Source organism: Xiphophorus hellerii, chromosome 20 (genome assembly GCF_003331165.1).
Source record: "Xiphophorus hellerii strain 12219 chromosome 20, Xiphophorus_hellerii-4.1, whole genome shotgun sequence".
Lineage (NCBI taxonomy): Eukaryota > Metazoa > Chordata > Actinopteri > Cyprinodontiformes > Poeciliidae > Xiphophorus > Xiphophorus hellerii.
Genome location: NC_045691.1, coordinates 29,077,157 through 29,220,553, shown reverse-complemented (window position 1 = coordinate 29,220,553; position 143,397 = coordinate 29,077,157). Strand labels below are relative to the sequence as shown.

The following is a 143,397-nucleotide window of genomic DNA, read 5'->3' as shown; positions in this document are numbered from 1 at the left end:
CCTAGATAGCTAGGTAGCAGAGGTCGCGTTAATGGAATATTTTCCGTATTTGACTGTTTTTTTTTTTTTAAACGACGGGGAAATTTGAAGCCCGTTGGTCATTTGACAAGTTATAATTAACACCCTTGACTGGTGCACACAGGCAGACATTATAGACTTTACGCAACGATTTCATCGCAGAGGCAACTAAAATCAATCAATAAAAGAATCTTTTCTGAATATCATCTCATGGACACTGAACTAAATGCGTCTTTCTGACTGGGAGCTGACAGCGTGTTGAAGAGTTATGGAGCGCGTCCGGTTCAGAAGAGCATCCCAAACCTTTGGTAGAACCTTTGGCGTTTAATTTCAGTCTCCATTACATACAGAACAGAGAAAACTAAAGCGAATGCAATGTTGAGCTAATCCATTTGTAGTCTAAACAGAGGAGCCGGCAGGTTATCTTGAGGAAATAAATAAAGATTTTTTTTTTTAGATTTTTAAAAAATCCTGTCGGTCAAAATGGCGGAGAGCAAAAAAGTCAAGTGCGACCTCTGCTAGGTGAATAAAATAAATAAGTAAAACATTAAAAAAACATATAATAATGAGGAGTAATAGTCTTAAACACACAAACACATCACTCAATAGGTGGCTACAAACACATTTATCACTTAAAACGTGCAACTCTAGAGGCGTTAGAATAAGTCTGTAGATTGGCAACAAAAACATCAAGACATGAGGTAAATTTATGTCCTCATAAAAACTTATTTCCCAAAATACAGTTCATGTCTCTCTCTCAGCTGAAGAGACGTTCACGTCAGCGGAACGTCTCTGAAGATTCAGCTAACGTGAACGGAATAAATACTAAAACGGAAAAGCAAGGGAGGTGGATTTATTTCTTCCATGAGATTCAAGAAAGGTCAGTAAAAAGACGCAAATGAGAAATTTGCTAGAAAATAAAGTAGCTTACAAATTGCAAAACAGAACAGTGGAAGCAGGTACGTAAAAGTAATTTCTACAGAACTTTTCAAAAATAAAAATTGAAAAGTGCTTTATATTGAAGCAGTAAGATGTGCAGAAGACATCTACAGCACATGAGAAAATGATGTAAACTCAAGCGAGTTTTGAACTGCTTTAAAAAAAAAAGAAAAAGATCAGAGTTCACAGATTTGAAGCTTGGAGAGTTCCAGAGTCTCAGAGCAACGGCCGCTCTGTTTCCTTTAGTCTTCAGCCTACCGTGAAGCTCGGCCAGCAGGCTCTGATCACAGCACCTCGGGGATCTGATAGGGACATGAGGATGTCAAAGTTGTCCGTGTGCTCTGAAAGTCAAAACTAGGAGGTTTTCGGAAAGTGAGAGAAACAGAATGAAATATGTATTTAATAGGATTTAGTCTTCTCACGAGCATTTTGAACAATCTATAGATGATCCAGAGAGGTTTTGACATTGTGTTGCAGAATTAGTTTGGTGTATTTTTTCCATCAACATTTCTATCCAGTCGTTTTCTTTGTTTTTTTACACCTTTCTGCATATGTTTTACATTAGCTTTTTGCAAATAACTCCAATCTGTTCCTCAGGTTTTGTATGATGGAAAAAAAAAATCAGTTTATCTGCCTTTGCAGCTTCCAACAGCTTTTTCTTTCTGGGTGATGAATTATGGACTAATATCAAACTGGTTTTTTTATTATTTTTATGCGGTTGCATCCAAACTACAGATATTCTAGCGGACGCTCAGGACTTTGCCGTAACAGACTTGCGTTTTGGGATTAGGCAGGAGCTTCTGTGGTTCTTTGTACTGTGACTGAGCGCAAGACAAACTACTACTTGTGTTGCTTTCTGGCCTCTGGCCTGTCAGCATCTCTGAAAATCACTTGATATTCAGCTGGGGCTCCTGGACTGCTGCTGGTGGAAAACAGGAGCTGCAGACAGCAAACGCTGCTCTCTTCTAACATTAAGCCAGTTGTTGCCTTGCATAAGATAGAATATTAAAAAGGAGCTTTTCCTCCTGAAACAGGAGTGCAAATTCTTCTCCTATAAGGCAGACACATTTTTAGTTTTATGAAACACAGCAGAGAAAGCAGCTCATGGTAGAAGAGGTCAGCGTCCTGGCCGCTACTGACACAACCAAATCACTTTTTTCTGTCCTGTCATGCACTCCTTCCTTTTTATAAGGAGCACAGGGAGTGTGTGTGTGTGTGTGTGTGTGTGGGGGGGGGGGTAATGGCTGCTGTGTTTTTCTCTCCTTTTACTTGTTTTGCTGGTTCATTCCTCTCACATGAGCTGGAAGATTATAAAAAGAAGCACCAAAGGAAACAGAGGCTTCTCAGATAGTTTAGCTTCTAAATGTCCAACAAGCCGTCAGAAAGTAGGATTATATGGATGTTAAGCAGATTTTGAGACTTCAACCTTCAAATTCTCTAAGGTTTTAAATTTAACCTTCATATTTCACATTGGCAATCAGACCTGAACTACTTGCAGTTGAAGATGGCAGTGAAATTCACAGCAGAGTGCTGTAAATACAGTTTTAAGTTGGTTCAAAAGCACTGAATTAAATACTAAAATCATTCTCTGGACACTTTCTAATTATTTTTATTAGTATTTTATTTTTTACTTATATACAGACTTATAATAATATTAATAATTATTTTATTGCAAAGATGTGAATCAAATTCACTTTTTTAATTCAAGCAGCACAATTTCACACTAATATATTTGAAAACAAAACAAACTTTCTTTAATGCGAGTATTTTTTCTTATAGGGGGGAAATTTACAACCAAATAACAGACCGCTTATTGAAAATATAAACGCTGAAAAGAAATCCTGCAATACTATGTTTTCAAGCGCATGGTGCCATTTTACAGCACAATCAAGACACTGTGTTAACTTCAGTTGCTAAAAAAAACACTACATATATATAAAATATGTCTTAAAAATTTTTACTTTGTAATTTAGTACCTTGAAATTGAACATTATGCAAAAGCAGAAATACTCCCAAAAAGTGAAATAGCCCTTTACCCTCGGACGCCATTGGAGAATTCACCATTCTTTGCATTGATACAACGGGCAACAATCAAGACAAAATCCCTCCTTAAACATTTTTTACTTTATAAAAGAAAAAGCAGAACCACCAACTGCTTCTGTAGTGTTAAAACCAAACACCTCTGTCTCTTTAAGAGCCTCTCTGAGGCGGCGGTCGGTTCACACAGCTGAACGGTTACCATGGAGATTAAAGGATTTCCCAAACATGCATGAACGAATCAAGGCAAGACTCCAAGTTTAGTTTTGATGAGGGAATAACATTAAAACAAGATGTTAAACTCAAAACGTTGATTTTACATAATACTGCCCCTTTAATAGTTTAATATGAATTAATATTCATTGTGAAAACCATGTTGGTGCTACCAAGGAAGCTAACATCCACAATCTTATTTATCTTCAGGGTACAGCCAATCAATGCCAAGAAAAATTATACGTGAGATAGAAATCTAAATGCCTACCCCAACCAATAGCATGTCAAGTAGCAGTATACTGCAGCATTTCAGCTCCCTCAGCTGCATTTAATATATATATATATATATATAGTATATACACAAATATGAAGAGTTTTCACAAGTAATTTGGAGTCTCGGAAAAATGTACGAATACTAAACAACAAATCGGCAGGAGTTCACTGTCCAAGAATGTCTGAAATTAAGGTCCCTTAGCGTATACGTATATCATCATGGCACGCTACTTTTTGAAAGGACTTTCAATGTTCTAGTCGATTAAACTACTATATGTATTTGGGACTTCATTGTTTAAAAATGGCTCTTTAACCAAAAGATTGTTGCGGTAGATGATCGTGGTGCACCAGTAGTTTCACAATCCCTTTTGCTCCAAAGATATTTCTGTGCTTTAGCACACTCAAACCTGAAAGCATGTGTAATGTTGAAATACCTTATCCCATGGTTCTACACACACCCTCTTGCACTCTCTCCTCCACGTGGTGACAGGATACTAAGTGGCCATAAGTGCTTTTTTATGGCATCATCTAGTGGGCCTACACCGGTCCTCAGAGATTACATTGTCTCCATGGAGATTTAAAAGGGACAGGCCCCGTAAATCAAGCTGCTACACATTAGTGATGGCTAATTAGCCCATAGCTCTGATGGCTGGAGGCTGTCTGCTGCTCATCGTACGCCGTATGTCTCATCAACGGGGCCTAAGGAGAAGCTCCAGCTTTGTGTTTTCATGGATCATTTTACACCTCCCCAGGGTGCATTGGCAATGACACAATTTAAGAACCTTTTTTTTTCTTGGTGCTAAACAGAAGAAATGGACAGATGTGAATAAGAAGCACAAATGGGACCAGTTAACCTCATGCTGCTTGCCTCGTAAAAACATGTTTGGGGCCTGGAATCGGCGTGCTGTGGGAGGGTTCTGGCCATATATTTCTTTTAATGAAGTCTGGCTATATATCTCTGCTCTCTGTAACAACCTCTTTGGCTGCTCGCCCTGTTGGCAGCCGGCAAAGAACTCTCTATGTAGATGATTAATTTCGAGGGCACTTTCTTGTCAAAAGGAGCTTTACACTTGATAGAAGCAATGTGTTCTGTCAGCCCCTTGAAATTCAAATGATGTCTTCCACTCTGCGTCCCACCGACGGCTTTGAACATCCCCATGAAAGGAGAGCAACCGAGGCGGGACCGACGGGAGCCGACGGAGAACAGAGAGGTAAAAATGAAGTCCCTTCCTAATAGATGACAGGACCGAACCCAGAAGACAAAAATAAACTATTAAAAACACGTCAAAGGAGTTGAAATGTAAAGAAACGTGGCTATTTTCGTAACGGCACTGCTGCTGCTGCCTCTCACATGTTGGCAGGCGCCTGCCAACTTTACCAGGTGTAAAGATAAAAGTCTGTGGATGTAGAGTCAAAGCAAGCCGAAACGTTTTTTTTTTATTTACCCCCGTAGCTTTTAGAGTATTAGTTTGTGTTCAGCGGTTCGATTGGTATGTCCACACTAATGGCTAAATCAGAGACTATGGCTCTACTGACAAATAGTCAACAAAAAGGTTTTCTTGCATAACTGCGAATATCATAATGTAATCAGTGAGTCTATGGACTGAACACGCGTTGACTTGAGCTTGGTGAGTACATTGACAGATGAAACAATGACGGTAGAAGCAATCATGCTCTGAAGTGTCTCAGGCATTCATTAATTAGACATCTATTTAATGAAGCCACGAAAACCATCAAGTTACGACAAACTAGATCAAAAACGTTACACAGGCATGCCAAACATATCCTGTATTTTCCATGGATCAAACCATTTTCAAATAAAATATTTTTCAAATACCACATGGTGATGAAAACAAAGATGTATTGGAACCAAAAAAGGCCTTTTTGACAAAAGTGACGTTGCCCCTGCAATACTGAGGCGTGTGTCGTTAAACGCCTCCTGTCCAGCAGTTAACCTGCCTAATTTGACTGGAGTCTTACACTTTGCCAGGAGAGGTCAGTGTTCCTGATGCATTGAGTGATTTGAGCCATTTCTAGAACATACTGGCTCAGATGGTTCAGTGCTTCAGTTGCCCATCAGGTGGTGTCAGGTTTGCTGGAAAGGTTGTGCTTTTATTTAGAGCTAAGAAAATCTTCATTCCCACCAATTTCATGCTCCCAGATCATAATGAATGCAGCAGGGCTGTTTTGTTTGAAGCAGTTGATTACTGATTGGCTGCAGCTGGTGGGACAATCCTCCAACTCCAAAGCACCTGACTCCACTTATGTAATTAGACATGCACATGCACACACACACACACACGCACACACACCCACACACGCCGAGCACCCCCACACACACACACACAGAAAGAAGACAGCGGATTGCAAAAGGCATGCGATCAATACTGCTTTTCAAATGTTCAATCTCTCTGTTGCGCTTCTTTCCTCAACAGTAATGACCTCTAACTCGGAGCAAGGAGAATAAATGACATTAAATCCTAACTAGTGCACGAGGTCACATTTCAAACACAGAACTATTGTTTATCAGATCACAACATAAACTGCATTGCATTCTATTGGGATTTGATAGACCAACACAAAGGAGAACATTATCATAAATGTTGGGGAGGGAGGGAATGACACACGTTTTACAAAAAAACTGCAAGGTGAGCATTTTTATTCAGTTTTCTTGAGAAAGCCCACGTTTGACCAGTTGAGAGGAAACTCTTGTTGGACACTTGTATCTTGTTCTTGTGGTCACTGCCCAGAGCTCATGACCATAGATGAGGGTAGGACCACAGACTGACCAGTAAATCGAGAGCTTCGCCTTGAGCCCCAGCTCTCCCTTGATGATGGACTGGTACACCGTCTTCAGGATAGCAGACACCACAGCAGTCCATCTACCAATTTCCCAACCTATTTTTCACTGATTTGTGAAGAGGACTCTGAAATAACACTCGGCTGCGCACCACTCCAGTGAAAGCTGTAGATCACAGTTTGATGAAGCCAACAGAACCACATCATCTGCAAAAAGCAGAGTCCCAATCCTGAGGTCGCCAAAATGGATCCCCTCAACTCCTTGGCTGCACCTAGAAATTCTGTTAATAAGATTATGAGCAGAATCTGTGACAAGGCGCCACCTTGACAGAGTCCGACTCTGAAATTACCATATCAGGAAATGATTTAAAGGATTAAAACAAATTCAATTGAACTTCTCATAAAATGTAGCATCACCTTTCTCTGTATTCCCATCTGTAGGTCTTTGGGGGTTGTGTCTACCAACTTTGTACATCTGGAGACTGAAATGTTTCTCCATCACAGAAGCTTAGTCAGATTAAGTGAAGAGTGTCTCTAAACAGAACATTTCAAGTCACCCCACAGATTCTCAATTGCATTTATGGTCTGGACTTTGACTGGGCCATCCAAACACACGAACAAGCTTTAATACAAGGCAGAGTTGTATCTTCCGACTCGTTGTCCTAAAGATGAATCTCCATCCTCCATTTAGGTAAGCTAAAAAATGCAGGTAAGCTAAAATACTACGTTAGGTTTGATCTAAACCAGGGGTCCTCAAAGTGGGTCCTCGAGGGCCGGCATCCTGCATGTTTTAGTTCTCTCCCTGGTGGTACCAACAACCTTTTCAGCATGTCAATGCTCTTCTTAGGTCTCTAACAAGCCATCATTTGATCCAGGTGCGTTAAACCAGGGAGAGAACTAAAGCATGCAGGATGCCGGCCCTCGAGGACCGGCTTTGGGACCCCCGATCCAAACAGAGTACCCTCTGTGTCTTCTACAATGATTGTAACAAACCACATGCTGGAATTCTTCTAGATTTTTTCTTGCCTCTCAAGTAGGACTCCAAAGTACAAAGACATCAACTTTACAGCATCTATGGGTTCAATGAAATAAGCTCACCATCAAAGAGGAGGAATTGCTACTAATGTCCCAATGTCTCAATCCCCAAGGCAATGACCCAGCTACCATGTACATAATCTGACAAGTAGTGGGTATCTACATTTAGCAGGGGCTTTTAATGTTGCGTCTGCTCCTCATATTCTGCCTCGCAGCAGCCCACGTGTTGAATTACCAGCTCACCAAAGAGAATGCAGAGCCGACTAATAAAGTTATTTCTAATCTTTCTTGTTAATGATGAATTGTCACTTTTCAACCCGCTTGTTTCCAGTGAAGTTTTGGTACTCAGCGTATCCGTGCCAAAAGCGAACAAAAAGCAGTTAGCGAACTGGGACACAAAGATGAATATGCACAGTAAATAGAGTTGCTGCACAGATAATAGCTGCGCTCACAAGGATGAGTCGGAATCAGTCCCACCCTCATCTGCTTATAGAGTCATCTAATTTAGACAGGTAGATGGATGGGGAGGCAGGGGGAAGTTGTCATGTTCTCTCTGCTTGGTCCTCCTTGTTTTGACTTTTATTCATAAATGAAGAAATATTGTCAGCCTGTGCTTCAGCGTTGCGGTATACTGTGAGACAAGAGGAGCTTTTCTTTGTAAGCAGAAAAGCAATGAATGTAGTAGAATAGCATCTACCAGTGTCTGCTAGTTTTAAAAGCTTTGACGCAGTGAGGCTGCTGGAGTGAGCACAAAGACGCAAAGAGAAAGTCCTATTAGCGCCTCACAATAATGCAGCAGTAAGTATTGTAAGCAGATTTCTCAAACAGCAGCATTTAATGAGGGCTTTGGAAAGTGCAAGACTAGCCATGAAAATGTGCGAGAATATGTGCTTTGTCCATTTTCAAAGAATAACTATGCAGCACACAACCAGGATGACATACAGGGTTGTGCACATGTTTTTATTCCCTAACCTTATAAATTTGATCATGACCTTGTTGGCTCTTGACATATTACAACATGGCCGGCACCCTCCTTTATCTTCACATTACACAAAGAGAATAAGTCATTAGAAGGTTCTGTGTTTTTGTTATATTAAAAAAATAGCTAATAGTTTTTAAATTAGCAAATGTCCTATGACAGCATTTGGAAAATAACTGCAGATGTGATGGTCTGAAAGGATTAAAGGAAATGTGTTAAACAAAATAACATGAAGGCATCTAAAGAAGTTGAACAATGGCCAAAATGTGAAACCAAACAAACTGTGTGACCTGACTTCAATTGCTGCTTTTTATTTTTGCCAAGTTTCTCTCTGGTTGTTGAATCATGAAAACAAATCTTAACTGAGACCTGCACGCTTAAAATGATCTGGGTTCCTTTTTGACCTGAATGAGTTGTGGATTTCCTCTTAGACACATTTTAGTAGGTTAGTTACACCTGAGAAGGAATGGTGTCTGTACTAAAGGATCGTGGCTTAGAATTGGCTGTGTAACTCTTTTAAGACTGCTAGATTTCAATGTGTTTGTTTCTCAAGTGTTTTCGAGCTAGGCCATTGCACAATGTGTTGCTTTTTAGATCTTTTGTCATACGTTTTAAAAAAGGTCATTTTTAAACGATTACCTGAATGTATGGGTCTGACAAAAGCCAGACATGTTTGTGCCAAGTAAAACTGAACCAAAGAAAAAATGGCTAACCACAAGCTGAATTGTTTTTTAACAAGATGACTATGTAGTTTTTTAACATAGAAAATAAATCATTTCAAAACTGCTTTTTGCATTTACTCAGGTTATCTTTAGATGATGTTGAAATCCGACGGTCAGAAACATTTAATTGTGAGTAAAGAATTTAAAGAAATCTGTATTATATTTATATTTTCTTAAGGTACTAATCTCCTTTGTGAGGTTTGGAAATTGAAAACATATTTTTTTAACTGGGGAAGTGGTCACCCAGAATGCAACAGCCCCTTTTTCAATCAAACACTGCACATTTTTACATAATGTGATAATTATTAACAAAGAACTATGCTTTTTTTTCCCCCCTCTTGGAACCACTGTATATTTTTCCATATTTCTGTGATAAAACATTTTTAAAAAGCCTTTGGATATTTCCTTTCCTCGTCTATAAATGTTGTTCAGGTTTCTAAAAATAAACTCCAGGCACTCAAATGTGCATTGCTGAGCGTACGTTTTCGAGCTTTGATTGCCAATTGCTTCGTGTTTTGCTACTCTAATTTCCCCCCCTCCCAGCAGCGATTACCTCTGGCTCTGTGGGCAGACGTAACACACACGGATGGACTAGCATCTCTGTCCCCAGCGTGCATGCTCCAGTCTCATGACCTTGGGGGGATAAATATAGGAGAAGAGCGCTAAACAACAGCCTAGATCCATTTCCTTGTTTGTTTCCTGAGGGCAAGTATGATAAATAGCTCTTCCCTGTGGTGCCGTGCTCGTATCGTTCTTGTGTGAGGTTGCACATCCAGGGGTTAGGATGTTCTCGGCTAATGAAATTCGAACTGTGATTTTAAATAATGTTTAATGAGAAGAGCATCTTGACTCCAAAAAGGCTTCAGGCACATGAAAGGGGTGTCAAATCTAAAAAAAAAAAGAAAAGAGTTTTGTCGTTCCTCACTGCATATCAGACTTAAAGCAAAGCATAAATTTATACCCAAGTAGACAGGATGTTAAGTCTGGTGAGCTATTACTCATCCATTTCAGGGAGAATTGTAGATAATGTGTAGTTGACTTTTAAATGCTAATTTTGTAACAGTCTAACTACTTTTTATGTCTCCTTTCATATTTTTCCGAATCATGATCAGCTTTATTTTCAAGGTTTTCACATAAACGAAGAATTTGACTTCAGATCTGTTTTGCTCTCATTTGAAATATAAAGATATATTAAAAAGTGAAAAAGAAGGTACATTGGAAATTTTGCCTTGTATGTTGTTCTGTACATTTCAACATTTCCTTTGTTGTTGCTTTTCAACAGATTCATTTTTTAAAATCAGCCCTATCTGCATATTTTAGGCTAACTATATTAGCCTTATAGTTGCATAATTTTGTGCCTTATTGCGTACTTTGTCTTGATGATAAAAGTTTTCTGTCTTGTTCATATGTGTACATACAGTAATTTTTGTAAAAGGTAAGAAAGTTGGATTGGTGCGTATCTGCCTTGTGTCCATCTGAGCATTCTGGCTTTAAGTGCACATCAGAAAGACAGTCTGGAGTAGAAACTCTCTCTGTAGCAGCTGTTTCTTTGCAAACAGTGGTCTGCAGCACTTTAATCCTGAAGATAAAAGTCTAATCTGTCCATGTCCAGGATGTGTGGGGTCTGCAGAAATGTTAGCTGCCCTTATCCTGACCCTGGATCTGTACAAGTCATAGATGGAGGGAAGATTAGTCTTAATGATCTTCTCTGCGGGTCTAATAATTTGCTGCAGTTTAGGCCTGCCTCCACAGCAACTGATGTGCTCAGGAGAGGCTGAATAATGTAAAAGTGTAAAACAGAAAAAACGCAAACGATGTTTCTATAGAAAACCTTTGATTCTTCTTTGTTTCCCTGTTTCCTTTTACGAGTCATCATTCTTTAAATTGTGATTTTTGTTAAAAAGAACCAGATATGCAATGGGATTTTCTTAAAGGAATAAAACATTACATTGGGTAAAGGCAGCAGTACTTCAAACTAGTAAAGAATCAGTTTATCACAGAGCTGCGGATCAGCAGCGTGGGACATTTTTATGATTCAATTTGCGATTTAAGAAACCTCAAAAGACTTTTTATTCCGTTATCACAAATACAAGAAGGGAAAAGAAATCAGCCATGACCTTGAAGAAGCAGCTGTTGCAGTTTATAAGTGTAGGGAGGATTATGATTTCATGATTCTGCGTTTATTGATTTTTGCTGCTCCTTATCTGTCGTCCTCTCTTAGTGGGCGCTGTTGTCTCTGTGAGGACCGGGCTGCTCAGCGGCTGACTCAGCTCAGTCATTTGATCAAGTGCTCAGCATTTTATTTGGATTTCTTTTTTAATTTGACCTTTCCAAGTACAGGTAAATCTCACCGAGACACGGAAGTCTCATTTCTCAGAGATGCCTGATTTAAACAATGACAGAAGTGATGGGAAGTTCAGCTCATCTCAGAGAGGCGGCTCCGGAGCCTCATATTTTTTAGCTAACTTTGCAAAAAGTTATGTTTTGTATGTTAATAAATTGTTTTTGTATTCAGTGTTTTTATGAGAAGCCTTAGAGTTGCCTAATTTTATGTCTTATTCTGTTACTACAGCAGACATTCTTACTTTTGCGCAATATTTTTAAAAAACACTTTTGGAATTTTATTGATCAGAAAAACAAGTAGATCAAACGCTAACCAGGAAACTGCAATTTGTGGACGAGTTTGCAAGTGAATTTTTGAAGGCAAATATTTTGCAGGTGACATTTTAAATGTGGCATTAGATACATAATTGCACAGGATAAAAAAATATGTATAAATTCAATGTCTAAAAAAAATGTCTGATTTTAATTTGACTAATTTTTTCATAAGAAAATCACTGACAGTCTCTAATAACTTGGAATCGTTTTGCTCATGAGCTCCACTGTAAAAGAAAAAACTGAACAACAACTGTCAAACGGGTCATAATTAACTGGGTTTTCATCGAGACGATGATCCCAAACGCAGCAGTAAATTTATAACAGAGTAGCTGAAAAAAAAAGAAAAAAAGAATCAAGTTGTTTCAATGGTCCTGTCAAAGTCCAGGCTTCTACTTGATGGATTACTGCTGGGGAAAAAAAACCTCAATAAACTGAAGAGCAGTTAAAAACAGCAGTGGATGAAGCGATTTGTGAAACTGATGTGAGGTTTTCTGCTTTTCCAAGCTGTTGTATGGATACACAGTTATTTTTCACCACAGTTATAGTCTGAATGTGTGGAGGATGACATGGTGAAAGAGATTCGAATCTTAAATGATTACTAGGTGTGGAAAACAAATGAATTAAATGAATCTCAGTGACACGTGGGCACCAGTATTTAAAATATGAGGTCTAACAGGTTTAAGCCCCGCCCCTTTTCTGACACACCTGGAAAAATCCCGAGGCTGTGAACTCTACATGCAGAGACTTCATCTGGAATATTTTGGATGCAAGAACTGATTTATTCTCCGGTGGTGGATAAATGCAGGTAAAAATAGAAAGCTTGTTAAATTGTTTATGATAAACGATACCTTTAAGTGTCAGGTTTCAACAGATGAATCAGCAGGACAAACAGGTTTAAGACCCACCCTTTAAATAGCCCAGGTGAAATCAAACAGGAAGCACTTTGTGACCAGAGTGACACACTGTCAGATTCCTCTAAGCGACTCCAAATGCAGGAGAGAGAGAAAACAATGGAAAACTCCAACTTTTCTGCTCCGAGCTGTTCAAACTCCACACACTGACGGTGAGTCGGACCCAAACCACAACTCGGTCTCTAGAATGTTAGTGAAACAGAGAGGAGGAAACCACGACTAACTGGACTCTCTGTCTGCTGTGCTTCCAGCTTCGGTAGATGACTAAATGGCTTACAGGTCAAAGGAGGAGGCTCTGTGCAGTCTGCACTCTGAGAAACTCAAACTCTTCTGTCTGTACCACGAGCAGCCAGTGTGTCACATCTGCAGAGACTCGGCGAGGCACACCAACCACCGGGTCAGGCCCATCGAGGAAGCGGCGCGGAGGAAACGGAGGGAACTGCGGGAAAATCTGGAACCCATAAAGAAGAGGCTGACGCTCGGGAAGAAAGCTAAAGACGAGTTTGATCGGACGGCAGAACATATTAAGTTCCAGGCCAGGCACACGGAGAGGCGGATTAAGGAGCAGTTCAAGATGCTTCGGCGGTTTCTTGCAGAGGAAGAGGAGGACAGGCTGGCAGCACTGAGGGAGGAAGAGGAGCAGAAGAGTGGAATGATGAAAAGGAAGATAGAGACTCTGAGCAGAAAGATAGCTGCACTTTCGGACATGGTCAGAGACACAGAAGAGGAGCTGGAAGCTGAAGACATCCTTTTCCTTTGCAACTACAGGGCAGCAGCGGACAGAGTGAAGCGCTGCCCCCTACTGGAGGTTCCACGGCTGCCCTCAGGAGCTCTGATAGACCAGGCCAAACACCGGGGCAACCTGGCCTTCAGCATCTGGAGCAACATGAGGGACATTGTCTCCTACACGCCTCTCGTCCTGAACCCAAACACTGCTGATGTAGACGTCAACCTGTCTAAGGACCTGACCCGCCTGAGATTGGGAGACGAGCAGGATCTTCCTGACAACCCAGAGAGGTTCGACGGCTGGTCGTCCGTCCTGAGTTCCAAGGCCTTCGACTCGGGGAGTCACAGCTGGGATGTCGACGTTGGAGACAGCTCGTTCTGGACCCTAGGTGTGTTAGCGGAGTCGGTTCAGAGGAAAGGAGAGACCCGGTCCGGACTTTTCGTGATGGGGTTCTTTGAAGGCGAATACAAAGCACGGTCGCCGCCGGCTCCTCCCACTACGCTCCCAGTACAGAAGACGCTCCGCAGGATAAGAGTGAATCTGGACTGGGACAAAGGCAGGCTGTCGTTCTCTGATCTGGACACTTCCACACACGTGCACACGCTTACGCACACTTTCACCGAGAGGATGTTTCCGTTCTTTATCTCGACTGAAATGAGAATCCTACCGATGAAGATTTCTGTCATAAAGCAGCAACTCTATTGAAGGTCACAAAATCTAGATAAAGTCTTGGTAATAAAACTGACAAACAGGTGAAAAATGTATCAGTAGAGATATGTTTTACATGCACACACAGACGAAATTAACGGTACGCCTCTGTTGAAGACCTCAAAGCTCACAATGGTCAGTGAAATAACGTGACACTGACAAAAGTAGTAATTTACTGAAAATCAATTAAATAAAATTAGACACCGTATTACAAAAAAAATCCCTAATGAAACAGGCTTGAAGAAAAATGATGCTGCCTGTTACTTAACATGAAGCCTAGGCGCAAATTCAAACTGGAAGACTCTTTTATCCCCACCGGGACCCGTTAATTGAAGCGACCTGCCCACAATCGTCGACCTATCAACGCCGGACCAAGCCACGTCACGTCCAATCATCGACCAAGTCCCAGCTGATAAGGACCTTCATTCATCGTGTCCTTCGCTCTCCAGCCGAGCTCAACCCACCACCACCCCTTCTCCTCCATTCGCCCGGTCCTGAGGCCCGCACCCTTCTTCAACCTCCACCACCAGTGCCGGGCCCTGGGGGATGACGTTCCTAACAGCATCGGGAATGCTCATCTGAAGCCTATCGCTAACGCTGTGATAACCGTTATCCCCAGCCGGGGCCCGAGCGCCAAAGACTTTAAATTCTGTTTGTCAATAAACTCTTCTAATTGTCTTCTTATCTCCGTCTGAGTCTCTCCAGATTGAAATATTGTTGCACAACCTTTTGAGGCATCTGTCCACAGGTATCTTGGCCCACTCCCACTGCTCCAGTTGCCTCAGATGTTCAGTAGGATTTAGATCAGGACTCATAGAGGGCCAGTTCAGAATAACTCAATATTTTGAAGTTCTTGAGTGTTTTCAGCTGTGCATTTTGGTCATTATCCTGTTGGAAGACCACATGACCTGAGACTGAGACCAAGCTCTCTGCTAGTCAGCACATTTCTCTCCAGAGTTCTTCCATAGTCTTGAGATTTCATCGTATCCTGCACAGATTCAATACACTCTGTGCCAGACGCAGCAAAGCAGCTTCAGAACATCATCACAGAAGCTTCCTGGCTTGTCGATACGAACTGGGGCGAATTCCAGTATCGCTTTTTTATAATTAGCTCTGAACCGTGGCGTCCTCCTTGGTCGTCATCCATGAAGTCCACTTTGGATGATAAAATGACAAATTGCTTCTCCTGACACCGATGTACCTTGATCTTCAAGTTTAGCATTAAATTATTTGTTCTGTGCTCTTTGGTTACCATTTGTATTATCCTTCTCTTCTTTGTAATCAATCTTCCTCCTACGGCCAGGCAGGTTGGCGACAGTCCTAAAACGTCTGAATAATACGTGAAACTGTAGCATTAAGCTGCTTGCAGATGGTGTTGTAGACTTTTATCTTTAATATGCCTATCTATAATTTTCGTTCTAGTCAGTGTGGTAGCCAACATGTCACCACTACTTGTCCTCCTTAAACAAGGCAGACTGACTGACTACAAACTTGAAAATGCTTTCAATTCGAATTAGACGACTCACATTAGTTTAACATGTCCCTATAGTCAAAGGATTTAAAATCTTTTCTCAAGGTACTATACTTTTTCTTTCTGCCTGTTTCATTAGTTTTTTTTATTATTAATCTTTTTTTATTATTAATTTGCTGATTATTATTCATTTGAATTCATAATAATTTTGTATTATTAATTTCAAAAGCAACGTCTGATTTTCAGCCGCTAATTTTCTTTAAGTCTTCTATAAATAGTTACTTTTGTCGTTTTCAAATGATTTCAGTGACAATTGAAGATTTGTTTGGTTAACAGGCGTAGCAACAATTTTGTCCATGTGTGCCAAGTTTATCCGAAATTTAGTCGAAGGCCAAAAAACTATTAAAAACTAAAGTTGCGAAAAATTTTATTGTCCTTTGTTTTGTTTGTTTTTTTGCTGGTGAACAAAACGATGAGCTTCCAATATTTTAAATTAAAAAAGTAAACAAGGTTTTTTGAAGCCATTTTTTGGTGTGTAATTAGTAGATCCGTAACGTGGAAACGGTTTTAACTCATTAACTGAACGGCAAAATCAGTCAACGGACTTCAGGTAGATACACCTGGAGTCAAACTTATATGGACATAAGACAAACGTTTAAAATATAATTACATCTTCCTGGTTTTAATATCAGGCAATTAATACTGCAGATCGCAAATATTCATCTTTGAGCAAATGTTTTGATTCAATTCAGTACAAATGTACTACTTTATCCCAAATGGATGTTATCATAACTCATATCATCCACATTTGAAAAGGAATATTAAAAACTGATTCCTAAAAACTAGTTTTCCCCTTGGAATCTATAAAGAAAAGAAAAGAAACACTGCAACCTCCTTCTGAGGATATTTGTGCCTGTTGAGTGGGCAGCTGTTAAATGTTCTACCTTTGTGATAAATTTAGAAAAACATGAAAACGATTCAGGAGAGAATTATTATCTTCGAGTATCAATCAGAGGGCGACTTGATTTCTTTTTGTTTGTTCAGTCAAATGTTATTTGAACATCTGAGACCTTTCTGCACAATCTGGAGATCAGAGCGATCAGTTCACTGCTCTGAACTGATCGCTCTGTTCAAAGCAGTGAACTGAACGCTACACTCACCACACCAAAACAATAAACTAGGTAATACTTCCTGACAGGCTGCAGTCATTTGTCACATTTCTCCAGTTTCACCTGTGAGTGAAGTGGGAAAGCATCACAGCAGCCACATTTCCTCTGAAAACGCTAAAATTAACTTTCCTGCAATATGACATGTTGACGTTTGAACTGCAGGCGTCTAAGATGAAAATGGAAAAACTTGCGTTTTAATCAGGCAACAAGCTTTCTGGACGTCACAGGAGATGAAATGTAACTTGTTTTCACAGGACAGAACCAGACTACATACATGTTGGGCTCAACTCATTTGGATTTCGAAGGCATAGAATGAAATAACTTCTGTCCACCCATCCATTTTACACATTCCTGTTCACACCCACAGAACTGCTAGCCGGTTAATCATTACATTACATGGCCAATGCAAAGACACGCAGGACAGGCAGCCATACACTCACAAACCCTTATGTCTAAGAGCAAATTTAGATTCATTTTGTTGTAAAACTACTAAGAAAATGTTAGCTAATCCCACGGTATGACATCATTTTACAGGTTCTTATTGTGTGTGCCATCAGGCCTTCTAAAACACAGGAACAGCTGACGTTTGGCATTCCACATGTCCACCACTCTAGTTTCGGTGGTCCAGGGTCAGTTTGATATTAGTACCTCAAGGGCCTTTAGAGCTAAACATCAATCCTGGTAACCAGTTTTTACCCTCGTAGGTAAAGAGAAAACACAAAGGTATTCATGGCCCCAGAAAACTACCCTGGTTTTGAAAAACATGCGATAAGTGGCCTCTTCCTGGTAAATATTATCTACTGGAGTCAAACAACCACATGTCCTTATGGGGAAATAGTGTACAAATGACTTGAAATTGTCTCCTGTCAAAGCAGGAATGACATGTCCTTTTGTTTTAATGTGATTTGATGGTGCAAAATATCCTGTGGCAGAAGGTACAAATTCTCACCCAGAAAGATCTTGTATCAAACTATCAGAATTATAAACGGCGAAGGATCAAAACGTCTATTTTGTGCAATGCAGGCATGTGAAACAAGCCAAAGGAGCGTTGAGAACTTTGGTACCATCATGATTGGCTGTTGTTGCGTTGCTTTGGTGTGGAGTGCTTCAGATGGTATCCTTAGCTGCCCATTTTCTTATCAGGCAATTCCTCCCCAATAAATAAATACACTAATGTGTCCTTTTCTGGATGAAGGAGGGAGTAACCTTTTACTCCTTTACTAATCAGTATCCACACATTTTATACTTTGTCATAAATGTTTTGTCAATGTTGAAATGTGGCAGTTTATTTAGATGATGTGCAACATATCATGAATACATCATTTGTTGGGAGTTAAAAGCTGTTAGTTTGCACAACACAGTCACCCGAGAGTCTGTTGTTTTAGCTCAAACAGACACACCTGCTTAAAAGAGCCCCAAGCAAACTATGAAAAGTCCTGAATATGGTCATATTTGATCATATCTCACATCAGGACAGCATCTTAAGACCAGCACTGCTTTGTAAATTATAGTCTAAGCATAAAAACATGCTAACAAAAAAAAGTCTAGAAAAGATTTTTTTTTCCAAACATTTCACTGGTGACAAACAGTATTTGGCAGGCTTCTGAGCATCTCTCTACCTGAACCATAAAGACGTGATTGTGTGTCCTCTAGGTTCGCCTGAGGCCTCTTAATCTTCCTGCATCAGTTTGGAGATATAAATATCTCTGCGGTGTTTCATACCTTTCAACAAAATAAACAACTTTTTCCTCAGAGCAAAATCCCAGCTGAGTAACAGAATACCATGTGACCCGAGTCACAAAGGGGTCATCTAGCTCATTACTTTCCAAACCGCTTGTGGCAACAGTAACTGTGTTAGCGGGATTCATGAGAACAGGCGTAACATGTGCCGTCCCGGCTTCCCCTTCGGCTGCGGTCTTTATCAGATGCTGTCGCCTTTTCGCTGGGCTGCTGGCCTCCGGCTCCGGCGACAACAACAAACCAATTTGATCACTTCCTGCAATCCAATCACTTCAACAATGTGTCTGTGTCACTGCCAGAGTCAGAGGAGTGAGTTCGCCAATGTTCCTTGAAATACAACGGATTGTCATGGGGGGGAAAGAAAGTATAAATGGCAAAGCTGCTTCTTCACGACATGTTCAGATCCAATAATCAGCTCCCTTTCCTTTTGAAACCACATCGGTGATCATTCCAAACACATATTTAGCAAAAGGGGAAATATATTGCTGTTTTTATAAACCTCTACAGTGGAAAGAGAGCATATCGATTGCTATGAAAGCTGCCCGAGTAGTACTCTGTCGTAATGACAGCTTGAAGGCATGCCCCGGCTCAAACACTCAATGCCGTTCTGAGATGAGCGGGTCACTGGGCAGGAAACACATAAATAATTCACTGTGATCTCCGTGTGGCCCGCCTGCGATGTGGCTTGGATTCCCGAAGGTTTCACCGACAGACAGAAAGCGCTCCGTTCAACTCGTATGACGAGGGCTCCAGACAATTGCAGCAGCAAACTGCTGCGGCCCAAAACCCGGCGTGAGCTGAAAGCCAGGTGAAAATCATCACTTTCCATGCAACACAGAACAGAGACGGAGAGCAGACCGAAAAACAAAAAGATCAAACGACAGATAAACTTTCCTCAAACTGATGCGGTACAAACTTTTTACACGTGAAATCGCAGAGACTTAACTCTCATGCTGATTCTCAGAAGTCAAACTCAGCTCTTCAAATGTCATCACGTCATGATGCCTGTAGATTAGGTTCTCGGTCGCCTCCCAGATCACTCAGTCGGCTCTGGGAAGAGTCCTGATGGTTCCGAACTTCTTCCCTTACCTGTCAAGTCTCCCGGTTCGGCTGAGAAACTACCGTAATTTACTCGTTTTCCGCCGTGCTCTTGTATTAGTATTTTCCCCGTTTCCTGCTTTAAAAAGGTTTAATAACACACAAGCTGGTGAGGTTTGTAAGATCAGTTATCCTAATCTTATGACATTTTTCATTTATGTTTCACTCTTTTTCTATCAAAAAAGTTTTGTTTTTCTTCCATATCACAGATGTTTTTGTGAGACTTTTAGCTGCTGAATAAAGATTCACGAGAAAGTTCAGAAATTCTCAATGTGCTAATTAAACTTGCGACCTGAGGGGAAAAAAAGAAAAAGATTTGACGAGTGCAGAGTAAAACATGATGTGCAGTGGAGGTGGAATCGTGTTAAATAATAAAAATGAACATTTTAATCTATCAAAAAGAAAAACCATCCGTTGAATATTTGCATAAATTTGTTCTATTTGAATTCTCTCTCCCTCTCTCGCTTCTTTCTTGCTTTTCACAAGTTCATGCAAAGGATTAGTTGTTCACAATTTTTGCCTAATTTCCTCCAGTTCATGCAGGACGATGGATATTTTCTGCACTGATGAGCACAGCTAGCACCAAACTGCCAAAAGAAACTCCCTGTGAAGGGATGCCAGACCCAACAGACTCGGTCAGTGTAAACTGATCCGGGTCTGTTTTATCACCTTGATGAAGCGTTTAAACTGAAAACACTTTGAATTGTAAAACACTATCCATTGTGAGTACTCACATGAGTTTAATTATTGTTATAACAAACTCATTCACTACAGAAGAAAAACATGTACATGTATGATGATGATTATTATTATTTTGATTTTGATAGACAAAACCCAGGGCTGATCAATAAGGCCTGTTTTTACACAGGCCAGGTTCCCGTTCCGGATCCCAATCCAGATTCTGGATTCTGAGCGTCTGTTGCCAAGTGGACCAGACTGGCGAGCTAAATCACACAGCCAATCAAGAAGAAACGTCACATCCTGTCAACTCCTCCCCATCTGGAGCTGAACTGGTTCAATTCCTTGGATAAAAGGGGAAAACACATCTTGGATTTCATGAACTATTTTGAACAACTTGTCTGTATATTTAGTAAATATCAATACATTTCACTAGTTTTGCACCATTCTGTTGTCGGTGTGTTTTTTTTACAAATTACCACTCCCTCCAGCAGTCGAACCCAAGAATTTTTCTGATTTCATTAACTCGCTCATTAGTCACTTGAATATTCATATAAATAATATATGTTACAGCTGGTTTTGCTACAATCTGATGTTTAGAAATCTTAACGCTTGATGCATCTCAAAATAAAAAATAAAAAAATCTTACTGCCTCCAGTCAGGAGCAGATCAGGAAACATCTAATTAATTGGGTTTCGACGCTAATTCAAATTAAATGATTTCAAATAAATTGTTATGCATAATTGGACATAGTAGTTCCTAAAGTCAGCTTTTGGCAACAATTGATTGGACAAATCAATTTAAGTATAATAAATTTAAATTTAATTTATACCCACTTTAAGTATAAGGCCCTTTATTTAAATAGATGTCAATTTGAGATATGGCTTCTGCTGATATGGCAAAAGTAGTTTTTATATTATTTTTTTTACAGAGTCAACTGTTTTTGGTCTTTTTGCTCACTGGTCTGTCTTAGTTCCAGGAATGTTATCAGCTATTATCGTTCATTGGCCTTTGGAATGAGAAAACTATCGGTAATCAGTTTATAAAAAAGAAAATGATGGTGCGTCCCTCATTATTTGTTTAGGTACAAAACACTGGAAAATATTGGAAAAAAAAATCAGGAGTAGACCAGGTGAGGATCTCACATTTTAAAATCCTGATTTACTGTGCATGGTGGTGGTAGCGTTAGCCAACCAGGACGCCCACAAGTGTCCCACATTTAAAAAGACGTTGGAAAATGGTCTGCAGATCACAACAGGCATCAACAAGCTAAAACTGAACATAGTTGGAACATCCGGGATTCAGCTGTGAAAATTGTAATTTCATAATTTAGAGCAATGACACGGCTAGAGTTGGCCTAACAAATATTTGAGCGCATACTGTAGTTTAGAAAAAAAACAAAAAAAACCACATCTGCTATGAATAAATAAGTCTAATCTGAGCTGCTCCACACGTTGTTACGCAACAGCTCTGAAAGTCCTCCTTCACAGCAGAGAGAGCGGCTCGACGTGTTCACTGGAGGAAAGCGAGCTCAGGCGGCGTTTTCATCTGATCAGCTTTGTTGTGGTAAAAATCTGCTGTAAGTGACGGCGGAGACATGTTCTCTCTAGCGGATTGGATTAAAATGAGATGACTGATAGAGACGGGGGGTTGCTGGGGAAAAAAAGAAAAGCGCGCTCATCGGTCTCTCCTCCCCGCCGCTGTGACTGGGGGATGAAGCTGTCATTTTCGTTCATTTTGCCACTTGCTCTTTTTTTTTTTTTTTTTTTTCCTTTCGCAATTCAATTCAACACCGGCCTGCAAGCTTAATACCAACGCTGGAGTTCAGCACTGAAGTCTCGCTCATGTCAGCTGATGCATTTCGAAGCTAAAATTACCGAGGAGAGGAAGTTTCTTACAGTTCTGGACGCAGGGCATCTGCAGGTTACATCAAGTCCAATTTAAGACTTTTATAGACCTTTCTAATGTCAACCTAAATTAAATTTAAGACAAAAAAACGGGGGCGGGGGGTGTTTGTGGGATCCTGCTAGCTTGCATGGCCTGGCAACAGAATACATTTTGCTGGATGATAAACTGTCTTCGAAGTTATTGAGATAAACAATAATGTTGCTTTGAGACCATTTTCAATTATTATTATGTTAATGGCATAATAATGCAGGAACACATTCTCAAAGATCAATAAACTTTCAATTCTAATTAACGTTTAACATTGGAACTGAAAGGCATTTTAAATATCCTAAAATAAATCAACTAAATAACAAAATAACAAATGAATTTAATTATGAAGTCTCTGTAAACAAATCTGGTGTTAACAAATGGCTTAGTAAAACCAAAGCACCAGACTGAAGACTTTTGTCATCCAGTTTTTGGTAGAAAGAGAAAATAGAAAAACGATAAATCATGCTCATTTCAATTTATCATGTGATTAATTTATTAATTGATTTATTGCAACAGGTAGCACTTGGAAAAATATATGTCATCCAAATGATGATACATTTACACATACACCACAATATATGATTTTTTTTTTTTTTAAAGCTAATTGGCAGGAGTATGGTAGTTCCAGACTAAATTTAAGACCTGTGGCTAGCGTATTTAAGGCCTTTTTTAATGGATCTAAGACATTTTAAGGCCGTAACTTTAAATACATGAATTTAAGACTTCCTAAGTTTAAATACTCTCAAGTTCTTGGAAGCTGTAAGAACAATTCCAGCACATACTGAGAACACGTTTTAACTTGAGTGAAATCCCTGCTAATTAAAATAAACTCAAATGTATACATAAAACCCCACTAATATCCCACAGCAAACTGCACCTCCACCACATGTTTGCTGCAGCCGTCCACGAGCGTCCGCTATCATTTTGACAGAATGTTTGATCACCGTTATCAGCAAATAATAACATTCATACAAACTGACTGGTTTCCAGCAATGGACTTCGACTTAAAGCTACAAGTCTGGAAAAGTCATTTTGGAGCGCGGCCGTTTCAGGACCTACATGGTAATCTGCTTTATTCATTTTACAATCAGGGATGCTTCATTTAATAAAACCGTTTTGCATTAGTCATATTAAAATGCTTCACTATGCCACATTACACCTGCCAGTCAACGGGACTATTTCAATCTGGAGAGACTCAGACGAAAAAACAGCGATTAAAAAGGTTTATTGACATGCATGAATTTAAAGTTCTTTGGCGCTCGGGCCCCGGCTGAGGACATTGAGCTGTGAATTGCGATCAGCTCGGATGAGCATTCCCGATGTAGGTTAGGAATGTCATCCCCCGGGACCCGACACTGGTGGTGGGGGTCGGTGAAGGATGGGAGCCTGAAGAGTGGAGGTGGAGAAGGGGTGGAGGAGGGTTGAGCGCAGCTGGAAAGCGGAAGATGCCATGGATGGAGGTCCTTATCAACTGGGCCTTGGTCGGTGATTGGACGTGACGTGGCTTGGTCCAGCGTTGATAGGTCGGTGGTGATGAGCGGGACGCGCCGACTGGATGATGCAGGTGGGGCTAAAGAGTCTTCCAGTTTGAATTTGCGCCTAGGCTTCATTACAACTCAACATGACTCAGGTGAATTTTGTTTAAGTTCACTCTGGTGGGGCTCGTTGTATATGGCTGAATCTAGAAAACTCAGCAAGGACAGACTCCTCTCCTAGTTCCTGTTGCTGATGTTACATTTTTATCCCCGATGGCAGCTGTCTGACTTTTGAGGCTACGCTTTCTTCAAAAAACCGGGATAAAAAGTGCTGTGCGTACATCAACTCAGCAGGAGTAGCACACGGCGGGTGCGGGTTTTCCTGCCTAAGACCTCCAAAGCCAACAGTCACACGGTGTCGGCACAAATCCTTTTTTGCATGTTCTGCCTTCTGGTAGTCACATTTAGATAAGATTTGTTATATAAGCGAAGAGATTCTGTCTTATTTACCTCAGGACTACTTCCTGTCTTTTTGTGGTTATGATTTTAAATACTCAAAAGATCAAATGTGAGTTTCCTTAAGGCATCAATCTCAACACCACTTTTATTCATTAGCTACAAGATCCTATTACTTCAGATTATAGAGTATGGCAACATTTTACCAAACACATGCAGAGAACACAGAACTTTACATTACTTGTCACTACATGACAATAATTCCTTACCGTCACCAAGTGTCTGCAATGCTGATGAGTGGATGAGCCAGGTTCATGTTGACCTTAGGAAAAATACAGGAAATAATTATTTTTGGTCTCCCAAAATATGTTCTAATAATTCTAAACTTAAACAGCATGACAGAAACCTATTTTGTCTTTATGAAATAAGACCAAAACATAACAGCACATAATGTCCATTTCTAAGGATGGCGTCCTTAGAAATAGATAGAATCTTGTCAGTATCTTAAAATTACAAAGGTGAAATGCTTTACTGCAGGGGTGCCCAAAGTGGGTCCTCGAGGGCCAGTATCCTGCACGTTTTAGTTCTCTCCCTGGTGGTACCAACAACCTTTTCAGCATGTCAGTGCTCTTCTGAGGCCTTCTAACGAGCCGTCATTGGATCCAGGTGCGTTAAACCAGGGAGAGAACTAAAACATGCAGGATGCCGGCCCTCGAGGACCCACTTTGGGCACCCCTGGTGTAGTGCCTCCAAATCCAAGGCCATGGTCTTGAGCCGGAAAAGGGTAGAGTGCCTTCTCCGGGTCAAGGAGGGTGTCCTGCCCCAGGTGGAGGAGTTCAAGTATCTGGGGATCTTGTTCACGAATGGGGGAAGAAGGGAGTGGGAGACCGACAGGCGGATTGGAGCAGCGTCTGCCGTCAAGGGGGCGCTGTACCGGTCTGTCGTGGTGAAGAGAGAGCTGAGCCAAAAAGCGAAGCTCTCGATTTACCGGTCGATCTACGTTCCTCATCTATGACCTCATCTATGGTCATGAGCTTTGGGTCATGACCGAAAGAACGAGATCGCGGATACAAGCGGCTGCAATGGGTTTTCTCCGTAGGGTGGCTGGGCTCTCCCTTAGAGATAGGGTGAGAAGCTCAGTCATCCGGGAGGGACTCAGAGTAGAGCCGCTGCTCCTTCACATCGAGAGGAGCCAGTTGAAGTGGCTCGGGCATCTGGTCAGGATGCCTCCTGGACGCCTCCCTGGTGAGGTGTTCCGGGCACGTCCCACCGGGAGGAGGCCCCGGGGAAGACCCAGGACACGCTGGAGGGACTATGTTTCTCGGCTGGCCTGGGAACGCCTCGGGATTCCCCCGGAAGAGCTGGAACAAGTGGCCGGGGAGAGGAAAGTCTGGGCCTCCTTTCCGAAGCTGCTACCCCCACGACCCGACCCCGGATAAAGCATAAGAAGATGGATGGACGGATGGATGAAATGCTTTATGTTAAAATAAGACAAAAAACTGTTGCATGCTTTTAGTTTTTGCAGGTTAGATTATTGAGCACAATACTGAATTGAAATAATGTTGAGAATCTGAAAATATTTCAGTTCATCTGTAAGGAAAGGTAATTTTATTTATATAGCTCATTTTCAGCAACAAGCCAATTCAAAATGCTCTACATGAATTAAAAGCTTAAAGATGGAGATTTCTGAAACTCAAAACTCTGCCAAAGAAGCCAAGATTCTGGCACCACAAATATATTTGTCCTTGTAATATTATGAATTAATTCTTGTATTTAAAAAGTACAAAATACTGTTAGTTGGCCCTAGTATTCCTTCATATTTGCTTTACTAACCTCTGCCGCCGTCTTTCTTTTTTCTGTCACAAACGTGACAGGTTTCTGGTATCCTCCACCATCAGCTCTGAGTGTTTGTGGAGGTTGACATGTGTCTTCTTCTACCTGCTTGCGCCACCATGTTGATTAATTTAAACACTGCTGCCACCTAGTGACCGGAGGGTTCCGTAAGGCAAAAAACACAAAGCTCTCCTGATTCTCGGTTAAAACAAACTGAATTAGATAGATTTATGCAAAACATATATATGAGGGGAAATAAAAGAAATAACATCGTAAGATAAACTGTATTGTACAAACAACTAAACTTGGTCTTTCCGGGGGTTAATTTCTAACACAATGCGAGCCTCCAGGGCGGCTGCTGCAGTTGAGGTGGTTCCACTGTGAAAGCTTGTTGGACAATACAAGATCAGAATGTTACCAGCATCTTCAGAACAGTAAATAAGCATTTTTAATCAACATTTTAAAACTTGTTTTTTGTTTTATTTTAAGTATCAAATTTCAGACCACATTAAATCCTTCTCTACTAGCGATAACAAAAGCTTTTTTATTTTGGTGGCTTTTTACCTCCTGCCAGACTAGAGGCACTCAATAAACGGCACTGACTTTCTCTGCAGTTCTCAGAGCAATATAAACTTGTTTTCATCATTCTTTTTGTTACGGAGCCCACACTGCTGTTCTCTCCTCACTTTATTTTGTTTACTTCCTGCGTTTTTTCAGAGTTTCTGTGCTGAGGAAGGTTCCTGAAAACATAACGTGCTGATATTGGGAGATTTAACTTGATAAAAATGTACTGTAATACTTTTTGGTTCTGATTTGGTTCAGATGTTTTTTTTATTATTATTTTATTTTTGAAATTAGAAAGGCATCTAGATGAAGAATGGTGTGTGTACTCACCATTGTTTTCATGTGAGTGAGAATTTTATGAGCTTTAACAAAAACATATCTCATCAATACAAGCCAGTTGTTGCATGACGTGTCACTTAAGAGGAAGAGAAACATCATGTAAATCTTGTAAAATCCAAGTTTCTCTTAAGGATAACCCATCATCCGGGTCGTGTGTGGTTACAGAAGGTTCCAGAGGATGAAAACAAAAGCAACTCCATCATACTCTGGTCTTTAATATGACACAGATGAACGACTACAGGGGCACAAATGTTTTGTTTCGCAACTTTTGTTTCCTCGTTGTTCGTTGGAAACTTTTATATTGCTGTAAAACGACAATCCAGAATGAGCTATGCAAATGCAAACTTAGAGAAACCCAACACAAGATCAACTTTTTTTGTAGATAAGCTGTACAAATTGAGCCTTAAAGGTGCTATCTTTATATTTCTTGAGCAAATTGCAACAGTTCTGTGTGAATTTATTTCATTATGAAATTTTTTGGCCTAAAACTGTTTTGGTGCTGCCCTCTTTGGGTTGAAGGGTGGCTACTACAGTTGAATTTTCCTTGTTGGTAACAATGGTACAACTTGGTTGATTTTTACATCACAGCCCCACTTTGGAGTATGAAACCATCTCACTCAGGACAGTTGCTGCAGAGCGATTGGTGCTTCCACATGTTGAAATAAAAGTTTGTGACAAAATTTAAAAAGAAAAAAAAATCGCTAGATTTGTCACAAGTCGCTTTCCTGGAAAAAAAAACTCGCTAGATGAGTGAAAAGTCACTAAATGTAACGTAAAGTCATTCAATTGGCAGCACCACAGTGTTGTCAGTGTCTCTTGGCTCCGCCCACTTCTGTGGAAAATTTCAAAGTTTGTCTGGGTGCTGGGTTATGCTTTCCCAGGGTGTTTGGTTACACTAAGTGTATTATATTAGGGTTTTATGTGACGTGCCGACAGATTCTGAGATGAAATCAGATCTAGACTTTGACTTTGGCTTAATCTAAACTATCCCATTGTCTGGTTTCTATGCAAAATAGTTGGGAGGTAAATCTCTGCCTCAGTCTTTTACAGCCTTTAAAAAGTTTTCATTCCAGGATTGCTCTCTCCATTTGTATTCTTATGCTAACCAGATTCCTTGACCCTGCCACAGAATGATGCTGCCACCGCCATGTTTATTGTCTCCCCTACATGACCTTATATTGTATATTAAGGGTTTGCGTGAACACTTGCTTTCTCTTTATCATACATGGAGAGTTAATCTGTAGTGTACACGGCTAACTTTATACCTGACCTTCCCGGTTTGTTCCTCCGTGTTAATGATGCTACTAATTACCAAATGTTCTCTAAAACCTCTTAGGCCTTCACCAGTTTCCTCCATAACGTCTTAAAAGCAGCACCGAATAATCCAGAAGAAATAAAAATACAGTAAGTGCACCGCCTGCTGGTCAGAGATTCATCTATACAGTTTGTTACTTATGAACTTCCCTTTTTTTTGTCTGTCTCCCTAAGTGGACAGCCGCAGTTAGATAAATCTGCTGTACGCCTGAAAGAGACGTCTGGACGTTAACGCCTGCTGACCGATGTTAGCGCCTGCTGACAAAGTGCTAAATCATGTCTTGTTCTGGGAGGCTGGACTCTGACCTTGGGAGGCGTCTCGCATCAGCTGATTGATGGCAGATAGACAACGCGGCACATTGAAGACAAAGTGATCGATTGGGTTTGGACTCACTCAGCTCTTTCTGATCCCCGGCCTGGACCCGGTTCAACTAATCCGACACAGTATATGTCTTATTACTGTTTTGCTGTGCTGAGTCATGCTGTTAGGTTGTATCCTCACTGCATGATTTGGTATTTAAGTTTTTGTTCACTCAGGGAAAATTCTTGTTTACTTGTCAATTACTGCAGCTAAGCCTTTAAACATATCAGAAGTATTTCTATTTCACAGTGTGATTTAAACTGTGTAAAAATAAATGTTTTGACCCACAATCTGCCATGAATGAAATATTGACATCAAGTTGAACAAAACGTTGTTCCAACATTTGCTGAAGTTCCAAATTTGACAGTTCAAGAAATCAACATTTTGATTAAATATGAAAATATCTATTTCCACAGAGTGACCACAACATTTAAAAATACAAAACAATGAAAACAAAAACCAACAACAACAAAAAACTTTCCAACAGCATGCTGCATAAATTTGTGTTTTCTTAAGGAGAGTGCTGACATCTCCTGGACAAAGAGAAAACTGCATGACTTTGATTTAGAAATTTAAAAATCAATGGCCAGTCAAAGACCTTTCTATAAGATAAGACATGCTATGTTAGTCCTTAATAGGTCCACATATTAATAGGCATTTAAACGGTTTTTTGAAGTTATAACATTAAAGGAGACATTGGAATTTTTATTATTATTATTATTATTATTTTTTTATTATTATTATTATTATTATTATTATTATTATTATTATTATTATTATTGCACAATTCTTGCAATTGTCGTACATTTCCTGAAGAGGGCACTCTTCTTCTTAAAACCCAGCACTTCTCCATAGTGTATCACATATGACGTGATGCTGGAAAAGACACTTTAGTTGATGACTCTGTGTAGGGAAAACTACATTTAGTTACATTTTTAAAGGTTTTTATACATGTTTCACAGTAATGAATCTAATACAGAATAGATTTTTAAGCTGTTCTTCAGTTAATTTGTTTTTTTACAGCTGTGAAGTCAGATAGATCTTATAATTTGACTACAATCCAGACTAAGCAGCGTTTCTAGAGCAGATTTGTTACTTCCCTGGTTTTGCAGGATGTGGTTTATGCAGTTTAACAGCTTTGCTCACAATTTAATATAATTGAGAAAACAAGCGTTGAAAGAAGTGTGCTGCTGTGGACGCGTCAACACAAGACGCAGCTTTTTCTATCATGTTTTAATTTGCTCTTTGTTCCACATAATGACGTAATATTTCCAGGTTAATGACGCCACAGTTACTGCAGGAGCTCGTTTTGAATCACTTAGCAACCGTAAGGGGCATCCGGTTTAAGTCTATGACGTATTTTACAGACTAGCATCTTCTTTTGGTTTAGTTGCCCAGCAATGGATGTAAGTATGATTGTCAAAAACTGACGTTTAACCGTATAGTTTAATACATTTACATAGTTTTAGAGAGTCCATGTTCTTTTATCTGCTGCAGACAAATTTCATTCATCTGATTCAGTTTCTGTGCTATGAGTTGGATAATAAATCCAAGCAATCAGAACGTGAAACCAATGCCACAGATGAACGCATATGGAATAACAAAAAATATAAATATTCCCATATGTTTTTAGAGGATGTTTTCTAGAAATGATCTTTGTTGCGGTTATTACAGACATAGACAAGAACCCAGATCGCTCTCTGAATCCTTCTGTTTGGAAATGAACCCCCCCCCCCCCCCCCCCAAAAAAAACAACAATATTGATCAATGGCTCACTTTTTAGTATACAGTGTACTCTTTCAGAGGCTTCAGTGATACAAAAACATTTACCAGACTTGAATTTCTTCCAATTAGCCTCAGACAAAGACTGAAATGTGATTTTCCCAGTCAGATGCAAGCAGCTTTATTCACTGTGGTCTAAAAGCTCCAGAAATAAAACTTTTGTCCTGAAGAAGCAGCATGAAAAGAAAAATCACGTCAGTCTGGGTCATACATTTACCTGCAGTATTTATTTACATGAAGTCCTTCTTTTAGCCACTAAAGGGCTGTTCTACGCCTCTACCTCCTGTCTGTGCGGGGGTCCCGAAGGTTTCTGCAGCTATAAAAAGAGCAGAAAACTCAAAGAGGAAGCCTGACAAAGGTTGCATTTAATCAAGCACATGGTTACAACAAAAGAATTTCCAATCATCTCTTTATGATTCTCAGTTTTCAGACTGTTTACTGTGAATATAACAATTGTTTGATTAACACACTCGCCGGGAAAGAAACAGCAGCTTACTTCAGTAATCATCTACCCCCAGTCTTCTTTTCAAAGCAGAATGACAAGAACGAGCAAAGCTAAAGTTCCTGCTAACTGGTCTGGAAGGTCAGATGTGGTCACTGCAGGGACTTGATCAACCTCTGACCTTTAGATGATGATGTGAACATGTTCAAACAAAAAAAGGTCAATGTAATTGTAAATTCCCAGAGCGGTAAAGATCTCTGAACGGTTCTGTTGCTAATGAACTGTTCTTATAATTATATAATTTGCGTCTTAATAATACATGCAAATTATTAAGTGCTTAATGATTCGATTCGATTTGTTTTTTTCGGTCCACGATTCGATTCGGCAACAAGTTTTAATTCAGAAACCAATTTTTCTTTTCAAATGGTCCAGAAATTCTGTTTAAATTATGTGACTGACGAGAGAAAACAACACTCTGATGAAATAGAACATTTATTTATATCTATTTATACTGAAACAAAAATAAGTTTGTGCATAAACTTAAACTGTAACTTAAATTAGCAGTATTCAATTATCTTAGCTGCATAGCTCCTTCTTAAATGAAAAAAAACCCACATTATTATATTTGAAATATAACATTACAAGAGAAATTAAGCAGACTATAATACATTTTTGAGCTTTTCCCCCAGAATTTCCAGGATTAAAATTTGTGATTCTCTATAGAATCGCTTCTTTTTTTTTTTCCTGCACCTCTACAGCAACTAGAAGAAGACATGAAGCACATTCTGGGTCTTTTCTATTTCACCATCTTTAGAGGTGGCGCTTATCTGCTTAGTTATGGAACATAAGTCATCAAAAGAAAGTGATAATAAATGATTAAACTGATTTACACTTGAAGTAATAATCAGTATCTTATTACATATTAGTTTTTAAAGTCTCTTTTTTAAATCAAATTGTTTTATTGTTGCTTTATTGTGAAACAAGCAGCAAAAAACGGCAGCATTTTTTTCCCAGAATCTTCAAGATTTGTCTTTTTTTTGTTTGTGACAAATCAGGTCCAGAAGTCCTGCAGTGACAGAACATAACAAAGTTTGCACAGCCGACATTGATGCAAGTCTAGTTCAGAGAAACGCTGCCAGACAGACGGTCTGAATTTTGCAAAATTCTCATTTTGTCATTGAAGGCTGACGGAAGAACGAGAGACCTGACCGATAAAGCAAAATGTAAATTCTTCTCCGCCACATTTCACCCTAAAGGACAGAACCGTGCTGATGTGATTAGGTATGAATCTGGGCTCAAGCACCTAAACGCTTATACGCATGAGGAGGATCGCCGTGGCTTTAAAGCATATAATTCCCCAGACACTGGCATCCAGCACGGCTCGGTTCTTTCGCAGCGCCATCGTCGAAAGGCTGTTAGGAACAATCTGTGGCAACTTTCTTCAGACCAGACCAATTTTCCCCCGTGCCCCCGTCATTATACTTTCTTTGGGCTTTTAGTGATTTGACATAATCCGTGGTGCTTCACGACATCAGCAACACGGTGGAGATGTTTTGATCGCCATCGACGAGACATGCTTTAACTGCGACTTTTATCGACTTCCACGCTTCCGAGACGACTCAGCGGCAAAGAATTACGGGCCTGAAAGCAAAGTGCCGCCTTCACACGCTTTTCATCGATCTACCGAGTTCATCTCGGCTTGTTTCTGTGCCTCCTCGTGTGCGTCTGCAGACGGCAGATGCAGGACATAATGACGGCTTCATTAGTCAAGATGAGTCTTTTCTTAATTCTTCTGTGGCTATACATAACCCCCATTTAAATTATTCATGTGTGCCGTGAATGACTGTACAAGCTCGGAGGTCAGAAATGAGCAAATGGCAATAATGTGCTAATGAGTCTGGATGGGGAATAAAAGGCAACACAATAAATGCTAAACGAGTTTGATGGACTGGTTTCCCTTTTTTCCCTGGAAAACGATCGTGTGTTATATGGAATAAACAACTTCTTTCCAAAATATAGGACAAAAATGATTCAATCATCCAGCTAAAATACTTTAATCGACAAAGTATTATCTTTGCCTGACTTTACACTTTATTTATTAAGTGAAAAAGTCCAAAGAGACAATATGTAAAACGCTACACTATACATTCACCCCAATAATATCTGGTTGTATTAATCTATCATGTAATATCTTCTATTAAGTTATTTTTTTTTACATTATTATTGTTGTTAAGTTAATTAGGCCTTTTTAGCAGAGCATTCGGAACGCGCCTGTTACTTATTTTGAGTTTTGTTTTTCAGCGGTGTTACCATTTAAACATTGACTAATGCTGCAATAACATAAAAAGTAGTGGCGCACATCAGGTGCCCTGCGGAACTCCACACTTAACTAGGATTTGAGGAAAATGTTTTTTTCGCTGTTGTTTCCCTTCCCATTAATGCAACACGACGAACAATCGTTATGCGATTGTTCCTTTAAAACAAATATGTCCAGGTCTCAGTGATAGAATACTATTGTTAGTTTAATCAAACGGAGATCCGTCGTCTGAGACTGGAAGAGTATTCCTAATTCATTTCTGCTCTGATTGGTTCTGAATTCAGAAGTCAGATTGTTATTTTGCAAATAGTCTCCCTCCGATAAGGTCCAACTTTCAGGCGTTGAGTCAGTATCGTTGGATAGGTTTTGAAAAATCATTCTGAGTTTAATTGTGTGTTAAAGAGTTGGATCAAACTATGTTTACAGTCGGTTGTTTGGCCACCTGTCATCCACCATCCAAGCAGCTTGACTCCACTTGGACATGGAATCCATTAAGCTCTGGGCTCTTTGCCTGGAGGGAACACACAGCTTTGGACAGAAAGTCCCTCGTGTTGTTAGTGTTTACGTGGGAGGCAGGTGGAGACTCATCCAGGCCAAATGTCAAATATCTCCCATAGATTTTCAGTCAGGATAAGGAAATCTAACACAATTATACTTTTAGTTTCCCTGAAATGGGTTGCAACATCCAAAGACCCAAAAAACATTTGCCCTTTCATAGATTTCCATTCTGTTTCAGCTTAAATGTTTCAGATTATTGAAGAACAAAAATATGAAGACATTCCATCATTAGGAACTTTGTAGCAATGTGTAGGAAAACATAATATATTAAATCCCTCTACTTGAGAAATCCTGTTTTTTTCTTTTTTCCCCCCCTTATCCAATTACTTACATATATTTAAGTATTCAGTGTCAGTCCAGGAATGAATCTCAAACATATTGACAACTCAGGTCTGCTGAAGTATCGAAACTTTACCGTCATGTTTGCATGAATATTTTACAAACCTGAAAAAGAGACATAATTTAGGATATAAAATCAGAAACTTGTCACTCAGACCACCATTAAATATATGAAATCTTGTCCGTTTGTCACTCAGCTGTCACTAGATTATTGATACGCCGCCCTCACGTCCTCGTTTATGCACTGCTCTGATTGAGACATCTGGCATTTTTAGAGCATGTCCAGGTCCTGCCGCTGTGCTCCACTCATTCTTTCTCCCCTGCACATCCGTTTTCAGCATCTCGTGTCTCTCTCCGGGGGGCCTCTGTTAGATCACGCTCTGCAACTGTTATGTAAAGTGTTGAAACGTCGCTGGTCTGTCAGCGTCCACAGTGCAATATGTGTTTTTTCTCGGGTTGCTGTTGTTATATTTCAGGTCAGGTGGTGAACTTTCACTCCATCTGTCACATAGATGGGTGTAAGTATTGCATGAGTGACACCCTGACGTCATGTTCCGGCTGTCACTGGTCACATGAGTGATGGTGTTTATTCGGTTTGTGAGAGTAAAGCCCAGAACTTTAGCACTATAAACTATAAACTACTAAGACACCTTGAACTTTTTAATGCAGCGTCAAATTATCTCTGCAAACTTGAATGTGTTTCATGAAGATTTTTATGTAACAAACCAAGACAAATTATCGTAACATTGAGGTGTTTAAGTAAAATAACACAACAGATGGTTTTCACTAGGGCACGTGTCAAACTCAAGGTCCGTGGGCCAAATCCGGCCCGCCATGACTTTTTATGTGGCCCTCTAGAATCCAGACTAAACATTAAGTGTGCTTAACTATTGTGCTATCAATCAAATCAATGCAGTTTTTATCTGTTTACTGCCAAATTATATCAATAAGTCCCTCCAGTTTCCCAAGAATTATCGTGGAAATTCACGCAAAATCAACAAATCATCGCACTTTTTTGCGCTAATAATTAGCAGTGTATTTCAGATTTTTCTCAAAAATGTTCCAAAATTTTCTTACTTGTACCGAACAGCTGCCTCAGCCTTAGTTAATGTCAGATTACAGTCCATGATCTATACAGCGAGTAATAAAAAGTTGCATTTAACATCATAAATTTGCGCAAATATCACAAATATTTCCAAATTAGTACCACAAACACTTTGATGTTGTTCAAAAAATCACAAAAAGAATCACAAAATCCTGGAGGAACTGAAAATATGTTCAATAATATTATTTAATTTTAAGGACTCATTGATATTTTAACAGTTGGTGAACGGGTTTGATCAAAACATTCTGTCACAGTCTTTTTTCAAAAAGAACAAAAAAACAAACAAACTATATCTGCTTTCTATATTTTCTATCAAAGTTTGAGCAGAGAAGCAAATATAAAGCAGGAACTGATTCAATGAAATCATTTTTCTTTTTACATAAGTAATTTTAAGTTACACAAATTAAGCTTTGGGTGTCATTTAGGGAATACCCCACAATCCTTTGCTTGGCTTATTTTTCTTTCCATCACATGATGTTATTTTCCACTATATGACTGGGGGCTCCCTCATGCTGTGTCATTCTGCTTGGCAACAGAATGCATGTTTCACACTGAAATGGTCTGGTTGTGCTGCTACGGATGTAGAAAGTGTTTTTTAAAAATGTCTTTGTAAGGAAAATTATACGTGTGGTGTAAGTTGATATGTGTATGAGCAAACATAACTCTTTTTTGCACATTTTTCTTTCTCTGTTTTCTTCCTTTGTCTAAACCTCCTTGCAGCGTTACCGGATCAGAGGGTGCTTTTTTCAAGTTAAAAAAAAAAGCAGACTCGAAAAATGTTTCTGTCTTACCACGATCGCCTTATTATCAGTAATCTACAGCACAATACTTTGAATCTGCATTTATTGTTTTAAGGAGTGAATGAAATCACTGGTACAAATATAAAAATAAAAATAAAAACACAAACGGCAGCAGAATGTATTGACGTAACACTTTCTAACTTTACAGAATCGATCATGTCTGACAATCAGGAAACTAGAAACTTTCGACTAAAGCTGCGAAAGTCGATCAATAAAAACCTGATGGATTTCATTGCAACAATATCGCAATTAAAAAGGAGTTTCAACTGCAGGAATAGAGTGACAAAAAATAATTTTGTTTGTTTTTTTAATTCTAACTCTTCCTGCGTTTTCTTCAGTTTTGGTTAAAAAAAAATCAGTTCAGAGAAGACATCCAAGGATTATCCACACAGCCAGAAAAAAAAAAATCAAATGCAGTTCATAGATGAATATCAGAGTAATTTAAAGATCGTCACGATGTCTGTCCTGATTGATATGCCGTGGCACAGCTCAGGTTCTTCCTAAATTTATCTCTAACTGGGGTTCATCGTCCCTCTGCTGCTCTTTGACTGATCAGGCATTTTGTTTTACATCCTGCCAACATTATTGAGTCCATCTCGAACCAGACCGGGACAAACTGGGCTCCTGAAAAGCTCGTTAAATGATTACTGAGCATCAAAAACATGAAACGGATGTGTTATGAAATCTGTCCTTTGATTTTATGAAGAAATCTTTTCTTAAATTCTCTTTTAACATAAAAGTGGTATGCTCTGTCTTGTTTATTTTATGCTTTTTAAATGAATTATTATTTAGTTTATGGAATGAATTCCAAAATGGGTGACAAGTCTGACGAGGATAAAACGTCACTGACACTACACTTTGGGTTTAACCTAAATTCAATTTAGTTAGCTTTAGTGCTAATTCAAAGCTTCTCATTGCTACGGCAACAATCACACATTCAATCAACTCTGTCTCTCTGCCTCCCATCTTGAGTCAAAGTCAAGCCAAATCAAATTTATTGAAATAGCTCTTTGCAAACAGTAACACTGTGAAATTGGGCCTCTGTCTCTTTAAAAACTCCTGCTCTTTCTGAAACTCCGCCTTCAGGAACTCATCACAACATGGCTCCTCTGTTAACCCTTAAACAACGTTTTACCAGTGTTTCACCGAGAAGTAGCTCATCAAATGAGCTCAGCAGGGGCTCAGTTCAAACAGGTGTTTGCTAATTGCTGCTGGCTAGTCTGAAGGAGCTGAGTGAAACTGGAAACAGCAGCTCTGTTTCTGAGGAGGATCTTTGCCCTCAAAGGCGGGGCTAGGTCCACCCAGGCGTTTTGCTCAGCTGAATGGTTGCCATGGGAGATTAAAGGATTTCTCAAACATGATGAAGAATCAAAGCAACACTCCAAGTATGTTTTTGATGAGGTAATAACATTATAACATGATGTAAAGCTCAAAAAAGTCGATTTCACGGAATACTGCCCCTTTAAGACATCACCCAGGAAGATGGAGCTTGGGCACATATCTGTATCCAAATGAGCAATGATCCGTGGCATGATGCTAAATCAGCAACAGGCTGACTCCAGGACAAAATATTGAATGTTTTGGAGTGACTCTCACAAAGCCTTGATCTCAGATTCATAGGAAGACGTGTCTAGAACTAAAGAACTGTGTGCCACGAAGAGCATAAACCTGATCTGTCAGGAGGGATTTTGACTCAGCTACATTAAGAATAATACTCAGCGTATTTCTGCTTTGCTCCATGGCAACCACTGCAAGCACAACTGCATCTGACCCCCCCCGGAAGCTCAGATTTTCGTAGAATTCCTGAATGCGCCACTTAAGATTTTGTATTAATAGACAGAAAACAAGCTCTAAGTCACAGAATAGCAATGAGGAAGAGATGATAAAGTTAAATGTACCGTCATCAAAGAGTGAGTCATGTGGTCATAAAGTTCATGTGTATTGTCACACTCTTTGTTTCATTTCAGTGCTGATCTCACTGGATCTTTGACTTTTTCTAAGTGGATAACGAAGGCTTCTGAAATCGTCCTTCCAAAGATCTGACCTGACCTCCGCCGAAGATTTCTACACCTCGCTTAGATCAAGCAGATAGTACCATTTTTATTCTTTCTTTTTTTTTTTTTTTTGGTGCAGAGAAAATGTTTTCTCATTTAAGCCTTCTGAACTTTCTGTTGTGAGTTTGGTTTCTCCATTTTAATCAAGTGTCTCTCTCTGCCACCTCTTTGATACTTTAATATTTCAGAAGTGAAGGTGTCACGCTCGTCCGTATTGAACCACGTTGCCACTGGAGATCTCTCATCTTTACTGCGAATGCAACTTTTTTGTTGAGAAATATCTAGTGCTCTCGAGTTCCTTTTAGCTGTAATAACGCAGTGCAGAGATGTGACACTGTTCACCTTTCAGGTCACACAGTGTCTCCTGCGGTACGTTGTGTTTTGCACTGATTAGCGTTTCCTGCTAGCTGCTGAAAATCCAAATGCAGAATCGTCACTTAAAGGGCAAGTTGAAGCCTTGAAGCTTCAATTCATAAGCTTTGTATATTTTCTATGTACATGGTGTTGTTTTATAGCACAGTCAAGTAGCTTTGTGTTGATTTTACTGTTGCTTATTTGCTAGGGACAGATCAAGGCAACCTAATGCCTGCATCACATTGTTTCTAGCCGTGGCTAATTCGCAACACGCATCCCTCGAAGGACCGTTTACAGTTTCAATGAGAAGTTAAGATCAAAAGTAAATACAATAAAATGATCAAAAATAGATATAAAAATTAATTTTTCAACATTACTGAATCAAAACGATTACAGCACTTTAAAATTAGTGCTGTTCTGGCTCATCTTTAGCCAATTCTTATGCTTCCAAGTTGGTATTTTATGGTCTTCAAATCAGGTGGTGATGATTTCAAAACTTACACCTTCTAAAAGGGAAGATCATGATTTGTAGAGCTTCTATAGGTTCTATTGCTATTCCGTTTATCAACTGATGATTGATGCATTTATGAAACAGTTTGAGAAAACAAACCTGCAGTTGTTATTAAAATGCTGAATATATCCAACATAACTTAAAAGGAATGGGATTTTGCGGTTTGATGCCCTGAAATTGGCCTCCGTCTCTTTAAGAAGCTCCTACTCTTTCCAACACTCTGCCTTCAGCATGGAGGAGCTTTGTGGAAATGGGCGGAGCTTTGTGAGAGGAAACCCTGAACGGTTGCCACGGGAGATTCAAGGATTCCTCAAGCACGCATGAAAGAATCAAGGCGACACTCCGGGCATATTTTTGATGAGCGAAAATAATCACTCATCACTCATTTTTAGCATAATATAAAGCTTATAAAAAAAAAGTCGATTTGACATATTTTACGATTACGATTAGGACTCCAACCTCCCTACGATGACTATCTGCATACCACCATACAACAGTCCTGTATCCATTCCCTGTCTTGCTCAGGGAAACACTTCCTGCCACGCATTCCTATTTGCAGAGATTTTGCCCCAACTACCTCCCCCTATTGCCAACACCTGCATCAACCCCAGTGTGGAATGCAGCCATGAACAACGACGTTCAAAGAAAGATAAAGCTGTGTCTTTGAAGTGATGCCCAAATATTGTTCCAATATTTCCTCGGCTTTGAGAGACGGCGGGGCCTGAACAAGCTTTGAGCATCTGAGCCCTGAATAATCAGAGACCAGATGGTTTTTCCATAAAAGGTCAAGAAAAGTCTTAAAGATTTTAGAGTCTAAATTGGCTGGTTGATAATCTGGCTATGTTTCTTTCATTATTTTAGCCAAATGCCTTTATTTTCTTACCAGTAGAAGTACATTGTGTGATTTTTTAAAAATAAATTCGCCTTGACTTTGATTCAAACAGTTGTATTTTTTCTAAGTTTTGGGAAGTTTCTACGTTGGCAGATCTTAATGATATGCCTTGATGTAAAAAAAAAAAAAGAGAAATATAATTTATATGACAAGAGAATTTTATTAAATAAATCACATACTTGGTTTAACAAATAACCATTTTACTGTACCTGTCGTGGGGGCGTATAGCAATCAATAAAAACATATTTCTTGCTATTTAAATATGTTCTACAACACGGGTAAGAAATGAATCAGAATCAATTTAGCTGGTTTATTTAGCTGGTTTGTAAACTCCAGGTCGCCCAAAACTGATTCTCTGCTGAATTTATGAATTTTAATAGCTGTACTTTGTGTCACAAACCGATTATGCTAATTTTATGTTTCATAAAGGTCCCTAAAAGTTTAATAAAGAAAGCTTTTATTCAAATGGTAAAATTTCTATTTATTTTTATTTTTTACATCTAATTTAAATTGGCTGCCTGAAAAGAATGTGTAATTTACTTCCAAATGCCAGTTGTTGCAATTGTCAGTAGTCCATTAAGAGTTACGAAAAACAATAATAATACTGATCTTGGAAAAAAACAGAACATTTGAATAACACAAACACCAGGTTGCAACACAACCACTCTCACATTTTAGACAGAGATCATTATTTGGGACTTTTATATTAAAGCAGTAGACGTTGTTGATTATTGCTGATGATGTGCGAGTCAAACAAGGGAAGAGAGACGAAACAAACCCAGAGACAAGAAGACATCGATCCAGAGTGACCAGAGAGAGACTCTGAGACGAAATCAAGAACAGCCCTGACCGAGCAGAACAGGAACAGAATTATAATTAAGCTGTAGATGAAACCTACAGCCACTTCCAAAACGATTCATACCTACTGAATATTTGGTCAGGGTAGAAACTTTGGTGTAAGTACTCAAACTTCAATATGATGTAAACATTTGTGGGGGGGTTTGTGACAGAGCAGCAGAAAATGATACATAAAAAATATATTTTTGAGATAGCTTGATAGCTAGCTAGACAGATGGAGAGATATTATTTTTGTTTTTCTCACCTGACTTTCCTGTCTGGATAGCAAAGTGTCAGAGCCGCCCCTCATCAAGGCCTAATGGCTCATCTGATGAATGGAAGCATTCCTTAATATCACGGCAGGCGGCTATTTTTAGGATCACCAGTTGTCACGAACTGAAAGCCGGGCTTCGTTTTAATGAGGCTGGGGAGCTGCACAGAAATAAACCTGCTTTTAATTTTTTGCCTTCGCACTTTTCGTGTTAATCTTTTGGCTTTTTGTGTAAAATTCTTATGTAAAATCGACTTTTTTGAGATCTACATCATGTTGTAATGTTATTCTCTCATCCTACCTAGAGTGTTGCCTTGGTTCCTTTATGCACTTTTGAGAAATCCTTCAATATCAAGTTGCCACCATTCAGCTGTGCACAACGCCTGGGTGGACCTAGCTCCGCCTCCGAGGGTTAGCTCCTCCTCTGAAATGCCGTTTTCAAGCTTCAAAGCTTCAGGCTCACACAGAATTTCTGCCCCCACTCTTCTCCTTCAGACTAGCCTGCAGCAATTAGCAGACACCTGGTGGAACTGCGCATCAGCTAAGCTAAATGCTGGTAAAAAAAAAAAAAGTTGTTAAAGGGTTAATGGCGAAGCAACGTTGTGGTGACTTCCTGAAGGTGAAGCGTCCGAAAGAGCAGGAGATTCTCACAACAATTTAACAACCTGGTACTATTTTCATACAAGGCTAGGTTGTTATGGATTGCTTGTTTTTTTTTGTAGAAGTCTTGTTTGATCATCTAATACATTTAGTTGTGACAAACAGCAGACACAGATGAAATCGGTAAGAAGGCAAACATTTTTCACGCCTTCATCTGGAACAGCTTCATGTTACTGAACATTCTGAACTAAAACTACTAATTCAACTAGAGGTTTCTGGTCAGAGTTCATCCAGACGGATTCTTACAGACATCGTTTGTATGGTTAAAATAAAACCGACCTGAGATATCAGCACACCATTAGCGCATGGTGAGGCGGGAACAAAACCGACGTGAAGAGTGAAACGACACGGGGAATAAGGCGGAGAATCTGCCAACGAACGAAGAAGAAACCCCCAGCAATATTAGACTGGAGTTGGAAAATAACAGATGCAATCCGGGTGGGTAAATTGGCAATTTATTTATAAAAGCGGGTGGAGAGCGGTCAGAAATGAGAAGGTCTGATGAAAAAAAAAAACCAACAAAACAAAACAAAACAAGAAATGAGGCTAAAGACGAAAACATGGTGAGACCAAATTATGCACCTTTTAGTTTTCAGCCAGAGATCTAAAAAAAGCCTGTTGAAAAATCTGGGAAAGTCCTGATCCTGGTGTGTGTGTGTGTGTGCGTGGGCGTGGGCGTGTGTGTGTGTGTGTGTTGGGGTGTTTTTGCGCGTGTGAGTCTTTGACTCCTTGCAAGTCTAACTTTACCATCAACGTCCAGATGCAGCAGAAACCCAGTCTCAGAAAATGCTTCCATTATTGAACTTAATCATGTAAATATTGTAAGGAAAGCCAGTTTGCATTTCTACTTTCTGCGTCCTTTGAATGAGTCTGCATATGGGTCAACAACATTCTTTTAATCCTAATCTTCCAGTCACTTCAGTTAAATTAAATTACTTAAATCTGCTACAGGTATGAATAATAACAATTCTGCATGAGTTGTGCAACTAGGAGTCAGAATATTCTATAGTACTTTATCCCCCTCTACTGATTTCTTTTGGTTTGCGTTTTGGTCTTGATTTAGCATTTCAGACAATCAAACATTATCAGACAAAAATTGACCAGAGAGAAACACAAAATGCATTTTTCAAATGATTCTGTTAAAGAAAAACACTTTCCAAGTCAAAATGGCCCTCTGTGAAAGACGTACTTTCCAACTGAACGTAATAACTGCTTGTGCCACCCTTGGCTTTAACGAGTGCCATCAAGTGTTTGGGACTAGATCCACCGCTCTCAGACTTCTTTGTAAAATTGCTTTCACATTCCCACAATGGACGCTCTTTGAGAGTGAACGGTTTTTATTGTTAACCTTCGAGCCATTCCAAGGAAGGTGTACTGGTGAGCGTTTGGTCTTTAAATTTGCTAACATTCTGCTTTTCAATTTTTTAGATGGGTAACATAATTTGGCTGCACAGTGGCGCAGTTGGTAGCACTGTTGCCTTGCAGCAAGAAGGTCAAGGTCCTGGGTTCGATTCCCGGCCGGGGTCTTTCTGCATGGAGTTTGCATGTTCTCCCTGTGCGTGCGTGGGTTTTCTCCTGGTACTCCGGCTTCCTTCCACAGCCCAAAAACATGACTGTTAGGTAAATTGGTCTCTCTAAATTCTAGGTGTGTGTGTGCATGGTTGTTTGCCCTGTCTGTCTCTGTGTTGCCCTGCGAAGTTTTTTTTCTCTAAAGGAACTGAATAAAACTTCCCTTTCCACAGGCAAAATTGAAGCTCTAAAGCTCTAAAAATGCTTATAGTTCAAACACGACATATACCTTAGCATGCAGGATGGAAACTTTCTTAACGCTACCGCAGAAGCTAGGAACTGTAGACTCTCTGGGGTGACAGCCAATCAGCATCAAGAAAAATAAACGGCGGCCCTGGATTAGCAGCTTTGCAAACGCCAGCCAATAGGATGTCAAGTAGCTGTTTCAGCTTGAAGTTGCTACAAAACATTTCAGATATGCTCTCCAGAGAAATCTGTGAACAGGTGGATTTTCCATCCCGTCTAAGACGATCGTCAGAGAATCCACACATCACTTCATGAAACTGTAAGAAAGGCCGCTGCAAAGATTATGGATTTTATACTTCTGCAATTATGTAAGATGTTTTTATCGATTTTTCACCGCTCGATCAATTTTTTTTTTTTAGAACCGTTGTCTGATTTTGTCAAAAGCTATCACTTACACAGTGGCAAGAAAATCATTTCATCTGATTCACTTTCAGTCACAAAAGCTGCCCGTTGTTTGGGTTCCGCAGCAGCAGCAGCAGCAGCAGCAGCAGCAGCAGCAGCAGCTTCGTTCTCTCCCGGCTGTGCGTGTTCTGCACACAAACCAGAAGGAGGAACAAGTGGCAGAGAGAGCTCAGCAGTTAGAAAATTGGTGTTATTGATTTGGAGCTCTGTTGTGTCTCAGAAGAGTTTTTTTTTTTCTTTTAACTTGTCAAGGTAAGGAGGTGGAGACCAAAGTTATCTCCCCCTGCAGCTGCTGGTTGCAGCCGCTTCGTCGTTAAATTGAGGGTTGGTGCTTGCGAGCGCTGACGTTTTTTTTGTTTGTTTTTTTTTTTTTAAATGAAACATGGTACAGCATTTATGGAAGCAAGTTATTCCAAGTAACGTCGCGTAAAATGAACTCGGTTGCACGGCTGAGATGCGGTTTGTTGTAAAAAGTGTTCATTTGCAGTAAAAAAAAAAAAAAAAAAAAAAAAAAAAATCAGGATTCAACATGTTTTCGGTGCTTTAATCAAGAAAAAAATGAAGAAAAAAAAACATAAGATTTTTTTGTTCATTTTTCCTTTGGTCAGCATTTGACTTTCTAAAATTAATGACATTTTATCATATTGTAAAACTTAAAAACGTAGAAAGTACAGAACTGATTAATGATGGGTATTTTCAGTGAATAGCCAGCATCGCTAACGTCTGGGTCAATAGAATAAACTACAATATAACCAATTCAAATCATTAAGTGATGATGCAAAGAATTTTTTATAACACCGTATCCATATTGGAAAATGAAACATTTTGAGTTGTTTTTGATATTTCAGTAACTTTGTGTCCCAGGTGCACCTGAATGCAGCAGCTGTCTCATCAACAAGAGATTCCTCCAATTGGGTTTAGAATGATGCATGAAGTTTGGGCTGACTAGACTTTTCTCCATTTCCTCTAAGATTTACATGCATCTAAATGTGAGTAATTCAGCTTCTATTGCACCACAAACCTGGAACAAACTTCAGGAAAACTTCAAAACAGCCAAATCATCGAGTTCCTATGAATCAAGGCCACAAACCCATCTGTTTAGAACTGGATTAGATCGGTAGTAACTGGAACATTTATCAATATAATTGATGTTGATAAATGTACTGATTATTTTTGATGGCTCTTCCTCCTCCTCCTCCTCCTCTTTCTCCTCCTCCTCCTCCTCCTCCTCCTCTGTCCCCAGTGAATGTCATGCACCTTGGACAGTCTGCCGGTCAGCGGCTGATTGAGGTCGGAGCGGCTGGCTGCCGGACACGCGGCTGAAAAGGCGAAGATTCTTTCCGGGGCAATTTCTCTGAAGGAACGGAGGCGGTTTTTCAAGCTGATGTCCATAATGATGATGCTGCAGAGCAATTTCCCAGAAATACTGCGCTCTTCCTCCAGACAGAAAATCACCTGCAAGTTTTTTTTCTTTTCCTTTTTTATTTTTTTTTTGTCCAATCCAAAGCATGCCGCCTTTCGTGTCTGGGCGATCCGCCGCGTACCGCGCTTTTTTTCTAATATTTCCGAGCTGCGCTTACAGAATCTTTAAATTACACGTTGCATTATTCCATCCAGGAAAAGGGGGGTGAAAAATAAATATCGCAATTTTGCACCTATAGCAGCATCACAGTCATGTTTATTTCACGAGAAAATTAAAAAAGCCTCCAAAAACAATTTTTTACAAGAAGTTCGTAGGCAAGACGGCGGCGGCGGCTCAGAACAGCAGCAGTTACACAATAACATAAACCACAGTCATTAAATATAGAGAACATAAGGAAATGATGGCCTTTTTGCCATTTTCTACAAAGAGGAAAATATTTCAACTAGGATTTTTTTAAATTATTATCATTATTACTATTCAAGACGCTGCTGCTTGTAAGAAATTGCAGACACTCGGAGCTGAATCATTTGGCGACGCGCTAAAGAGCATCATTTCAAACAACTTTGAAGCATCAATAATCATCCACCGCCTCAGAGCATGTCAAATGTCTAAGATGAAAAATATTAACAGTTCTGCTATATACATATGTACATGCAAAATACACTAAATGAAAGACAATGACTTGGCAACTAGAGAACATCGAGTGTCTGTACATAAGCAAATATGAATAAAATACAAATCTGTAAAGATGTAGAAAACTAAGCAAAACTGTGAGGGGCGAAATACTTCTCAACATAACTGGACTGGAACTCTTTTTACACTCCCCCAAAAAGTTATCTTTAATAAATATACAGTACAGACCAAAAATTTGGACACACCTTTCTAATTCAATGGGTTTTCTTTATTTTCATGACTATTTATAAGGCAAGAAATCCCACTTATTAACCTGACAGGGCAGGTTGACCTATGAAGTGAAAACCATTTCAGGTGACTACCTGTTGAAGCTCATCAAGAAAATGCAGAGTGTGTGCAAAGCAGTAATCACAGCTAAAGGTTGCTACTTTGAAGAAACTAGAATATAAGGGGTATTTTCAGTTGTTTTACACTTTTTTGTTTAGTGCATATTTCCACATGTGTTATTCATAGTTTTGATGCCTTCAGTGTGAATCTACAATGTCAATAGTTATGAAAATAAAGGAAACTCATTGAATTAAAAGGTGTGTCCAAACCTTTGGTCTGTACATATACATATACATATACAGTATATATAAATATGAATAAATAAATAAGTTGAAGGTTCGGGCTTTATTATAAATATGCAATAAAATATTCATAAAGCTTTGATCAGTAGAGTATATATCCAGGCGTGAAAGTGATTTTCTTCTGTAGATCTTCATTTATTGCATGTTAATCATTCCCTCTTCAATTTTTTCTTTCTTTTTTTTCTTTTTGGTGTCTAAAAATGACTCCAGGCAAAAAAAAGAGTCAAATATGAAGTCAAAGTTATATTTTGTAGTTATTTAAAAACCCACTTCCTGTTGAAAGTTTTGCTTTTGCCCCAGCAGAGTTTCTAATTTGTTTTTTTGTCTACTAAAAAAAAAAGCTACAAAGATTTCATTCATCTCTTAAGTCAGATATGGTTTTGTGTTAAAAATACAAATTCTTTGTGTTCATGCTACTGGGAAAACTTTGTGGCTCAGTGCAGAGATTCCCATCTTCAAACAGCTGATCAGACAACAGCATGAAAGGGGATGGATCAAACTGCAACGTTTTGTTAGCATTTAAAGTTATTCTCTTTACTCTCTGCTCAGATCTACATAGAAAAGCTACCACTGAGTATTAGGGCCAGTGTAAATGAAGAAGGGCATTTCCATCAAAAACCTCTGAAATTTTGAAATTAATCTAAGATGTTTGTTTATTTTGGGGGGAGGTGGGGTTTAGAAAAAAAATTAAATTTTCTGAGATTTAAAAGTAAAACATTTTCAACTTCCAACTCAGAAATTTCAAGACAATTTCCAAGATTAGTCTCAAAATTCCTGAGAATTTTCTCACAATGTTTTGACTTTTGGAGCACAGAAACTTCTAGAATTTTTCTGAGATTCATTTCAAAACCTCTGAGTTTTTTTTGGTAGAAATTTACTATCAGTCTTTGCCCAGATGACAAAGACTGACCGGGAATGTTGAGATTTCTCAACAATTTTTACTACAAAGAAATCTTTTCCACAGATTCGCTTGATTCACAGATTCGTGAAAACACGAGTCGGACGTCTTCGACGTGTTTACGTTTCCAATGAAGCACAAAGCACAACTGAAACACACAAAAAGTGAAAGCTCAACGCAACATTTTCTACCAATAAATGCATTACGCTTATTTTTATCTTTTAAAATACGCGTCAAGAACCGTGCAAACATAAACTCGAGTGGCAAAGGAATTTAACTGTCAATAACAGATTTTCTTTTTCCTTTTTCTTGTGGCAGCCGATGCATAAATGCATCAATTCCATTCTTATTTGTGCGACGCACTTCAGTTGTCACGTCTACGAAGTTGAGTTTGAAACTTTTTCTGTTTTCCTGTCTGACGCCGACTCACTCAGTTTGAGCATTTCAGTCTAAGGCTGTGCAGCTCCAAACATTAGCCGTTCTCTTCCCCGACTCACGCTGAGCATCGATCATTTGTAGAGGAAGAGAGACGTCTGCTGAAATATCCTCACGATTATCAGGAGATTTCCCCTGGTTCCCGCTCCTCGACGTGCAAAAGCCAACCATAAAGTGAACAAAATACAAAAAACAAAAACAGGGGATTGTCCCTCTGCGTTCTACCTGCAGTCTGAAAGGCCTTTGAGGCTGATGTACAGGGAGCTGACCATGGTGGCCTCCTCCTGCATGGACTCCTTCAGGTCGGCCTCGTCCACACACATGAGGGCGACCAGCCTCTCGGGCAGCTTCCCGCTGAACACCAGGTAGATGCAGGGGTTCACGCAGCTGTTCAGGCTGGCCAGCAGCATCAGGATGGTGAAGGTGGCCGCTGGAGAGAAAGAGGAAATACTGAATAGATGGCTTTCTCTTCATAACTACAACCCGTTATTATTTTTAAGTCGGAAGTCGTGTAGAAACAAGTGATAAAATGTGAAGGCTTAAAATTTTCAAAAGGGATGAATTTTGCTAAATTCACATTTTTGCACTTTTTTTGTACTTCCATTCGGGTCTTTAATGCGTCTAAAATAAAACAAACAAAAAAACAACTCAAGCACTTGAAAAGAAAAAAAACACATACACACACAGACGGTTTTTGGCAAAAGTTTATGTTTTTTGGTGTTTGAAAAACCTCCAGAATGCAACATCACAAGTCAGCAGGCACTGCCCCGCCCTCGCCGGGCAATCCCAGCAAGTCCAGCCTGTTACCTAGCAACCCAAGTGACGCTCAAGCACGTTTGATGAGCTGGTTTTACTGCTGTATGCAATGTATAATGGCTGCTGGAAAAGACAAGTGTTTTGTTGTTGACTTATTATCCAGAAACCACTTGCTGCGTTCTTGCTGGTTGTGCAGGAGGCCCCACTTCTGCTTTTCAAAGCTGCACGGTTGTATAATTGCACATCCGTTTGCATGCCATCTTCTTGTGCGAGGGTAAATGTTGAGTTGGGGGCGGGGTTGGAGGCAGGGCGTGGCCAGAAGCAGGTTATTTGGGTCTAAAGTGACAGGATGCCCTAAAACAGCTCATTCTGAAAGGAGCTCAAAACATGCAGAACTGAGCAGACTAAAATCGCATTATCTAATAATGATTATGTACAAAAAATGTTTAGGATCTATATCCTAACATGTCATTAAGAAGAATAATAGGCCACCTATAAAAGTTTCATCAAATCAAACTGAAAGTGTTTGGGTTGAAATTAAGTGTGTGTTACTTTTAATGGATTAGTTGGAGTCACGTCTCCGACCAATCCGATGGAGATTAGGCTATCTTGCAAATAAGAATGGGACAATCATAGAATCTGTTTATCAAAGCTGACAAACCTCATAAGTCTATCAGATGTACAAATACAAATACAGCTGCTTCTTACAGCTGTATTTGAAGCACAAGATGATTACACAAAGAAAGGTCTGGGACAGTTGAATACAAATGCATGCCACACTTTTAAAATTTTTAAATTTTTATTTTACTTTAAAGAACTAGTTTCCTTCACATCCTACTTGAGGGGTGTCTAAACCATTTGCCATATGGGTCAACCTCATTAAGTCAAAAGGACTTGCAGGCCAAAATATTCTTATTTTTTTCCCCCTTCTCAACAATAAACTGACCTGCAGAACTTTAATTAAACAAATAATACAGTCGAACTTTTTGTTGGAAAGGGATGTGTACATTTTTGTAGATCCAAATTGTTAAAAGTGTTTTGCCTCATTAAAAGAAAGGCATCCAGTTTTAAACTTTATTTAGTTCTTGACTGACAAATTTAAAAAAATAAAAATAAAACAGAAAAAGAATTGGGTCAAATCAGAGCAATAGGTCACCATCTTTGGAAATGCTTCCTGTATTTAGCCAAGTTTAGTAAATTTGTTCAAAGTGGATTTGAGTGCAGCAAAATTTGCTTTTGAGAAGATTGAGGTCCTTGCAGGAAAAAGTTTAAAAAAAAAAAAGGTTTAAAAGATGAGTACTTTTTGTTGTAGCCAGTGTTTTCTTTAATACAACATTTTTAATCTGTCTGTGAATTTGTTTTGCCCTAATAAAAAAAAAGACCTAATTTAAATCCACCGTCTGTGCTGGTTGAACAAACTTGCGTTGTTTTCGAATCGTAGTCTGGGGCTGGAAGTGCCATTTGGACACCCCGGCTTTACTTTACGCAACACTTTCTGTAGGTTTATTCTATTAAACAATACATGTAGGTTTGGGAATATGAAGTGAGGAAATGTGAGAGAGTTCATTAGACCTTATTGTGGGCTCAGTAAATCTCTTACACTGGGTGGGCGCCTCGGCGTCCCAGACGGACCAGAGCTGCACGGTGAAGAACGGCGTCCAGCAGACGACGTAGGCCAGCACGATCACCACGGTCATCTTCACCGTCTTGACCCGCGCCTTCGACAGCCCCACCACGCAGCTCGCCCGGGAGGACAGCGGCCTGCTCGCCGCCTCCCCCGCAGCCCCGGCGTGGTGGCGCGCCTTCAGGTGGATGTTGGCGTGCACGGCGCGGCAGATGCGCACCTGGCACACGATCACGATGAGAATCGGCAGGACGAATATCACCAGAGTGGTCCAGGTCACGTAGGCCCTCAGCCCCCACGGCGCGACGAACTGACCCCAGCAGTCGTAGACCCCCGGAGCGACCTCGACCCGGGAGAAGATGAAGACCTGCGGGAGGCTGCCGACGAAGGAGACGCACCAGGCGGCGCAGACGGGGCCGTTCCAGCGCGCCCTCTTCCGCTGGAAAGTCACCATGGGGTTGCAGATGGCTTGGTAGCGGTCGATGGTCATCACCACGATCATGTAGGTGGAGGCGAACATCCCGACCACCTGCAGGTACTTCACCAGGCGACACAGGATGTCCGGGCCGATGAATCTGTCAGTGATGTCCCACATGAGCTGCGGGCACACTTGGAAGAACGCGACCACCAGGTCGGCGACGCACAGGTGCAAGACGAAGACGCGCATCCTGGAGAGCTGCTTCCGCCGCTTCCACAGCGCCAGCAGGAGCCCGAAGTTCAGGAGCCCCGCGGCGACGAAGATGATGGACAGCAGGGCTATCTCCAGGCGAGCCAGCCGCTCGTCGCGGGGCTCGTCCCCGGCCGGGACGGCCTCCGAACTGGCGTTGCTGGTGTTCGCGCTGGACCAAGCCATGCCGGTCACTCCGACGAACGCCGGCCAGAGGGGCCCCGCACCATTACGCAGCCGACGCAGGTGGAGAGACGTTTGAATATTACAAACACAAAGCAGGCGGAATGAAACTCACCAAGCTTATTAAAAAGTCAAAAGATGGCCGGAGGAGATTGCAGACCATTGTTTCAATAACTAGGAAGCTGGTTCAAGTGAACTGGGGAGCGGAGAGCGGAGAGCAGATGGTTTTATATCTCATCTGGGCAGGAGGGAGGAGCGACCTCACAGAACGCAGGAGTTGTTTCCAACCAAAGAAGGTGGAGAGAAAATGGAAAGGCAAGACAGAAAACATTTAAAAGTATCACTTTTTGGAAATAGACAAACGATAAAATCAAATGCTCAAGACGCATCTTCAGTCCTCTTTTTTTAAATGAATCCAATTTATTTTCAAGTCTTATTTTAAATTTTTAAGAATGGACACCCTGTCCATAAATTAATCCTGTTGTGAATAAATCTCAAATTACAATCATCACCCCATCCATATTTCAGTATTAAGTATTTGAGAAGGATTTATTGATTTTAAGCGGCAATACATTTTTTTTTTTTTTTTTGCCTGTTAGATTGACTTTCAACAGGCCTCGATTCACACTATTTACATTATTGGCCAAAATGATAAATCACACAAGTGGTGGTGGAAACATACTGGCAAACAAAACTAAAAATCAGAAACTTTTGGGTTATTCTTATAATAACATCCTTATTTTAATAATCAGCAAGAGTACAGCATTTACATGTTGATTTCTAGCTAAATAATTTTGAAAACTAGAAGCAGCAGAGTGGAGTTTCCTTCCACTCTAAAACAATCCAACATTATTTTGTCAGCCTATAACATGAAATCATATACAGATCAACTGGAGTTTGTGGTTCCAACATGACAAAATATTAAAAATTTCAAAGGGTGTGAATACTTGTATAAGGCACTGGACGAAGCATTTTATTCCACCGGCAAAAATCCGTGCAGCTACGCTTTGTCTTCACACACAGGTGGTAAAATAAGGGTTTAAGCATCAGCCTTTTTTTTTTTTTAAAGAAAAACTTCAAAGCAGACAGCTGCAAAGCCAAATATACCTGTCCAAAGTGCTGCCTCTGCAGATTTGAATCGAAATGAAAATGAAAAGTGCATACACACGTCTTCCTTTTGTAGTGTCCTTATTCACAACATGCTGCAGCTACTCTAACCATACAGTATCTGGCTGCAGTGCAGTTAAACACAAAAACCCTTTGAGTTTTTTTCCCCCTTTGTCTAAAATAAAGAGAACACCTTAAACAACACTTGAGCGCGGCTATTTAAACCACCATGGCAACCAGTTGCTGTTTTATTCAAAGCTTCACATGACTCAGCAGTTCGTCTTTATCCATCTGGTATCGACTTTTCTTCCAGATGTCACGGAGCTCCTGCAGGTTGGTGCCAATTTCCTTCCCCGATGCGACGCCCATCTTCCTCAGATCGTGGCCGCTGACGGGGAAGCGAGGCACCGACCACCTCTGGAGCTCCGCCAGCAGCTTCTCCTCACCTTGATACTTCAGCAGCTCACACACTTTGCTCTGAGAGTCCGGCTCCCGGCTCTGGGTAGTGCGAGATATTACAGATATGACTTATTTACGATGAACATATAAAAAACAGATTCAAATGGTTCAAACTTGTGAAAGCAGATCTGACCTTTCACCTGGCAATAAACAATTTACCAATCCCAATACAACTTTTTCCATTTCTGATGCAATACCGATATCGCAGCTTTGAGTACAAATTAATCAACTAACCAATGCGTCTGTGTGTGGCGCTGCTGGATCGGACTAAATTCTGGAGCGGAATGGTTCTATTGATGTGCTTTTATCAGGGATTTTAGACGCGAGTCGCTATAATCCAATATTCATCTTTTGGTTGATATCAAATCGTCTTTAATTTGACAAATATGTTCTGACAGATTTAAAATCACAGCTGTCACAAATTTTCTACAAACTTTGATCAACTTAAAAAATAAAAAGAAGAGTTTAAAAAACTAAGCTGCTTCACTTCCCTTTATTTTAAAAGGTAATGATAGGAGTGCCAATATTTGTGCCAGGGAGTTTTGAATCTTATAATGAGAAAGTTTCTCGTACGGACGAGGAACTGCTTCTGAATTTATTTTCTAGCTCTGGCAGTTAAACCCTGCCACTCAGCAGAAGAAAGAAAAGATTGGACTAAATGTACTTTAAATATGCTTTACAAGCTAGCGTTTTTAGAGCCTGATTCACAGAATCAACCTTCGAAGGCACTAAAAGGCTGCAATCATCCACACATGAAAATTGGTCGAAAATTTACAAGAAAATGGGGATGCAACCTTAAAATTGGTTTGGTACGCAGGCACAAATAATCATCAGCTTGTTCCTGCAGACTTACATCAATAATAAAGTCTGTGAAAGGTCTGAGGTCGTCTGGCTCTTCGTCGCTCTTGCGGAGCGTCCGCCTGTGCTTGACCAGGAACAGAGCCAGCGTCTTCTCCTCCCTGGACACCTTCAGCCGCAGGTCCGTCCTGTCCACGTCGTCCGGGCCGTGGAACAGGGCCGCCAGGACCGTCATGGGTTTGGGAGAGTGGGCGCTGGCGTTCCCCCATACGCGCTTCACCTCGTCAACGCCGCCATCTGGAGGCAAACCTTGGGGTGTAGCGGGGAGACGAGCAGAACTGGAATGAACAGAAACTCGAGGAGGAGAATTCGACGCATTTCTGTGAAGGTTTGAAAGCAGTGGTGCCCAAAGTGGGTCCTCGAGGGCCCCGGCATCCTGCAGGGTTTAGTTCTCTCCCTGGTTTAACGCACCTGGATCCAATGATGGCTCGTTAGAAGGCCTAAGAAGAACATTGACATGCTGAAAATATAATTACTGCCAGAGAGAGAACTAAAATGTGCAGGATGCCGGCCCTCGAGGACCCACCTTGGGTCCCTGTTTTAAAGTGAAGTCATAAATAATAAAAAAATAAATTAATAAAAATAAATAAATAAAAAAAGAGACCTAAAAATCCAAAAGTTTAATTTAAAATGAAACTCATTTACTCCCTGGCTCCATTCTTTAGGCATGTTTCAGCTGAACAGCTTCAGCCTACATCTTTTCGATTTGTGCAACATTTATGAATTGTTTCTATTTCGCTTCATTTTGAATCTCATTGATCGCACTCGGAGTGTTGATTGTAACAACTATTGTTATTTGTGTTCATGTGCTTTAGATTGAATAAACTATTTTAGCTCAGATTTCATATATTTTAAAAATGCCTGAATCAAAATCTGCTCTTATGTTAGTATTTTCTAAAGTCCAACGTTTCTCACCGATGTACTGAGCTAAGTCCAGGTCGTAGAGGAGCTCCAGCAGATGAGCAGCATGGTTCCCCACCACCATCTTCTTTAACTCCACCCAGATTCTTTCTCCTGATATGGCTGCCAGCCCTCGGCCGTTTTCCCTGATGGCAGTCAGAGTCTCGGGCTCGTGCTCGTCGGCCTTTAAAGCCACCCTGCCGTAAAACCTGGGGCAAAACAACAACACTGTGACCAACTGAACCACTTGTTTAGAAATAACCGCACACCACTTCCGGTTTCCACAAGTGAGGCTGCCTACCTGAAATACCTCAGTATTCTCAGGTAATCTTCTTTTATCCTCTGCTCAGCGCTGCCGACGAACCGGACTTTGTGGTTCTGGAGGTCTTCGTAGCCTTTGAAATAGTCGTATAGCGTTCCGTCGAGCCCTGCCAGACGCATAGTGGACCGCTTGGGATTAAAACGTGATCACTGTTCATCAACGAAGTTCCTTTTCGTTCGGCAGTGGAGTTACCCAGAAACATAGAGTTGATAGTGAGGTCTCTGCGCTCGGCGTCTTTCTGCCAGTCGGTGGTGAACTCCACCTCCGCATGCCGGCCATCCGTCTCAACGTCCACTCGCAGAGTGGTCACCTCAAAGTTCTCATTGTGCAACTGAGGAGGACAAAGGTTAAAAACTTTATTTATTTCAATAATTAAATGAAAAAAAAAAACTAACTAGGTCTCAGATAATATTATCTCAATACATTAAGTATTGAGATAATACTTAATTATGCTCTTATTGTAGCATAAGCATTTCAAAAGCTTATGCTCTCATGGCATCGCAGAGTTCATAAAACGTTGTGTGTCAATGGAACGTCTTGAATCCCAAACATTGACTCCAATTTCCCCAAAATGCCTCATATGTAACCGCTCCCAAGTATAAGGGGCTTGTTGCTCCAACGGCTGAATAAGACGTCGACATCTCCTCTCTTGGCCGACAGATGAAGAGCACTAGTGGCTGAATTATAAATATATCTCATGTAGCTGTTTACATCGGTCGCTGCCAAGATTTTTAATGATTTACAGCATGAACAAGCGTTTATTCACGTGTATTTTAAATTGAATTTCTTCCTCTATGAAAACACAGCAATTGCAAAATTGTGCTTTTTCGACCTAAGCAGAATATTGCCAGCGTCACATCCCCAACTAGCAGAAGATTTGCACACAGTTTTAATAAAAACGCAGCTAGTGAAGCGCCTCACATCACAATCCCACCAACTCTTGGGTCCAAACAGCCTTCTCTTCAGAAGCTGCGGTCAGTGCACCCCAGAAGGCCGTCGCTGTTAGAAGCCCTTTCTTTTTTCACTATCCATCCCATCACCAGGCCGCAGCAAACAAAACTCATTTTCAAATCTCATCATATCCGGATTTTATTTTATGTTGCAACAAACTTTTCAGTGAGCTCAAAGCTGGACTATAAAGTAAGCATTAGTTCACTTCGTTCGCTAGACCCTGATTGCATTCACTTCAGCTGTCCCATAACCTGAAACTGATGCTCCATGTGATTCGTTAATCTGACGTTTGGATTGGACGAGGAGAAGAATCAACTTTCATAAGGAATGCGAGGCAGCACACACACTCTGTTATAGGCTTCAATGCTGCCGCTCAATATCTCTGAGAGCCTCGGCTCAGCCTCGACGCTGCCTGCAGCTGAAAGGTGAGATGAAACCAACCGTCATAAACGGCAGTGGAAGAAATGAAGCTGCATCAGCAATGATCCAACTGCTGATTACTCCCAGGTTTTACTCCACCAGTACATCTTCTCATTTCTTCCCTTGACTTTATCTGGAGTCAGCTTTTTTTTTTTAAAAAAAAGAAAAGAGAAAGAGAGAGAGAGTAGAGTTGCTTCCCAGGATGTTTAACATCTTTAATAGGACGTTCATTAAACCTCATGTAAAGCCAGACCTTTATTGTTATTGGCCTGATATAGTTTGGGCTGAATAAACAATAAAATAACAGAGAAGAATTTAGTTTAAAAAATAATAATTAGTTATTTGTACTTGATTTGACTTTTGTAACCTTCTAAAGTTGCAGCTTAAAGATGTTAACAGGTTTATCAGTATGAATCCAGAACAGTTGATCGGGCAGGCTGGCGCTAACAGTTAGCTTAGGAGGGACCAAGACCAAAGTGGATGTTGATCTCATTTAAACAACTTCAATCTCAAATATGTTTAATTCAAACATCCCCTTAATGAACCTTGACTGCATCTCCAGTTTATATTAGATGGTTATTCATACAGAAGTACATGACTATTTACACAGGAGATGGAGGTAGAAGATGGTAACCCATGATTTTCCTCCTGTGGGAACTGTGCAGAGTACAGAACATGAAGCGACTCTGGTTTGTGTAACAGTTTGAACAAATGCAAAGTCTCAGGCTAGCCGTTAGCTTCAACTTCCAGGACAAGCTTTAGCTTTGCCCCAGATGATTCATACCACTGGGAGATTTAAGTTTCCAGTGGTGGAAATACTTCCGCTAGTGCGCTAACAGCAAAGCTAACTTTTAGTTTAGCGCTTTAGCTAATATTAGCAAAGCTCTAATATTTAGTGCTTTGCACTAACTTGGCTGTTTTTTATGCTTTCAGTTCATGTCTGAAGTTTTAGTCACCAACTGTTATTAATTCTTGAAGTAGTTTGATGTTTATGTTCTTGCTCTTATTTTGAACTGGGTGAACAAATAACTTCAAACAAGAAGCATACAGGAATAAAATAAAATACAGACTTTGAATAACAATATTTAAACATAAATATCTAAGAAGATTATACAACTGGTAAATTATTATAATTATTATTAAAGTTGGTGCTTTAGCAAAAGCTTCTAAACTAATGTCTATGAGTATTGCTTTAGTGATAGCGCAACTAACGTTTTAGCTAGCGGTGCCCACCACTTAAGGTTATAAACAAAAGAAGGAAAACTTTTCATTTCCTTTCAGAATCAAACTTGTTGGTTGCCATGGGACAGTAATACGAATAATTTGGGGCATAACTGTAATCTGGGGAGAACTAAATTAATTCTAACAGAACCACTGTAATAAATATCCCTTTAAACTACTACTATAAAGTATTTTTTGACTGATCAGACAGGTTGTGAGGCTGGGCCAACAGCTCACATGGTTACAATTTCGATTCATCAAACTGGTTATTTAATCATTCATGGCCACGTGTTCGTAAAACAATTCATTAAGTGCATTTTTCTTCACCCTACTTTTGGCTTTCCTTAAAACTAAAGCTTGAGGCAAAGTGCACAAGCTAACAACTACAACTCTTATTTTCATAGCTATGTAATGAAGCTGAAAAGAGTTTTATTCCTCAAAAACACTCATCTTCAACAACCTACACAGAACCACGGATTATGGATGCTTGGGGGGTTTTGTAGCGCTAAATGATAAAATAGATTGTGCATTCATTTTTAAAGAAACAGGAGACAAGAAGTCAATGTCCAATAAGTTGAAGAAAACTGTTTCACAGCCTGATATCTTTGGTCCAACGACATCTGGCAGTGCAACATTCCTGCTGATCCTCTCATCTGCAGACACTTCCAGCTTTTTTGATCTCCTGCCCAAACAAACAGTAATTATTCAGCCGTCTACCTCTGGAGACAGAAGCGAAACTGATGCACGCAGCTCCGGTAGCAGAGGGATTTCATTAGAATCCAGCTTTGGTAACAAGTTCTCTTTTATGCCAGATGACGGTTTAGTTACGGAAATATCGCTTTAACAAACTTTCATCTATTTACCTTTAAGTATCAAGAATATGATACTTAAAGGTACTATGATACAGGGCTGCGCAGAGGCGCAATTGGTAGAACTGCTGCCTTGCAGCAAGAAGGTCCTGGGTTCGATTCTTTCTGCATAGAGTCAGTCCAAAATCATGACTGTCAGGTAAACTGGTCTCTCTAAATTCTCCCTAGGTGTGAGTGTGTGTGCATGGTTGTTTGTCCCGTCTGTCTCTGTGTTGCCCTGTAACAGACTGGTGACCTGTCCAGGTGACGCCGCCTCTTTCCCAGAGTGTTAGCTGGAGATAGGAACCAGCACCTCCCGACCCCACAGGGACAAGGGTGTTAAAAAAGGGATGAAATGGATGGACTATGATACTTAATCTAACACTTTAGGTTAAAGAAAAAGAGCTGATATGAAGACAGCTTTTCAAATAATCACTAAAAAGCATATTTTTTTGTATTTGTTGCCATTAAAAAGATTCAGCTTCTTACCCGTGCGGTAATGGTGCCGTGCTTCTCTCCTTTATTGTTGATCAACCTGATTCCAGCATCTTGAAACATGCGCTTCATCTCCTCCGGAGTGGCTGTGGTGGCAAAGTCCACGTCTTCAGGCCGTTTCCCGGACAGCAGATCCCGCACAGCGCCGCCAGCGATCCGCAGCTCGTACTGGTGCTTCTCAAACAGCTCTGGAGAAACGAGATTCTGAGTTATTTACAAGTCAGATTCTCAAATAGTAGCGATGCACCGATTCCGATTTTGGCCGATACCGATTTTTTTATTTATTATTTTGTATAATCAACATTGTCAGATCTTATAAAGGTCACAAAACAACTTCAATATTCAAATCTAATTTTGTTGAAAAACACTGAACAATATGCAGACTTGCTTAGCTGCACAATAGTTGGCACTCTTGAATATAAATGAAAAGTTTAGAGCATTCCTTTCCAAATTACAATAAACTAAAATAAAAATCTGTTCCATGTCTTTTTTTCCCCCCACATTTTAAAAACAAACTACTTGCACAACAGGTTAGACTACAGACCTGTTTTGAACCTATTATGAAATATAAAGCGCACAGCAGTATTTTTGTTTTTACTAAATCACAAAGCTTGAGGTCAGTGGACGACAAAGTCACAAAATATCTTACAACCCTCGATAAAGTGTCCTGAGTTTTAGCTTTATTTATACCAAAATCTTTACATAAGTAGACTAAACAGCTGACTTCTCAAGACTAGTGGTTACAAATTATTTTTGAGACAGAAAAAAGGGTGAATGTTTACATCAGAGGGTGAACTTGCATCATTATTAATATACTTTTTGAAAAATGTTTCAAAATGACAATATTATTATTTATCGCAATAATTTCTGGAACAATTTATTGTCCAGCAACATTTATTATCGTGACAGGCCTTCAGGTGATCTATTTTTATTCATTTTGAAAAAAATGCTTATTTAAATCTAAATGCCTGATTCCAGAATCAGGGGTGCCACCAGGAATCTTGGGCCCCCTGACAAAAAAATTTAAATGCCCCCCGCAGCTGCTGTTACAATTTCTTGAGTCAATTGAACCCATAAAAAGCGTCACAATTTTAAAGGCTTGCTACTGCCTTGCTTTCTTTGGTTCAATACTGATACGAGCACAATATTTACTGCTCATGAATTTAACATCCAACAGTCCACATATAGTATGCAAGTAGGTTGCTTAAATTTTTTCTATTAGTTTTAGATTACTGAAATGTCTCTCCCCACGAGCAACAGTCATAGGCAACGTGCAAAATACACATGAAGCAATCCAGACGTCTCAAAAAATGCTATGTAGTTAAATTTTATTCAAGCTGCAGTATATAACTTTAATAAAAATATGTTTTCTCCATCTTTGTTAAAGTTGCCATCATGTCAGATGATCTGTGAAAACAATCAATCTCCTCCACCTCCTCCCTGAGCTGCTATTGCTAGCTAAAGTAGTGCAACACTCTGGCCAAAACAACCAATCAGAACCAGGAGGAGGGTCTTAGTGTTGTCAATCAACCTCATTCACTCGCTGCTAAATGTGCTAATGGTGGAGATTTTATATTTTTTCTTAGTATCGTAACTGCCACAGTCGTTCTTGTCTTCCACTGACTGCTGCTGAACATCGTCACCGTCAAGTGCGCCAAGAAGGAACGAACCATTTCATGCAGATCCAGGGGGATTCAGGGCAAATATGGATGTGTGTTTTTTGTTCTGGGAGTGGGAACATTACATTTTTACTGCTACAAACAATCTTTGAAAACACAATATGATTAATTTTGTAACTGACAGGGCCCCAAGTTTTTTATTTTATTTCTATGAACAAAAAATAAATACATAAATTTTGGAGGGCCCCCTGTTGGTCAGGGGCCCTTAGAATGATCATAACTTCCCCCCCTATACGGCCCCTGACCAGAATTAACATAGGGGTCAAGTAGTCAAAATATTAAACAGAAGTTTAATATTTTTGTTGAAAAAATATTAAACTTCTGTAAATTGATAAATATGTAAATGATGGTGTTAGATAAGCACATAATATCGCATCAAATCTTTGCCAGACTTGTGAATTGAACTGAATCCACTCTGAGTTTTTTCCCTATCAAGTCGTGTGTATTCACCTGCTATTCCATTCAGCCCATCAGTGAAGAGAGACTTGAACTCGCTAGTCTTCAGCCGCATGGTGAACAGACTCCTCCATACACTATGACTGATCACAGCAGGTCTGAAAAATCTGCTCCACATCTACACAGAGAGAGAGAGAGAGAGAGAACAAGTCAGGTCGCTCAGTTTGGGTTCGCTTGCAGTAAATGAGGAGCTAGCTGGCTAACATGTGATTGGAGGACAGTTCACTGCGGTATAAATAACGGTCTCGAAGCACCGGGCACACTGTCAGAACATGTCAGCATCAGCCGCTTATGGAAAACAGAAAAAAACCGGCACACTTTATAAACCAACAACACAGTTTTCACCGAAAATTATCTTTCTGTCATCTCTGGTCTCCTCACGAAGCGATGCCGGAAGAGTTTTAGAAAACGTGCGCTCACCGACCAATGGCGTGAGAGTTTTTCGGTCACGTAAGGCGGGGTTTATAACGTCTCTCGCGAGATTTGTCATCTTTTAAAGTTTCCAGCGCTGCTTGTCTGTGCTATCTGTCAGAGAAATAAGCTCCAGGATGCCGCCGTTCAGGCAATGGGGAGACTTCTTCCCCGGCTGGAAAACACCGACTGACAGCACCGACTTTCACGACAGACTAATCAGCAACCTACTTTATTACCAGACTAATTATCTGCTACTCAGTACTGCTGTTTACATCATTGCAGGGTAAGAAATGTCGTACACTGCATCGTTTTATTGTTTGTAATTTTAAAAAATATATATATATTAATAAAGTTTGTTATCCTGTCGTTTGCAAAGCAGAATTGAACCTACTTTTTCTATTAAATAAATAATTAAATAAATAATACTGGGATGTTTTTTCACAGCTAGTTTTGATGGACAAAGTAAAACGAGGAAACAAATTGAACCAGAAAGAGAGGTCATTACTTAGTTCCAATGAAGTCCTTAAACTTGAAGAACTGGTCTGTGGTCTAGTAACAACAAACAAAATTGTATTCACACCGCTGGAAAGCTTTTGCATTTTGTCACTTTTGTCTTTTTGGGTCCTTATTCCAACACAAAGAACCAGGTAACTGTGGTCCTTGAAAATGTTTACATAGAAAAATATGAAAAGTATTAAGTACATTCAATGGGCCTATAAAGTATTGATGCTACTGTTAAAATTTTTATTTTTTTTTTATTTTTTTTTTTTTTAGATTTGAAGACTTAATAAATAAGTTCTAAACTTTCTAAAGGTTTTATGAACACATGGCCATGACCTTCTAAAAAGTAAAAAAAAAAAAAAAAAAAAAGACTGTCAGTAGAGTAACATTCTAAATAAAGTTTCCAAAGTCTTACGCTATAATATGAAAGCGCATGCCTGTACAATCAGAAAGACTACTAAAAATAAACGCAAAGTAAATTCTGCTAAAATATTTTTTTCCTTTTTTAAATATTTTTATATTAAGTGAAGCGCGGGAAACATAATGCTCCACTTGTGAAAGTAAAACTGTGCAGCTCCTTTTTGGCACTCAGACACAGTTCTGCTTGTTACACTGCTTGGACAGGACATGGGGGAAGAAAAAGAAAAACAAAACTGTTTACAATTCAACTCGGTTCATTTATCCGCTGTCAGCCCACTACAAATGTCTTAGTGCGGCCTAAAAAATAATCCAAGTTGTAAAACAATGCAGTCAAGTTCGGTTTATAATTTAATTGGTAAAAAAAAAAAAATAATTATATCGAAGGAGACCAAGTTGATGGCATTCAATCACTGACTTAGCAGGAACCACTTAAACAAAGCGTATCAGTTGCAACTTTCATGGTGTGGTACTTTTACATTTTTGCTCTACATAAAGGCGAGACTGAAAAGATTAGACATAGATATGTGAACTTTGTTTCTTAAATAGACTGAATATTTGATGAGTTTTCGTAATTTTCTCATGACTTCGGAAAAACAGCGTGTCTTGCTGTGAGGATGCTTTTTCCTCAGCAGGGGACAGAAATACGGATGTGACTAGAAGATGGCTGGAGATTGTTGTGTTTGTCATGGTTATGTGACAAAATGTGAAAATGTTCGAGCGATACTGTTTCCCAGGCGCACCATAGGAGACATGTTGCTGTAGATCAGGGGTCTCAAACTCCAGGCCTCAAGGGCCGCTGTCCTGCAGTTTTTAGACGTGCCACAGGTACAAAACACTGGAATGAAATGGCTTAATTACCTCCACCTTGTGTAGATCAGTTCTCCAGAGCCTTAATGACCTAATTATTCTATTCAGGTGTGGTGCAGCAGAGGAACAGCTAAAAGTTGCAGGACTGCGGCCCTTGAGGACTGGAGTTTGACACCTGTGCTGTAGATAAATCATCTAGAGTGGAGCAAGTGCTTACATAGGAACAAAACACTGAGGCTTCATGAACGCCGCGGCATTTTTAAACTTCGCTCACGTGCCTCCGTGTTGTCCCGCAGGTTCAAGGACCCGGTGGGAGTGGGCACCGGCGCCGCCGTAATGTTGGCCGTTTTTCTGCTCTCAGCTTATGTCGGAGAACTGCCACCTATTGTCGGCTTGAAGAGAAGGAGTCCCTTCACGTTTCTGATAATCGACATTATAGTCGTTCACTTTGTGGCTAAAGCGTTTGTGGGTGTCGGGACATTTTTGTCAGCAACCGCTATATCCCTGGCCGGTAAGTTCACTGTGTTGTCTTTGTCTCACTAAATAAATAAATAACATAAAAAGCAAAATGTAAGGATTTATGCTTTGTAAAATATGTTTTAAATTTACACATAAAGCTGAAATATGTAACTTTTATAAAGGTTTTTTTTTTTTACATGTTTGTTAAAACTGTCACCATGTGGTGACAATATATGATGAGACAGATAATCTGAAAACAATCACCTCCAAAAACAACCAGTCAGAGCCAGGAGGCGTGACTTAGTGCTGTCTATCAACTCATGTACTCACTGCTAAATGTGCTAATGGCTAATGGATGAGCAGCATGGCAAAAAAATTGCGATATGCCTCCTGGCTCTGATTGGTTGTTTTTAGTTAGCACTGGGAGAAGGTAGACGAACTAAATTTTTTCTTAGATTATCTGTTTCAACAAATATGTTAAAATAAATAAATAAATAAATTACAAAAGTTACATAGAGTATCTTGATTTAGACCAGGTTTAAATTGATTATAAGTGCTCACTGAATTATATTTTTGCTAAATTGCAAGCATTAGCATTTGCCTTTCCTTCTGCACTGCAGTGACTGTTTCACATGCTTCCCTTTGCAACCGCAATGTGAATGAGGTGGCGTGCATTAAAGAAGCTCGGGAGCTGAAGGGGACACCGATGGGCTTTTTATTAAGGGCTCGCGGGAAATAAATGGAAACGAACAACTAAAGGAGACGGAATGATTGAAAAACGCACTTTTTTCCCCCACACAAAACAAAAATGCTTTCTCTGTGCTTATTAACCTTTGTAAAGTTTCTCTCTTGATATTAAGGAGCCGATTGTAACTGACAAACTGCATCTTTGCTAATGAATGTTTTCCACGGCTGTGAGGAGGAGCTTCTCTCTGTCCTGCACTAAATCCGTTGTGTGCACCAGAGCTACAGGCTTCTTGGTTAAGAAATTTACATTAATCTATTCATGTCGGTGCTTTTCGTGAGTAATTTAATGAATAAAAGAAATACAAGGAAGGCTAGCCAGTCTTGACATTACAATGTGTTGCAATTCTTTTGAAACACTTTTAGAAAATACCAAATTAAGATTTATTCATGAAGTAAAGGCTTGATATGATGTCTTACACATATTCTTTTTAAATTCTATCAATAGCAACAGAATCAACAGAGAACACTAAAATGCCTCACTTTATGCAGATGATATTTTGGTTTACCTCTTTGATCCCTCTGCCTTTTTCAAAGACTTTCTTGTTTAAATGTGAAGATTTGTTGGCAAATTGGCTGAATTCCATTCACACGTTCTAAAATGATCAAGTTTTGATATTGAGTTTCAAGTCTTTGCGAGGTGAAGTGCCACTAGAAGAAATAATGACACGTGATCTTGAAAGGTTTAACGGAAGAATTGCTCACCACACTTCCTAAATCAACCTCAAATCTTTTAAGGTGTGTCTCTGTCAGCTTTAGGTATATAGAGATGAAAAGTTTTGCACATAATTTTCCAAATATCTTAAATTCAACCAGATTGGATGGAGACTTCCAGATTATCAGTTGGCTTTAGGTTTGGACTTTGTGCCAGCATAATATTCCCATAACCATATTTCATCATGGCGCATTCAGAGTTACTGTTTTGATTGTAACACATATTCTCTTGTATGCTGGCCGAAATGTTTACTTTTGGTCTCATTTGACCAAAGCACCTTCTTGTTTGCATCAAGAGCATTTGACCAGACCTCGACTTTTCCTGCTGTGTTCTTTGGTTTTGATGCTTTTTTTTAAACTAATTTTACTAATAGAAAACTCAACAGTGTCCTTTAATATGCTGTAAAGGTGATAGGGATGGAGCTATTTCTAAGAAAATGAACAAGATCCTTTCTTGTTTTTCTCTCTCCAAGATCTGCTTTAACATGTTCCTGTGGCCGTAAAACGGTATGCTTCATAAATAAAGAACATAAAAATACAAATCTGCATTCAGTTCGTCTCATTGAATCGTTGGTTCCACCGGTTTGCACTTAAAGTTCCTTTCAATAGAGATTGAAGTTTACACAACATACTTTATTGCTAGTGTCTGCCATCTGGAAAAGTGGAAAAGGAAAGCCATGATGCCTATCAGGAGTTCTCCTGACTCTCCTGTGTTTTATCTGAGTCGTGTCTCCTGGGTGATGGATGGTGTAAATGTACTTCCCCTTCCACTCATTCAAAATTTTAATCAGTGACCTTGCAGTAGATTATAGAGCTGTGTGGAGGTTCTTTTGACAGAGTGGGTTAATCTGCAGTCAATAAAACTCTAAACTTGGACTATATACTTGTTCTGATGGGGTTTTTTTCTATTCCATTCCATTTGAAACTGCAGATAACAAGAATCCGCTTGGAGAATAATGGTGGAAAAAAAGTGTAGCCCAAAGAATAAGTGATAATTCATAGCATTTATCTTCTTTTTTAGAAGTCTAACTAGCTTGGTCCACATTTGCAAACACAGAACAGACCATTCTTTGCTTCTCTTACACTTTAGGTTCCAGGAGTCATCCATTCACTATTGCATTATTAGGAGCCATCTTAAATGTCTTTGCTGTTTCATAGTGGTGTATAATGAGACTTAAATATAGAAATTTTTTTTTATCACCGTCAAAGATCTGAAAAGGTCCAGATAATGATGTCATGAGTTTTAAGCTGCTTAATTAACATCTTTAAAAACATTTTTGGGAATAATTTTAAAGGTATTTTCTCAGGAGGAATGGACCATAATTCCAGTAAGCCATTATGAAAAGACTGTGGAAGGATAACCAAAATGTTTCACCCAATACATACAGTTTAAATGTTACTAACAGAAACATTACCAAATACTAAGGAAATGTATGTCTACTTCTGACTATGAAGGAACAAAAACCCCCCCAGATTTTTCTGGTATTTAGTACTTATTTAAAAGTTTATTCTTAAATACATGCTAGAAAATTATTAAATAAAGGGATTATTTCTCCAATCATGGAATGACCTATACAGTTTAATTTTCAGATCTCTCTGTGAGTTGATGGTAAATTTCAAGTCGTTCATATTAGGACGTCTTACTTTAATTTGCAGACATTCATATTCAAACGGTAATTGAAACTTATTTAAACATATACTTTAGTTTCTTTTCCACAGAAAACCCCGTTTCTAATACTTTCCAACGATAACTTGACACTCACAATATGGCGGATGCGCTGACGTGGGAAGTCGAAACTAATACGGCGCTTGCTCCTGTGTTTTTAACAAAAATAAAAAAATCCGACAGAAATAACAACTTAGAACCGGACACTACAAACACTTTGGAAACATAATTAGTGGGTTTACTACAGAGCTCACGCGCCTCTTGTTTAGTTTATGGCAAAAACACGTGCGCTTCTCGTCCAATAGCGGGAGGTTTTCAAAGCCACGTCATGAGCTGGCAAACTCGCTCTCGCGAGATTGATCTTGACGTTTCAGCTGTTTGTTTTTCGTCTTGGTGCCGCTGAGCTGAGCTGTCAGAGGAAAAGAACCCACTGGACTCTAATGGCTAAAGTAGAGCTAGCACCGCTGAGGTCGTGGGATGACTTCTTCCCCGGCTCGGAAAGGTTCGCTAAACCGGATTTTGGAGACATGGCAAGATGGAACAACCGAGTTGTCAGCAACCTGCTTTATTATCAGTCTAATTACCTGGTGCTCGCCATTGCTGTTTTCTGCATTGTCGGGTAAGAAATGCCATACAGTAAAAAGTTTTTTAGTCTGTGTTTTTTTTGTTGTATTCACTCAGTCTGCTCGCCTTGTTGGCATAAAGAAGGATTTAACCTACTTCTAAAAAGATCCGCAGAAGCAAAGGCAGGAAATCAACTCTGCTGCTGTTTGAGAACAAAATGAATAAAAAAAATACTGCAGGTTAAAAGTTGATCAATTTGGGAACTGGTCATATGCTTGACATTTACAGATAATTGACACAGAGGCTTTGGTGTAGCGTGAAATCCAGGAACAGACTGAACCAGTCTGGGCATGCCCAGATGTCTGTAGCTAGTTGAGGAATTGACCTAACAATCTTATCTGATGGCGTCAAACATCCCGTGTGTGTCACTGGTTGTTAATTTGTCCGAGTTAAAGCTTGTTGTACTATCTACCCATCATAACAAGTTTGCAAACCTGGGTTTTTGTCGTGAAACGTGGGTCACGTGTTTTGCTTCTTCAGCCAATGAAAATGCCATGCTGATGACAAACCAGCTGGATTTGCTTGTTTGATTAGAGTCCAAATCCAGGTGTGGAAAATTGCTTCAGTGGCTTCATCTTGACTCATAGTTTCCATATCAGCAAATCTGAACTTTGACACTTTTTTTATTCTTATTTTTTTGGTTACTAGTTTGAGTAAACCATGTGATGTCATGGTTATGCTGTCAGAAAACGTTTATAATCAAACCTGTTGGTTATTTTTAATCAGTACTATAGTACGAAAAGTACTATTTACATTCGAGCGAGGTTTTCACATACTTTTATTTTTATTTTCTTTATTTTGTCTGAGTGTTAGCTTATTGTCTGAGGATAAATGTGGATCAGTTTCATCGTTTACGTTTAAACAATAACATATTAAAATCATGAAAAACATCGGGTTTGATGCTTCTTGGTCTAAATAACACAGAATGTAATCAGATTTCAGTTTATTTAGGTGAGTTTTGACGCTTTGTAGTTTGATATTGTCCACAGAAAAAGTCATAACGTGCGGGGATAATGTTGTTTTTGTAATTCAAACATCTAACCACCAGAGGGAGACAGTGGATACACCATAACTTGCTCCGTGACTCTCCGGAGGGCATCACCGCCGCCTTTAACCTGCCTTGTGTCGCCCTGCTGTGGTCCTGCAGGTTCCTCAACCCTATGGGGATGCTCACAGCCATGGTCGTGGTGTCGGCCGTCTTCCTCGGCTCCGTCTGGGCCGGAGAGAACCGAGCCGTGATCAAGAACTTCAAGAGGCAGAACCCCACGGCGTTCGTGATCGTCGTCATGGTGGCCAGCTACGTTCTGATTTCTCTGCTCGGCAGCGTCATGACGTTTATGACAGCAATCACTTTACCTCTCACTTGTAAGTTGATGGATAATCTTTATGCAACACTGGATTATGAATTGTTATATCATTTAAAAGTGGTCTGGATTACACAAAGTCGAAACTTTTTATTATTTTATTTTTTTAAGGTTTGTTTCTAGTGGACTTTATTTGACAGTGGTCAGGCTGTCAGAGGCGGCAAAAGTCAACGGGGCGGGACTTGAACCCTTGTCGAGGATGTATGGGTCGCACGCTCTATCCCTGCGCCACCGCTGTGCCTAGACTTGCGTTTCTCAACAGGGGCGGTAGCGCCCCCCGGAGGGCGTTCAGAGGACGGCAGGGGGCGCTGGCGGAAATTTTTTACAAAAGGGGGGGCGCTGGGATTACTTTGGGGCTCTTTTGCTCGGAGGTAAACTTTACTTCTTAAATGCACAACAACACCAGTTTAGACTTTGACGAACCTGCTAAAACTGTATTGTGTAACATTAAAACATGCATGGCTGCAACTGTATGGATGGCAGCTCTCCTTCTCTTCAGTGTTTCTGTTAGCTGTAAATTTTTATATATGTCAACTTGTGCGTCAAATATGGTGCCACACATTTTTTGTGCGCACCCACGCCTTATGCACGAGGCCCCAGGTGAAAAGCATGATGAGTGAAGATTACTGGTGGTGAACGTCAATAAACGATAAAATAAAACTAGCAACAGGAAAGAAACTAAAGAGGACATAACAATAAACCAAGAGAGGATAATACTAATCAAAGAAAACTAAATGGAAATGAATGAAGAACAAAATGCAAGAATAAACTAAGAAACTAAATTAAATACAGTGGAATAAGCTTGTATGGCAAGACCTTTTGAGCAATAGTTAATACAGAGGACTGTATGACAAGAACAAACAGATACTGTTTTCAGATAAAAGGTAAAATAATATTGTTGAAGTGCCATGAGTATGTTGGGACATCTAGCTCTAAGTAGAAATATATTTTACAGACGACAACAATAAGGAATTTATCACTTATTTATGTTTTTGATTAGATGCGATATACTATATATTTCTTCAATATTATTTTGTGACAGAGTTAATGTAATGAGGCTGATGACTCCATGACACTTTCAATTTGACTCATTAGGATTTTACTAAGAACCAGCTTTGTTTGTTGTAATTTCTGTCCAGTAAAACTATTAATCTAGAAATCAATAGTCAGATCTATATAAAGATATAATCCATGTTTCTGTCTCATATTTGTATGGCATTGAAAGGATCTGGAACTTTTGCTTTTCCACTGAAAGCTTTGGTTTGCACAGTAAATGCCAAGTGGGTGAAATCTTATGGATGATACTCTGATGTCCTATTCTCTTGAAGGCAGCACAGAGCTGCCACCAGAAACTGACAGAAACACTGAAGAGAAGAAGAGTTATGATTGATATAGTTGCAGTTCTATCCATGTTTTAATGTTGCAGAGCTCTGTCTTTTTGCAAATAGATCAAAGTTTAAACTGGTATTGTTGTGCATCTTATATCTGGTCATTTTGTGCAGGATTTAGCAACTAACATCAGAAAATTGCACAGAAACAAGAATATTTTTTCCACTTTTTAACTTGAACGTCCATTCGTTGCGTTTTTGCCTGTAAAGGTAATTTCTATTCACGTTGCTGTTTTGTTCTCTGGGAGATTATTTTTGATAATAAATACAGAAACAACTATAAAAATCAAAACATCAGCAATAGTGATAGGAATATTAACACTAAAATAATATTCAGTGCAAAGTAGCCTACAATTTCTTTGATGGGGGGCCGGTAAGGGACCTGGATAATGGAAAGGGGGGTCGCTGGCCCAAGAAAGGTTGAGAAACACTGGCCTGGAGTAAAACTTTTTTTGCAACACTCGGGCGCACATGCGCAGATCGGGCAGCTGCGGGGTTTATTCTTCGCATGTCCGGGCAGATAACAACTAAATCAATGGCGGATAGTGACGTGCTTTGTTGTGTTTCCAACCTTTTCAGTTTAACCCAACTTACACTAGCACTTTATTCATGGGAGTCTGAGGTCAAAGTGAAGGGTTGTTTCGACACACTAAAATCATAGCGATGTTTAGTGACGTGGCATGGCAACTACAGCTGACTGAAGGCGTCTCGTCTTTTCCCTGCTCAACATCCGACAAATACCAGCAGTTTACAGGCAGCAGTCTCGTGTAAACATAGCCTCAATTCTCCCTGAATCAGATCATACTCTGGGTTTATTTACGAGTTTGTTTTTGCCAAATGTCAAATTTTAAAATGTGATTTATTTACTCCTGTCTGCTCTGCAGTGATAGTCGCACACGCTTCGTTTCGCCTGCGCAACGTGAAGAACAAGGTGGAGAACAAGATGGAAGGCGCGGGGCTGAAGAGGACTCCGATGGGCCTTTTGCTCGAGGCTCTGGGACAGCAGGAGGAAAACCTCCAGAAGATTCAGACTTTTCTGGAGGGAAAAATGAAGGAGTAGCTGCCACAACTTTTAGGTTTCTTTATTGTCTGGCATGTTGCCGATAAACGAAAGACTGCAGACCAACAAACGTCGTCTCCTCCTCAGGGTATCTCGTGACACTCCGGTCAGAACTTGTCAGGGGTGCTTCTCTCGCTCCCCGTCCCTCCCCACCCCTCGCGCCGGCTATGCAAAATGTGTCCCGTTGCAAGCTGCGAAGCCTCTTGTTTACGAAATCTGTGTTTAATCAGTCTCCGTTTGCACTCGAGCGAAGTTGTGAAAGCAGCTTCAACCGAGGCTGAAAAGTGCTCGCTCAACACGCGTCGCTGCCAAGATGACGTGAGCGCTTCGAGTTGACGGAGGCGGAAAGCTCTTCACATTTTCGAGTGGAGCTGGTTTACGTCGGCCCGGAGTCGGACTGGAACCAGCAGGCTGCAAAACCAAGAGAATCGTGCAAAAAGAGCGAGCCCTGCTTTGACTTCAGTCTGATCACTTTGTCAATATTTGAAAGGGAAAACTTGAAAGGAATTCTCCTGACCTCTTTAATCTTGACGGTGCCTCGTGGGTGATGGATGAGCTAACGCTACATTTATCTGACATGCTAATCAATGACCGTGGAGCAGATTATAGATTATATTCTGACGGAGTGGATTCATCTGCTGTCAATAAGGCCCTGAACTCAGATCAGATACTTTGACGTTGCTCCGTCCAGATAACAAGAATACACTTGTGGAAAAAAATAATAATAAAGAAATAAACCTGTGGAATCATGGCCTTCTGATGGCAATTTTTTTTTTTTCTGACGGCTAATTTAAAAAAAAAAAAAAAATCTTTTAAAAGTTTGTTTTTCAAAGATTATTCTGGGTTTTCTTTTTAACACCTTTGTGTGTAAAATAAAAAAAACAAAAAAAAAAACACACACAGGCTTGTTTCTATATCTCCAGTGTTTCTGTTGAGTTTAATGGCCGCTCCCTCCCCGATCGCTCCCTCTGGGCTACAGCTGTGATTTACGTCCCCTGCTGCCTCATCCCATCATCCATATTGGGGAAACTTGGAGTAAACACAAGCACCACTGGCAACAGAATCAAGTAAAGTCATGTCTCAGAGGGCACAGTGGAGGCCCTTTCTTTTCCCGGAGCAGCAGCCAAATGTGTGTGTGTGTGTGTGTGTGTCGCCCGCTGCTCAGTCAACAGGTGTGTATCATTGTCGACTCAGCAGAGAGAAAGAAGCCCCCCACCCTCCCCTGCAAAATCTGTATTCTGATATTCATACTGTTCCCTACAGTAGGGTAAGTGAAGCTCCAAAGGTTGCTACATGTAATGCCTCGCAAAGGTATTCAACTTGTTCACATTCTGATCAGCTTCAATGTGTTTTAAAGCGGTTTAAAGGGACAGTGTTGTTTTTTTTTTTGCAAAATAGTTCTTTGAGCACAGTTATTTTTAAGTGTTAGTCAAGATTCTCCATTTGATTGAGGTCAGGACTTTGTCTAGACCATTCTAACAAGAATTTGCTTTGATCTAAAAGTCATTGGATTCTACTGGAAAGTGAATCTCTGCCGCAAGCTAAAGTTTGTTTTTTTTCCATAGTTTTTAGCAGATTTTTGTCCAGTTTTAACTCCGTGTATTTTCTCATCGACTCTTGACAGTCTTTCCTGCAGAAATAAGAACACTCCCACAGGCTGATGCTGCCACTGCCATGTTTAGCAACGAGGATTTCACTTTTAAATTGTGGTTTGAAGATCTTTTTTTTTGTCGTTTCTAGTGAGTCTACATGTGAAATTTCAAGAAAGCTAACGTAGCTCATCGGGCTAGCTTGGGTGAAATATCCGCCCCCTTTTTGTGTTTATGAGCAAATATCTGCTGAAGAGCATTTTAATAGCAAACTGTCGGTTATAAGGTTGACTCAAACATTTAACCATAAGGTTAGAAGATTAGGGCCTAAATTGCTTCCTAAAGGTAACGGAGCAGCAAAGTTTAGTCATTTTCTTCGTAGTCCTTAAACCTGCTTAACAACAGACACAGAGAACACCATCAGACTTTTGATGCCAGCTCTTCGCTTCATTCGTCGTGTGGTGGAGACATGTCTGTCTGAACCTACATTACTGCGGCTCACACCGAGCCTTACTCCACATTAGCGGAGTTTCCTTCTGGCCTGATAATGAAGGGTAAGTACAGCAGCGGTGCTTTGTTTCAGTAGTGAAACGTCAGCGGTAGCGTCTGGCTGCAGCTGCTGGGAGGCAGACAGCTGGACGAGAGGGCGCGAGCGCCCCTCTTGTCCCTGCGGTTGTGGAGGCGCGAGACCTCCTCTGAGCTGGCTCACGAGCTTGTTACCGAGAGTTAGCTGGCAGGAAAATGTGAGGAAGGAAGGAAGGAAACAAGGGAGGGAAAGGAGGAGAATGCTTGTAGCAGCACATTGTTGTTCATGGGGATTAAATGGACGACATGTGTGGGGCAGCAGGCTCCTCTTACAGGGAGGGTTCTGAAGCTGTAAACTCCGCCGTTTGTCATTCGCAGGGATGACAGGAGAGGTTATAGACCGAAGAGGGTGTGACGGCTTTTAAATACGGGTTTGGTTGGTTTACAGCTTAGGGACGGACAAAACCAGCTTGACAACTAAGCACAACAGTGAGAAAACAGCTGAGCAGCAGATCTCAGGGTGTTTAAAAATCAACTCGTTCCGCCATACTTGCATTGCTTTGCAAACGTATTGCACTTTTTTTTCTCTCTCCAGATTTAGCCACGTTGAAATCAAACTTTAATGTCTTTATGTGATAGACTGACACTATTCAAAGCTCACTGCACAAACAGAAAGTCTTACCAAGCATTTTGAGTCCAGTTTTTAGAGCAAATATCTTAAGACACTTGAAATGAGACAGGAAGTTCCATTTAAAATTTACAAGACGTATAGGGGGTAAATAAATACAAAAAGCAACGCTGTGCATCACCATGAACACACCATCTCCATGGTGAAACACGGTGACTGCGGCATCATTCTGTGTGACGGAGTTTCTTCTACGTCTGGTTAGGAAACCTGTGGAAAACGTGTGAAAAGGCTGCAGAGGTTCGAGGACAGCAGTCCTAAACATACAGCCTGAGTTTAAATTAACAGATCGTCATTTGTTACAATGGCCTAGTCAAATTCCAATTGAAAATTACGATCAAGTCTTGAAAATCATCCCTTTTGCAAAGAATGGGCACAAGAGCTGGTAGAGACATGGTCATAAATGCGGAGAAAGGTGGAACTGTGCCACACTTTTTAGATTGTTAGATGTAAAAAGTCTTAAATTATTTCCCTTCGATTTCACAATTATGTACTACTCGTCTTTCTGTAAAATTCCAAGAAAATGCAGTGAATTTTGAGGTTGGACTTTGAATTTTGTAATGTGAAAAAAAAAAAGACAGATTAGGTGCTTTCGTACACATATTACTACATATTATTAAATAAAATTGGTGATCGTCTTTGAAAACACTTCAGTTTGAAGTCTTGGATTATCATCCAGATTACCTTCTGGAACTAAAAGTCCCCTCAAAGTGACAAAAGCACTGGCTCAAATACTTTTTTTTTTTATTGCAAACAAACGCACAATTATACAAATAACTAAGAACCAGCTTAACAATTATCGTTCACTATATATTACATGTGCTTTCCCCCCCAAAATATATAAAAAAAATGCATTTTAAAAAAAAAACAAGGAGAGAACCAGTGTATTTACAATAACAACACTTACATACAGGTCCATTCTCTAGAGAGAACGGACGAGCACCGGCCCATGATTTCCAGCATGGATCAAATAAACCAAGTAACAAACACAAAACAGGAAGTGGCAGTAATCTCAAACTGGTGACCTGTAATACTCACATGGTGCTACAAATAAAGATTTGGCTCACATATTTTTTTTTTCGGTGATCAATTGAAAGACTAAAGGAAGTGGGCTGGTTGTTTGAATCATTGGGGTTATAAACTGTGTAAAATATTGTTTTTTTATAACTCATTTTAATGAGTTCAATCCTTCATGTTGATGTTTGGCTCCTCCTTCATGGTTCCAGTGTTCAATAACAAAACAAAAAAAACCAGGTCAGTTGTTGAAGTTGTTCGTCTTCGCTCAGGTTCCTTTTTTTTTTTTTTTTAGCAGAGACGGTGTGAGTCTGTGTGAAGGTGGCATCTCTGAAGGCAAACACTGTCAAAGTTTAGTCTGAAATCGCCCTCTGCCTGAAGCGTTCAGTCTGCAGCAGGTTCGGTTTCAGTGCACAGGCGACAACCATCGCTAACACCCTGACGTTCCAGTTGGCTCCAGTGAGAGAGAGAACCCTTTCATCGGTTTGCAAAAAGCATTCAGCAGAAAACTGAAACTCAGCACTTCATTCGGCTAGTTCCATTAAGTTCCTTCATTCTTCAAGTCCATTTTAGACAAACAAAAAAAAAACAAAACCAAAACTAGTAAGTGCAGTCTAAGGCACAATGACGGCTCGTCAACACGAAGGAATCCTGCAGAACTAGACTATAGTTCCTGGTTTGGAGCCTTCGTGCCAGAAAATCTGCTCTTCTGGCTCCATGCCGTGTGTCTGGTTGTTCATTTGGGAGTCCATGTGACTCACATCCACGGTGGATCTGGAAGAAACACGCACACAAAAAAACATTCGGACACGTTTGGTGAGATCACAAATAAAAATCAATACAGGTTGCATATTTTTGGATAGAGATGCACAGAAAAATCGGCCGATGACTGGAATCGGTTGATTTTTTTTTTTTACCCTCGACTGACCCTGATTGGCTGGTTTGTGAAGACACCAGGCCTAAATGCTAACAGGTGTTAGTGAAAAAAAAAAAAAAAAGACATTCCGGCGAGGAAGTTGTGGAAGAAGAACGAACACTCAGCTATTTCAGTATCAGGGAGGTGACTGAGAGTAAAGTTAAAGAAGAACAATAGATTAATAGATTAACCTGGAGGACATTACTGTGGAATTGTTTTTATATAAAACAGTAAATGCAAACTTTAATTTATTCAGAGAAAAGAAAAACATATTTTACTTCTTATACACCTTAAACATAAACTGGGATTGGTTATCAGCCAGTCAGAGTCGTTAAAGTTAAAATCAGTCACAGGAAGTATCTCTGATCGGTGCATCCCTCATTCTGGGTTTGTTAATCCTAAAGTCTGTTTTAAATTAGTCAAATATCACAACACATTACATTAAAAGATGCACAGACAAACATGCACAGATTTAAATGCCACAAGGTTCAGAGGTCACCCTCTGCCACACAGGTGCTCTCCCGCCACCACAAAAACACCCGGCTTGAACCAATCAGAAGAAGTCTTTGGAAGTGATTTGGAGCGCTCCTTTAGTCCCTGCTGCACGACTGAAACCACACATCACCGCCACCGTAATTCTTTTTCTTTCTCACCCTTTCTCATCTGCTGAGACTGAAAATTATTGGGGTAAATTTTCCCGTTCAGTGGCACTGGCAAACCTCCCTAAAGGCCCCGCAGGGGCCGGCATCCTAGTTTCTGGGAGGCATCTGTGCGTGAGAGGGAGGGGGTCGGGGGGAAAGGAGGGCAAAGGTCACGGTTGAATGACAGAACGTTGGCAGGGAGCGTCTGTGTGTGCAAGACAGCAAGATGCAGACGAGAGCAAACAGAAAAAAACAAAAAAACGGCTGAAGATTGGCCGCCGCCGGATGAAAATATGCCATCTGGTATGACGGGCATATTTTTAATAAGCCATGCAGGAACCTTATTATACATGACAAACATGGAGTAAACATCTGAAAAATGCAAAGTTTGCTCAAGAACATCAACAGGCAAAAATGAAATGAAATATAAACCGTGGGGACACAGCAACAGAGGAGACTCGGGCCAGATTACTTACTATGAGCTACCTTCTGCAAAAGGCACCTTACTGAGCCTGTGGCCCCTGGAGAGCTGCTGCTGCACGGGGCCAGGGACCACCTGTCTGACCCGACAGCCGGGGGAGTATGGAGAAGAGGGGAAGGAGGGATCGGAAGGGGGGCTGGTGGAGGAGGAGGAAGGACTAGAGGGGAAAAAACGCCTCTGGCCGTCAGGACTGAACCAAGAGCCTCTAAAAAGCTGGGAGGTGGCAGATCTATGAGAGAGCATGGTAATCCTGTAATCCCACTGAAACGCTCTGTCACAGAGCAAACAGCCGCACGCTTCACGGACAACAGTCATCAGTTACAGGAGAATCAAAAGAGAATATTTACATATTGTTGCTTTGTGGGTAAAATACAACAGCACTTTTCAAATTCGTTAGCAAATTAACCAGAAATACTTAGCCTCAGGGATGAGGAGGATCAGGGAGTGGCTTATTGGATAAGCAGGAAAGCTGAAGCTAAGTTTTTTTTTTTCTCTCTCCTTCTCCTTACCTGCTGTGGGTCGGGTGGCCGTAGGGAGCTGTGCTGTATGAGCAGGAGAACGACTCATGCATGGGCACGTCGTAATCTGACATTCCACGATTACTCATGTGCCAGTTCCCGCTGGAGGAGGAGGCTGATGACACTGGAGAGAAATGGTACAGATTAACGGGTGAACAGGCAAAACCTGAAGCTGAGAGACAACGCGGTGCTGTGGTAGAGGATAAGGGCAACTGAAAAAAAATAAAAATAATTCTGACTTTTTCTCCGAATTCTGACATTTATCTTCTGAGGAAAAAAGTCAGAATTTTGAGATTAAAATCTGAATTCTCTTTTTTGTTCAGTGGCCATAACTCTCCTGCGTGCAGCGCGGCACACCAACCTGAGGAGTAGTACATGTTCCTGTGGTTGTGAGGATAAGGCGCCGGCATGGTCTGGTAGCTCAGGCTGTGCTGTGAGCCTCTGTTGTAGTCGCAGTGATGCGTTCCCTGTTTCTGCGGCGCGTTGCGTTGGTACCAGCCCTTCAGGTGCTCCACCACCAGGGCCTTCGGGATGCTCCTGCTGACCTGCTCGGTGCCACGGGGCGCCTGCCGGTTCCTGGGCGGCCGTATTGTGGCGTAGACGTTGTGCGGAAGGCCGTCCGTAATGTCCGAGCCGTACTGCGGGTGGACGTCGTGGCCGTAGTAACCCTGCTGCGCGTGGTGGTAGTGGTGGTAGGAGGGGTTGACGTTGTAGTGACCCTCCAGCTCGTCCTCGTACATGTAAACTCTGTTGGTGTAAGGCTCCGGCTCCAGGTGGTTGGGGTAGCCGGTAACGTAATACGCCGTGGTGTTGGGTCGCCCTTGAGGCTGGTAGGCGTAGAAACGGGTGTCCGACTGCGCAAGGTTGGGCATGCTGCCGGTGTTGGCGTACAGGTCGTTTCTGTGGCGACCGCGCGTCCGCCGCCGTTGGGTGTGGTTGCCGGGCGCGCTGTACTCCACGCTGGATTGGCTGGTGTGCGACGAGCCGTCGTCAATGACCTCGGTGCTGTTGCAGCGGCGAGCGGCGGAGACGGTGATGCACGGTACGGGCGGTTTGGTCTCCATCATGAGCTGAGACAGAGACTCCAAACTCCCACTTCTCTGGTGGAAATGCTGAGCGGCGTCCTCCGATCTGCAAAGTCAATCAAAACTGATTTAATGTTCTAGAGAAAGATGAAACAAAACAAAAGAAAACCTCAAATCATGTACAGATGATGAAGATTTTTTTTTTTTTAAGAACTATGACACATGACAGAAAAAAATGTATAAATAAGGCATCTTCGACAGTGGAAGTAGTTTTGAATCCAACAGAAAATCAACATTGCTTCAAAACTTTAGCTTGTAATTTATTTGAACTGAAAACTTTTTGTGGTTGCCTGGTGTGTTTAGAGATCAAACATCACAGCAGGTTTTAAGTTTTAGATTAATTGAATGAGTATGGAAGAAAAATAAAAAAGAATTCTGATATTTCTTTACCAAACTTTTTTTCCCCCAATTCCAAATTTTTAAAACATTATTCTTTTTAGATTTCTTGATTTATTTTTTAACCAATTTTCTAAATTTAAACATATATATCCATCATAAATTTACTGAAAAAAAAAAAAAAAGTGAGATGATGTTAAGGTGAAATACAGGGCTGCACTGATTACAGTTTTTTGGCCGATCGCCGATCTTTAACCTACCAATTTCTATTTTTTGTCAGAAAAGTTGCTGCGTTGGTAATAGTGGGGTCACTATTGTTAATTGTGCAAATTAATTAATCGTGCGTGTCTCCCAACTTAAAGGAGATCGGATCCTAGTAAAATCCACAAAAATACTTTGACTAATAATTCAGTCGTTGATTGCACATGGACAACTGAAACACATATCAGAGAACATCCTTAATGTGAATTTGGCTATTTTTCAGCATTTTGTTAAATTCTAATCTAAAAAAAACCAACAATGAAACAAATAAAAGGATGGAAACAGTGAAAACATTTTATCGCTACGCTTTGTGAATCATCAACAAAGAGGCGTCCTTTTCCAGTCAGTGAAGCCCGGGCCGTACCTGAGCTGTGTGCTGCTGTAGGCGTTGCGGGTGAGGAGGGGTGTAGGAGGCATGCTGCGGGCATCACACGGCCGCCTGAGTGGACTGTTGCTGCTTGATACACCATCAATGTGGCTGTAATGGAGCGATTCCTGGACTGGGTCATAATTTAACCTAGAACTGAGATAAGAACTTTGTTTTTAGGTCATTCAACTCATTGGGACAAAGTCCTTTTCTTTCTTTTTTTTTAACTGAATACAGGTAACTTCTGTTTGACACGGTACTAAAGTCATTCTTCACACATGAGTGAGTCCCAATTAAGAGTGAAGCAATAATTCCTTTGTTTTTTTCTAACTGGCATGTTTTGCCAACAGTTATGTGATGCAAGTATCAAGCTCCACTTTTTCTTGTTTTCCTCTCTCTTTCTGGAACTGCTGTCTTCATGCACAATGTGTTTTTTTCCATCTATTTTTAAAGCCGGTGCTTTTTGGTTCTGATAAGAGGCAGGCAGTCGGAGAAGCAGGAGGAGGAGGAGGAGACGGGCAGGAATTTAGCTCTTGATATGCTCTGCAGGTCTCGACTAGCTCTCTGCTTTGGTTTAATCAAAGCTGCAACGGTAACCATGTACACACACACGCACCGCTTATCGGGTGTGTTTTCCCAATCCGTCTGACAAGCTCCCTATTTATTTTGACCGATTCTGTTGTCAACATGATGTTTGCAACATATTTGAGTCGCAAACATAGTTCATCAAAGCAAGTGAGGTTTAAGACTTATTTTTTTAATAGTCCAGAGCCTTGCAAAGGACATTTTAGGTGTGGTGAGATGCTGATGTTTACCTTCCTGCTGGGAGCGGAACGTTAGCGGAGGGTCGTCTGTCTTTGTTGTGAAAGATGTCCAGAGTCACGGCGTGATGCGGCCTTGGGGAATACTGGACCGATCGAGACCGCTCCCTCTGAGAACCCAGTTCATCGTCTAGGAGACGAAAAGTAAAGACTGATCAGCATTAGGTGAAGGAATGGAGGAAACGGATGTGCACTCGTACGGCTTGGCGTTATGGACGTAAAGTTTTATCACGATCTATTGCGACAATGATAAAATAAGAACTAGTTGCTACTTAATTTTTACCTAACTGTACACGAATCTACAAACATTCCCAATTATAATGCAATTCTTCAGGACACCAGTCACATAAAAAAGTGTGATATGTATCAGCTAAACTGTGCACGCTAACTGCATTTATTCATAATTTCAGATTTATTGATACTCTCACTGAACAAACAAACAAACAAAAACAAACGATAACGAGAGTTGGGATTTTTTCAAGCAAAATTATTTAGAATTTATCGTGACAATGATAAAGCAAAGTTAATGTGATAAATGATAAACGATGCGGTAAATGCTGCGTCAAACTCACCATCATCCAGAGTGAGGCTGCCAGAAAGAGAGCTGAGCTCTGAACATGGAGCGTCATCTGAGAAAAACAAACAGAAGAATTTTCATCAAATGATCAAAAACAGGCCGTGTGGAACCTGCTTCAGCGAACAGCCAGCTCCTGTACCTGCTGAGATTAACGAGCCTCTCGGAGCAAGCCTGGCTCCTATCTTGTAGTTATTAATCTCTCTCTCGATGTCCTCCAGCTTCCTCTTGGAGTCCAGGTGGTTGTTTCTTCTTTTCCTCTTCACTGTTTTGTCCAGGCCGTCCTCTTTGAGCAGCCTCTCGGCCGCTTCTACAATCTTCTGCTGCAGGGCGCGCTTGCTCTCCAGGTTTCTGAGATGAGGGTCCTGCAGGAAAAACACACAATGCCCACTCAGTTAGAGGGGAGACTCCAAAGGAAACATGGAGATCTTCTCAAAGAGTTATTGTGTCAGCCTAAAATAGTCACGTTTCAATTTGGTTTCATGTTATTTGCTGTTCTGGAAGAGGAGACCGGTTCAAACCTGAATTTGAAATGCTTTACTCAAAGGATTATGTTCGTTTAAGGCACAAAACATCCTCTTAATCCCAGTTCCAACACCTCGTCACCATAACAAACACACACAGCATCGGCCGTATAAGTGCACACTTTGACATTTCAAAAATAAATTTGCTTAAAGGAAACATGGTGAATTAAAAAAAAAAAAAAACTTCAATTTTTAATAAAAAGTTTTGGTGCTCGGATGAGGTGGTTTCTGTTTATTTCGCAATTATTTTTGCAATTTTCGCATCAATCGAGTCACATGATCAGCAACCAGATGTTGCCACTGATGCAAACCACAAAGAAGAGGAAGGAGAAGGAAAAGACAGAAAGAAGTAGGAGGATCATGGTGCGGCATGTTTTTTAATTACTTATTGTGTGAACAAACATTTTCACCTGTGATTTTATTTGTGTTTCTTAATTAATGGAAACACAGTGATGGTGAAATTGTGTTTCTTTGACATGGGCAGAATATTGACATAGTGTGGCGCACAGTTTGTAGTGGAAACACAGCTAATGTGGCACAATAACTGAGAGTTAACCAAAACCGACTAGCTTCATTACAAACAGCAGAGCAACAGAGTTACAAACCTTGTCGTAAAGGTTCAGGTCGTCCAGCTTGAAAGTCGTCCCGACGCGCCGACGCACTGGAGGGGCTTTCTCTCCTGTTGCCAAGGGATACTCTTTAGGCAGCTTCCCTGTGATCTCCTGCAAATGAAAACCGGAAGTCAGTCTGGATCCTCCTGATTTGAATCTAAACCAAAACCCTGAGATACTCACAGCTTCCCTCATGCAGATCTTTTTTAGTTCTTCAAGCTTCTGTGTCAGTGTGTCTTGAAGGTCCTTTTCTTTCCTTTTTAACTCGGCAATCTTCTCCTTCTTCTGCTCCTCGCTGACTTCAGAGTCCGCAGAACCTGGAGGAAGCGCATGCTCAGTTAACTACAACGCGTCGCCATCGAATCGTAAACCTGCCGTGAAGCCGATGAGCTGTGCAGCACCGGTGGAGATGAGGCTGCCGTTGCTGGCCATGATGAGCGGGTCGTTGCTCTCCACGATGGAGAGTTTGCTGATCCGCGGGATATTGAGCTCGGTGAGGTCCACGGCGATGTCGCTCGAGCTTCTGGTTGTGGTCATGTTGGACTGGGAGGAGAAGAGACAGAGGGATGGAACGAGCCGGAGCAGAAAACATGCTGAACTGGGACCAGGGAGAGTTTTAAGGAAGCTGTTTCAAAGGAAACTGGATCATCCAGGTGGCCTGAGGGTTGCTCTTCAACTGATCTTTGACACAACATGTTCAATTTGTTTTGAAATGATAGCATAATCCGGTTCGACTACGACTGTTCTCGACAATGTTCTCCACCTGTGACATAAATAACTAATCTCTGTTATAAGCAGGATGGAACAGAAAGGCTGTTCCTTTTTTGTGTCGTTATATTGTTATTAAGCAAAATTAGACTAAACCTCAGAGGCGGAACCAGTTACAGCTTATTATAGATCGGATATAAATGCAGCTTTACTCTTAACTTCTAGTAAGAAACAACTATATAAATGCTATACAAAGAGAAAAGAATGTTGTTGTTTTTTTTCCTTTTTCTGAGCAATACTGAACACAAACATGCCTTCCACATTAAGTAGAAAAGACCATTTCTCTAATTTTGTCTCCTAGCTGCTTAGAAGACAAATTACTTCCGGTAGGAATAACTAGATAAACCTTTGGCCATGATAAACCTTTGGCTGGACGATACATTATCCCAGAAATGATTGCGATAAACGATAATGATGTTTTGAAACCATTTCATTTTCAGACTGGATATTATCCAACTCATTTTGATTTATCATGTGACTATAGATTAATTTGTACACTAACATTTTTACCTGTTCCTACATATTTTATTTTATTTATGTTATATTTATGTCATATTTAAATTACTTACAATAAAAATCACCTATTGACCAAATCAGTTAAAATGAACTTCCTTGTAGAATCACACCTCTTGACAAACCAAAAACTAAACAGTTGCATGGTGCACAAACACACACCTGGGCTTCCAGGAAAATCCTTATTAGGTCATTCAGTGTCTTCTTCATGGACAACTACACTCAAAGCTTATCACTTCATGACTTTAACCCAAACCAACACAAGTAGACACAGCTCAAGCTGGAAACCATAGAAACTCACTTTGGTTTGCTTCATGTCCAGGTAGAACTGGTGCTGACTGATGGCCATCGCCCAGATGGTTTTGATCAGAGAGTGGCTGGCATACCAGGAGTGGATAACCAGGCCGGCTTGTCCGAAAGTCCGTTTGGTCACTGTTCTTCTGCACAGGAAGAAAGAAATGTTTATCCTGCTCTTCAAAAATGTTTTCTGACTAAAATTAGAGCCAACAGAGGAAATAATAAATTTTACTACAAGTAACAAGAACTGTTTGAGTAGCTGAGAACCTCTAACTAAAACCTGATAGAAGCAACCTGAGAATAATAAAATCACTATTGAAAAGCAGCAAAAAAAACAACAACTAAGTAAAACATATAAGCCATCAAGAGTGGGTTATAAAGCCGGCTGCAGACGCCCTTCACAATGACGAGAGATCTGAAACGAGGGCGGCGACTAAAACAGGAGCACGGAACAAGAAGGACGAGCCACTGCGGATCAGAAAAGAACAAGCGAAGCGGCCCGTCTGCTGACCTGTGCGGGTCGTTCACTTCCACTGCGAATTTCTTCTCCCGGAAGTACAAATTCTCCAACTGCTTCCACTGAAACAACTGCGAAGAAACAGACGGAGAGAGAAAGAAAGAGAGAGAGGGAGCGGCATTACGTACGGCTGAGCACACAAGCCGGGAGCACTGACTGAAAAGTGGGCTTGCAGAATGTAAACATTCAAAGTCATCTGATGCACATGAGGATGTTAAACAAATATACTCTGCAGAGCTTCAAGTCCCGTCACATGAGAGGGAAGAAGTTCCTAGACAAACACCAGAGGAAAAAGCAAATATCAAAGCAACTTGGGCTGTTTTGCAACAGCGGAGCAGATAGTCAGGTGTCAGTAGCAAACTTCCATCCACACAATTTCTATGAGAGTGAAAAGCTGTGTCAAACCAATAAGGTTTGATTGTGACTGTTTTTTATTTTATGAGTTTTGTCCACAGATTCAACAGAAACTCCTTGGAGAATGTCAAGACGGCAAATTCCTTCCTGGACCATAAATTGTCCCAGAAGTTATTGTGATTAATGATAATATTGTTGTTTTGAGACCATTTAATGTGTTGGAATAGCACAAGTTTGCCTTCTCAAAAACTGACAGACTTTCATTTTGTAAAGCACAGGAAAGGGAATTCTAAATATGAAAATAAAACGACCAAAAACAATAAATAAAACGGAAATAAAAACCATTTGCCACTGAAATCATACATAAGATGGGTTTGCCAAAGCAAACAAAACTGACCATGAAAAAATATCAATCATTAGATGGAAAATTACTGACCTCATTTTAATCTATCATAATTCCTTAATTGCTTATGGTGACAGACTTAGTCTACACTTTGAGTTATTTAAGCAATGCTTATTTCTTTATCAGTTCTGCCTTTTTTTGTCATTTTGTTTTTTCAGGATTGTGTGTTTTTTAAATTTTCGACTTGTGTATGGGAAGGTGAAAAATGACTGAAATAAAAGAAACAATCTGTAACTAAGGAGGGTCAGAGTCCCGGTTGGGCTGTCCAGGTGAACATCTCCTGCTCCAGGGAGCCGATCCTAGCCAGGCAGGGAGCCAGCTTTTCGATTTATTTCGCTCTCCTCTCTTTGTCCCCAAACCAGCTGTGCATGCTGAAGCAGGTCAGGAAACACTTGGCAGGAAAATATCTTGTAGGCCCAAAACCCTAAAATTGACTTCATACCAAGCGAGGAGGGCTAAACTTCCAAGACTTCTTTGGAGAGAAATCTCTCAAAGGCTATATTTAAACCACCAGCGACTCCGAACTTATCTCATTCACTACAGAGATAAACACCATCCATATCAGAGCTCTCTAAAGTCACTAAGATAGGATTCAAAAAGAAAACTCCGACAAGTTTTAAAGTCTTACCGCGGCGGGTGTTTTGTGTCGGATCCTGCTGGAATTCTCTTTGGTTTTATATTCAATCCTCTGACTGTGACTTTCCCACAGGGCTAGAGCTTCCTCGAACAATACTCTCTCTTGTCTGTTCTCAGGGATCCAGATAGGTGTTGCAAGTTTCAGCTGAGGTAACCACTCCCCCCCTCCTGAACTTCAGCCCCCTCCCATTGTGACATCACCAGCACCTTAGGCTGCCTCTGGCTTTCCAGTGGGCTGGAGCGCAGATCTGCTCCTCCTCTTCCTTGTTCTCAGTCAGACCTGATGAGCAGGTTGTGTGCAGGTATTTACTAGAACGGGACACTTCCTCGTTTGGAGGCATTTAAACTCATCTCTGCTTCTGGTCACCTAGGTCTTAAATACTTTAAAGGAACGGTGGGCAATATGGACTTAGGTTGTTATTATGATATTCCGTGGTACTACTGTGAAAACGATAGATATGATGATAAAAACCATTTATTACTTCGGTTTTAGATAACTGTGTGGCTGTGACTGTATTCACCTCAACACAAACATAAATGTTGTTCTTGAAGAAAGTTCGGATTTGAAATATCATGTGCTTCTTCAAGATGCCACTTCAAGGAGGGCATTTAATCATATCTTCAAATTTACTGATATTTATTTATTGTGGAACAGTTAAGAAAAGAGATAAAATAACATTTTAGACCCTGATAATACCTTCGGGTTTGCTGCTTGTCTTTTTTTTTTTACCATCGTTACTTTAAATTTATCAAGACGATATTTAAAAAATCCTTATCAAAACCAATTTTTCACAATGAATAAATGCCCACCCCTACTTTACATGTTTAAAAATGACTAACATCGGCCGATACCGATATTTTGGGCTTGCTTACTAACTCCAGAGCAATTCTGTGAGCCCATGCAAAGGAGTTGGGACTGAGACGGAGGTTCACTAAACACACGGCTGCAGCTACAGCGGAACGGCCCGGTTCAAGGTCTATTCCTGTGTTAAAATGGTTACATGTCACATAGAAGTTCAATAAAATCAACTAGTTTGCGGTTACAATGTGACAAAATGTGAACAAGTCAAATGGTCTGAATACTTTATGAAGGCATTTGTTACTGTAGTCTAGTCCAGGGGCCATTTGTCACCCTTAAAATAATTTTTAAGGGATTTTTAGAGCATTATGACTGAAAGTCTAGAATAGTTAAACTTTGGCAAACAAAGCAGAAAACAGCTGATGACCTCAAAAATTTGGAAATGTTTTTTTTTCTTTTAATAGGAAAACAGTCTGAAGCCCTTTGTAGGTTTTGGATCTGTAATGATACGCCAATTTAATTAAAAAATAGTTTTTTTCTTGAGCAGGTAAAACTAAAGAAAAGAAAAGAAAAATAATTTTTTTTTTTCACTTTTAATTGAATGAATTTTGTGGTCGGCCTGTAGTTTAAATTTGCCAATTTTAGTTTCCAGTGCAAAAAGATTGGACACCATTGAGCTAATCATTCAACTACTGTTGAAATAATAATAATAATAATAATAATAATAATGATAAAAATAAAAACAGTCTAATTTAATGAATCACAGGAACCAGGCAGCAGGATGCGCCTCATTGTGAGAGATTCTCACACCAATTCAGACATCCCGCTTACTACCCCTCTGAATCATTTACATAATACCAACAGATAATAGAACAATAAACACTCGAGTGGATCAGAATATCATTAGAGAAACTCCACTCCTGTGAAACTAATGAGCTCTGGCGGCTGTGAAGAGAAAAGCTGGTGTTGCGACGTGTCAGCGGTGAGACACACCTCAAACTCTTGAGTCACAAGACTTAATGTTGGACAGTTGGAAACAGTCCAACAGATCACTCCGTGACTCAATGTCACTTCTACATAAATAACTTTCATAAACCCAAAAGCACAAGACAAGAGCAAACAAAATGCATCTTCCTGCTCTGATTACGTTTCTCTTGTAATTGCTAAACGTCTAATTAAAGAAGCGTGGCCGTTTGCCAGAAATGCCTGTGGTTTTAGATGGGATCAGCCTGTTCACATCCAGCTCACACCCAACAACCCAAAGACCCCCCAGGGGCAACTAGTCTACCAAAGAAAAATCAGATATAGATGTTTGATTTAAGACACTGATCAAAAATGCAAAATGTGTCAAAGGTCGTTTTGGAACTTGCTTGTGCAGAGTAGGACCGACCCCACCCGTCGCATAGCACGTCACATACCAGCTCCTGCTCAATGGCAACACTGTACATTTCCAGAGAATGACACACGACGAAGAGTTGTGAAATCCTGACGGCAAGAGGGAAACCGTCAGATAAATTAGCCAAACATTAGAGAACATGTTCCCTTCATTATTCACACTTTTGTTAAGAGTCAGACTCTCTACAACTCTTTACTTTCTCACAAAATCACAAGCTCCCTTCTAACTCTGTCTAGTTTTCTGTTTTAGACGCGCAGGCTTTGTAAACGGGATGTTCATATCAGTAAAGGCGTAGCTTTAAGAAAACCCAGACTTCCTCTGATGAAGTCTGATGATCAGGCTTCATCAAACTTCTGATCATTCTTACAGAACAGGAAGCGACTCCCTGCTGGTGAACATGACTTATTGGCGTTACATAACAACATAAAACTATGATTATAGAAAATGTATTTCAATCATCAGCTCCCAAAGCAGGTGCAAAAGTCCTCAAGGTGGAGGCGAAAAAGACCAACATTGGAAAAGCAAAATAATTATCCCCCATTCTAAATGATGAATTAGAATCAAGATTCAATGCACACAATCTGATAACACCAGATATGGATTTTCTTTAAGCATTCTCACTTGATTTTGATGTAAATTGTAGCACAATGCTACTTTCTATGCATCTAAAAACAGGACAATGTGAACTGTTAACCGACCTTACACCAGTAATAACGGGACAATGTCAGCATCCCCGGCTACCGCAAATAACAGCTCTGTATTGTTTGATCAATTGTGTTCTCTCTGAGTCCCAAACAGACAGATTACAACAATGAATGCAGCCTGCTGAGAGGGGCTGGCCAGAGGGCAAGAGGGAACGGCTCGGGTCAAACAGAAGGCTCTATCTGTGCTGCCCAGGAAACTCTAATTTAACCGATACCGCACTGAGCTGAGGAGACAGAAACGGAACAGCCTGTTTCTCCGAACCATTCCAGCACCCCAAGACTTTCACCGCTGTCCCACAGCTCTTACCTACCCCCTGCCCTCCTTCCTCTACAGCTGGCAAAGGGCCAAACCTGTCCCAGTGCTCTACAGCTTCCCATGGAGCGCCATAATTACACATCCAGGAGGAGAACGGAGGAGCAGCATGCTGTGCCTCTGCCCATTAATGACTCAGATTTCAGCATAACAGCACACCCTGCTACGTCAACAGGTTCCTGCCATGCAGCAGCAGCGCTCAGTCTAATGAAACCGGCTCAGGAGAAATTAACACAAAATTGTGGCAGAAGGGAAGGAATAACTTCACCACACATTTCTGGTGTATTTCATCAAATACTTCTGATAAGATTCTAATCCCAGTTTAAAACGTGAAATGATAGTAAACTCTGTGTTATTCATTTGGACTTTCCTCCTGCATTGCTTTTCTAAACTTGGCCAGCTGAGTTATTTCCCAATCATTGTGCTGGTGTTGACGCTCTCAGTGTTTGCTCTGACACTTTACAGCCTTGAGTGCACCGAGGACACGGTGACTCACTAAACTATTTTTCTCCGTCTGCTTTCCTCTTCCTCCAAACCTGGGAACCAGAGACACAAATTACGCCTGTTTAGCCGTATTGATAAATCATTAATCTTCTTACACAAAAAGTGATAATTCCGGCGGTTCCTGCAGCAAATGTGGAGTTTTAGAGATGCTAAATATTTTTTCCTTAATCTGCTGTAATCTGTTGTGTCCAGAGCTGAATGTTAGAAAACAACAATAAGTTTGTTTTTAAAGTAAGCAAAGAATAACTGTAACACCGAATCTCAAATTGGTTTGGGAAATAAATAAATAAATAAAAGTGCTTAAGCAATGAGGTATGAAAGTTGGGAAACATGAGAAGAATGCAACAGCTGTGAACGATTCTACCTTTCTTGGTTTCAACTTATCCTGCAAATCGTACTGGCCGATGCCTTTATAGCTGACTCCCAGCCACCATGGTATTCCTTGCTTGTCCTGTATGAACAACAAAAAACACACACACACAAAGCATAGAAATCGTTAGAACGAGCTTTATTGGTGGAGTCTGAAAAAGGAGGCCTATTACCAAAGTTATTATCTCATTAAGATCAGAGAAATGGTAACACAAGAAGAGATCAAATACGTGAGAGGTACGAAAAAAACCCCAAAAAAACCCTGCTAAGCTGACAGAGACATTTTAACGTGGCTGTTTGATCTTTTCAAAACACCTTAAGTTAATAAGGCCTGTTCGGGGAAAGGCAGATCACTTCGTTCCCTAAAACTCACTAAACCACGCTCGTACAGATGTTTCAGGATTACAAATTCAGCTACAGAGACCAGATGAGTCGTTCACTCTACAAATCTGGTCTTTATGAAGGACTGGCAGAAGAAACAAGCCATAGTATTTCTTCATTTAAAGGTTTGCTGCCAAATATATATAAAAAAAACATGTAGAAGAAGATGAAAAAAAGTCTTAAACCTTTTGGGGTTCATGCAAAATGCAGTTTGATAAAACTGCAATTCATTTGGCACACACCATCCCCACATTAAAACATGGTGGTGGTAGCATCAGGCTGTGGGGATGCTTTCCATTAGCAGGGACAGAAAGATGATGGGCACCACTTCTTTTAATTGCAAAGTTATGTGGAGAAAAAAAAAAAAAAGACATTGTCACCAATACCTGATCTAGAATTTTCTTCACTACCTGGACCGATGCAGATATTAATATCAGATTGGTGCAAAGCTAATATGAATACTTTTGCAAGGTAATGTATGACTGTTCAAAGTTTGGACCGCTGTATGTTAGGGCAGTGCTGTTACCTTCACAGGGTAATAATGAACTCCATATGTGGGCAGAGATTCCACCAGGGCCAGATATCTACAGCGAGAGAGGAATAGGTTAACAGAAATTCAGCTACTTACACTTCATCACTGTCACCTGATATCTGTACCGCAACTGACAGACGGGGATTTAAGATCCAGCCGTTGAGAGACCGCAGTCATTTACAATGACAAGCTGATCGATTTGCTTTGGGGGCTGTGACAGAGGGAGGGGAGAGACCATTGATCAGTTCAAGGACAGAAATCATTTGGTCCCAGGGAAAGCACGATGGAGGACTTCCATGCTTCCCAAGGCTTGGCAGGCTGCCTACTATAGAAGCAGCCTTCTAATTAATGACAGTCTGGCACGCTGACAGCCACCTCTTCTAACTGCAGCCACCACAGTGCAGACATGAGGTTAAAGAGGTGCAAGCACATGCAGACTCTAAGGAGAGAAAGACAGAGGCAACACTGTCCGTCTTCACCACACATACAGTCTTTTCTGTTTGTTTTCCAAACTTACTTTACGATGGCTTGTCCTCTGGTCACTCCCTTGAGTTTCTTGTAATGTTCAATCACTCTCTCCTCACTGCGAATGAGAGGATAAAACATTTAATGAATAATCCATCAAGTGTAACAGATTGTGGCCACAGAGGGACTGTTATGCGAGGGCTCTGTCTTTGAAGCACATTCAGTCCGCTTGTGACATCACAATGAAATAAGGTATCCCAAGCAAAAAAAAAAATTAACCTCCGAGAATAAAATATAGGTTAATAAAATACACATAATTTTTGTTGTATTGATATGTATACAAGGATGTCTTGTATGTATGCATTTGTGAAAGTCCACTTAGTAAAAATATATCTGGGTCACAACTTTTACCGGAACTTATAAAAGGAACAGAGGACACTTGATTGAGAAGAGAAAGGGGTGTGGCAGCACGCTGGAAGAGACGCCGAGCGACGGTCCGAGGAGCTTGCAAGATTAGCCCGGAGAGAACTGACTGCTGGACTAAAAGCGTGGCCAGAGCAATTCACAAAGGGGTCAAAAGTCTTCTGGAGGCAAGGTAGAGCCACACGGAGCGTTGACCGGACCCGAGGCGCTCGCGATCCAGGCCTGACGAAGGGAACCGCCCGGGCACACAAACGCCGACCCGGTGAGACCCTTCCAATTTTTTTTCTTTCTTTCTTGTATTTTTGGTGCACGAAGACGGATTAATATTTTTGGGCCCCAACGTTGTTTTTTTTTGCGCAAACGGAACTTTATTTTTTTTGGATTGCCTAATTATGGACTTTTTTGATGGACTATTATTATTATGAACTATTTCTTTTTCTTTTGATTTATAGGCTGGGTTATGGACTTAGATTTGACTGTTTCGTTGTTTAATTGTAAAAAATTAAAGAGTGACGGGTAAAATACTATGATTTCAGGAAAACAATTGATTATTAAATGTAGCGGGCAGCTTGTAGCCGCTTTAGTGCGCTGATGTGTCCCATCTTTCTTTTCATTAATGAAATCGTTTTTCTAGCATTGTTTGATGGTCATGCTTATTACCAAATTCGTATAAAAAGAAGTAAAAGGACTCACTTGAGCGTGTACATTTCCCGTTTATTCGAGGATTTTGTTACACGCTCATGCAGAAAATGCAGCCTAGCCCGTTGATAACGTTCATCTACTAACCATGCTAATGCCTCCCATTTACTTCTCACTGTAATCAGCTTTTATTAGCGCAGAGCAGCTTCTCAGACAGAAAGATAAAAGTAGATGTATGGTGATGTCTCCGCTCATTCCCAATGAGGAAGTTGCTCTGACGTATCTGCTTGATTTCAGCGAGAGGGCTTGCAAATCAACGGTGGCGGTGTGGATTGGAGAGTCGGAGGAGTGCCTCAGACAACCAGAACCTCTCAGCATCTCCCAGTCTAATGAATAAATGTAATTAAAGTTCAGAGTGTAGTCAGCTGTTTTACAACAAAAACATCCTCCTAGTAACAGGTTTCTAAACACAGAGACCTGCTTCTTTGTGGATTTTATAACTGGTACCTGACCTACAAGCTTCTATTTAAACGGAGGAGATCGTAATAATTTCACCTTTAAGTTATTGGCTTATTTCTTATGTCTAAATCAATTGAGTTGTAGTCATTAAACGTGATCAAAACAGCACTTTAGGGATTTTTTTTTTATGTTTCTGACCGATTGCAGTGTCATGGTTGATCATCCATCTTCAAAAACCCTGAACAGCCGATTCTGATTTTGGCCGATATTGTCAATATTTTTTGACAATATTGTCAAAAAATAATAACACAATATAATTTTTGAATACCTAGAAAAACAATATCACAGACGATATTCAGCATTTTCAGCGCTTTTTTTTTTTTTTTTTAATTGGGTTTGGCCAAACAGATATGTAACTTCAACTAATTTCAGTTAGTGTTTTCACCATTCAACATGACATCCACAGTTTAAAAAACAAGATGTATTGGCTGCTATGGCTCCTTGTCTGTGCACATACTGTACATTTTACAGCATTTAAAGCAGACATGCTTGAAGTATCAAACCTAAACTCAGCATTAGTAGATGACTGTTCTTAAATGTATCAGGCACAAAGCATAACTGTAAGTTTTACAAAACAACAAAAAACTATTTTGGCTTTATTTATCACGGTGTGTGGACCATGTATAAACCCGAAGCGCTGTGCCTTACATGATGTAAGCATTAAAAATATCTGGTAGATACCAACAATAAAGTAGAAATGCTTTATTGTGAGCATGTTGGAGAAAACATGCTCACATCTTTAGCACATGTGTGTGTCTGCATGTGTTCATAGCGGAGCGGGTGAGCAGAACTGATAACAGCTTGATGAAATAAAGGCTTCAGATAGACCCAGTGAGTAGCAATCCTCGATCCTATTTCCAGCAATTCATTAACGTTCAAACGGTCCTGATTGGAAGCTGATGTGACCTTCTAAGTGTTACGCAACGACATGCCGTGGCACCGCATGAACTCAGTTGACAGGGCTGCTCAGAAACAAATCAGTTGTTACTCACCCTGTCACATTTTGGGGTTGCCAATTCAACTTTCTGTCATGACTAACCCATAAGGTTCTCTGTAGATGACAGTGCAACTCAATTTTAATAGAAAAAATACATGATTCAATTTTCATATCTGAAGCAAATAAAAAATTGTTGGAAGGATTTTATAGTTAATTATCATTTATTTGCTTTACCTTTATTTTATAATATCATCCATTTTATTTACCTTTGCATTTACATTTTAATAATGTGCTTTGAGTGTTTTGAAGTGTTTGCAGAAACTCTGGAAGCGGCCTGCTGAGGAGTGAAAAAGGAGGATACCATGAACGAGACATTCCGGCGTTGATTGCCTAGAGGAACTGCAAACCTATAGTCTTATCTTATGAAATATGCTTTTGAAGATTGTATGAATGAGTTGTGTTCATGTGAGTGTGCAGCTGTTTTCTGCTCCCCCTCCCTTCAGGGCTGCACACTGTCATGTAACTAGGGAGTTCCTAATTCTAATAAAAGCAGGGCAAGACTCAGTTGTAGCTTCAGAGCAGAGGCAGAAATCTGTAACTGGGTTTCAACTGTGCTCTCCCTGCAGGTAAAACTAAATTCTGACTCTTGTCTCTTCTTTGTGTCTGTGTTTAGGTAATTTAGACCTAACAAAAATTTATTAAATAAACTTGCACTACAATTTATGTCTATTAAAGCTAATGATCGGCCTATGAGGTACAAGCAGTGGAGTGTTTGGATAAAGATGATTATCAGCAGGGGCCAGGGTTGCTTTTTGTCTGTCGTATCAAACATAAAGGCAGGCAATATGGCAGCAATATGACACTTTTACAGTAAAATTATAATTTTCTTACAAGATAAAGTCCTAAAAATACACATCAAAAAGCATTTCTAAACAGATTTTACTCAGTTTGTCCAAATCAGCTAACTTGTCAACACTCCAAACTCCAAATAATCTACTTTAAGATATTTTATTACAGTTCCTCCTCATGAGTGGAGAGATAAAGTTTCAGCTGTGAGCGACGTATAATGTCTGACACGTATTTATAGTAAATACTAGTGATGAGGGAAGTGCTGTACTTCTGTTGAGTTATGTAATTTCAGGCTCATGTATTGTTTTTAGTTGTGCACTAAATCAGATCATTTCAAATATAACCAAGGTGACTGGTTCAAAAAGTGGAAGCTGCTGATAGTGGTGCAGTTCAGGTCATCGTGTTGAAGAGACAACTGTTGTTGTCTGCAGTTTTGGTCGCAGACTTGGAAGCTCTCTGATCAGCCCTGCCCGGTGACTGCCAGGCTATAACTCAGAAATGTGACCTGTTTCCAATCAACATGCCTGAACACTTCAAAGCTGAATGAACCCTGACAACAACACACTTCGGCTTGAATGTTGCAGGCTAGTTGACCAAACTCTAAGCTAGTTAGTTTGAGTTTCTGTGTGACTGTTAAGGTGCAAGAAGCTAAGAGGGAAACGGTATTATTAACTATGAAAACAGCTCGTCTGTACTTTTAGGCTGACACAGCAGCCTTTTGGAGCTTTAACAGAGAAGGTAAATATTTGAATTGTTTCAGGAAAACACATGGAGCCCATTACTAAGACCATAATCCTCAACAGGACATGCTCTCTCACAGTTTCAGCCCACTGCAGGGCTGAAATGATTAATCGGATTAATCGTGATGAATTGATTATGAAAACAATCAGCAACTAATTTGGTAATCAAATAATCAGACTCTAAAACATGCCAACGTGCTAAAAGAACGACCTCAGAGCAGAAATTAAGCCAAAACTGTACACAAAAATATATACATTTTGCATTTAAGATGAAAAACATGTACTTTTAATATTGTACCAAATAGGTTTAAGCAGTCAAATGAAAAATCTGCAAAATGTTCCAGTTTTTTTGTCCGATTACTCAATAAATCGTCAGAATAATCGATTACTAAAATAATTGTTTACTGCAGCTCTAAACCACTCATTCAGGAAGGCTAAAAATGGATTCTGAATGCTGCTTACTGTAGCTGTTAAAGAGAAATCGTGATCAGGTATCTTACCAGTAGTTAAGCGATGGATGCTCCCTCAGTACTCTGGTGGGGAGAACTGGTAGCTGCTTTAGGTCCGATGCTGTAGTCTCAGCACTGGGGAAAAATACACAGAAACTTCACCATTCCTGTATGTTATATCAAATGTTGTTTTTTTTCTTCAAATTTTTTTCACATTATATTATTCTACGTATATCTTCACTTGCAGGAAGAATCCCATTAACACAACTATGAAAACCGCCGCTTGACTGATCTAGGCCTGCCAACAAGCGTTAAGTCTTTACAGGAGGTTTTCCTTTACTGTCAAAGGCACTTCACATCCTTTTATGATCCTAAAATAAGAGCCTGACATGCACATGTGGACCGCAAAAGGTAAACCTTTACACAAAAGAGCTCAAACCGAGTCCAAAAACTAGACCTTTTCTCCACATGTTCCACTTTCCGAGGGCTTTGATTTGCTATCTTAAGGCACGGCAGCAATAACTCTTACTTGTGAACCTTTGTGGGCAGGTGGATCGACAGGATTTTGTTTTTTATCTTTTTATTATGGTTTTATAAAGAGAAGCACTGGCTGCCAAGGCAAAACTTGACTCTTACTCATGTCATGCCAGACTTCATTTACAAAGGCGCATGCAAAGGCTTTAACTCATCAGGAGCCTTTCAAAGGACATGGAAAGAATTGGTTTTTAAGCCTGCAGGCTCTCCACAGTAATATTCTTATTGTTGATCTTATGTGCCGTGAAATAGTATTTAAGAGATAATAAAAATTTAATGACTAAAATATATTAATTCACCTTCTGCTCTGCCAGAGAGTCATTACTAATGATGACTACAATCTGGAAATCCTCAAAGTCCTGGAAATCTTTGTCCTGGAAATCCTCAAAGTTCCGGTTTTTGCTTATAAACTGAGCTAATCATCAAGGGAGTGGTACAACCTGAATGGTAAATGGTCTGAATTTATCTTTTCTAATCAAATTGACCACTCAAAGCGCTTTAAACTAGAGCTGCATTTATCCAGCTGCACCCATAAACAAGTATTTATTAGTGAGAAACCTAAAAGGCTTAAAACATCACAAAAAAAAATCAAACACGAAATTATCCTAGAGTGTTTTTTACTCCTCTACTATAAGCTAAGCATACCAAAAATGCAATTAGTCAGGTTGAATAAATTAACAAAAATTTGGTTGTTTCAACTACCAGTGCTGGTGGGCCATACAAAATTAGTTCCCTGGGACCAAATTGGCCCCTGACTGCAGTTTGGACATCCCTGATCTAAAACAAGAACAAAACACCAACAGGAAGAAAGTAACCTGATTTGTATTCCTTGTGTCATAATAAATATTATGAACTATATTTTGTTTCTTCTTAAACAAAATTAAAATTACACCCAAAAAAAAAGAGAAAAAAAAAAATCAGTTTATAGTATTTCATAGTTTATAGTATTTCAGTGAAATACACTTAAGATGTATGGGCTGTTGAGCATTGCAAAGGGACAAAACCATTATTATGATAAGAATTAGTTCCTGTTACAATAAAAGGGAAACTAGTTGTATGACTGGGATTCATATTTTTGTCATTTAACTATTTTCACACTGTTTATTCAGCATCAATGAATGCTGTGTTTACATTTCAAAATATGATGGAGTGCAATTATTGTGCGTTGCTCATGAGCACCACAGCTGTGACGTAACCGATGCAGTCAGCAGTGTTTTTAGTAACAGGTTTTATTTTTAGAGAGACTCTGTCTAAGCCTCTGACTGTAAACAATGATGGATTTAAATCCCGTAGACTAGGGCTGGGTATTGTTACCAACCTCACAATTCAAGTCAATTTCAATTCTTTGGGTCACAATTAGATTTGATTCTGTATTCCTTTAAATTCTTCACAACTTTGTATCCAGGTGTTTCATATGTGACACAGAAATGATATAGCGAGATTCACAGGTTCACCCAAATTGATATTGAATTGGAAAAACTAAAATTTTCATTGCAACGCATTGATGAATTGATATTTTCACTAGGAATGCACCGATCCACTTTTTTTCACTTCCGATACCACTACAGATATCTGAGGTTCAGCATAGGCCAATATCGATCCAATACAGGAAAACTGCACTGAATTGACTTTAAATGTTTTTGTTTTTTATAAACAGACAAATGTACTGAATTTAAAATGTTTTGAAAACTCTGTACCAGTACAGCATGCTTACATATACCAATAACCTCAAAAGCTTGGACAAAAAGCTTGGACAACTCAACCTTAATTGGTTCAGTCAATGCAATTAGGAGTATAACAGCTAATGTTAAATAAACCATTGTACATGTTGGTCAAACATGTAAAAATCATCTACAACAAACGTTTTTTCAAATGGTTCAGAAAGTAAAGTTAGGAATTCTATATATGTAAAATATATTTAGATCTCTGTTGCTCAGAGCACAAACAATAGAATATTGTATTTTCAATTTACAGATATCATTAAGGGATCGGTGCATCTCTAATTTTTACCCACCCCTAGAGGTGACCGTCTTGAATTTAGTTTACATTTTATTGTTGTTTTTATCATAAATGGCACAAAATGTGCATCATTATGTGATAAAATTGTACATTCATAACCCCACTAAGAGGAAACCGTAAAGTGGCATAACTTCCAACCGAGTCAAGCTCATTCCCACCCACACTAACCGCATGCTGCCTCCTCAGACCACCATGAGAAACAAGCCAGAGTGTTTTTTTGTAAAAGGTGAATGACCTAAAGCTTACTTTATGAGGCTCAATTGATCTCTCATTGATGTAATTTAGCATCGCCTCCAACATGGTCGACCAGAGATATAATGATCCAGTTATGTGAACCAGCTTACTGAACAAAAAGCCGTCTTGAGGGCACTTTCCCCTGTGGCTCCCTCTCCTTGGTTGGCTGAGTTTTGCTGCCACGGCATTTGGCTGCCTCTTTGATGGCGTGCGTTTTTTACGGGGCACTCTGGTCCCGGCGTTGTTGGGGTGATCTACTACTCGGCAGAGTTTGCCGTGTCAGCAGTCTGGAATTCATTACTACGTCTGTTATCTTCCAGCAGCATGGGGGCAATTGCTACGCCCGGTGCGGCGGGGCAGAGCCCGGCCCAGCGCAGTCTGCCCAGGGTGGGAGAGATAATGCTCATGTGTCAGCTCTTTCACAGGGCTGAGACTTGGTGGGGGGAAGCAGGGGGACTCCAGAGGGAGCACAATGAGAGAGCTGGTTGATGTGAATGAGCCACTAATTACAGGCCACACCTGCAAATAGAACTGTGGACAAGAACTGGGTGGAATGCCAGTCCATGTGTGGGAAATTTTGAATTACTGAAGATAATTTTATATATACATACACACACACACACACACACCTAGATACATACATACATATATACATATATATACATAAGTGTGTGTGTAGGGACAAATGAACTTCTGAAGCCTATATTTGAGAGTGAGTACAATTATACATGAATAAGAAAAAAAAATTCCCTGGTTGCTCTTAAGGCGTGATTAAAGGCATCAATCAGTCCTGTGTTTTCCTACAATTTCCCCAATCCCTTAAAGCAACCCCCACGGAAGAGACTACAGCATGTTGCACTCAGCTGTGGACTACAGCGGCAGGTGGTGAAACCAATAGCAGTAAAGTGTAAATAAGTAAAGCACCGGAAGACAATGCAGATAAAGAACAATGAGCAACCTGGCGGTGCATTAATTCAGCCCCACAGCAGGGAGGAGGGTGGGGAGCGGGGGATGTTGGGCCGCACCACAACAATAACACGACTACAGTCGGGCCCCTCGACGCCAACTTGTCTGCAATTGGACAGTGGGTCTGGCTCATCCCTCTTAAGCCAAAGGAGACCTCCCCGACTCCTCCACAGCTAATCTCCTGCTGTAGGAGCCGCCGTGGATACGGGGTAGGGGAGTCGTATTTAGACTGGATGATTCACGGGGAATTCACTGGGTCTGCTTTCACAAGACGTCGGGGTAAAAGAGGATAGCTGACGAGAGTGAAAAACACTTCCACAGGACAGTGTTGTTTCCTGAAGTAAGGGGATCCAAGAAAAAAACATTATTTTGACCTAGTCAAAGTTTTTTTAAAAGGCAAATATGAGATTATATGGTAGAAACTATTACCGTATGGCTGAAAAACATCTGACTCTTTGGACCTTCCACAATGGCTCTTTAAAAACTTATAACTAATATTTTGAAATAAATCAATATCAACAAATGTACGTTTACTTTTTCCAGTTTTTTCATGGGATGTTTGCACTGAACCTCCACGACAGATAGACCCTGCGGGTGTTTTCAAACCAGATAGTCCAGTACACTTGGTTTGATTGGGAACCAAAACTACAACATTTGCTACATTTTCAGCTGCTGCTATATCAAACAATCCAAACTAATTGAAAAAGTTGTTCCCCCCTCAGCCTGTGGTGGCGCTGCACCAAGAACTACTGAAGGAAACGACACAAAAACCTCAGAAGAAGACATGAGAACTTTCCGTCTTTAACTAGATCTACGCTTTTGTTACAACTAAATCAACTTTCGCATAGAAACAAATGTATCCATACTCTATTTGGAAAGGTTTTAAATTTTTAGAACCTAAAACTAGAAATAAAAATTACACCAAATTTTCTATTGATCAGAAATGAAGGTTGAGTTTTTTTCAAAACATTAACATTTGCAGCTGTTTTATTTGGCTGGACTGAGGGCAGAAAAGGCTCTTTGTGTAGTTAAAGTTACAGACTTCACAGAGATTAAAGGGGGCGGAACACTATTGAAAACCATATTTACTTTTCCATATCTTTCAGAGGAATGTGGTGATTTGTGTTAGTCTAAAACTTAAATAATTTCATGCAAAGAACTACATTAAAAAGCCGACAACAACAGCTTTGGTCTGGATGGAACCCCGCCCTAATGAATTTTACCAGAACACTTGGCGTCTCATCGTTTATTGTCTTTTCAGAGTCGGGGAAAAAGTGCGGCCCATCCCGACTCCCACATGAAGTGAAAGTTCAGCCATTACAGGGTGAACCTTTGGAGCTGAGGAGTTTACTTAAATAAAAAAAAAACGCTGAGTGAACACACTACAGGGATGCGTACTAACTACTCGGCAGCTCAGTTGTGCTTGTTTAATGAGCACAAGCAGATGCTGCCAAGTTTTTTCCTCTTTGCAGGAGAACAAAAGGCGATGGTGTAACAAGAGGACAAACTGCATTTTCACTTTTGCACATTTCGTCACTCGCAGCTACATGCACAACATTCCTTACCATGGACAAATGCTTGTGTTTGCATAATGAATACAGAAGCCTTCTGAGGCAGAGAGACAACACCGGTTCGGCTGATCAGCCAGAACACTGTTTACTAATGCCAGATAATGCCCTTCATTTCTATGATTGGCAAAAGAAAAAAAAAAAACAACAACAACCACCACCTAACGTTATCAGCAGGTCAACTGTGAAAACATCATCACTAATGAACAGGCAGTAGAGGTTTCATACGGACTCTAACACCAGTGGCATCGACCAAATCATGCACACGTCGTCCTTTTTGTCCAGACACGTGTCTCCTAAACTGTATGTGGCATTTAGTAAGAGGCTGTGCAACCACAACGTGTTGAAATCAATTGAGTGGACTCCACATGTTGAAGGTGGGATGTGCATTTATAACTCATGTGATCCCTGAGGAAACACATTGTAGAAGCAAGTTTTGGTTTAACAGCTGCAGATTTTTTTTGATTTTTTTTTTCAGAACATCTAGAAATTTACATTTTTGTTCATTCTTTGTAACCATCAACACCCTTTCACATTTTGTCATTTTAAACAACAAATTTAAAAAGTTTGACCAAGGCAAAGTAGTGTTCAATAAATGTGACATGAAAGGAAAATGACTTTTCCTAAATACAAATTTGACCACGACAACAAGGCCAGTCGTGATAACAAATTTTATTAGACAATAAATTGTCCTTAAAATTATTACAATAAACGTTCATATTGCTTTTAATATTACCATTTTCAAGTGAAACAACAACGATCACATTATACTGCAAATTCACCATCTCATAGATCAATAAAGTTTAATTTTGTAACCTGGAATTGGAAGATATTTTAAATATACAAAAACTAAAAAAGGATAAAAAAAAATAATAAAAAAAACACCAAATAAAACAAATATAAACCACACACAACCGAAATCATGAATGAAATTGACCATCAAAAAATATTAATCACCAGGACAGAAATGATCAAGCTCCTTTTAATTTATCATGCAATTAATTGGTTTATTGCTTAGCGACTACTTCAGTCTTGAATACTTTTGCAGCCTTTAACCCAGTGGTGCATAAAGGGGGTCCTGAAGGGCCGGCATCCTGCATGTTTTTGTTCTCTCCCTGGTTTAACACACCTGGATCCAATGATGGCTCATTAGAGACATAAGAAGAACATTGACATGCTGAGAACTTAAGGTTGCTACTACCACCAGGGAGAGAACTAAAACACGCAGGACCGACTTTGGGCACCTCTGATCTAACTGGGTTTTTTCCAAAATGGCCCTTTATCAAGCTCTAACAAGATTCCCATGAACCCCGACCAGACGTCCTGTCAGTGCAAAAGAAAAGAATTCCCACAGCATGATGCTGCCACTACATGTTTCACCCTGGAGATGATTGGTTTTCTACAAATATATACGCAGGCTACACTCAGTCCGTCACCAAACGATGCTTTTAAGAAGGCCTTGTTAAAATTATACACTTGATCCAATTTTCTTCCACTTTATAACAATGCAACTACATTGCATTGACTGATCCCATAAAAATCACATTAAAATACACTGGTTTGGGGTTGTAAATGCTGTACATTTTTACAATGAACAGACACTTCAAGGAGAGTGAATACTTTCATAAGCCACTGTGAACATAGTGTGTAGACCACAAATAGATGGCAGAGAGCCAACAAGGGATAAGGCTCAATGTCACAAGTCAAAATTAAGGCAATTATTAACTGAGCGCAGGTTCTACAATGAAATCTGAGCCAGTAAGGTTGTACATTAACAGACAGCTATTACTGATATTACAGAGCGCAGACCAAACACTGCTTCCTTGTACACTACATGTACAAACACATTGAAAATTGTGCAGGGCTTTTGTTTCCACTCTGTAATCCTATTGACTAATAACATATGTCAATATTTTTGTTTGCACATAGTCTTAAAAAAAACAACTAAAACAACACTGCACAGGAAACCTTTTGCCTAATTAAAGGTAATATGCTTATTTAAACAGGAAACTCTTATTTATACTTTGTTTAATACAAATGAAACATGGCTGTAAAAAGCAATGCATTTAAAGTTATGAGAGAAAAATAAGAATTTCTTACCTGGAATAATCTCCTTTGGCCTCCTTCAAAAAAAATGGGAATAATTCAGTGAGTGAAGACAGGATTAAACAGCACTTTACCAGTAAAAAGCTCGAGCAGAAATATTCACAAATGGCTGGATATCTAAATGTACATTACACAAGTTGTGTTTTCCTATTCTTTCTTTTCTAAAGGCATAGCTCCAACTCCTGTGAGAGGAGTTAACCGACTACAGACCCCAACAGACAAACGTTTTCAAATGTTACGTCCGTCCTCTTTCACATTGTAGGGGGTGAGGGACATGACAACCAAGAGAGGCTGCGACAAAAAAAAAAAACAACCCAAAAAACAACAAAAAACTCTTTCTTACCTGCAATGCGAAAGCGGCTAACTTGAAAACATGTTCGCTCTCCACTTCAATGGTTTCCTGTCGGGAAAGGAGGCGAAAACAGCAAGCTTTTTAAAACCACACACACACAGCGCTGACTGTCTCAAACACTTGACTCGTGAGAAAAGCCTCCCGTCCCATACTTCGAGACCGTACCTCGGTCCCACCGTTACCGACTGAACCACCGCGGCAGGAACCTTTCGGTGTTTCATGCGGCTATTAAGAGGTTTTAACTGTCTATTCTCTTCTTCTGAGTTATCTTGGAATTACAAATAAAAAAGAAAATTCACAATGCGGGACAGACGGACTAGTTTAAGGTTCTGCTCAGAGTTAAAGCCCCCTCGGTAAAGTGGTACGGTCCCTAAGCAGGTTCAACAGTCTCCGTCTCCCATGGTGACCAGTCAGCTCTCCCCGCGAAACAAACTGCACACCCTGCAACGTTTGATCTCATGCTGCCTTCACGTGCGTCTCGTAAACATTTTATTTCCACTCACTAAGGATTAATTATCGACAACCCAAACCAGAAACGTTTACTTGCGTTTCCTCATAACTTTCTAAAGTTTAATGTTGTTGCACGTTTCAGACTTTAGAGCGTAATCTTTACCTTCTACTTTACTAAAAAGAAAAGCAAACTGCTATAAAATCTCTCGAACCTTAAATGCAACACCCAATTGCAACAAGAAAGCATGTAGTACCTATTTAGTAATTTTGAGAAACTTTGGAAACACCTTTTTAAAGAGCGATTTCTGAGACAAATGATTAATTATTTAATAATGAAGGTCCATCTTAAAATATTGTATGAGTTTATTTGGTAGGAGTTCATAAGTTTCTTACTTCGTCCTACTCCTTTTCGAGCATGTTAAGATAATTGAGGTACAAAAATACGTATCTTTTGCGTTCCTAGTTCATGTGTGTGATTTTATACTTCTATCATGTTCGAAATAAATTGGTAACTTCACTTTCCAAAGGTCTATAGATGATTTGGAAGTGAAAGACGTCCATTGGAATTTTATACCTGAAGAATGGCTTTAAAAAACTATAACCAACCAGGAATAATAAAACAAGCAATATTTGGGTTGAAATAAATGCTTTTTATTTGATTCTCAAGTGAAATAACCATATTGGGGGGAAGATAACCAACATATTATATCTAATAAGACTTTTGTTGACAGACAAGGTCAAAGAATCCAAAGTCTTACTGAATGTAACTAATGCTAACTTGTGCTAACTTGGCCAAATTTAGGTTTAGGAAGTAAAAGTTTAATGTAGCGCTAATTGGACAAACTCAACATCATTAACACAACATACTTACTATTGGACAGCATTATTTTACCATCTCACCATATTATGTCATCTTGTGGAAGGGACTCAGTCAAATCTCATGAAGTTGTTGATTAGTTCAAAATGGCGGTTTGTAAAGGATGATGAGGCTCCTATTTATCTCTTGGCTAGTCCAACAAGCATGGTCATAAATTTTACCAATAGTTTGATCAAAAAAACTACTCAACTTCTGCCCCGAGAGCACAAATTCATCAGTTGGGTTGAAGTTTGTGGGGTAAATTTTTCTTGTGTTTGTGTTGTGCAACGTTTTTTCTAGAGATTATTTTGCTTAACGCCACTGCTAGTTATTAATGAGCCCATAGGCATTCTTATGAATAACAAATGTTCAATAATTTCACAGGGCACCCACCCAAAAAGATTATTAGCACATTGACATTTAATTAAAAAACATTCCACATTAAACAAACATAACAGGTACATATCACATTGCTTTAAATCACTTACATTAAACACTAAAGATTTAGCGTTTAAGTAGAAAAGCTCCACGGTCGTATTCTCTTTCAACAGGGTGATCTTCACAACATAAAACCTGCAAAGATATATATATATATTTTTTAATCAGCAAAACAACAACAAAAATTAATAAATAAAAGCTCAGTTTTTATCTATGTGCAAGTGTTGATCCACAGATGATCTTGTTTAAATCTGGCCGTATTGTTTGGAAATCTAACAGGATGACATTCATTGTGCTACATCACCGCCACCTGCTGGTTGATTGATGTTACTGATCTCAAAGGAGCACTACCTTCTTTAAGGCTCTTGTACTACAAATGAGAAAAGGGTCAGTTTGGGGTGTTGATCTATGAAGGGATTCATATATTTTTGATGATTTAAAAAAAAAGTATGAAACACTTTCATAAATTTCAAAATTTATATAGTTATTTACTCATATGTCCATCCATATATGTATTTTGTGGTCGTCATATTGTGCCATTTTTAGTGTAAATCACATGTCTGTCATCCCAATGTTCTTTATTGGGATTACAAAATTTAAAAAAGTAAACCAGTAAGCTTTGTTTCAAGTAGACAAATTAAGTTTACCCAAGTAAACACACAATTTATTAAGTTGTTGTTAAACAAACAAGAATAAATTATCTTTGTCAAACTTAATTTGATTATATTAACTACATTTTTTTAAGTTGTTGCTCCATTCTCTTTTTTCTCAGTTCAACACCAAGTCAAAGTGTTGCCACCGCCCGTTTCCAAAATAGGAATGCCGTGTTCAGGGTGGTGCGCAGTTTTTTGTTGCTGTTGTTTTTTTTGTTACTCTTGTAGCAGATTTTTGGGGAGAACAAACTTGTCCTGCTGATTCTTCCACCACACTTTTCAAACTTCTATATGTAAAAAAAAAAAAAAAAATGTTGAAAACCATAGTTTGAGTTGAGCTATCGTAAAGTTCAAAGAACAGAAGTAAGCATGCAGCCCACCATGTGGCTCACGTCTCCGCAATCTACTCTGAAGGTGAACCTGATTTCATCACGCAGTCTCTACGCTACTGTGCTCAAAGGTTTTTGACGAACAGCTTTTTGCCTAAGCATCCAATTGGTTCACATTTGGCAAGCTCTGAGAGTGATAATACTCACCTCACAAGAAACTTGATTTCCAGTGGCCCCGACGTCTTGGAGAAGGCATGATCAAGCACTTTACGATCCAGCTGGAGCCAGTTATTCTGGCCACTGAGCAGCAATAAAATAATAGATCACATCTCACGCTACGCTGCTACCTCACCCTCCTTCCTCCTTCCCGTTTCTGATTAAAGAAATTCAAACGCCCTACAAATGAGATGAAACGGACTCACATGTCGTCTACGAAACACAAGCCGAAGTATTCCTTCTCCTTCAGGTTGAAGTGAGACGCCACCAGATCCAGCAGCTCCCGAGACAACAGCTTTGGCTGCGGGGGTCCGGGGCAAAATAAAAGGGAAGCAGAAAACAAAGGAAGGAAAACAGATCGGCATGTGTGAGAGAGTTAAACTCCCGGTCAACCAAACCATTTCCCCTGAAAAAGAACCGAAAGTGTGAAGCTGTACCTGAACCAGCAGCTCCAGCTTCCTGCCGTCGAGGAGGTGAATCTGACACACACGACCTTCGGTCATCTATAAAGGATGTGCAAAAATTTTTTTTAAATCCACTGAGATTGTTTCTATAAAGTAATCTCTAGTTTCTAGGCAAAGGGGAGGCACTTTGACCACAAATGAGATTTGGTTTTAAACCTTTTAAACCTCAAAAATGTGATATTAGTCCTCCGGATCGCGAGTCGATTTCACACATTTTCATCGTCATCCTCTTGCTAAGAGACAAAACGGAAACACAACGCCATCCTGCTCCAGTGATTCACCGGATTTCCATTGTACTGTTGGCAATTAAAAGTTTTAGGTTACACTCTGCTACAATTAGAAGAAACAACCAAGTATTGTCGAGAGGAGCCAGTTGAGGTGGTTCGAGTATCTGGTCAGGATGCCTCCTGGACGCCTCCCTGGTGAGGTGTTCCGGGCACGTCCCACCGGGAGGAGGCCCCGGGGAAGACCCAGGACACGCTGGAGGGACTATGTCTCCCGGCTGGCCTGGGAACGCCTTGGGATTCCCCCAGAGGAGCTGAACAAATGGCTGAGGAGAGGGAAGTCTGGGCCTCCCTTCTTAAGTTGCTACCCCCGCGACCCGACCCCGGATAAAGCGGAAGAAAATGGATGGACGGACGGACGGACGGATGAACCAAGTATTCTTTTACTGGGATCCAGGTCGATTCATACACACATTTGGTATCCACATATTTCCATTTTGTCCCTTTCTACCTTACATTTATCCCTGTAAACAAAACGTTATACATCTGTTTACAAAAACACTGCATATCAGTTCTGTGGGCAGTTACAGATTTTTGATGAAATAGGAAGCAAAATAGTCATTAAAATGCTGAAATCTTTTATAAAAATGTAATTAATTGCATAATTCTTTCTGGAGGTTTTGCATTCAAACTAATTTTTTTTTTAGATCTGATGCCCATATAGGACAGTCAAACTTAATAAAATATGACAAATTATGACCTCTGATCAAAGTAAAACAGGTCAGACCGACCAGAAGATGTCATCAAATCAAGTCATATGACTACAGTTTTCCATCCATCCATCCATCCATCCATCCATCCATCCATCCATCCATCCATCCATCCATCCATCCATCCATCCATCCATCCATCCATCCATCCATCCATCCATCCATCCATCCATCCATCCATCCATCCATCCATCCATCCACACAGGACCGAATTTAACAGGATGTGGGCCTCGGGACAGGAGCCAGTTTCAGTGCCCTATCCACTAAAAAAAAATATTTTAACAAGGCAAATTACAGTACATTATTAGGTAGTCCTATACATAAGCAAGTATGAACTGATGCTTTATAGGTTTAATAACTTCATGTTGTCTCCAAAGAAATCGACAATAGCTTCATAATTGAATGTGGCTCTGTGCTTTCTTAGTGATTCCAGTTTATTTCTTGTGTCTTGTCCTCTTAGTTACTCTAGGTTTAATACTGTATGTTTCTAATGTTTAGTCGTTTGTTAATGTTAGATTCATTTTCTAGTCCCCGGCGTGTTTTCTGTTGCTCTCCTGTCACTTCCTCTCTTTCTCTCTCTTCTCAATCTGCTTCCTGCTCATCAGTCCAGGTCTTTTGTTTCAGCATTCACCCTCACAGTATTTAAACCCTCCTTCTGCTGATGCTCCTTGCTGGTTCCTCCTGTTTAGTCCAGTTCCAGTTATGTTTGTGTCCATCTGGCTGTCTGTAACTTTTGGCTTTCATCATTACTTTCATTAAACCTCCAACATGCCACTCCACGTCTCTGCCTCTCTGCCTATGGGTCTACTTCAACCACCATCAAAGATCTCTGACCTGCTGTTTATACATATTTTCTTAGGCAAATTTTATTTCCGTTTGGTACCAGTAGAGCTGTCTGCCGTCTCTGAATGTGTGCGCTGTGTCTGTTAATTCTCTGACGTCAGTGAAAAACACAGTGTTAAGCTAATTGGTTTTTAGTGCTAGAAAGCTATGGTTACATTAAAGTCCAACTACTTCGACCACAAGGCCAGAGGGCGCCCTGTTAATTGTTATTTTTTAAACTTAATCTTCCCAGAGTGTGTTTTTAAGCGCCATAGCAGAGCTGTCATTTCACTTTTAACAGCAGAACAAGCTGCTTTCCCACTTTGTTGTTGTTTTTACTGCCCTGGACCGCAACGAGAGACGTCTCTGCAAGGAGCGTTCGACAACACGACAGAGGTCATGCCAAGATAGCATGATGCTAACTGTTAGCTCGGACAGCTGCACAGGCTGAGAGCTCCTAGGCTTCAACTCTGTGTTTCACAGGAGGCAAGAAAAAGTGTCTCTAATAAAATTAGCAAGAACAAAAAATCTAAATGGAAACTAATAGCATCTACTCTTAGAGGATGTGTAGATGCTCCTTCAAGAGCATCTACTCTTGAAGGACAAACTCATGGCCTTTGTCCCAGTGATTCTCTCTTTTCTTAGGTCTGTTGGTGAAGAAGAATATAAGCCTGACATTTAAGCTACACAATGCCCTTCCTGTTATTTTTCTTTCAAATTGTCCTTTCAGTGGAGGGGAATAACTTCGTACAGTAAATGGTGTAGAGCAGGGGTGTCCAAAGTGGGTCCTGGAGGGCCGGCATCCTGCGTGTTTTAGTTCTCTCCCTGGATTAATGCACCTGGATCAAATGATGGCTCATTAGAGGCCTCAGGAGAACACTGACATGCTGAGAAGGCTGTTTCTACCACCAGGGAGAGAACTAAAACATGCAGGATGCCGGCCCTCCAGGACCCACTTTGGACACCCCTGGTGTAGAGAAACTCAATACATGTCCCTCCACTCTCCATCACTTTGATGTAAATAAACCACACAGCGAGTTTCACCTGAGCAACACACCTAAAGCCGCAGGTACAGCCGGACCTCTCGTCTGTGTTCTCTGATCAAAAGGCAATAACAAACTCAACGGTTTCTGTCAGAGACCTGTTGTGTACCTTTGCTAGTGGAAGTTACAGCTAGAACAGCTCCAACAGGTAATATTTGGAGTCTGATAAACGTTAACGCACTCGTTGCAAAGCCACAAAGCAGCGAACAGGATCTGTAGCTGGAGGTAAGCGAGATCAAAAGAATGAAATGTTGACACTGCTGTGGAACCTCGACTGTGAAAGGAGGCTTCGGCCTGTGGCATTTGGAACTTAAACCTAGACATGTCACAGAAGCCTAAAATACCAAAAACTAGGACTGCGGTGTGTACGGAAAGCCACAAGTGCCAAAATTCAATCATTTAAAAAGGCCCGAAATTTATATTTAAGCTTGCGAATGTTTTGATAAACATGAATACAAATTAATAAATATATTTTAATTTTAATTAAACACAAACTAAATGTATTTTTTGTTACTTAAATCTTTACTAATTATAAATATATTTTTTAGTTTTTTGCCTTCTTGTCATGTACTGCAGAACATCATGAATTTATGTGATTTCGCCAGATTGCTGTAGACTCACTCAGCAGGCTAAAACATACTGTAAAAAGGTGATTGTTCTCTAGCTGGGGTTCTGTGCAGATTAACCAATCAGCCATTTGGGTTTTTCCTTTATGAGATGCAGAAGCAGTTTAAATTATTTTATTACATACTTTACCATGGGAGGCAAAAACTAATGTAAAAAAATGACATTGAGATGAATAATCAATATTTTAATTACACTTACAAAGTTAATTAACACACAAATGACTAGTTAATTTACATAATAAACAAAAGTAGGCCTAGGAGAGAGCCATGGGGAACCTCACTGATTATTGGTGATGCTTAGGGTCTAAATTGTTTACTGAACATGCTGAATACATTCTTATGAACCATTTCCAGTGAGTAAGGCACCAGCCGGTGCTGTTTTGTATGCTATTTTGTCCGTTTCTGTTGTAAAAGTGGCCCATACAACCAACCTTTTTCACACCCCATTCCGTTGTTTGTCCATAGGACGATGGAACTGTATGGTTAGGATGGAGCTACTGGTGTCACAACACAGTCTATTGATTGGGGAACAATAAAACGTTGATGCTTGCCAAAAGAACGAGACATACCAGTGCGTCAGTGATAATTCAACGCTCTCCGGAATATGGCGGACCAATAAATAGCTTACTGACCCAACAAACCCGTGCCATACTGCTCAGGGAAAATGAGTTTCCAGGGGTCCAAATTAAGCAGACACATCAAGAGCCAATGATTCCCGACCTCTATATAAAAATATTCTAAGAGATTTCTTAAATTCCCTTTTCCCTACTTTTAATTTGTCCTGTCCTAAAACAAACACCTTCATAATATGCAGTTTCAGGTGGTGCTTTTAGCAGGCAGCTTACTGGGAAAGTTCTCAGACTATGTGATGATGGTTTCGTCACACGATTAAGAACAAAACAGAGAGAGCTCTTGACACCTGGGTCAGGTGTTTCAGCATCGACGCGTTTAAAAGTTTCCCTCTTCAGCCATGCAGACAGTGAGATCAAACAACATTTCGTGCTGCTTTTCAAATGACTGCCATATGTGCAAGGCAGAGGGATTCTTGTTAAAAAGAAAAAAAAAATCTGGTTTTGTGACTCAACCGGAGGAAGCCTGATCCTCATAAGAATAAACACGGTACGCAATTATGAGGCTTGACAGAAAAAAAGAAGAAAAAAACAGCAGCTGATTTGAGGAAAGTTAAGCAATAAGAATGTAATTTGTGACAAAACTAAAAAAAGATGCTTGTCACAATTTTCTTGTCCTAGGATTTGAATGTTACCTGGTAGCATTTTCCCATCTTGAACCAGGATTCCAAGAGGCGCCTGCATGGGATCAGCCCACGACTGTACCATGTCCTCAGTGTCTCGTGCGCCAGGCTCCAGACGAGCTGGCTCCCCGACGCCACCAGGTCTTCCAGTCCACGTATGATGCGCACGGCCATGCCTGCCCCCCGTAGTCTCCTCTCTTGGCCGGACTGCGTCTACCCTCTAGCGACGGGACCTCATGTCTTCAGGAACAAGTGAATCGGCCGATCCACGGACCGCTTTGTTTTGCTTTGAAGCAACAAGCTGCAAGGAGCATCCACACACTGGCCTACTATGTCTCCCTAGCTGATGTAATGTCAGTGTGAGTCGGCGCTCTGGAGAGGCTGGAGCGGAGTAGTGCGCCTTAGGCTCGGTCCTGGGCCCCGGTCCAAAACACTGCCTCAGAGTGCAGGGGAGGGCAGGACAGAACCAAGAGGCCCACTGCTGCAAAATCTCCGTCTGCCCCTCCACGTTTAAAAAAGAAAAAACGAAGAAAACTCAAACACTGACCGCACAGAAACAAACCTCCAGACTTCTACACCCAACACACCCTTGAATTGCAGAGGATGTTTGTACGTTACGTCTCCATAAATGACAACATTTCTCCACCTTTTTTTCCCCCCATTTTATTTCAGTGTTTAAATGTCATTGTCTGCGTAGGGCGTGGGGCCGATTTCCTGAGCAGAGGAGACCAGACGTTCCCACCCGTTGCGTTGTGAGGCAGCACTAAAAATAATTGCTTTTGTCTGAGCCAGCAGATAGAACTGACACGGCAAAAAGGCCCAACAAAAAACAACAAAGTGAAACTACAAGGGAAGAAAACACACATACACACACGCACATGCACAGGGGAACGTCTTCCTCTGCAAAGCTGCAGATCACACACCACCTGATTCAGCTAAAACAAGTTACAGGAACGCCAGTGGGACGGAGCGGCTCATCTGGAAACTATATCTGCCAGTTTGTTTACGTGACCCTCAGACTCAAAGAGTCTAAACAATGTTTAATGGAACGATGGAATGATGTGTTGGAAATATTCACTCTTCCAGTTCACATGGATGGATGGATGGATGGATGGATGGATGGATGGATGGATGGATGGATGGATGGATGGATGGATGCTAGGCCTGACTTAAGAGGGGGCTTCAAAATGACAGTAACCCCAGGGCCTCAATTTTGTCAAAAGGGGACGGTAAAGATTTTTCTTTTTGTTTTTCAAACATTACACTTTATATTGCACTCATAGGCCCAGATTGTGTGAGTTTTACTGTGTATCATTTTTATGAGTATAAATAATTTTAATTGTTTGAAAATGATGACGTTGTAGTCAATTTTATTGGGAACAATATGGTGTTATTGGCAAGAAAACATTCTAAACCTGCAAGGCATCAGCTCGTACTTGCTGATGTTTAGGGCTACCTAAGAATTTACTGCAATTTGCATTAGAAAAATATTTTTTCTAAGTGGACCAAAACTGGTTCCAGCCCAGGGGCCCACATCCTAGTAAATCCGGCCCTGAGTAGATGGATAGATGGTTCGGAAAGGAAAACAGGAATCGGTAGAATCGGTAACAGTAGGTCAAAGCCTATGGAAGTAAATATGTGCCATCAGAATTTGAATTAAAAATGCCTCTGAAATTTGAATGTTGTATATTTGTACTTACTCTTTTCAGTGTTAAAATATATTCAGAATATATTTTAAAGCTAAAATAATTTTCATTGTCATTATTTCTATGTAGAAAAAAATTCAGTGTCATTATTTGTACATGGTTGCAATTATCATTTGTTTTAAAAAATGCACGTTTACTTCCATAAAAGCCTGAAACCACAGACTGAAAATTAGCTTCAAAAGTTGATATATCCATACTTAGCCCGTCAAAATAAAGTATTCATCCAAATCCCTAACACATTCAACCAAACAGTTCTATGCTGAGGTTGGAAACTACGTACTCCGCCTAGAATAGATGTAGAGAGGCCACATAAATGTAGACATCTTGGTTTTTTATTGTAAACATAAAAAATATCTTTTCTGTAGCAAAGAGGCCCTATAAACCTTTTAATAAAAAAATGTTGGCAAGAAGAAACAAAAACATACAGCAACTTTGTAGCTTACCAATAAACATCAGGCGTGCTGGAAAATTAATTAATTTTGCCAGTGGAGACAGCCTTCGTGAGGCTGAGCTAGTTTACAAAGAGAAAAGAAGGTAAAACATCTCAAGATGTGCAAAGCTCTTAGAGACAGCCGGAAAAAACTTGCATTTGTAGTTGCAGAGCGATTCTACGAGTTATTGACTCAGAGGCCTAAGCGCAAATTTTCACTTCACTCTACAGATTTTTACTTAACAAAATGCAATTATTTAGTCTTTTTCAACTTACTTTACAATTATGCACAACTTTGCATTGTTGTTCCATTACAAAAAGTCTCAATAATGAACTGAAGTTTAACATAACGTGAGAAAAATGCAAAAAAAGCCAAAGGAAGACGAATAATTTTACAAGTTAATACACTTATATTCTATTACAAACCATCTGAGTATCTTCTGACACTGACACCACCCATTGCCTTCGCATGTGATTATACAGGCTGTTTTTCAGCCTCTTGTTGTCTCGAGCCTGGCACAGAAGCAGTCAGCACTATGACTTCACGCTGTAGTCATCCTGACTTTTGTGACTAGTGTCAACACATAAGTCACTCACTTAAAGGGACAATTTTATGTAAAATCCACATTTTTCAGCTTTACATCAAGTTCTAATGTTATTCCCTCATCAAAAAACACACCTCCAGTGCTGCTTTGTTTCTTCCCTGCAAGTTTGACAAATTTTTAATCTCCATGGCAACCATTCAGCTGCGCAAAAAAGCCTGGGTGGAGCTATCTCCGCCTTCGAGGCGCATCTCCTCCCCAGAGCTGCAGTTTCCGAACTTCTGTCCTTCTGCGTCAGAGAACAGCCGTCCCCCGTAACTCCCCGCATCGGCTCCTTCAGACTAGCCAGCAGCAATTAGCAAACACCTGGTGGAACTGCGCATCAGCAGAGCTCATTATGCTAGCTAATTCTCAGTGCAACGCTGATAAAAAAAAATAAAAATAAAAATAAAAAAAACATTGTTAAAGGATTAATAGAAGTCATGTTGTGATGACTTCCTGAAGGAAAAGTTTCAGAAAGAGCAGAAGTTTGTTAAAGAGACAGCAATTACAAGGTGTTGAATTACAAAGTTGAATTTCTACATATATATATTTGATACATGTAGCATTTTTACAACTGAAGGTAACATAGATACTTAATAGAGATATAAAATGTCACTATGAAAATACATGATACCGTCCCTTTAAAGGCTCATTCATCTACAAATGTCCTTAAACTGTTTTCACAAGTACTTTATGATTTGAAGGATGATGTGGAGTTGTTTAGATTTTGATTCTGTAATTCTGCAGTACCCTCGTTCTGCCAGTAGGTGGGGAAATTGAGTATCAGAACATATTCCCTCTTTGTCCCTGAGGGACAAAGAGGGAATATGTTGAGTGAAAATTGAACAATTGTGTCTAGAGTGTTTCCCCATGTTCCCTGTTTCAACTATTAATAGGGCTTTGCGTCACTTGTGACTCAAACTGAAGGCTTAACTCAGAAAATGACCTCCAGGTTCTGCTCTGTTCTGTCCCAGAGGTTCAGAGTTAATAGGTCTGACTCTGCTGGGAATGCAAGGTGGGAGGAGGACACCGGCGGAAGCAATCGTGTTGCAAATATCATCAGTTTATCATCCCGGGGCCATTTTTCAACATCGAATGCCAATTACCCTGCATAATTGCTGTCTGATTAATCGTCTAAGTAGGGAGGGGAAAGGCCTCCTGGTGAATGCAATCAAGATCGAAGAGCTAGAAAAAAAAACCCGTGGAGGGCTGTAGAGGGGTGGGTGGGTGAGGGTGTTGGCGGAGACAGCTGTCATCCACACGGGTCTTGCAGCTGACGAGCTATATGCCGCATACTGAGACCGCAGCTGACCCGCTGAATGGAAGACATTCTGCGACTGTATGCCTGATGCAAACACGCCTGCAGAGCAAGTCATAAGCACGGCAACGCACACGCATGCCTGTCGTGCCTCCTGCGGGTGGACACAGCTGTCAGAGATTATGATACCCCCTTCCCGTCCCCCAAAGGAGGATGATTTGTACTCATACATCATGGATGAACTGTTAGATTAAGCTCATAAAACATGAATCAAGCCTATCATCATTTTTTTTCATGGATTTTGCTGAAAATGCTGCGTTGCCTTTGTAGTATCCTGAAAGAGTATGAACTTTCTTTCTGGTATTATTAGTAAGGCTGCCGCTAACGATTATGTTAGTTATCGATTAATCTATTGATTATTTATTTATTTTTATTTTTTTAACCCCTCCAGGGGGTCTTTTTTGTGGGCTCTAGTGTCCCTTATATGATAGTAGGCTGACAGGAAACAGGGAAGGAGAGGGGGAAGACATGCGGCAAATGTCGTCGGGTCCGGGAGTCGAACCTGCGACGGCCGGGTCGAGGACTCAAGGCCTCCAAATACGGGTCGCGCTAACCACTACGCCACCACGGCACGCCCCTTATTGATTATTTTTGACGATTTACCGATTAATCGGCTAAGAAAATGGGGACATTCTGTAGATATTTCATTTAAGCCTTTTTGTGTTTGCAATACTTGAAATACATAAAAATGCAAATAATTAAATTTCTGTTTCAAATAAGAAAATATACATTTTATTGCCTAACATGCAATAACAAAAACATATTCATATATGCCTTGCGAGAGACTGGCAACCTGTCCAAGGTGACCCCGCCTCTCGCCCAGAACGTTAGCTGGAGAGGCACCAGCACCTCCCGACCCCAATAGGGACAAGGGTGTTAGAAAATGGATGGATGGGACGGATATTCACATATTTTAATTTTAATCTTAAATGCAAAACATACATATTCGTTGCACACTTTTGGATTAATTACTGCTCTGAATGTGCGGTTCTTTCAGCCATGTTTATTAGAACAACACAAATCAAGAGGAACTAGTTGATCTGTGTCTTGCCCAAAGCCATAAGAAAGCCTGTTAGCACCAGTTTGCTGTCGAACAAGCAGACAAAAATCTTTCCCCACATCTGCTGAGGAAACGGGAAAGTGTTTTAATCGCAGCCAATTAACACCGTGTGATTAAGCTCCTTTTGAGGAGGGAATGGAGGCACTGAGGAGCTCATTGTGTGCGCCGCGGAGGTACAGTCAAGCTCGGCTTTGTGTGGCTAGGCAGGGGGTGGGAAAAAGAAATTAAAGGCAGGAAAAGTGGCTGCCACCATCCACCTATTGGCCCGTCGTGGGTGTCTGGGGGGGTTTATCTCCTCTTGTTGGGTTCTCTTGTGGCACACGAAGGCTCTCAGGGGCAGCCTGGAGGCCAGAGGCCGTGACTAACCATGTGTGTGCATAACCCAGATGCTATGAAGAGTAGGAGGTCAAAGAGGGGGAGGATTCTGGGTTGGGGGGGGGGGGGGGTTACAGAGGCTGCGGTGTCAGCCAACAGCTCCGCACTTGTCTGACGTTACAAACCGCCGATTAGATACTTCTAATCTAGGGATTAGAAGTAAAAGACTGTGTCGGAACATTTGTAATATCATATCTGAGTCACTGGAAACATGGGTTGTCTGTAAAATTAAGATACTGTAGTCCTAAAGACAAGTTCCTAGAGAATCAGACTGGAGACAGTCAACTGAAAACGGGCTTGAGTTCTGGACAAAAAACTTTTTTAGAGATGCACAGAGAAGTGGGTCACTTCACAGATGAAGCTAAATTTCACTTTGACTGACCTGTCAGAAATACAAAAATCCAATCTTTTCCCAATGCTATGAGCGCTCTACCTAAGTACTACCAGGCCACGCAGGCTATCAGTGTTGATGTTATTACTGGGGAAAAGACTCACAAGCCGCTTTCAGATCATAATTCTGTGATCTACACATGTGCTTCACACATCGTACTAAAAAGTCTTGACATAGACTGGAGGGGTGGGTTGAAGTCAACCCTCCTATGTCACTTATAACTGTAAAGAGAACTCCTTTAGAACCTTCTCATCACCTAACTTGTGTCAAATGATGCCTTAGACTACGTTCGCACAGCAGGTCTTGATGCTCAATTCCGATTTTTTTTTTTTCTGAAATCACATCTCTTTTGCATGTTCGTAGACATGATTGAATGACGTGACCACAATCAGACTTCTGTGTGAGCACTTTACGACCCCAAAGCCACCAGCATCCACAGAAGAAGAACGTACCTCTCTGTTTACGGAAGTAACAAAGTATTTATGGATACATTTTAAAATTAGTCAGAGCTAACTGCGTTGTCACAAGCTCCTAGCAGCACAAAGGAAGCCAATAAAAAGAAAGTACAACTAATACCGATGATCTTTTGTGGCGCATTCGCTGTAGAGAAGTCTGTTTGGATGCGTAATCAGAGCCAAGAGAGGTGGGATTGTGATGTGATGCACTTCAGTGACGCAAGCCTCTGTCATCATTTCAAAACTATCACTGTCAGACACTGTTTGCTTCCGTATTTAATGATGCATGTCAGTAACAAAGTGCTCAGGCAATTCCCCAGGTATCTCTGGCCTTTGATTTCACCGTCTCAAATGCTCTGAAAGCACACAGCCCGTGTGTGATCACACCAAAGTCAACTTGTATGACATACAAGGACATTAGGAGACATTGAGAGGTGCAGTGTTGGGATTTTATGGTGTAATCATGATTGAAAGGAAAAAGTTTTTTGTTTTTTTTTCAGTTTCCGAAAAGTGTTCAGAAGTAGAAAGAAAAGGAAAAAAATGCTGTTCATTCAGGCTAAATTCAATACTTTTTGCAGTTTGAATTGTTTTGCACCTAATTTTTGGCGGGTATGAAAAGAAGACATCTGTCACAAGACTCTTGGGAGACGTGTCATTGAATTGGTGAAGGGGCATTTTGACCCGGAATCAACATCGTTGGATAGTAGAGAGACTGGATGCATCAATGCATCAAGCCAAAATTGCTCTGTTTTATTATTTGAGCCTTCAGACTTTGTTGGAAATTACAGCGTTACGGCATCTATCTTCTCCTTGAATGCACATAGAGGCTGTTGTTTACAGCTACTAATGCTAACCATGCTAAATAACGCTAAGGGTAGCTTAAAAACATCAACTGCAAATCACCATGTATCAAATAGCCATGCAAAAAATAAAATTACTGGTGCATAAGCCTGTCGCACTAAGCAGCAAGTCAGTTAGTCGCATGATAAATTATAAGGAGCTTGATCATTTCCATTGTGATGATTAATAGCTTTTGAAGTGCTAATTTGTTTACAGAGGCATCAAAATCCATTGTATTCATATTTTTTGGATGGACTACCACTGGAAAGACTACTACTCTCTACTCTAATTAATACGAGTGATTTCCCTGAAGATTCATGTATGTTTACAGATGTTAAAGGTCCATTTCATATTTCTATCTAACTGGAAACCCTAAATCTATTCTGCGGTCATCGTCCCTGATTAGCGGAGTCAAAGCAGTTGATCATATCTGCGCTTCTGAAAGCCTCTGGCTTATCACTCTCAATCCAATTTACTGAACATATAATTACATCACTTACATGGCCTTATCTGACCTCACATACGCTCATACGCACATGTGCGTATGAGACACCGCAACAGATGTCGGGAGTTTTCAGGCTCTGCGCTCCAAAGGCACACTACAGAACTACTGTGACTCCCATAGGAATCACTTTAAAACTGGGATTTGCGGTCCTTTAGGGATGCACATCCCCACCAAACACTTTCCCATCAGTGTTAGGCTGTGCACCGCTGTGCTCGACAACCTCTGTTTACATCCTGGTGAGTGAACACAATAGCTTTCACCAAGCCACCGTCACATCGAGAGCAGCTGAGGTTCGCAAATGTAGGTAGAAAGCTTGAAAACAGAGCATCTGTTCCTGCTTTCCTGTCACTGCGATGTTTTATTCAGTCAAATTGCTGCTTACATATTCACTCATTCTGAAACATCTGCTGCACCGCCGATGGGCAACATTCCTTATGGCTTTGCAATGTTGCATCGGTTGCAAAGTAAGCCACATTTATTGTTGCAATCAGTTTAAATAATAAAAAGATAATACTGTAAAGATCAAGAGAGACACAAAAGCTGTTTTTATGAACATGCCCTCCAGCAGACGTTTTCGCAGATATTTTACTCCAGCAGTAATAACTCAATTGCACAAGGAAGATGAGCAATTTATCTAGAAAGCTTCTTCAAACTCAACCTATCTCTAGAAGGTGACTAAACAATAAAAGATGAACACTGCCACACTTTAAAAACATTCCGATGACAAAAACCCATGAGGTGTAGTGAAAAAGTATTTTTCATCTTACAGATTTATTTGGTTTTTGCTGCATAGATGTTAGCTTGGCTGTTCCCTTCCTATGAAATTTCACACAATTCCAACCTCCCTTCAATACTCCTTCTGGGATTTCTCCCACTGAACTCGATTTCTCCTGTTGAATTTCAACCGGAATTTGAACAGAAGGAGGAGTTTTGAAAAATGATGTCAATTTTCTGTCGTCTTAGAATTGTAGTCTACCTATATAGGGTGGTAGTTTGGCAATGACAGAGGAGGACATGAACCAAGCTACTCAGTCTTTGTTCACCACGCTTCCAAATATTGAGCAAGAGAAAATTTTAAGACATTTTATTGGCATGGTTGTTTCCAGTAAGCTTCATAGCGTAGCTTCCTTCACGATCAAGCTGGGTCATTACATACATCGCAGCCAAATGATAGCGATTGGGTAAAATCAGATCCAACCGTTTCAAACGTTAACAGAGTCCACGCATCCAGCAAGCAAACGTTGCTCAATACCTTACGGTCCAGATCTTCTGTACGAAGCAAAGCGTAGAACAAGAGGCTGATTTTTACCAGACTATGTAGATGTTAGTACCAGATTAAAATTACAAGCATAGGTTCAACACTAAGGTAGGCCACACAAAAAGATGCTTTTAAATAAAGCTTTCATTTCTCAGGTGAAAGTGTTTCCTAAAGCAACATGGCTCTATGTGAAAACATTATTGTCATTATTGCTCAACATTAACAACCCATCGGACCAACAGCGTACCATGGCTTTGTGATGGTCTGAACTTCAACATACTCCAGTGCGATTGAATTAAAACAGCCACAATAAAAAAAAGAAAAAGAAGAAAAGATTCTCATTATTGACAGTTCTCATTAGTACAACAAACACGACCCTCAACAAAGCTTGAGGACACTCGGTATCATCTTTCTTCCATGTGTGCTGGACACCTGCTCTAATTCTCCCTGCCCACCATCTACATATCAGCTTTCTATTCCAGTCTCCACACATTATCCAGACATTATTCCTTTCTGACTGATGATGCCTCACCATGGTTAAAGAGAGTCACATTCCTGGCTTTGCTGCGGTAATGTAACCCCGGCGGTTGCTTAGCATGCTTCTGTAAATGAGACCGACTTGTACAGTTGGACAGTCCCGTTCGCATATAGGTTGGCTACTAGCTCCAAGGCATGTGGTTTAAATTCCACTACTTAAAACTCCCTTCATTTATATAAGGGAGATAATGCAGGATCGTATCTGGTTCAGAGAACACCGGTTAACCCCTCGCTTGCCAACCTTCCTACTTCAAAATGAGTATCTAAGCAAATTCTTACAAAGTTTTGAACTAAAAAAGTTTATTTGAACACGTTTCTGGTATTAAAATATCACAGATAGTCATGGTTGGACTACTAGAAGAGGACGCGATATTAGTCGCTTTGAAGTAACGCTGTTCTGTCAACAAGCTGCTTGACTTAGCATGTTTGTCAGTAAAAATAAAGAATCAACAATTCTGCAGCTAACCAAAGTGATTAATTAAAACTAACAAAGCAGTTTATGCCAGCTTTCAGCCACACTCCTTCTGGCTTACGCTAGTCCCAAAATGGCGACAAGAGTTGGAAGAAACCACCAGAGTTGGTTGGTTGTTCAACAATAATTGATTCCATTTTTTGAAAATGATATCTTCTGTTCAGTATTCATTACACAATAGATGTATACATAATCACAATACCTTTTGAATTCTGCACCTAAAAACTAAGCAAAGTATGAAAAATTACTATTGGAACTAATAAAACCTAAACTGAAACTAAACAATATTTAACTAATAAAAACTAGCAAACACACTCTAAAACAAACTGAATTAGATAAACCAAAAGTAACAATGAAATAAAACTAAACTGTGATGGAAAACCCAGAACTGTTACAACCCTGTAGCTAACCAAGCTAAATAACTAAAAAACCTTTCCTAGCTTTCCAAAATTATTCCAGTCTCACTTGTTTGTATTGCCCATGTGTTTCTATGACGACCTGTGATAGTGTGGTGACATCAATGCCTGATTACCACTGATGTCAAAAAGAATATGGCAAATTTGTAATGTCACATAACTTACATAGAGGCCTACCTACTAAAAGTGAGTAGCAGAGAGTCAGCAATCATGCTTCACAATCTCATTTGGCACCATGCAAACTCTCAGTCTGCGCCCATGAAGTTTCACTTACATGACCTGCCAAATCTTCCCCCTTTCATTTTGTTTTGACTGCTACCAACATGGCTTTTACACATGTTAATTACTTTCTGCTAAGGCCGTTGTGATCAAATCACCATTGTCCTTATTCTAAGTAGATCTTGATTCACTTGGTAGTACATTTGGTTTAGATTAAAAAAAGAGCACAGCATGCACCTCCGCCTTCACACACCTGTGAACGCCAGAGATGCACAGCAGCGATACCAAATAAAACACAAAATTAACGGAAATATCAAGACGGTTGTGTCACAGCAGACTGAAATGCACTGTTGACACCATACCGCGCCGAAGTTTCAACTGTTTCACCGTATTACTTTATATGTAATGAGAACACACCGTGAACGACATATCCCATATGTCACCGGACTTAACGTTTCACAAATGAGTTTGATTTCTTTACGTTTGCACTGATGTGAAAAGATACAGCATTCCAGCATATTCCATGCATGACAAAATGAGAAACAGTGTGACAGCAACTTTTTATTTACAGTAAAGAGGATGTGTTCTTGCTCACAGTGACTTTGAAATTTCATGTCAGCACTTGAAACTGAATTACAGGGTTTCGACATGAGCTGTAAAAATATCCATAGCTGGCCATGATTTTAACCACAGCGGCTGATGACATGTTCATTCTTAATTTCACATTGGGAATCTCATTTAAATCAAAATAACGATAAGTTATATATAAACCATACATTTTTAAGATAACATTGTCATATTTTAGCCACAGCAGTTATTACTCTTTTTCTGCTTTCAGATAAACGCAATTAGATCAAATTATGGATGTTTTTTAAAGCCACTCAGTATATCATGTTGCCGCCATCATGATAATATCAACCTATAAAATTCCTCAGTCACGAGAACTCTTTGGTGCCATATTTAGTAGACTGTTATATTTCAGGTGCCTTGATTTGAAGCTATTTTCAATGATAAATTTGATCACTTCCTTTTGTCTACAGCTGTCTTAGGGACCAAGATCAAAAAACACAAGAAAATTAGTGGGGACACCATGATGAGGAAAAATGAGGAGAGTAGAGTAAAAAAAACCAAAAAGTGGGTTAATCATAATTAATGTCGTGCAGTCCTAGAGGTGGTTATTTTACTTCTTGAGATTTTTGGTGTCTTTGTAGTTGTAGTTGCATTGGACCTAACTACCACAGGAAGTTCCATTCTGACTATCTGTCAATTTAAACCAGCAGCAGTGACGTGTTGACCCACTTTGACAACCAAAGACCTAATATTTTATATGATCTACTTATAGTATTCTGTATAGAAAGCTAGTTATGTGGCTGCAATAACTAATATCTATCAACAGGGCCACACTTCCAGGTACTTCGGTCTAATCAGGGGAGAAAGTAATACTTTGTAAAAGTCACCCAAACAGGGATTCAAATAGCAATGAATAACGATATAGTCAAATACAAAGTCTTTAAAAATGATTTTGGAGCGTATAGAAATATGTATGATAATTTAGCTCTTTATGGCTATTTATCTGAGAAACTCTTAATTTTTTATGGCGGGGTATGTCTGCCATAAAAAATTGCATTTTTTATGGCAGACATTGTTATTTTTAAATCAAATATGACTTAAAATTATTTTTACTTCTTGATTTAATGCCTGGGGCTGCACAGTGGCGCAGTTGGTAGCACTGTTGCCTTGCAGCAAGAAGGTCCTGGGTTCGATTCCCGGCCGGGGTCTTTCTGCATGGAGTTTGCATGTTGCATCTCTGTGCATGCGTGGGTTCTCTCCGGGTACTCCGGCTTCCTCCCACAGTCCAAAAACATGACTGTTAGGTTAATTGGTCTATCTAAATTCTCCCTAGGGGTGTGTGTGTGTGTGAATGGTTGTTTGTCCTGTATGTCTTTGTGTTGCCCTGCAACAGACTGGCGACCTGTCCAGGGTGTACCCCGCCTCCCGCCTGGAACGTAGCTGGAGATAAGCACCAGCAACCCTCCTGACCCCATTAGGGACAAGGGTGAACAGAAAATGGATGGATGGATTTAATGCCTTGAAATTGGGCCTCTGTCTCTTTAAAAACTCCTGCTCTTTCTGAAGCTCCGCCTCCAGAAAGTCATCACAACATGGCTCCTCAATTTAACAAAGTTTCTACCAGTGTTGCATTGAGAAGTAGCTCATATGATTAGCTCAGCAGATGTGCAGTTCCACACTGCAGTTAGGTGTTTGCTAATTGCTGCTGACTAGCCTGAAGGAGCCTGAAGGAGCTGACCAAGGGAGTTTATGAGGAGGGGCTGCTCTGTGAGTCAGAGGCGTGGAAACTGCAGCTCTGAGGAGGAGCTGCGTCTTTAAGACGGCGCTAGGTCCAACCAGGCTTTTTCCACACCTGAATGGTTGCCATGGAGATCAAAGGATTTCTCAAACATACATGAAAAAATCAAGGCAGCACTCCAGGTGTGTTTTTGATGAGGGAATAACATTATAACATGACGTAAAGCTAAAAAAAAAAAGGAAAAAAAGTGGCTTTTACATAATACTTAATAATGCCCCTTTAATCCTCAAACTCATTCATCTTCCCTTAAGTTCCTGATAACGTTCACACCTCTGTCCTTGTCAAAGAGCAAAGGTTTGCGGCCGGTCAGAGTGGCTCAGCGGGGGAGCTGGGTTTTGCTCCACAGAGCAGGTGGTAATGACTTTCCACACTTCCCTGCTCCTCCACAAGCCAATCTCCAATGTGACGGCGGCCGGGCGGGTGATTTCTGGCCTTCTAAAACTGCAGACGATGGGAAAGCCGCCGGGGCCGACGCCATACGCCGACGACGGGGCGAATAGCCACAGGAGCTGAACAATCAGAGCCAGAGGTACGACAAATCTATTTAAAACATCTTGGAATATAAAAAAGGAATCAAAACATAATTTTAAAAAAAGGCTTTCATGTGGGGCATATTCACTGTTTCTGTTTTCATCCCCTCTGGCAGTAGACGCATAAAGCATTCACATGGGGTTTTAGGAGCTGTGCACTATTGATCACAACGGACATGAGGCTGCGGGGTATGTCTGCTCTGGAAGCACGGCTGTTGTTGTTGTTTCCAGACTCCACATCATGGACCTCTTTTTTTTTTCTTTGTTTTTTTTTTGAGCCTGACAGGGTAATAATAGCAGCTCCGGCCTCGTGCTCCCATCCCCTTCATCCACTTGTTTGCCATGCAGGGAGCCTCTATCTGATCAGCGCAATCAGGCTTTTAAGCGCAGCCTCTGTCCGCCGCCCGGTGCTAAAGTGTGTGTTCAAAATGGAGAGTGTTCACAATGGATAACACTCTCACAATGTCAGAAATGACCACTCCCCACACATCTCCTTAAAACCTCAGCAGCAGCAGCCGCAGCACAAACGGAGGTGGTGGAGGTTCCCCCGTTGTTATTGTTGTTTTTATTTTTATTTTTTTATTTTATCAGCCTCACGGCGTCTACTTCCCAGGCGCAGAGCCATGTGAAGATGTGGAGGAGGAGAAGGAGCCAAGCAGGGGTATCCTGGAGTGGAACATCGAGTACAGCTTTATCAAGTTCAAGCCGCCATCCTCTGCCCGGGGTATTAAGTGAACGTACAAGAAGAGAGGTCGCTCCAGCTGGTGTGTTTTTTTCTTTCTTTTTTTCTTTGCTTTCATACGTTCCACCTGCGCTGTAGGGAATTTCATATGCAGTGACAGTGAAAAAAAGAATGAACGGAAACGCTAAAATAAAAAGCCAAAAGTGAACAGATCTCACATACTGGTGTTTCTGACCATCAAGCAAATGATCGATAAAGATAATGATAACCTGAGTCAATGATGCAAATGATGGTGGGGCTTATTAAGAGAGAACAAACATACAAGTCAGCCTGACTGTCAGGATCTGTGTTTTTCTGTGTTTATTTAGAGTTTTCTGTGTCTTTGAGTCTCCGTGTTGTCCTGTCTCCCTCTTGATTGTTCCCAGGTGTGTCTCGTTCTGTGACACACCTGTCACAGGTGAGACAAGTATTTAGTCTCACCTGTGTGTCTGTTCTTTGTCGGGTCCTTGTCTACTGTGCGTTCAGTCCTTCGTGTGTCCAGCCGTAAACCAGTTGCTACCGGTGTTGAGCCCTGGCTTCCGCTCAGTCGTGCTGCCTGTGTTATTGGACTTGTTTTGGACTGTTTTCCACGTTTCTTTATCATTAAAACAACCATCAATCATCCAACCTGGGTCTACAGCGTTTGCCTCACCACCCTCAACACACCGTTTCATGACACTGACCCTTAGTAAAAAAGTTATTAAATCACAGTTTAACTGATACTGACCACTTTTTTTTTTTTTTTTTTTGGTGCGGTTTCACCAGACACACCCAGACCTGCTTGCTGCCACACCAATAAATCACTGACATTCTGTTTTATTTTTAATTGGTTGGCTTTGGATTTTTTTTGTTTTGTTCCGCTTCTTTTTCTTTAAATGTATTGGCTCTGGGTTTTTTTTAATTTATTTATTAATTCTTTCATTTTTATTGGTTCTGGGTTTGTTTGTTTTTTTTTACCCTGATTCTGTTTTTGTTTTTTCTTTACATAAAGAACAATGTGTAAAATAAGACACTTATGGAAGAAAGGGAGGAGAGTCAAATAAGTCCATTCTTTTGTCTGTCTCCTTATCAAACACATGTCTACAAATATATCATGTTTTCAATGTGAATATGTTTGAAGTAACATAAAAAACTAGACTAAACTAAACAGAACCGGCTTAACAGCACAACCCAAAAAAAATAAAAAATCTCGCAAAGAGCTAAAAAAACTGGAGAATGAATGAGAAACACAATGCTGTAATTGACATCTCTCAGTCTGGAAAGACATTTCAAATGCTTTGGAACAATAGCACACCGCAGTGAGAGCCATTATCAGCTAATTGAAAAATAAAAACAAAAACACATGGAGCAGTGGTGAATCTTCCCAGGAGTCACAAATGAACCCCAAACCCTCCATGGAGACGGGTTTTGGATTTTGGCGAAACACATTCCATGGTCTGATGAGAACAGAGAGAAACTTTCCGAAAGGTTTGTGTCCTGTTACATCTGGTGTTAAACTAACTGCGTTTTAGCAAAAGAACATCATAGAAATCAGAAAACTAGATTTTCTTACGGCGGAAAATCCTGAAGGAGATTGTCAAACACTCCATTAGCCTGAGTCTGTTTTTAAGCAAATCTAGTAAAATGTTACTTTTCATTAATTTATCTAAACTTGATTCTATAAAAACAGATAGCTAACAAACCACCGAAGTGGTAGCTTCTCCTAGCGTACACCGCATCCTGAACTGGAAACGCAAGTTCAAGTTGTGATTTATATCTTCGTGACAAACTCCTGGCTAGCTCAAGTTCAAAGGTCAATAGTCACTAAAGCACATGGATAACCTATGAACCCATCCTTGTGTCCGTTTTTTAAAAAGCACATCATGAGGAGGGGCCGGCCGATCGCTGCGTTTTGAGGAATATTTGTCTGGAAACTGTCAAGCAGATGTCCTTAAACAGATTTGACTCAATGTCGCCTCTTTGATATTGAAAAAACAAAATCCCAGAGGAATTCCCAGTCAGCTGAGAGCCTCCTTTATTCTGAAGGGACATAAAAACACAAAGCGAGTCAGAGCACGGCCTCAGAGCCGCACATTCAATTACAGAATCCCTCAGAAATCAAAGAAAAAGTACGATTCCTTTCATTTGTTGGATGAAAGTCGTTTGATGGTTTTTCTTTGTTTTGTTTTTGTTTTTTTTGCTCTGCCGTTACAGAATCATAAATTTGAAAACACAAAATGAAATGGGAAAATAAAGAAAAAAGAAAGAATTCCTCGTGGTTCGCGTTGAGGGAAAATAAGATCCAGACTCTTTGTCTTCGTCGAGACGTCCTGTCGGAGGACGCAGGCCAGACACGAAACGAGGAAGAGAAAAGAAAAGCGACAGCTGACAGACAACGAGGAACCGATTCCTGGTGGCAGAACTTCACCTTTGTGTCGATAACGCTACAGAAAAGTACCAGACAAACAGCTAGGACTCTTTTATGTGGATTATTTTTATTGTGGACTCTCACAACCTCTTGGCTCAGCTGCCAGCACATTCTAACTTGATTTTCACTCCTAAACATATAGATTACTGGTGACCCACTCCCCACTGCCTGACCCTGAATTAGGGTTCTGAATTAGCCGAACAGGGCTAATCTCTGACATTAAGCTTCCGGCAGCAAAATGCTGAGCTTTAGGTTTCATTCCTCTACTTAAAAACCGAGTTCCTCGTTGAACTAACAGGGACTTTACCTCACACCGTCACCTGACAACAGGGCACAATCAAGGGCATGATCTTTCTGGGCGGAGGACCTGCTACACACATAACCAGTCTGACCAGAACTACACCAAGTGCTGAATTGTACCAGCATAAATACCGTATCACATAGCCTCTCATCCAAATCTGAACAAAAGACGCTGATAATGACAACGTGTGGGAAAGCAGGTAAAAATGCTGATGAACGACTTCTCGCTCCATACGTGGGGGGCTTTGAGGAAAGGTTGGGAACAAGTCGTCGGCTCGGGTCGCACCGCTCAGGTTGAATGTTTACGTTTCTGAAAAACACGCCTTTGCCTTGACTCACACGTGCCAAACTGAGCGGCGGCGTTTGGAGTAGCCTGCGACGGTTGATGGCTTTATTGAATCAGAAGTGCTGACCTCATTGAAAAAGCAGGAAAACATCCCAGACAGAGAGTCGACACAAAAAGCAGCGCTGCCTGTGCAGTTTGTCCCTCTGACAGACAGAGTAACGGAGAGAGCGAGAAAGAAAGAAAAGCAGCACATGTTGCTCCTACAAAGAACAAATTCAATACAGTCACCTACACAAAGGAGGTCGGCCCGGGCCTTTTGTTCTGTATCGTTCGCTCACATCTTCCTGTCACCGGCCTTTTCCTCATACCAGACCTGGAGATATCACAACTCAGTGAAAGGAAGACAACCCCTCTCACCGCGTCGGACTAAATCACCTGCTTTGAGAGACTTGCAAAAGTCTTATTCAGAATCTGGATCTTTTATTCTAATTTGTTTTGATGGATGAACACAAAGTAGTGCAAAACCTAGATTTCGGTTGTACACAAATGAATCCCCTCGGTTGTTTTTACAGCTAAAATACTAATTTCTCTGCCACCTTTCCACTTCCGCAAACAAAGTAGCCCAGGCTCAGTCAGGATGGACAGAAAGCATCTATAAACGTCAATTCTTCAGATTCTCCATTAGATTTAGGTCATTCAAGCCCATAAATATTCCTTGAATTAGATACTGTAGCATCTCTATACTACAGTATAGAGATGCTACAGTTTAGGGTTGTTGTCCTGGTCTTGAGTTAACCATTTCAATCTCAAGTCTATTAAGTCCTTCAACAAGTTTGATTCCCTAAGTTACTTGCATTTGGTTCCAGGATATCCATATCACCATGGAGATGGTGTGCAGCGTTGGGTTTCTGTCACACCTTTTGGACGCAAACCAAGATGTTGGAGCCGCACAGTATTATTCAAATTGCAATCACCCCTGTAATATCAATGTGTGTAACGTGGAATCACAATTTTTGGATGCAACATTTGGTTGGATATTGTGTTTCAACTGCCATGCGTTCACATTCTGGACGCCAAGACTAAATCTGGCCAATTGGATGAGCTCTAGATGCCCAGACCTGATGTAGATTTTTGGCAAACAAGATGCGAATGCTCATGATGAGGGTTATCGGCATTATGATAATTGGAAATAAAAGAGGAAATCATCAATGTCGCAAGTTTGTTTCTTGAACTTGTGCAGCTCTACTCCCATCTGACACAAACACCGGATCTTATTTAGAGGTATTGCAATAAAAAGGGGGCAGAATGCTGAAATTTGGTAACAAAATCCTTAATTTTGTTTTAGGGAAATGAATACTTTCGCAAGCTAGAGCGTGTTGTTGGTGTTTTCATGAGCCAGGGGCGACAAAAGACCCATACAGGATGTCACATGCCTGCCTATCCCATTGTGTGATTTGGCCAGGAAACAGGATATTCACTCAGAGAAGAGTAGAGAAGAGTAGAGCAGACACAGCTGACCGTAGTGAGCTTTTCCTCACGAAGGGGTCAGGACAGATGGCCTGTTGCAACTTTTGTTTTGGAGTTGGAGATGCTCTTCCTTAAATTTTCCAAAATAAATACGACCAAAACCAACGATCTGCACGGCTCCTCCGGCGTTGACATGTCAACACTTGATCCAGCTGACATTCAGCCAGCAGGAGTCAGCTGACCTGTAACCCATTTGCACAGTCTCTGTGTCTCCGGGTTCATATGAAAACTGAGTCAGGAAACTAAATACACATTGCATTCAGTAGGAAAGTGAACATGAATGAATATGCATTACTCGGAAGTAGCTCATCCATTGTGAGCAAAGTGTGCAGAAACGCGTCAAGCACGACAAAAACAATAATAACAATAATGGAACAAAAACGTTTTCCCTCCGTGTTAACAGGTGATCACATCCCTGCGCGTTGTGGTGGGACTGGCTAGTGAACAATCGGAATTGTTTCTTACCTTGTGTCTTTTGTTGTGATCTGATCGCTCACACTTTTATTGTCTGGCCGTGGAGCGCCGGTCAGCCACTCAGAACCCTGCTCTCTCTCTCTCACACACACCCACACACAAACACACACACACAAAATCCCCCAGAAAGCTTTTTTTTTTTTTTTGAACGAGGAGTCACTTAATCGGCGTTAAACTCGTCCACAAAGTCCGAGAGAGGAATCTGTTGCCTGTTCGGCATAATAAGCTCCGCGGAGAGCCATCCACTCTCCGCTCCTCTCCTCTCCGCCTGCCCCGCCTCCGCGCTGCCTTCCTCGGATGGGACAGTTGAATGTCCCTCTGCCGCTGCGTCGACGCGGCGCCGTTGGCCAATAGGAAAGCGCTCTCTGCTGCCCAAACCCTCCACTGGTTGATTGGAGGAAAAAAAAAAAAAAAAAACCAAGAACAAAGCACGGCGGAATAAATCAACCAGCTCTGATAACAGCAAGCTTTGACTATCAGCTCTGACTATTAAGGGCAGGTTAAGAAAAATGAAAATAAAATAAAAAACAATATGAGAATAATGTCATAATGGTACGAGAAAAAAAAAAGTCATAATATTACCAGAATAAAGTTTTAATATTACGACAATAAAGTCGTAATTATACGAGAATAAATCATAATATTGGGAGAATGAAATAGTGATTTTATAACTCCTACACGAAATATAATTTAAGAAAATTAAATGAGGAATTGAGCATCTTGTGAAGTAACATCCACTAACAGGAGTGCAACGGTAACAGAAGGGCTGTAGATTTCATGGTATTAATAGTAATGGTTTTATTTTTAGTGCACTAAGAGTGCTTAGTGGGAGACGCAAATGACAATTTCCCTGAGGGAAAATTACACAAAAAGTATCTGTCTGTCTGTCTGTCTGTCTGTCTGTCTAACAAATAAGGCATACTTTGGAAGAATGACTCAAAGCAGTCAAGTAATGTTTGCTTCCAGGATTGCGTTCGTATTCATACCCCTGTCTGTGTTGTGGCATTGACATTGTGTGTTCAGAATGATGTACGGCGTTTTCCAAAAAGGGCCAAAGTGTTAAATCTTCTCGTGTGACCAGACAAAAATGCCTTGTTGATATCAGAGATGAGAGCAGAACCAAGGAGGGAGACTGGCTGTAGATAGGCGACGTTATCTTCAATAACCACTCGCTACAACCCAGGTTTGATGAATACCATCTCTGCATATACAACATGTGTAATCTCATAACAGATGAGCTGCAGCAGCAGTGGAACTGCTTGGGTACCACTCTTGATGAGTCTTGGTGTCATCTGCAGCATTCAGATACAGCCTCACATTTTGCAGTTAACATCGTAAAAGCATGGATTCATCCTGGTAGTGGTCATAGTGTAACTTGGTCTGGTTATCGCCTTCCTACATAATTCTACTCAAATCTCATCTTCCTTCGGCTCTCCGTCTTGGAACAGAAGGAGGAGTTGAGAAGGTTAACGTTGCGTTTTGAATTGTCATCTGCGTATATGTAAGGTTGTAGTTTGGCAACGGCAGTGGAGGAAGTGAACGAAGCCACTCAGTCCGTGTTGGCCACGCTACCAAATGCTGAGCAATTGGATTGCAAGAAGATTGTTTGAGACATTTTATTGGGATGGCGTTTATTTTTACAGAGCACAAATTTCAAGCTTAATAACATAAGCTTCCTTCATGATCAAGTTGATGTTAGTAACTGGGGGAAAAAAATCAGACTAGCAAGTAATCATTTCTCAACAGCCGAGGGACCGGATCCTACGGACGAAGCAAAGCATAGAACCCAGGGCTGGTTGTCTTTGCTAGGCTAGGTGTCACTGCGAGAGGAATCATTTCTTGGCTCATATTGAACCTTAAATACAAATTAAATTCCACCATCAATCTGACCATGATCATACCTTTTTTGACCACAGATCTATAGCTATAAAGCAAGAGCTTCATCTTTCAGCTAAGCTCCTAATCACCACAGCGTACTAGACCTGTGATTATTGTAGAGGGAGTCCAGATTGGTCCATCTTTCTCACTCGTTGTCAAGGCACCAAGACACCTAAACTCCTCTGCCTCTGATGAAGACTCCTAATCCAGAACCCCAGGAACTATTGCTAAATACAGACTACAAATGTACAACCCATTGTTGATATTTTTGTCTCGTTGTCAGATGTATGACAAAAAACAGTGAAGAGAAATCCTGACATCAGACACAGTTAAAAGTTTTACAAGCTCATATTAAAAAACATTACTTAGCGCTTTAAACAGACGGCGGACTTTCCAGCGACTGTGGTATAAAGGAAAGGAGTGTCGTGCGGCTGTGGCCTCGTAGTAGACGGAACAATGGAAAAACCCTGTAATCCACGCAAACCGGTGGAGGAAGGAAATGGGAAGGCTGAAACTGTCCAGAAGTTCAACGAAGATTGATGGCAACAACAACAACAACATGATGATGCCCACTGGAGGAAGAGAGGTCACATAGAAGGGAACAGAAGATGAGTCCTAACGTCTGAGCAAAGGCCCGCTCTGACGCTCGCACCTAAATGAGTCACTCTGGGGACCGCCCCTTCCCCCTTAGCCCTTTGTGAAGGTTTCTGTGAGCCTGTGATTAGGCTCACCCCAGTGCCATGTGTGCACCATGTAGCCCACCACAACTCCCCCCTCCCGGCTCCCTAAAACATGCACAGCAAATCTGTGCTGGGCCTCAACTCCTGCTGAGACTAGCCCTGGAGCTATTGTCCTGATGACACTTCATGTAAGCGGTCAATTCAGATTTTTATAGAAGGTCTCCTTTGCAACTCTTTAATAGATTTTGACTGCAAGTAAAATCGATTTCTATGTTAAATGACACTGAAAAGGTAAGAGGTTTTAATGAGAGGACTTGCTTGTTAAAGGGGGGTAATAAATAAATTTTCAGTACAAGGAGATTATGTGGTGCATGTGGAACAGATGTTAACACAGAGAGGTCTTCCCTCCTGAGAGTAGCCTCTGACTGACACAGTCTCACTGGCTTGTTGCCAATGTGCATCCCATCCTCTGAGTCTTTACTTGCCCCCACCTCTCCAACGGCAGACTAACACAGCCCACCCCCAGCCCATCAACGTTTAGCCTTGACCTTGATGGGCTGGTACTGTCTTCTTCCTTTGTGCTCACACAGACACTATCTTGGCCAACTTTCCTGCCTTTTCTTTTTTTCCTTACGAAACTCAATTCATGAACAGCTTGATGAACCAAGGCTGAGGCTCAAACAATAAGTGGGCACTGACCCCTTCCGTCGCATCTCATCCTTTCAGGCCTTTAAGCAGGTCAGCTGTTGTGTTGCAGGAGTGCATGATTGTGAGGAAGAAGGAAAGTGATGGGTGGTAGTCAATATTTAAAAATGGAATAAGTATGATAATGGAATAAGTAACTTTTCATTTAGTCCATTGCCTCCTAAAAATCTAGAGCAATCAATCGCCTTTGGAAATCACCCAGTTAATAAAAGAACATTCGCATGGATGCCATTTAATCTCAGAATAAATGCAGCTCTTCAAATGTTTTGGAGAACATTAGTAAGACAGTATCATGAAGACCAAGGAGGAGAGCAGACAGACCAGGGATAGAACCGTGGCGAAGTGAGAAGGGAATGTCCTGATCCAATCACGTGGCCGGAAATTGGGCTGATCATGTGGTTTCAGACTCGATTAGAATCGGTCGATCGATGCATGCATTCTAACCCCTTAGGAAAAATAAGAAATAGTATCTACCATTATGTGGTGGTTCAGTCAGACTGTCCTGAAATAACACATGCGCGCCACTTTGCAGCAGTGATTGAAGTAAAGCAAAGCAGAACACGGCATCAGCTGGAAGTGGAAGTAGCGCTGTATTTATCAACTTTTCAGACCCCCTCCAGAGGTTTTGTATTTTCCCCCAAAAAGCAACTAGCCACAAACCTACCAACTTTTTCTGGTTCATTAGAGACTTTGGAGAGAAAACGAGAAAGCAGCGATAGCACTGCAGTTACGATGAGCACCGATAGCTGCCAGAACCAGAAGGTTCGTGGTGTAGCAGCTTTCAGGAGAGCAGAGAGGAGAGAGACCCATTTCATTCCTGTCCATTTCCACGTTGCAATGGAATCACGCATGCGCAAAGCTTCCGGCGATCCCACTGTGGATTACAATAAATATTGTTTTTCCATGTTGCCTAGTGGTATTTATAAATTAAAACTGTCTCACCAAATTAAATACCTACATCTGATTTATACACCCTCAGTGTTCGGTTAGATGATAAATAAGCTTGATAAATTAAAAAATAAGGGACATCCTGGATTGGTTTCTTTGCTCTTATTAATTTTTTAATGTACTCTTGAAGTATCGGGAGTCGGTATTGGCTAAGACTCAAAAGAACTCGGATTCGGACTCTGTTGCAAAAAAACAAAACAAAACTGGGACATCCCTGGTTCAGAGTTTAAATCAATATTCTAAGCTAAGCACATATCATGAATTTTTGTCCAAGCCATCACTGAAAAATGGAAATGGTATGGCACAACTGTAAACCTGCCAAATATGGTCTTTCATTTAAACAGACAATCCGCACAAGGAGAGCACTAATCAGAAAAGCAGTCTGGCAGGCTGGAGTACCAAGCTAACTGTTGACAGGTCAACTATCACAGTAATTTCCAGGCTATTGAGCGCATAAGCCGAGCACAAACTAACTTTTAAGGTGTCCACCTTAAAAGTTACTCAAGTTACAATAATACTATTGTAACTTGAGATATTTACACAGAAATATTTTTAACTGTTAATGAAATATATAGGCTGCACAGTGGCGCAGTTGGTAGCACTGTTGCCTTGCAGCGAGAAGGTCCTGGGTTCGATTCCCGGCCGGGGTCTTTCTGCATGGAGTTTGCATGTTCTCCCTGTGCATGCGTGGGTTCTCTCCGGGTACTCCGGCTTCCTCCCACAGTCCAAAAACATGACTGTCAGATTAATTGGTCTCTAAATTCTCCCTAGGTGTGAGTGTGTGTGTGTGAATGGTTGTTTGTCCTGTATGTCTCTGTGTTGCCCTGCGACAGACTGGTGACCTGTCCAGGGTGAACCCTGCCTCTCGCCCGGAACGTAACTGGAGATAGGCACCAGCACCCCTCCCGACCCCATTAGGGACAAGGGTGAACAGAAAATGGATGGATGGATGAAATATATATGCCAATAACCGAAATATGTATCTTAAATGCGTTTTCTGAACACTGCTTGTAACTCAGCTGCTTAATAAAAAGTACAGTAATCTTACCTGGAAAAGTCTCGTGTTACGGCTGCCTGGGAAGCACAAGCAGCAATATTTATCAGTTGCACCATTTGTCTCACGTTTTGAACAATGGGAGAGAAAATGTTGAAGAAATTAAGAAAAGCAGAGCAATATTTTTTTACAATTTCATTTCTTACTTTCAACATGATCCCTTTTGTTTTTAGTTTTCAGATTTATTTATATTTGGTCTTTTGGTAACACGGTAGCCAGTTGAGCATTTAGATTCTTATATCCGGACATACTGTATTTAACCCTTTTTTTCATGTTGTTGTGGTAAGGACCTGAGTCACTTTATTATTCATTCATTCATTCATAACTTTTCCCAACCTGCCTTGTCCTCTTCAAGAAGGAGCTGGAGCCTATCCAAGCTGTCAGTGTGGCAGGAGGCGCGAGGTCTCCTGTCGGTTAAAGGGCCAGCTAACCGTGCAGCCACACACTCACACACAGGGCCAATTAAGACTCTTTGACACATGAGTTTGGGTTGTGGGAGGAAACTGGACCGGACATTGAGAACCTTCACTGCTGACATTTGAACTGGACAAGGGAATTTGACCATTTGATTTGATTCTTTTTTTTAGAAGAGGGACATATTGTTGTGGATCTCCGGAGGACTGGAGGAGGTTCCTGCGGCCTTCTCCACCAGGGGGCGTTCAGGAACTTCGTGGTGGGCGTGGTCGGCGGATCCTGCCGGCACACCTGCTGCCACTTACCTTGTTGGGAGGAGTATTTCAGGAGGACATAGTCAACACTCTTGTGCCAGAGTGTTAGCTCGTAAATGGTAGATCCAGTTTTATTGCTGACCTCAGACCACCTGCTCTAGTCTAAAATTCTGCTCTTGTGGCCTCGCCTCAGGTTTTCGTTGCCGCGGAGCTGCCGGCAATCTGTCCGTCTGGGTTCCCTGTGGCCGGAGGAATCATCGAGACCACACGACCTGATCCTCCTTGTTTTCCCGAAGAGCCGGTCTCACCTGTCCGCCCTCCAACGCCGCCGTCGCCCGTCCTCTCTGCTCCAACCCCTGATCCACCGTGCTGCCTATCCCTCTCAGCTCCGCTTTTTCCACCAGCAAGTAAGGCCTCGAACCGCTGAACTTCCGTTTCCCTCCCGTCATTCTGTTCTCACTTCTGTGTTCCTCTTCAGGAAGACCATTGGTCCGGTTCCGCCCTCCCGAGTGTCCCATCCTGGATGTCTTTCACATTTTGTACCGTGTTTATAATAAACCACTGATCTTGCCTTGGTCTCTCTAGTGCACATGTGTCAAACTCAAGGCCCGCGGGCCACATGTGGCCCGCTACGTCATTTTATGTGGCCCTCTCCCCCCACCACCGTTTTACAGCCCTATTGATTGACTTAAAATAGGTTTTGAGCACGAATTGACTACAAACTACATCTCCCATAATGCCTTCCGATTGTTACCAGCCAACATTACGGCTTCTCGCCACTAGAGTGCAGCAGAGTCACCTCAAGCTGATTATTAATTTTCCCAGCGAATAAAACTGAAACATCGACAAGCTAACAAGCTAAAGAGCGAAGTCCCGTGATGTTTCAGTCGAGGACTTTTACCGTCTACTGCCCCCTGATTTGATGCCACAGCTTCGACTCCATGCAGCTCGTGTTTTGTCCACGTTTGGAAGCACCTATCTGTGCGAACAGATGTTTTCAATAATGACTTTAAACAAGACCAAGCACAGATCGCGCATTACTGACGAAAACCTACACGCCGTTTTGCGGATTGCCACAGAATAGAACTAAAACCAGACATCGACGAACTGACCAGGGGAAAACATTGGTAAGCACGAACAAACTAAATTTAAATAGAATGAATGTAAAACCAAAACTCAGTATACTGGAATATGTATATAGTTTATTGATTTTGCTTGTGTTTTGTTTATTTACAGAACACAACACAATGAGGATGTGTGTGAGTTGGTGACAGGGTGAAGAGGATCAGCTTTGTGTTCAAGGACAGGCAACATCACCTAATTGTTTTGTTCTTATGTGAAATACATGTTCGTTGTGTAATAAATAACGAAAAAGTTTTGTGAATGAAGTTGAGAGTTAATATCAAAGCTTGTTTTTATTCTTTGTCTGCTTATCTTTAACGCAGACAAAGATTAATTTTCCCAGCGAATAAAACTGAAACATCGACAAGCTAACAAGCTAAAGAGCGAAGTTTAGCTGAGCAGTTTAAAAATACTGAGCATATTTTTAAACTGCTCAGTTTAAAAATATTGTGACTTTTAAACTGAGCAGTAATTTTACATCCATGCAAACTCAAATGTAATATTTAAAACTTGAATACATAAAATCAGTTATTTAACAATATGAGGTGTTTAATTTATTTTTAACATTGTATTTTCAGACATTTATGCTAGGGTTGACCAAGTCTAGTTTTCCAGACCTATCACTCTGCAACTTTAGATGCGTTCCTTCTCTAACACACCTGGATCATTGACTCATTCATAGGCCTCTACAGAACTGAGTTGCTGCTAATGAGGGAAGTCAACTTTTTGTCCGGGGTATGTTTTAGCAGGGACGCATCTAAAAGTTGCAGTCTGCAGGACTGCACTTGGGCAGTCCTGATTTTATACCGTCAATGTGGCCCGTTGAGGGTGGCCAATATGCTGAAGTGGCCCTTGGTGAAATTGAGTTTGACACCCCTGCTCTAGTGTGTTCTGCGCATGTGGGTTAAACAAGTAAACCAAAACATGACACATATTCAATACATAAAGAATGCCAGCACTTATGTTAGACAACCCTGGTTTAGTTTTTCTACATAAATTTTTATTTTATTATTTTTTAAACATGGTTGGGAAAATCTGTGATATCTTCTGCAAATTCCACCTTGTTTAATGATTGATTATGTATCACATAGTGCAAAAAAAGGCTTCAACATGAACTGTAGAGACAAAACATTTGGCATTCTCTGCAGTGCCTTGCATCACTCTTTCTCAAGTCTTTATAAACTGTGAGGGCCACAGTCCTCTCTGATGCAATGCTTTTGGAGCTGCAGTACATTTATCTCCCGTAGAACCTGCAGGGCAGGCACGTGCGGGGGGCAGAAGGGTGCTTGAGCCCCTGCCCTTTTTATCCTTGATGCCCCTAGTGCCCTTTTTAAGTTTAGTTTTTTTTTCAAAAAAATGTTTTATTTTTATTTTTTATTTTTAATCTGTATGTCAGAAGGCCTGTTTGTGTCCCTCAGCAATAATATTTAGCTAAATATAATAATTTAGCAAAATAAACTAGTCTGGCTGCCCTCAGTGTAATAATGACTCTCAGAGCCTCCATGTTGTTCAGACTCCTGGTCCATGGTGAGGAGGAGGAGGGCGGATCTGCCCTCTAACTATCAAATTATGGGCAAGAATATTTTTTCATACACTGGTTTGTGAATAAAAACGTAGGTCTGACGTTAGAAAAACTGTTTCTATTTATATTTTCATAATCGTCCTTGCAATAGTGGGACAAAACCCGCCTCGCCACTAAACACAGAAATGCTGCAGAGAAACTTCTGACTTTAACTTCATCATTCTGCTAAAGGTCCGGTTCACTACAGGCAGTCTGAGTCGGTCCACCGACTGATATAAAGAATATCTGTCTTTATATCAGACGGCCTGATATAAGACACGGTACCGACTGTCACCACGAGTCACAACGCAGCTCAAAGCCCTGGTACCACCTGGTACCACCTGCTCTCTGTTCGCTCTGCTTCTCCTTAACGTTTCTACCAGGCAGGTTAAAGCCGCTGCTGACGGGATCTGGGCTGGAGGTTCACGGCTGTAAATAGAAGTTATTGCAGAACCTCAAATGTTAAAGGAAGATTCGGCCCATTTAGAGTCACAAAATAAACATCAGAGAAAATATTGTAGTAATAATTAGAACCGCAGCAAAAAGCCAAACATGCCACAATGAAATGAATCAAAATGTCTCCAAAGCATCGGGGGACTGACATGGGCCACCGGGGGATTCCAGGTACATTCCAGGGGGATTCCAGGTACATTCCAGGCAGATTCCAGAGATGCGCATCGCAGCGGCTCTTCATGCAGGGCCGGCCCAAGGTAATATGGGGTCTTAGACAGAACCCCCCTCCCTCTGGAACCCGTCCTACTAAGAACCTCAGCATCACTAACATGTTTAAATATCGATCAGGTGAATCTGTGAGAGGGAGACCAGGTTTATTGGCCCAGTTTAAAATCAATCACTGATTATTGGTTATTTGCTGTGATGTATTTGTGAACAAACCCAATTCAAACACAAAGATTACACCCTATTGTAACCATGGTAACACAACAATCAAACTATCAAGATGATTCTTTAAATTTTTACAAAGTAAATGTCCTAATTAAATCCTAAATGTATTTTTTTTTCTCAGCTGAATGCATTAAATAAAATTTAATAACATTGTCATTCTCTATAAAAGATGCTACAGGTTTAGATCTATGGTCTGTGTTACAATTAAACCATTTCTAGGGGCCCCTGAATGTCTGGAGGCCCCTGAATGGCCCCTACCAGCAGCTAATGAGTTTTCTTTGCCTTGATATCTCAGTCTTATAATTGTAGATCTAGAGGTTTAACATCAAACTATTATATAGAGTTAACCCCTTTGAGTTTTTTGATCTATAAATCAATCTGCAGCCAGGTTGTTCTAGAGGTAAAATAAATATTATTAGGGCTTCATTAGTAAAATGGCAGCAAATTAGCTTATTTCATAACTTCATAACCTTTGACCTTCTCTCCTCTGGTCTGTTTAACAGCTACAGTCTCAGATCAGATCAGCCCTCCAGGACTGTCAGCAGCAGAAACAGAAACTTTATACCTGTTGGGGAAAATATAGACTAGATTTGCTTTGCATTTCCCTGCATGATGGCAACGATATAGTACGATCCAATTAGATTCTTGATTAATATGGATTGTTGCTATGTTGTTGTACTGAGTTTTGTTCAATGTGCCCCTTTTTTTAAATTTGAGCCCCTGCCCCTCCTGGCCTCTGCACAGCCCTGCATGTCAAGGTTGTAACATTCAGTTTAATCGGCAGCTGTTGTTTTAAAAAGAAGCTATAACAAAATTGTAAGGAATTGGAAGCTGGCTGATAGCAGGGCACAAAAATTAAGACTTCCTGAAAAGATGAGAGTGTAGACTTCCTGGTAAATCCTGTTCTAATGTAAAATATGACAGATTACTGGATTAAGGAAATTTATAGTATATTACATGCTTTCACACATAATATTTTTTGAGAATTTGGAAACAGTTGCTCTTTATTTCCCCAAGTTATGGGGGAGGAGAGGAGAGAATCGATATTTCAGCTGCCAGAAATTATTTGCCAAAGTTAAAGGAGGGGAACCAAATACTTTAGCCACCTGATATAATCTGTTCCCACTCTATAACATGGGAATAAATTAATTTACCAGCAACTCTTTAACTGTGCTTTGGAAACATTTGCTCTTCATTTCACAAAGGTAAGGGGCTTTGGGATTTAAACTATCTTTCCATAGCTACCTTATATCAAAGTCCTGTAAGGATAAATATCAAACATAGTTTTCAAAATGTAATTTATGAACCATTATACAACATACATAAACCAAATACGAAGCCGATGGGACCCTCTAGGAAGCCCTGGAGGCAGGACAGGAGACCAACAGGACTCGCTACGAAGCCCTGGAGGTCAGCCTGGAGACCAACAGGACTCGTTACGAAGCCCTGGAGGTCAGCCTGGAGACCAACAGGACTCGCTACGAAGCCCTGGAGGTCAGCCTGGAGACCAACAGGACTTGCTACGAAGCCCTGGAGGTCAGCCTGGAGACCAACAGGACTCGTTACGAAGCCCTGGAGGTCAGCCTGGAGACCAACAGGACTCGCTACGAAGCCCTGGAGGTCAGCCTGGAGACCAACAAGACTCGCTATGAAGCCCTGGAGGTCAGCCTGGAGACCAACAGGACTCGCTACGAAGCCCTGGAGGCAAACCAGGAGACCAACAGGACTCGCTACGAAGCCCTGGAGGTCAGCCCGGAGACCAACAAGACTTGCTACGAAGCCCTGGAGGTTGGACAGGAGACCAACAGGACTCGCTACGAAGCCCTGGAGGTTGGACAGGAGACCAACAGGACTCGCTACGAAGCCCTGGAGGTCGGACAGGAGACCAACAGGACTCGCTACGAAGCCCTGGAGGTCAGCCTGGAGACCAACAGGACTCGCTACGAAGCCCTGGAGGTCAGCCTGGAGACCAACAGGACTCGCTACGAAGCCCTGGAGGTCAGCCTGGAGACCAACAGGACTCGCTAAGAAGCCCTGGAGGTCAGCCTGGAGACCAACAGGACTCGCTACGAAGCCCTGGAGGTTGGACAGGAGACCAACAGGACTTGATACGAAGCCCTGGAGGCAGGCTGGGAGGCTCTGCTGACCCCAAGCTCCTCATCTGACGCCTAACTAAAATAAAAGCAAAACTAGAGTTCATAAGATAAATAACGGTCTGATGACCTGGCGACAAAGGAATTGTCTGGTGACGAAGGAGACCTGTGTTCGATGGCCTCAAGTTCCCATGGCACCGCAGTCCTGCGGGCCTCCAGCTCTCCTGTCAACATCTTTCAAGCGTTAAGCTTTTCCGCCATAAGTCCCCAAGTGTCAAGCTCCCCTGACACCGCAGTTCTGTTGTCCTCTAGCCTTTCTGCCACAGATACTCAAGCATGAAGCTTGGAGCCCTCATCACACTTCTTTATTTAGAAGTACCAAATGTCAATCCAGTACCTGAGAGTACCTGTTTGGTACATTTTCAGGAATGTATTGGAGACGCCACTGATGACACGTCTGAATACAGGCTTCTGTGGCTGGTCGGAAACTGATTGGATGTTTTCGCTGGTTTTCTGTTCAGGTGGCTGCTGGTTCAGCTGCTCCAGTTTAAGCTGCAGGTCGGTGTTCATATTCTTCAAGTCAGTATTTTTCTGCTCCAGGACCTCGTTTTGCTGCTCCAAGGTGGTGTTTATATTCTCCAAGATAGTACATTTCTGCTCCAGAGAGGTGCTTCTCAGCGTCAGGGCGGTGTTTATCTGTTCCAAGAAGTTGCTTTTCTCCTCCAAGGAGGCTCTTTTCTGCTCCAAGTCGGTGTTTATCTCGTTGAAAATTGTGTTTTCCAGCTCCAGGGTATTTATTTCCCTTTCCAGGGCTTGGTTTATATGTTCCAGAGCGGTGCTTTTATGCCCTAGGGCAGTTTTTTCCTGCTCCAGGGTATTTTTTTCCTTCTTCAGGGCGTTGATTCTCTGCTTCAGGGAGGTGCTTTTGTTCTCCAAGGCAGTGGTATTCTGCTCCAGGGTGGTGTTGTTCTCCTTTAAGGTTTTGTTTAGGTGGAACAGTTTGTTTAATTCCTCGTCTTTGTCTCGAAGCAGCTTGTCTTTTTCTAATGCAGCTTGTTCTATGTTCAGAACTTGCATCTTCAGCTCCTCATTTCGTTCAATCAGAGACTGTTTTACAATGGACATCATGCCAACTTCTTTCAATATTCCATGGAGCTTCGGTGTCTCTTTAGCTAATGTCTGTTGTACTTTTTCCTTTCCAGAATCACAAGACGATGTCTTACTGCTGCGACTCATTGTTGATCCCTTTTCTCTGAAAAAATCCAAAAACTTCTCAGTGATTTTCTTTACTTGTGTGTTAGGATTTGCCTCTTTATCTCGAAAAGCTTTCATTTTCAATCTCTTGTTAGGATACTACTACGTGCTCTCTGTCTCTCTTCTTCAATGGTTATGACCGTAGAATTCAAGCGTGCAGCTCTGTGATGCCCTCTAGCTCCACAAAGTGTGCATCGCTCTTTGTGACATCAATTTGCGTGATGTCACACATTGATGTCACTGCCTCAGCAGAACA

General features: G+C 40.6%; 6 protein-coding genes and 2 long non-coding RNA genes across 16 annotated transcripts; 5 read left to right on the top strand and 3 right to left on the bottom strand.

Moving 5' to 3' along the window:
* Positions 1-11,671: 11,671 nt before the first annotated feature.
* LOC116709721 (uncharacterized) lies at positions 11,672-20,622 on the top strand. The gene is made up of 2 exons (XR_004336948.1): positions 11,672-12,478; positions 20,366-20,622. It is a non-coding gene; the product is annotated as an uncharacterized LOC116709721 (long non-coding RNA).
* On the top strand, positions 12,422-15,259 carry LOC116709719 (nuclear factor 7, brain-like). 3 transcript variants are annotated; one of them, XM_032548355.1, is made up of 4 exons: positions 12,423-12,736; positions 12,836-14,004; positions 14,213-14,288; positions 14,731-15,259. In XM_032548355.1, the coding sequence occupies exons 2-3, from the start codon at positions 12,853-12,855 to the stop codon at positions 14,258-14,260; spliced, it is 1,200 nt and encodes a 399-aa protein (XP_032404246.1). In that variant the 5' UTR covers positions 12,423-12,736; positions 12,836-12,852; the 3' UTR covers positions 14,261-14,288; positions 14,731-15,259. The 3 variants fall into 3 exon arrangements, with proteins under 3 accessions (XP_032404247.1, XP_032404246.1, XP_032404245.1); XM_032548354.1 differs by having other exon boundaries at positions 12,423-14,004; XM_032548356.1 differs by lacking the exons at positions 14,213-14,288; positions 14,731-15,259 and having other exon boundaries at positions 12,422-14,149.
* Positions 20,623-28,045: 7,423 nt separating the features above from the next.
* LOC116709777 (uncharacterized) lies at positions 28,046-28,868 on the top strand. Its single transcript, XR_004336959.1, has 2 exons — positions 28,046-28,184; positions 28,269-28,868. It is a non-coding gene; the product is annotated as an uncharacterized LOC116709777 (long non-coding RNA).
* A 17,727-nt stretch (positions 28,869-46,595) lies between these two features.
* Positions 46,596-50,952, bottom strand: avpr2b.1 (arginine vasopressin receptor 2b, tandem duplicate, 1). The gene is made up of 2 exons (XM_032550426.1): positions 49,969-50,952; positions 46,596-48,042 (listed from the first exon to the last, which is right to left on the bottom strand). The coding sequence occupies exons 1-2, from the start codon at positions 50,843-50,845 to the stop codon at positions 47,834-47,836; spliced, it is 1,086 nt and encodes a 361-aa protein (XP_032406317.1). The 5' UTR covers positions 50,846-50,952; the 3' UTR covers positions 46,596-47,833.
* A 454-nt stretch (positions 50,953-51,406) lies between these two features.
* Positions 51,407-60,990, bottom strand: trnt1 (tRNA nucleotidyl transferase, CCA-adding, 1). Its single transcript, XM_032550425.1, has 8 exons — positions 60,904-60,990; positions 60,553-60,676; positions 58,418-58,611; positions 54,681-54,819; positions 54,468-54,594; positions 54,182-54,375; positions 53,262-53,515; positions 51,407-52,447 (listed from the first exon to the last, which is right to left on the bottom strand). Exons 2-8 carry the CDS (start codon positions 60,674-60,676, stop codon positions 52,202-52,204), a joined length of 1,278 nt encoding a protein of 425 aa, XP_032406316.1. The 5' UTR covers positions 60,904-60,990; the 3' UTR covers positions 51,407-52,201.
* A 73-nt stretch (positions 60,991-61,063) lies between these two features.
* Positions 61,064-65,159, top strand: LOC116711054 (PRA1 family protein 3-like). Its single transcript, XM_032550427.1, has 3 exons — positions 61,064-61,255; positions 62,997-63,211; positions 63,780-65,159. Exons 1-3 carry the CDS (start codon positions 61,107-61,109, stop codon positions 63,896-63,898), a joined length of 483 nt encoding a protein of 160 aa, XP_032406318.1. The 5' UTR covers positions 61,064-61,106; the 3' UTR covers positions 63,899-65,159.
* Positions 65,160-66,653: 1,494 nt separating this feature from the next.
* arl6ip5a (ADP-ribosylation factor-like 6 interacting protein 5a) lies at positions 66,654-71,470 on the top strand. Its single transcript, XM_032548720.1, has 3 exons — positions 66,654-66,902; positions 68,055-68,272; positions 70,544-71,470. The coding sequence occupies exons 1-3, from the start codon at positions 66,724-66,726 to the stop codon at positions 70,717-70,719; spliced, it is 573 nt and encodes a 190-aa protein (XP_032404611.1). The 5' UTR covers positions 66,654-66,723; the 3' UTR covers positions 70,720-71,470.
* A 2,775-nt stretch (positions 71,471-74,245) lies between these two features.
* frmd4ba (FERM domain containing 4Ba) lies at positions 74,246-130,517 on the bottom strand. 7 transcript variants are annotated; one of them, XM_032548714.1, is made up of 24 exons: positions 111,109-111,418; positions 106,333-106,398; positions 106,102-106,196; positions 105,887-105,979; positions 104,748-104,832; positions 102,945-103,001; positions 102,596-102,618; positions 95,226-95,309; positions 90,671-90,736; positions 90,148-90,205; positions 89,236-89,322; positions 83,757-83,833; positions 83,250-83,388; positions 82,069-82,210; positions 81,851-81,984; positions 81,662-81,778; positions 80,675-80,897; positions 80,531-80,587; positions 79,953-80,088; positions 79,135-79,293; positions 77,450-78,219; positions 77,080-77,212; positions 76,566-76,799; positions 75,194-75,306 (listed from the first exon to the last, which is right to left on the bottom strand). In XM_032548714.1, coding segments are annotated over exons 1-24 (3,198 nt in total). In that variant the 5' UTR covers positions 111,271-111,418; the 3' UTR covers positions 75,194-75,305. The 7 variants fall into 7 exon arrangements, with proteins under 7 accessions (XP_032404608.1, XP_032404607.1, XP_032404605.1 ...); XM_032548718.1 differs by lacking the exon at positions 76,566-76,799 and adding an exon at positions 76,102-76,215 and having other exon boundaries at positions 111,109-111,416; XM_032548715.1 differs by lacking the exon at positions 75,194-75,306 and adding an exon at positions 76,102-76,215.
* Positions 130,518-143,397: the final 12,880 nt, after the last annotated feature.

What these genes read in the sequence shown, in the direction of transcription:
- LOC116709719 (XM_032548355.1), top strand. Translation starts at nt 12,853, where the DNA reads ATGGCTTACAGGTCAAAGGAGGAGGCTCTGTGCAGTCTGCACTCTGAG. An exon ending in AGATTTCTGTCATAAAGCAG is followed by an intron (nt 14,005 to 14,212) that starts CAACTCTATTGA and finishes ATCAATTAAATA; the next exon opens with AAATTAGACACCGTATTACA.
- avpr2b.1 (XM_032550426.1), bottom strand. Translation starts at nt 50,845, where the DNA reads ATGGCTTGGTCCAGCGCGAACACCAGCAACGCCAGTTCGGAGGCCGTC. An exon ending in CGCCGAGGCGCCCACCCAGT is followed by an intron (nt 48,043 to 49,968) that starts GTAAGAGATTTA and finishes CTTTCTCTCCAG; the next exon opens with CGGCCACCTTCACCATCCTG.
- trnt1 (XM_032550425.1), bottom strand. Translation starts at nt 60,676, where the DNA reads ATGTGGAGCAGATTTTTCAGACCTGCTGTGATCAGTCATAGTGTATGG. An exon ending in TGGGCTGAATGGAATAGCAG is followed by an intron (nt 58,612 to 60,552) that starts GTGAATACACAC and finishes TCGTTTCTCCAG; the next exon opens with AGCTGTTTGAGAAGCACCAG. An exon ending in ACGGCACCATTACCGCACGG is followed by an intron (nt 54,820 to 58,417) that starts GTAAGAAGCTGA and finishes TGTCCTCCTCAG; the next exon opens with TTGCACAATGAGAACTTTGA.
- LOC116711054 (XM_032550427.1), top strand. Translation starts at nt 61,107, where the DNA reads ATGCCGCCGTTCAGGCAATGGGGAGACTTCTTCCCCGGCTGGAAAACA. An exon ending in GCTGTTTACATCATTGCAGG is followed by an intron (nt 61,256 to 62,996) that starts GTAAGAAATGTC and finishes GTTGTCCCGCAG; the next exon opens with GTTCAAGGACCCGGTGGGAG. An exon ending in AACCGCTATATCCCTGGCCG is followed by an intron (nt 63,212 to 63,779) that starts GTAAGTTCACTG and finishes TCTGCACTGCAG; the next exon opens with TGACTGTTTCACATGCTTCC.
- arl6ip5a (XM_032548720.1), top strand. Translation starts at nt 66,724, where the DNA reads ATGGCTAAAGTAGAGCTAGCACCGCTGAGGTCGTGGGATGACTTCTTC. An exon ending in GCTGTTTTCTGCATTGTCGG is followed by an intron (nt 66,903 to 68,054) that starts GTAAGAAATGCC and finishes GTGGTCCTGCAG; the next exon opens with GTTCCTCAACCCTATGGGGA. An exon ending in AATCACTTTACCTCTCACTT is followed by an intron (nt 68,273 to 70,543) that starts GTAAGTTGATGG and finishes TCTGCTCTGCAG; the next exon opens with TGATAGTCGCACACGCTTCG.
- frmd4ba (XM_032548714.1), bottom strand. Translation starts at nt 111,270, where the DNA reads ATGGCCGTGCGCATCATACGTGGACTGGAAGACCTGGTGGCGTCGGGG. An exon ending in AGGCTCGTTAATCTCAGCAG is followed by an intron (nt 80,588 to 80,674) that starts GTACAGGAGCTG and finishes TGTTTTTCTCAG; the next exon opens with ATGACGCTCCATGTTCAGAG. An exon ending in GGCCACCCGACCCACAGCAG is followed by an intron (nt 76,800 to 77,079) that starts GTAAGGAGAAGG and finishes GCTCTCTCATAG; the next exon opens with ATCTGCCACCTCCCAGCTTT.